Source organism: Dendrobates tinctorius, unplaced genomic scaffold, assembly GCF_039654945.1.
Source record: "Dendrobates tinctorius isolate UK_male_01 unplaced genomic scaffold, ASM3965494v1 ptg000093l, whole genome shotgun sequence".
Lineage (NCBI taxonomy): Eukaryota > Metazoa > Chordata > Amphibia > Anura > Dendrobatidae > Dendrobates > Dendrobates tinctorius.
In genome coordinates, this window is record NW_027361761.1 from 4,658,420 (window position 1) to 4,802,598 (window position 144,179).

At 42.8% G+C, this 144,179-nt stretch overlaps 2 protein-coding genes across 7 annotated transcripts in view; both read left to right on the plus strand.

Annotated features, from left to right (window-relative positions):
• The first annotated feature begins 52,931 nt into the window (after window positions 1-52,931).
• GATA4 (GATA binding protein 4) lies at window positions 52,932-115,144 on the plus strand. Of its 4 annotated transcripts, none has more exons than XM_073586387.1 (6): window positions 52,932-53,026; window positions 81,400-82,110; window positions 107,310-107,476; window positions 108,601-108,829; window positions 109,665-109,777; window positions 111,832-115,144. In XM_073586387.1, the coding sequence occupies exons 2-6, from the start codon at window positions 81,594-81,596 to the stop codon at window positions 111,982-111,984; spliced, it is 1,179 nt and encodes a 392-aa protein (XP_073442488.1). In that variant the 5' UTR covers window positions 52,932-53,026; window positions 81,400-81,593; the 3' UTR covers window positions 111,985-115,144. The 4 variants fall into 4 exon arrangements, with proteins under 4 accessions (XP_073442488.1, XP_073442487.1, XP_073442490.1 ...); XM_073586386.1 differs by lacking the exon at window positions 52,932-53,026 and adding an exon at window positions 53,266-53,397; XM_073586389.1 differs by lacking the exon at window positions 52,932-53,026 and adding an exon at window positions 53,271-53,397 and having other exon boundaries at window positions 108,616-108,829.
• Window positions 115,145-131,537: 16,393 nt separating this feature from the next.
• NEIL2 (nei like DNA glycosylase 2) overlaps window positions 131,538-144,179 on the plus strand; it is a 17,261-nt gene continuing 4,619 nt past the window's right edge. Inside the window, exons 1-2 of one of the 3 annotated variants that reach the window (XM_073586390.1) lie at window positions 131,538-131,693; window positions 141,016-141,162. In XM_073586390.1, the coding sequence (XP_073442491.1) occupies window positions 141,025-141,162 (138 nt within the window). In that variant the 5' untranslated portion in view covers window positions 131,538-131,693; window positions 141,016-141,024. Of the gene's footprint in view, window positions 131,694-131,742; window positions 131,972-133,778; window positions 134,051-141,015; window positions 141,163-144,179 lie in introns of those variants that run through there. The other 2 variants (XM_073586391.1, XM_073586393.1) reach the window with 2 other exon arrangements.

Sequence of the window (144,179 nt, forward strand, 5' to 3'; positions counted from 1 at the left end):
GAAATTTTCACTTTCCCTTTAACCTAGACCCTCCCACTATGGGTTAGTCCCAAAAATTAACTCACACTATCCCTACTGTCAAACTACGCACACTATAAGTATTACTTTCACTTTTAACACACATCACATATCACATTACACCACATAACATAAAACTTGTTTCTTCAAGGGGGAACATGGGCAATATGTCCATCTCCTTACAATATCATCCCACTCTCCAATATACTGGAGTGCTCGCTCAGTCGAGTGCCACTGTGTTTCCTATGAGACAGCCGCTGTTAGACTCCTTTGGCTGCATTTTATTTTATGATTTGGCAGTCTGAAATCAGTCACCCTGATTACAGAGCCCTTATTCTGCCGGATAGAAAAAAAATTGAACATTAGCAAATAAAGTAAAAGTAAAAATGAGCGGATAGGGCAAAATTCAAATTCGCCTATTCGAGTGTATTTTCCTGAGAAATTTGACTAGCGGAGATGTTATTCTCCGTAAATTCATTGTCCCTTATTATGCTACCCTAGCGTATAATAAAAGTAAAAAATAGCAGAAAATTTTTTATACTCACCTCTCCGGACCCCATCACATTTTGAAGTCCACCTAAGAAAGGTGGTCACTGGTCACTTAAGACAGTCTTCTGTAGCGCTGGTGGTGGAGGTTTCCAGACAACACCACGTTACAGGAGATGGATATTGCAAAGAGAATTAGACCAAATCCACTTTAGTGCATGGATCTTCGCTCTATCTAGGTGCAATTGTAATCCATAAAGAGATTCGTAGATTACAGGGGAAAGGAACCCAATGTCAGGGACGGCGCATACATTGCTTGATTTTCAAAAAAAGCGCTACTAAGAATCCAATATAATAGAATATTCTTCATCCAAAGCTCTAAGATTGTTCTCCTCCTGAATCAATATTGCAGCTCACACTGATCCATCTCTTGAAGACCTTTTTCTGAAGGACTGGGACAAGAACTGTGTACATCACACCATCGTGAGGCTCCACTGCACTGCTGCACAATTGCAGCTAATGTAGTTGGGTGCCCATGAAAGGTAGTCAGTGGGACTTAGCAGCATGACTGCTGCAACCTGGTAAGTTGTGTACAGGCCAGTGATGTAGTGCTAATAATGGCAGAACAAGCTGCCGGTGCGCTAAGGAGCCCGGTGTCAAAGGCCACTACACCCCCCCGAATCCCAATTTCAGCAGTATGTGCATTCTCAGAAGGTGAAAGGGAGGATGACTGTGGGTCCATCATACTGTGTGGGGGGGGGAGTTTAGAGGCATCATGCTGTGATGAGTACTGTGTGGGGGGAATGTACAGTGGGGGCATCATACTGTGTGGGGGACTATGGGAGCATAATGCTACTTGCGGGTTCACTGTGGAGTGCATATGGCAGCTGGTCACTATGGGGGAGCATCATACTGTGATGGGCAGGGCTGGGGGCAACATATTATCTAGGGGGCATTGTGGCAGTACCAAAATGTGTGTAGGGAACATTAGATTGTGTTGGGGCTGTGGTGTGCATCATACTGGGTGCAGGAACTATGGCAGCATCATACTGCGCTGGGGACACTGTGGGGGCATCATACTGTGTGGTTGCAGTGTGGAAACTTCATACCGTGATAGGACTACTGTGGGGACATCATGCTGTGTTGTGGGCACTGCAGGGGCATTGTTGTGTTTGGCCACTTTGGGAACATCATACAATATTGGTGACATATTGTGCTGTGAGGGTTACTTGAGGGACAAAGTGTGTTGGGGAATTCACTGAGGGCTATAGATAATGTGTGTGGAGGGAGCATTTTTGGTAGCTTCATACATTTTGGGGTCCATGAAAGGTATTATTGTCGGTAAAAATGCTAAGGGGCTTCAGAATAAGCAAAATGGTTGTGTATGTGACTGCACCTATGTACGAGTGTAAGGGGGTGAGATAGAGGAAAGGAAGCAAGGAGGTAATTCTAACTGTCTTCCATCTGTTGATGTTTATATATACGAATATTGATAATGTCTATGATAAATATTGCGGTACTGCTACATAGTCAGATGCATTATCACTCATAATTATGGTACTGCCGCATTCATACATGTGTTACCATTCTTTAGAGAACTGTATTATATTGTGTTGTGTTCCTTTAGTGTAATACTGTATATAATATATGTGATGTGTACTAATGTTAAGGTACAGTTTAGGGAAAGTAAGGTGCTTTCTTTTGGGACATTAGAGGAGGGCACCTTAGTATATAGTTCTTATAGACAAGGGTAGTTGTAGTTCCTTTTTGGGCCACTAGATGGGGGCATACTAGTGTGCACTGTAGATATAGTTTATAGGATGGTTATAGAGGGTTAAGTGTAGGAGGTGTCACCGGGTGGTAAGACAGGAGTTTGTAGGAAGTTAGTTCAGACGGGGCCAGGGTGCCCAAGTGTCCACATGGGCTATAGGCCCTGGACAGCTCGGCAGCGACGTAACGTTAAATCGCTGCAGCCCACGTTATCCATGGTCACTGTGCATCATAGCAGTGGGCCAGAGCAAGGAAGGAAAGATGTGGCGACTCATCGCCTGGGCGGATGCCATTAGGGCAGAAGTTGGTTGGACTGAGGAGATGAATGAAGTTGGAGCTTCAACGAGATCCGTACAGACGGGCCGGATGCTTTACCAGAGACAACCAAACCTGGTGGCTGATGATTTCGAGTCTAGGGCGAAACAGGCAGAAGGAATTGTCATCATGGCGAGGTCAGGCCAGGAAGGAACTGGGGAGCATCTAGGATGGTCCGGTCTGGGCGTGTACTGCACAGAAGCGACAGCCAGAAAGGGAAAGATGAGGAAACAAGTAATTATCATGATGTGCCAACTGTGGATGTAACGTGTGAAGTATTCAGTAAAGAGAATGTTAAAGTTAACTTGGACTCTGTCTCCATTGCTGGTGGCCACCCGACAGAGGGAATGTCATTGCCTGGGAAGTGCCCCGGGGGAATGTGGATTTGGAGATGCAGGTACGCTGAAGAGAAGAATACAGTTTTCTGTAGGGGAAGGACTTGACATAGATGTTTCAGCAATTCATTGATTATTTTTTGGGGGTTGGGTGTGTAGGTACCCAGTTAGGATTTTTTGCTATGGGACCCCATGATTTCTATGTACAGTACCTGTACGCCCCGTGGTAAAGGTTTCTCCAGTTGAACCATTCTGGTGGACTCAACTGTATGATACGTGTAAATCTAAGGGCATGAATCTTTTCATAAAACAACCCCCTTTAAATACCAAGGCAGGATAATCCCCCCAGAAAAAAATAATTTTATTACATTTTCTTTAATGTCCCCTCACCCTAATAATATAGTTGAGTTTACAATAATCACTTAACTCTAACTTTGGCCCCCTGAGCAGCTCTTATCTAAGTACCGTCTGTTAGTATTTTTGGGATGGTATCTGCTTTCTGTCGGTGAGCAATGACAAGGTTAGAAAAAGTTTATGACATTCCTAATAAGGTTCTCGTTAGGATGATGTACATTTGCAGCTGTACAAATTGGGATTACCAGAAATAGCCCCTGTGCGTCAGTCCGATAGGACAACTGATACTTAACTTGTCCCCAGGTGGAGGTTAGAAACCTTGCCGGCAGATAAGACTTTGCTTTCTGCATTTTTGTTGTAGTCCATATCATCAGGAAAAGGACTGAAAGTAGAGAGATCAGAGAAGAACCAGATGAAGAGATCTGCAGAAGAAGACAAACCAAAAGACCAAGGTGAGACCACTGATCAGTAACTCCAGGGGACAATTTACAGAACACACACATTGAAAAAATGATTATATTTGTCATTTTCTTCCAGTAGCATCAACATTGTCAGCTTGACGGAAAGATGAGGATTGGAGACTTCCATTACTATTTTTGGAATTTGATTATTGTGCCATTCTACATGTCATATAATATGGGCAATTACATCTTAAATTTGCAATAAAAGTCATCCCCAATGCCTTCTTCTTCCGCAATGGATGGTAAGCCTGGAGCTGGCCATTTGGTTTTGATCTCTGGTGGCCCTCCATACAAGTGCACAATCATCACAGCTTGGTGCACCCGTGTTCTCAATAGGGAACGAGGAGTAATCCATTACCAGATCAACAGTTTTTTGGGATTTAGTTGAGAAATAGGAAGATACGGCCAACACTCATGTCATTTGTTTGACCGCCTTGGATCACTGGCCTTTTTGAGTTTCACCTGCCAATCTTTGTCAACCTCAAGAATGATCAGTATTCCGGTGTAATGTGTATGGAGGTCTCTCAATTCTTCCCCAACAGATGATGTTAGGGATGATAAGGATCCGGAATAAACAATCTCGGACTGCCGAACCTTTTGTTCTCGTCGAGAAATGTCATAGAAGTCTGATAGCGGCTCTCTCGTAGAGAATACATGCTCCTGTGTATGGAGGGGTCCAAAGAGACAGCGGATGGCAGAATTATCAGCCGGACGATCATTGAGCCAACAGCTGTGCATTGTATACAATGCCTCGTAAGTAGAGATAAACGAATTTGCTCTGAAAATGTTCGCCAATCTCAAAGTCGGCACGAACGTTGCACATTCGAATTCATGTTCAAATTCCTGAGCATTTTCTGCAAAATTCAGTAAATGATCGAGTTTCCACTAATCCTGTGATCTTACCGGCAGTTCTGATCATGGTAAGATCGCTATCATCGGTCAGACCGTAGCGGGGACACGCTGTCAGATGTCAGCCTATAACTGTAACCGGCGGTACTTTAAATCATTACCGCCGGATCAGAACGCAGCGGTACCAACGCTGTCAAATGACAGAGTGAGCCCGAAGCTGTGATCAGAGGTAACAAGTTTAACTCTGGTCACTGGCGTCAGCTGATGGGACAGCTACTCCCATCGGCCGATGCCTGCTGCCGCTAACAACAGCAAGAGCAGGCGGCGGCTGATGGCAGTATTCATCAGCCACCACCTGCAGAAGAAGACAAACCAAAATAAATAAATATGTTTAAAAAAATGACTTGGGTTCCCCTGTATTTTTGATAACAGCCAGGCAAAACTATCATCAGCGGGCTGCAACCCTCAGCTGTCGGTTGGTTGGTTATAAAGAATAGAGAGGTACCCACACTGTTTGTTTTTTTATTATTTAAATAATTTTTTTTTAAAAAACAGCGTGGTGTCCCCCTTATTTTCGACAACCAGTCAAGTTAAAGCAACATCCATGGTATGGGGACATGGATGGTGGCCCCCAGCCCCCTAAAAACAGTAGCCCGCAGCCACCCAGAAAAGGTGCATCTATTATATGCACCAATTCTGGCGCTTTGCTCTGCTCTTTTCACTTGCCCTGGAGCGCTGATAAGTGGGGCTCATATTTGTGGGGTTGATGTCACCTTTGTATTGTCAGGTGACATCAAGCCCATGGATTACTAATGGAAAGGCGTCTATAAGACACCTATCCATTACTAATCCTATAGTTAAATGGTAAATAAAGACACAGGCAGAATAAGGTCCTTTAATTGAAATAAAGCAAAACATACTTTTCCATTTTTATTTAAAAATAACAAACACAGTTATGCTCGCCTAATGCCTATTCCACTGAAGCCCTCGTCTTCTGTAATAAATAGAAAATAAAAAACAACCATATTCTTCACATTCTCATTGTTCTGTCCCGTGTAATCCATGTCTGGGGATAGACAGTTTTCAACCTGGACGATGCAAAGATGTGACCGTCTAGGCTGAGGACCACTGGGGAATGAGCTGCTGCTTGTGCAGCATCAGTGACCGGTGATTACATCATCAAGATTACCGCCGGTCACAGGCTGAATTCCCAGCTGGGCCACTGAACTCCGGTGACCTCCGGTGAAATCTCCACTAGCACACTGAGAAGAAGTCTCATGGTGCAGAGGAGAGTTCACCACAGTTCACTTTTGACCTCTGATCACAGGTACGGGATCATGCCGATCAGAGGCAGTGTTTGCCACACTGTCATACATATGACAGTGGGAAAAACACTGGATGTTCTGACCCCCCCATTCAAGTGGCTGGGGTACTGCTCTGGTACCTGAATCGAACCTTTTTTTTTAACTGTTCGCCTAACTCAAACATCCAGTGGTTCGCTTATTTCTATTCGTAAGCCCCCATACACCTTAAACCAGGGGTCCCCAACCTGTAGCTCGGGAGCCACATGTTACTCGCGGTCCCATGAATTGTGGCTCGTGACTGTCTGCCAGCTTGGTGCACTAGCTCCATGTCTAGCAAACAGGTATGAAGATCACATCACAAAATGGTGAATTTTGTGAGTAGCCCTGCACAGAAGTGCAGATGTGGAGGCACATTTACTGGTCTTAGGGGTTTAGAGATGTTTTAGGTATGGTACGCTGGAGGATGGTACTACCTGTTAGAGGAGGTGCTCAAAGCTGAATTTGACAGTGTGTTGGGAGTCCTTGATGGGAGAATACTGAATGGGGGTGTTGTGGGAACCCCTGGATCTTGGTGTACTGCTTTGGAGCGATTTCTGTGGAAAAGCTTTGGTTATCATTATACCTGTAATGGGGGCTTTGGTTGACACTACTTTGAACGGGGTGGGAGCTGGATGTGGCTCGCGACCCTCTCTCTAAGCTGAATGTGGCACTCAAGGTAAGAAAGATTGGGGACCACTGCCTTAGCCTAATGTTGGGTGAACTCACTGATATTAATGGGTTTGGCCAATAGTCCAGTGTGTACGGCACATGATTGTCGGGGAAGTTAAAGTTTTGGTATGTCTGATGTCATACTGCTAATCCTTTTTGCCCTCCATAAGATAAGCCGCCATCAGACATGTCTGGCATCGGATCTCATAAAGAACACAGTAGCGTTCATCAGAGCAAGTGCTCTTTTGTAAAAGTGAGTCCATCGAGATAGCTGCCAGCCAAACCATAGTTCGTCCAACAGCCATCTACCCGTCTCTTACCTCATACTGAGCCCATAGCCAGGATCCAGATAATGAGAAGTGCATACAAAAATTTGGTCATGCCTTCTCCCTGATTACAACTCTAAATGGAATGGCGTCAATCACTTACCTACTGGGATTTGATTGAATAGAAGATCGGTCTGATAAGTAAAGTGTATGTCAACATTGCAGTATTGTAACTGGGTGTTACCTGCCGTGATAGACGTCTTATCTTCTGATCGCTCACAGGGTTTAGTTAAACCTTTATCTGCCCAGTAGGTGTGAAGCTGATAGTAAGCCCAGGTCCTGGTTCTGTGAAAACAATCTAAATCTAGGAATTAGACATCATGACTATCTACATAAAATAAGTCCTACAGTAGTAAAGGAAAGAAGATCGGCTTGTGCTAATCGGATCAAAAAAATCTGGGCTCATTATCATTTTGATGGCCATTGTCTAAATTTGTCCATTGATTAATGTTCCAGTTAGATAGAAGCCTCAATGATGAATCATCATGGTGTACAAACTAGATAAAAATACCCAATTGGCTGGACATTCACATTAGATTTTGTCCAACAGCTATTCCATGCGTAATTCATGCCCCCCAAAAATATGTACCTTGTCGATTGAGTAGGTAGCCAAAAAACTCCTCTAGTGGCAGCTTAAGTTTCCAAAACGAGAAGAATTGGGTAGTTGAAATCCAACTGGTTGATCCTTATCTCCCCGGACATAAGGAGTTGGGCTACTAATACCAAACAGTATTTGGTTGGCCAGTCCGACCAAAATAAGTGAATTCAGCTAATGCGTACTTATTGTGTATGGCCATCTTTAAAGCTGCACATACACATAGGATAAAAATTACTTCTACATTATATATTTACCCATACACAACACAAAAATTATCCCAATACACAGAAGACGTTACCCATAAGGCATTCAATAAAAATCTTCCATTGATAAAAAATTATCCACTTACATTTGTATTTGTAAGTGGATAATTTTTTATCAATGGAAGATTTTTGCACACACAGTTTCTACACTTTAGAAATAGGTTATTCTGGTTTTGGCCATTTCTGGTGGGTGTGGTTAACCAGGTAAACCGGGGCAAACCGGATTTATGAATTGTAACTTTGTTGTCATGATCCAGACCGGGTTTTGAGTCCTGTCTTTCCATGTTCCGGGTCTGGTCATTTCAGGGGTTAACTTTTCTCAGCCTCAGTCTGGTTTCAGGTTTGCTATTTAGCTCCCCTGCATCCTGCAGGCGGTGTCAGCTATAGTTCTGCCTTTGGCATGTGTAACTGACTCTGGTATATCCTGATTTGTCCACTTGTGATCCCTGACTTGCTCCGTGTCTGTTTATTCCCTCTGTCTGTCTTGACTCAGTGTTTCCCTGTAAGTTTGTTGACTCCCTGGTTTTGACTTGGCTTTCATTCGGACCTGCTTCTGTCTTCTGTCTTTGTCTTATCCGCTGCCGACTATTGCTGATTCCCTGGCTTGTTTCTGACCATGTGTACTGCTGTGACCTCTGGTACTTCTGCTCCTGACTGTTTCTGACTCGGCTCGCCTGACCACTCTTTTGCCACTTGGTGGCACTTGTGCTGCTGCTCAGTGTTGCTATGCTGTGTGTGCAACCTCTCTTCCCTCACCTGCACCCCCTGGTGGAGGTTGCACTCTACTGCACTGCAGTAACATGACATTTGTAAAATGTTACAAAAAAAGGTCTAAACTCTCACTCCAGTAGAGAGTGGGGTAAAAATTATAGAAACAGCGCAAGACAGAATTGTTAAATTTATGAGTTATCTGCGACTTCTGTTATTTTTGAATGTGGTGCTGAAAAGTTACAGGTAGATAGTTTCTATCTACCTGCCTACCTGCCTTCGATGATCACGGATCACTCCTGCCATTGCTTCTCCCGATTCCGTTGAAGTTACTTCAACAGAGCAGCTTCTTCTCTTCCGCTCTGTTATGTGGACAGGGAGTCTCTGCCGATGCCATGTTGACTCACTGTCGGCTCCCCGCTGCCTAACTGCGGGGAGCCAACAGTTAATCAGTATCCATAGAGCAGAGAGGAAAAGAAGGCTCAACTCTGTTGGCGTGTGTTGAAATGAAGCAGGAGAATCGTCACCTGAGATGACAGATATTGTCTTTGGACAGAACAGGCAGTTAGTTAGCAATTTTACCTGCCGTTAAGTTACTACCACCCATGGAGAAAATTATCCAAAGTCCTGAGGAACCCCTTCAAATTTGCGCCAAATGTAGCAAAACATCATTTAAACACTTTTAAAAAATTTGGTACAGAAAAAGGCAACACAGGCACAAGGAAGAGTGACTGCAAAAATTACCCTTATGGTAAATTTACCCCCAAATGTTTATAGCCCCTTCTTTTCTGAATGTGTTTAGGCATCCTTAGACACATTAACTTTTAATAGGGCTTTCAAACAATTCTATGGGACCCCAATTTATCCGCAAATTTCATATGAGATCCAAAATAAAAAAAAAAATCAATGCATATGCTGTGTGCGTGTGCAAAATGGTGCCGCGTGGCCTCTGTGTGCCATCTCATCAACTCTTATGTAGTAGTATGTCTGAAGCGCCTTAGCTCTCTCCTGATGGCAGACATTAGGATCAGGCATATTGGATTTCAACCTGTCTGATCCTTTGCTCCCTTGGGTGATAAGCCACAGCCTGATGGATCTTGGGCATGCATATTTATGGTAAAGTTGTCCATCCCAACTTTAAATATTTTTTTTTCTGGATATTTTTGAATTATTTTCTTCTTCCTTTGATGGATTTAGCCCCCATAGAAAACATAAAATGCAATACAATATGAATAAATGATGACATTCTAATAGTCCGGATAATCTCCTAGTAAATATTAAAATTGGACCTTAATTTTAGGAAAAAAAAATTGTTTGAGCAAATTTTTGCAAGTTTTAATAATTAAAAAAAAAATGAATTCATGGAGTACTGACAAAGTATCAGATCAGCGATGAATGTTATACTAATACATAAGTGCCATAAAATCATGTCCCTAATGCATTTTCTTAAAGCAAAGATAAAGTGAACAATCCCTTTAACTACCTTAAAGGGATTTTCCACTTTATCTTTACTTTAACAAAATGCATTAAGGACATGTTTTCTGCTTCTGGCTGTGACGTAGTCATATATTGTTTATAAGACCTGACTGTAATAGCAAAGTTAAAGGGGTATTCCCATCTCCAATATCATATCCCATCATTTAGTAGGTGTAATAATAGTAAAATAATAATATTACCAAATACCTCCAATTAGAAATGTAGTATAGTTCTTCTGATTAGCTATGTTGCTTAACCTATGTTATCAAAGATAAAAGGAGAATCCCATCTCCAAAATCCTATCCCAATATGTAATAGGTGTAATAATAATAATAATAATATTACCAAATTCCTCCTATTAGAAATGTAGTATAGCTCTTCTAATTAGCTATGTTGCTTAACCCATGTGCAGGACATTGCAGTAGCTTAGACATCCATGGTTACGACCACTCATATAGTGGGTTAGTTAGTAGTTAGTGGTTGTAACCATGGAATAACTAAGCTACTGCAATGTCCTGTACATAGGTTAAGCAACATAGCTAATCAGAAGAACAATGCTTCATTTCTAATTGTAGGTATTTGGTAATATTATTATTATTATTATTATTATTATTACACCTACTACATAGGTGTAATGGGATAGGATTTTGGAGATGAGAATTTCCCTTTAACTTCGATTAACTATGTTGCGTAACCTATGTTATCAGAAGAACTGTACTACATTTATAATGGAAGGAATTTAGTAACATTATTATTACACCTACTACATATTGGGATAGGATTTTGGAGATGGGAATCTCCCTTTAACTTTGATTAACTATGTTGCATAACCTATGTTATCAGAAGAACTGTACTACATTTATAATTGGAGGAATTTAGTAGTAATATTATTATTATTATTATTACACCTACTACATATTGGGATGGGACTTTGGAGATGGGAATCTCCCTTTAACTTTGATCACATAGGTTAAGCAACATAGCTAATCAGAAGAACTATACTACATTTCTAATTGGAGGAATTTTTTAATGTTATTACACCTACCTACCACATATTGGGAAAGGATCTTAGAGATGGGAATAGCCCTTTAAAGTATGACTTTCATACATCAGAGAAAAAAAAAATAAGAGGATAATGATGCTCACCATCAAGGGTCCAGGCGTGTATAAAATTCTCACTTTTTAGGCATATATATATTAAATAATTTGTTTAATGCATGTGTTACGCACGGCAAATAGTGTGACCGGAACCTAAAGTCGTAATTTAGTATAAACTGAAATGAAAAATTAAAATACCCCAAAATAAGCAAAAAGCAAAAAAAAAATCATGAGGATAAATGAAGAGGAAGACGGGAGATTGAATTATAGAGGCTGGTAACAGAGCAGTTTTGTAAAACCCCCTAGAAGCTCGGAGGTTAATAAACCACTTTCTTATCTATTTTAATGTTATCAAATTCCAAAGGAAAGAGCTCAGGGCTGGGAGTTTGCTTTCTCAACTTCCATATGTTGCAGCTCAGGAGCAGGCAGACCCCAGCACCCTGTGAATATTTGTCCCCGCAGCCAAAAAGGTAATGAGTTCTTTTGTGTTGTTTTTAGCCTAAATGAAAATTATTTCATGATTGTTTTGGGTTTTTTTTTGCTTTTTTAAATGTTTTTGGCAGCCATTTAAATGACGACGGGTAGGGATCACCTATATTTCTTGGAATAACAATAGTGTAATAGTGAAAAAAAAATAATAATAAAAAAAATCCAAAAGAAAAAAAAATAACATAAGTAAAACATTACTAAAGCTGGTTAAAAATTCTTCCAAAATCATAAAACAGAAATGAAAATTAAAAGCAAAAAAAAAAATAATAATAATTTGCATCATCCAAATTTCATAACCAAATGTGTTTGCATATATCTTACATATTTCCATGAATTATTATTATTTATGTGTTGCGAGTGGTCATTTTAATTATGATCCTTCTAATACAAAAATAAAACAAAACTTAACATTTAAAAGATATATTGATATTATTTCTTTGGACAACGCAACAGAAGATGTTAAAAATTATTTACCACATTGAAAATTAAATTAGAAATCGTTCGGAAGAATTTAATCTAATGGTCAGAAAATAAACCATATTAACTGTCTTTTTTAATGTAAAAATTAAATGTCTAAAATAGGTTTAGGCATTAAAGAATTATTTTTATACTGAATATTTTTCAATTTTTTTTAATTTTTATTGAGATTTTGGAAGAATTTCTACAAACTGAAATGCAAAATTCAGGTTAATAGCCAATGTTCTAAACTCTCAAGATTAATATAATACTTTATATATATATATGTGTGTATATACATATCCAATTTTCTGTTAGAAAAAAAAAACAAACTAAATCAAGATCTGAAAATAAAAGAATACTCTAAAAATTATTTATCAAGCCTAGATTATACGAAAATACAATAGGAAGACAAAATCTCAACAATTGTTATTATTAAAATTAATAATAAGTTAAATTAAAAGAAAATATATTATTTTATATTTATATTGTACCCTTGGGTAATCATGTATTATTCATTCTAATCTGTTTAAAATGTTAAAGTTTAACATATTTAAAAATGTTTTTAAAAAAAATAAACTACTGTTTTGTTTTACTTTTTTTTATACTTTTTAGCACTTGGGAAGTTACAATATATTTATACTAATTAATAATATAATATCTCAATCATTTTCAAATTTGTAGCGAAAAGATGTTTTGAGGATTGCCAAAAAAAAAAAAAAAAATTAATTATTGAAAAGTTTTAACCAAAAGGATTCACAAATATAAATGCTGCTAAGTCCAAAATAAACAATTTTCGAAGGGGGCTTGAGATAACGTAGATATCCGGATCTGTCAAGTTACTGTTGAGGAAAGTTCAGGTGTCCTTCACCTCTCCATGTATAGTTGAGAATTGATGGCTTTTACCAGGGGCAGTTCCTAAACACTCGAGAAGAAAAAAAAAAAATTAGCCGTTTTTGTTGAATGGAATACAATCGGCTAATGATGAGCTGTGAGGTTATCGGAGATCTTCGATGATCATTGGAAGTTTCGACCACTGGAAGATCTTTCACTTAGAAGATCTTTTCTTCGATGGAAACATGTCTCGACCTGAAGATATAAAGAAAGGGAACCTAAATATTTGGAAGAGACTACTTCACAGCCGAGAAGAGAATACTGTGCGGTGGGGCCTGGTGTGATGTTTGAGTTCCGGTCCACACGTCTTCCATGGGAGTAAATACCACAGAGGCAGACAATCCGGCTGCTACGTGGCCCTTGAGGATAAGAAGCTCAACCAAGTTTGATACTTTGGAGCAAGAAACTGAGTAGGACTTCCTTCTATAGATGAACTCTACTGTAACCCAAGCAGTAGAGCCAAGAGTTTTGGAAAGGGCATGGCTAAAATTTGACATCATAGTTTGGAGCTATGGGACTCTTCTCTCTTATATGTCCACTGCTGATATCTCCTACAACTTGGTTTCTTGCATTTTTTTTTATAAATGAAGGTTGTGTACATGGGCCATAGACTTACTATTTTATGAGAAAATCCTGACCACCATCTTATCTTCATAGAATCATAGAATCGTAGAGTTGGAAGGGACCTCTTGGGCCATCTGGTCCAACCCCCTGCTCAAAGCAGGATTCGCTAAATCATCTTCTTAGACATCTTAGACACCTTCTTAGACATCAGCCGATATTGGCAATTTTTGACACTTTCGTGTACTCCGAAAGTCAAACCGGCAATTACTCCTCTCGAAAAAAGTGCACGCTCAGCTTTAATGTTAATATCTGGGATGACAGGGGTGGCAGAGGGGGTAGTTAATGGCCGAATTACTATTAATGTAATGAGCCAAGATCATTTACAAATTTTTGTACACCAGTCATTAGCCGCCGACTGTGAAGCGACCGACGTCTGCCCGAAAGACGGATTACTGCAGCACATTATTACAGATCACTACTATCATATGTGCTACAAAAGTATTCCCTGGAGGAGGCACATCATATTAGCAGTGTTCTTACAAGAAACATAGGGAGATGTACAAAAATACCGCACTATAGTATCCGGGGGAAAAAAACTGTACATTGTGTTGCACAGTGGAGACAAAGAACCTTTGCGTTGAACGCTTCCCTTCCCCCATCCTTCCCATTGGGAGACCTGCCCATTACTGACAAATAAAAAGAGACGGAAAATGAAGATAAGTGACTGGTATCTGTATGGAGGGAAGTTTATACTTTCTAAGGATCTGCATCTGGTGATGTCTGGGAGCCCTAAATTATTACAAATGCTTATTGACTTCTATCCTTTCTTTATACGTATGCTAATTACCAGGTGCAAGCCCTGGATTGGTCTTTAATTGATAAGAAAGTATATATGTTTCTTATACTTTTTTCACCCTACATAGAAAGCAAGCCATAAGACCAAAAAATGCAACGTTCGAACACTTTCTGCAACCGTCACCCATAAGGGGTCCATGCAAAATTAATTACTGTAACTGGAACCTAAATAATATTTTTCCCCTGCTTATAAATCTTATGCACTCAGCTTGGACATTTATCCATGTTCTTTCAATGGGGATGGTGGAGTAAGGAGCTTTCGGAGAACACCGGCAGATAGGTTTCTCCAACAAGACTAAAAGCATTGGGATAGTTAACAACTGTCCTGGATTTCTTGGGAATATTGGGTCAAGAGGTAGTTGGGTTTATGTAAGCAGTACCCAAATGGGAATACTCGGGTGGCTCTAGATGGGTCAGGTGTTGTTGATCCTGGAGGCAACATAAAAGATGAGGCATATACAGTCCAAAAAATATTGTCTACTATGAATTAGATGTTGACATTGAACACCAAAACTTCTTTATCTCCTACATCATCTGAGGTCAAAAAGGACCCCACAAACATAAGACAACTGATCAGTCTGTTGATTGAAGGGCTTCACAATGTAACTGAGAGGACCACAATGGCATTTCCACCCCACCCATAAGACAGGTCATTATACCATATCTAAGGATATTCTTGACAACTTTTGTCATTTTTGGAGATAGGCATGGGTCATGTGGAGCCAATCCATGCTTCCCTTCTAGGCAACACCCCCTAAATTGGATTTCAGTAAACTTTCGCAGCATCCAGAAAGTTTGCCAACTCCTTCTGGAGTCTTGGGCATCTGCCCATTTTTTCAGTAGCCTCCTGGCCATTTCAGAAGATTGGCAGTACTCTATGCGTGAAGCTTTTTCACCCTTCTGATAGCCATTGAGATCTTTTTAGCTGATATCTCTAAGGACATTATATAATTATTTCCAGCCCAGAGGCTAAGGTTAATGAAGAAATTGCAATGCTGTCCAACCAATGTCCGGTTGTATAAAACATTGGAAATTCAACCATGAATAAAGGTTGTTGGGTTAGTAGGACAGGTGAAATGTGAGCTTGTTCCAGCTCTGCTTTGGACGAGGTATTTAGGTGCAGGGTTGACGAAAATCACATCCATGGCTCTATGTTAAATATCAGGACAGATTGTCCTCTCCAGACAGAACCTCATTCGTCAATACTTATTGTCCATGTCTTCGGTGGTGGAGCTTCACCTACACTGTCTCGTTTGGGACAAACCACTTTAAACCACTTAACATGACTAAGAACACATCTTACACAAAACCCAACAACTTATTTCCCAAAAATCTAGCTTTGACAGACAGACATTATGACTTATTATGGTAAAAGATGTAGGGAGGAAGACCAACGATGGTAAATCATATACTAAGCAGCGAAGTAAAAGCTCCCAATCCATCACTGATCGCTTAACGACTGCTTCATCTCTGAAATCATTCATAATGGTTTTATGTGTAAATAAAAGCGTCACTGGCAGCCGAGATTTAGTACAATTACCCTCTGCATGTTTTATTTCTACTTAAAGTGTCTTAAAGCGGCTTATTGAAGAGTTAACAAGCAATAAGTCATGTCCTACAGCAGCAAATCCCTCCACCTAGGAGTCACCTAAACAGAGAGGTCATAAAGGCTGCAGTCAGCAGAAGTACGTAAAGCTGCAAATATCAACATATACACAAAACTCCCCCAAGCATGTCTGTATGGAGCTTGGGGAACAGCAAAAGGGTCTTCACCAAACTGATCCGACAAAGCTGGAAGCTACAATTGTCCACACTGTCTTCTGCTGAAGAATTAAGATTTCCCATCACTGGAACTAAGGGGCCGAGGCCAAGCCCTGGTGACAGCCCATAGCATTATCCCCCTCCACCATCTGTACAGTATGCACAATGTAGTTAGGGGGTAACGTTCTCCTGGCATTCACCAAACCAAGACGACTCCATCAGACGTGGATAGAGAAGTGTCATCCTTCACTGCACACAACAAGTCTCCACCGGAGTCCAGTGGAGGCAGCTTTACACCACTTGATCCGAAGCTCGGCATTGTGCTTGGTGATGTACGGCAGCATGCAGCTGCTCGGCCATGAAGCACCCAGAAGGGGGCGCAGTGATGGCGGTGAAGTTAATACCAGAGGAGGTCTGGACTCTGCAGCTATGGAGTCAGCAGAGTGGTAGTGACTTTTCTGCCTTCTGCTCCTTGACACTCGGCTCTCGCTCTTTAATATTATGGGGTCTCCACTCCGTGGCTGAGTTGCTGCGGATTCCTTCCACATCTCATTAATATTACTCGCAGGTGATGGGGGAAGATGCAGGAGGAAGAAATGTCATAAACGGACTTGTTGCATTGGTGATTCCAATTCTGGAATGCACTGGTATCAGTGAGCTCTGCATCACCGGCCGTTCTGTCACATGTTAGTCAAGGCAGGCAGCATGGTGGGGGCGTAGGTGTTAAACAGCGGGGGGGTTAATGTAAAAACAATTTAAAAAATTTGGGCATCGTTGAGTTTCATAGAACATTTTTTTAACCCATGACATGAAAGTAAAGTTAATAATACAAACTTTCATTACAAAATCTTCAGTTTTACTTAGGTAAGTGAATGCAAAAAGCCAGAATACTGGAATGAAAGTGATCAGTGATGAGTGAGTATGCTCGTTGCTCGGGTTTTCCCGAGTATTTGGGCGTGCTGGGAGATTTAGTTTGTGTTGTGATTTGCAGCTGCTAGACAGCCTGAATACATGTGGGGATTGCCTGTTTGTTAGGAAATCCCCACATGTATTTAAGCTGTCTAGCAGCCGAAAATCATGCAGCAATGGGGACTTAGACATAATTTACGAACACACCCAAGATATTCGGAGAACACCCGAGCATGCTCGGGAAAACCTAAGCAACGAGCATACTCGCTCATCACCACTAAAAGTGATGCTCAACTTATCACATCAGAACTCCCTATAGGAGAAGTCTGCAGTATACATCACATAGGAGACAAAGACTGCTGTATGTACATTGCATAGGAGACAACAAGACTATTGTATATACATCACATATGAAGACAATGAGACTGTTGTACAGTACATACATTACAAAGGAGACACCAAGGCTGATGTAGATAAATCACAAAATCACATAGAAGTCACAGACTGCTGTATAGACATCACATAGGAGACATGGGGACTGCTATAGATACAGATCACATAGGAGACACAGGCTACTGTATATACATTACATAGGAGACACAGACACTGCTGTATATACATCACGTAACAGAGCAAAACTACTGTATATATTATATAGGTAAGAATGCTGTCATTACATAGGTAACACTGTGACTCTGCTGAGTACATCAGCGACTGCTGCACTCATTATAGGAGTGCGATGGAGACACAGAGCACTTTAATTCTGCCCATACAGAAAGTCCTGCAGCTGTCACTGGACAGCATCAGGTCTTGATCCAGTGTTGCGTGCACCATAGCATTCAGTAGAGAACGCTGCGTACAGCAGGGGCGGACCTACCGCCCGTGCAGCCCGTTCATTGAACGGAGGCCCCGGGGGAGAGGGGCCCCTCCAGCACCGCATGGCTAATTATTTCCAAATTCAAATTGGCCATGTGTAGCGCAAGGAGGAGAGCAGTGCTGTGGGAGGCGGCGGGAGCGGGTCTGACTCCTCCTGAGCAGGGTCGGCGATAGGGGCAGGCAGCTGCCTAGGGCCCCCACTCCCCCAGGGGCCCCCAGCCAGCGGCACATCATGCAGCCGCTATAGGGCCCCTGTGAGGCAGGGGGGCCCACCTGCCCCCAGCGCTGACTCCACCCCCCCGCATTGAAGGAGGCAATGATGGAGGAGAGAGCGTCAGCTGACGCTCTCTCTCCCATCATTCCCCGCTCTGCCTCTGACACAGCGGGAGCGCGATGACGTCATCGCGCTCTCACTGTGTACAAAGCAGTGCAGGAGAGGAGACAGGAGTCGGGAGCAATGCAGGCACGAGGAGAAGGTGAGGAGTGTGTTGTTTTTTTGGTTTTTTAAATCAGTGTGAGTACTGGACTGTGGGGCCATGCTGGGGGGGCTATATACCATGCTGGGGGGGCTATATACCATGCTGGGGGGGCTATATACCATGCTGGGCTGTATTATACCATGCTGGGGGGGCTATATACCATGCTGGGCTTTATTATATCATGCTGGGGGGGCTATATACCATGCTGGGCTGTATTATACCATGCTGGGGGGTGGCTATATACCATGCTGGGGGGAGCTATATACCATGCTGGGGGGGCTATATACCATGCTGGGCTGTATTATACCATGCTGGGGGGGCTAGATACCATGCTGGGCTTTATTATATCATGCTGGGGGGGCTATATACCATGCTGGGCTGTATTATACCATGCTGGGGGGTGGCTATATACCATGCTGGGCTGCATTATACCATGCAGGGACGGCGCTATATACCATGCTGGGGGGCCAATATACCATGCTGGGCTGTATTATACCATGCTGGGGGGACAATATACCATGCTGGGCTGTATTATACCATGCTGGGCTGTATTATACCATGCTGGGGGGGCTATACACCATGCAGGGGGCTATATACCATGCTGGGCTGTATTATACCATGCTGGGGGGGTGGCTATATACCATGCTGGGCTGTATTATTCCATGCTGGGGGCTATATACCGTGCTGGGCTGTATTATACCATGCTGGGGGGGTGGCTATATACCATGCTGGGCTGTATTATTCCATGCTGGGGGGCTATATACCATGCTGGGCTGTATTATACCATGCTGGGGGGGCTATATACCATGCTGGGCTGTATTATTCCATGCTGGGGGGACTATATACTATGCTGGGCTGTATTATACCATGCTAGGGGGCTATATACCATGCTGGGCTGTATTATACCATGCTGGGGGGGGCTATATGCCATGCTGGGCTGTATTATACCATGCTGGGGGGGGCTATATACCCTGCTGGGCTGTATTATACCATGCTGGGTGCGCTATATACCATGCTGGGCTGCATTATACCATGTTGGGGGGCTATATACCATGCTGGGGGGGCTATATACCATGCTGGGCTGTATTATACCATGCTGGGGGGGCTATATACCATGCTGGGCTATAATATACCATGCTGGGCTATATTATACCATGCTGGGCTATATTATACAGCCTACCGTGGTATACAGCCTGTATACCATGGTGGGCTGTATTATACCATGGTGGGATATATACCATGCTGTGCTGTATACCATGGTGGACTGTATACCATGGTGGGTTGAGCTATATACCATGTGGTGCTGGTCTATATACCATGTGGTTCTTGGCTATATACCATGTGGTGCTGGGCTATATACTATCCGGCTGTGTTATATGCCATGGGGGGTACATTTTACATTATATTCTATAGAGGGAGGCTGTGTTATATAATATGGGGGGCAACATTATATTCTATGGGGAGGTGGGCTGTATTATATTCTATTTGGGGCTACATCATATTCTATAGGGGGGCTGTATTATATTTATTACTAGCTGAAGAGCCCGGCGCTGCCCGGGCATAGTAACTAACTGTGGTTAGTTATTGCAAATTATAATTATCCTCCATCCCATAGTCCCGTGCCCATATACCCATCATACATATTCGCCATCCCATAGTCGAGTGCCCATATACCCATCACACATCCTTCATCTCATAGTCCCATGCCCATATACCCATCATACATATCCTCCATCCCATAGTCCCGTGCCCATATACCCATCATACATATCCGCCATCCCATAGTCCCGTGCCCATATACGCATCACACATCCTCCATCCCATAGTCCCATGCCCATATACCCATCACACATCCTCCATCCCATAGTCCCGTGCCCATATACCCGTCATACATATCCTCCATCCCATAGTCCAGTGCACACAAACCCACACATCCTCCATCCCATAGTCCCGTGCCCATATACCCGTCATACATATCCTCCATCCCATAGTCCCGTGCCCATATACCCGTCATACATATCCTCCATCCCATAGTCCAGTGTCTATATACCCATCACACATCCTCCATCCCATAGTCCCGTGCCCATATACCCGTCATACATATCCTCCATCCCATAGTCCAGTGCCCATATACCCATCACACATCCTCCATCCCATAGTCAACCATTATGGCATCATAATGAGCGGCGGGGCTTGCAACCTATGATGACATCAGCGTCGCCATGGCAACCATTATGACATCATAATGAGGGGCAGGGCTTGATACACACACACTTTTTCCCCATTGTGTAGATAGGGGCAAAATTGTTTGGTGAATTGGAACGCGCGGGGTTAAAATTTCGCCTCACAACATAGCCTAGGACACTCTCGGGGTCCAGATGTGTGACTGTGCCAAATTTTGTGGCTGTAGCTGCGACGGTGCGGATGCCAATCCCGGACATACATAAAGTACATACATATGTGGCGCCCCTGAGGCTTGGTCGCCACAGAGGTACTGCACCTTCCTCTCTCTCTAAAGGTGTGGTACCCCACCATCCTGGTGAGGTGGGAACTCCTTTCCATGCTCCAACACTCGCACCCCACACAACAGAGTAGTTCTGCACAACCACATTGCGGCTCCTTGCTCGGAGGGTAGCAGAGCACCTTTGGTGGTTCCTTGCTTGGAACACTGGATGTGCTGGGAGGTGGGTGGAGTTAGGATACATAAAAGAGTGGGAAAGTGTAGGATGACAGGTCAGTCTGACAGAAGGTCAGTCGGGTAGGAAGTCACTCAGACAGGAGTGAGGATCCCTGGAAGAAGAGATGGAGGAAGGAGTGCTGCAGCTGCCTCAGTGATCTGAACCAGCTGGCACGGGAAAGGAAAAGAAGGAGAAAGACGTAGAACTGCAACCTAAGCTTCCATAAGAAAGAAAGACAAGTGCGGAACGAAGGAGTAGAGAGAACAGAGAGGACATGGGTTAGAAGAGGAACCCTGCCTATAGGTTCTCAGCGCAAGGCCGGGGCCCGGTCCCCGAGGTTGTATGGACACTTATGGTTCTGCAGCAGACACCGGTGGAGTAGTTGGCTGCAAATGCACTACTCCCATCTAAGACTTGGGGCACAACAGCAATTGAATAGAGAGCCGGGACTCAGGAGAAGGGAGTCCCCGAAGCAGGCTACAGCTGTCTGCCGTACAAGTAGAATTCTTAGGTACATCTGTCAGGAGGAACTCCAGAGTACCACGGTACTGGAGATCTTCACACTAAAAGGCGCTATAGAGGAGACGTTCAGGAAAGGCACATAAGTTGGCGGAGTGTTGGAGGGGAGCTTTCCATCTTGCCTGGAGGTTGGCTGAGTCTCAGACCCGGAGAACACGGTACAGAAGCGGGCACTACGGACTGTGGGTAAAGCGTTGGAACTACATGCCCTGGTGTCCTCCATTCCTTCCTGCGTCCGTCCGCCCAGCACTGCTACATCCCTTGCGGCGGACACTACATCATCTAAGTGATTCCACATCTACACTGCCCTGGGACAACAGCCCTGCCTGTGGAGGGCTATACCATCATCGCTGCACCACACCATCTGTCCCAGAGGACCTGTCTGCAGCGTCGGCTTAACACCTCCCTTGCCGAACACCACAGTTGGCATCACAAACTATTCATCTACTATATTCCACCATTCACATCTCCCCGCCATTGACTTGGGCGCCCAGGGCCACGTTCCGGGTCACTGCTGCTGTGGCACGTCCCATTGATACCTGTCCGGCACCGAGTACCCCGCGGCCCTGGGAGGGCGACCCACATACATACATACATACATACACACTTGAGCTTTATATATTAGATATTCTATGGGGGCTGCACTATACTATATGAGGAGGGCTACATTGTATTCTATGGAGGGGCTACATTATACTATATAAGGGGCTGCATTATATCCTATGAGGGGGTTGACATATATTCTATGGAGGGGCTGCATTATACTATATGGGGGGGACTGCATTATATTCTATGGGGGGTTGCATTATATTCTATACAGATATTATATCCAGCCCTGCATAGCCTCAATATTAGATAACAACAAATAACAAATAACTTTGTTGCCCTATGAAGGGCGGGGGGGGGCCCGATAATTTCTTGCACAGGGGCCCACTACAGTCTGTGTCCGCCCCTGACGTACAGGTTCAGTCTGACAGAAATAAAGGACAGGAGGATGGGAGGATGTAAAAACAATGGGGGCAAGTACTCTGGCCTCGGGAATCTTCCCAAGGACCAGAAGAAATGACAACATTGGTGGTAAATGGCCAACAAGACAGAGGTCCCGCACACCTTTTACATACTATGAAGCTAGTTCTTCACTGCCTTTGCTTCTGTTTTATTGTCTAGTTTTGTGAATTTTCTGCCTTTTTTTATTTGCACTAAATTTATTTTTGGAAGAGAATAATAATAATCTTTATTTTTATATAGCGCTAACGTATTCCCGCAGCGCTTTACAGTTTGCACACATTAGCATCTCTGATCCGGATGGTGCTCACAATGTAAATTCCCTATCAGTATGTCTTTGTAATGTGGGAGGAAACCGGAGAACCCGGAGGAAACCCACGCAAACACGGGGAGAATATAAAAACTCCTTGCAGATGTTGTCCTTGGTGGGATTTGAACCCAGGACTCCAGCGCTGTAAGGCTGCAGTGCTATCCACTGAGCCACCAAGCTGCCCAAGAGAATTCATTGTACAAGATGTGTATGTATGGACAGGTGCTGTACATGTATGTTACATGGAGGTATAAATCCTGGGAAGGAACACTCTGTACATGATGTGTATGTATAGATGGAGGCTGAACATGTATGTATATATCTATTTATAAAATTGCCTTGTATTGTTTTCATTTCCTGTTCTGTCCAGATGTCACCGTATCCCAGAATTCCAAGCAGAGGATGTTCACTGACCGCCATATTGGGACACCCAAGTGATGGGTGTCTCAATATGGAAACTGCTGCTGGTACCAACTTAATGCATGGTTCCACCAGCGGAACACCATCGCACCACACACACACACACATACTCACAGTCACACACACACTCTCACACTAACACGCTCACACAGCCTCTTGTGCGGTACCACCAGCGGAACACTGTCGCACTGCGCCTGCGCAAATTCCACGCAGTGAATCATTCGGCTGATCCTGGCAGCAGATGAGCGACTTGTCTACAGGCAGAGGAAGCCGGTCACATTAAAGGCGTTTTTCCATGAACGAAAGTTCATTTTAAAAATTGTCTGTGTCTGACCATGTACGGAGCATACCACATCTCCTGGGCAGGGGAAGAAGCAAAAGACAATACTGAATGCGGTCACAGAACTCTGCCCCAAGGACATGGGGTCAGAGTCCCTCTAGACCTTCTGAGCACGTGGCGTCGCACCTGCGGACGCCACTATAGACACTGACTATGGTGGAGTGTCGAGCACATGCACCGTGGCGTGCAGAGCCACCAGTGGACACTGATGCCAGTCTCAGACTCTGCCTCTACCTACACCTAACCCTAGGCGCTTAACAGGCTAGGCTGCACAACACATGCATACCAAGGGTAGGGGTTTCTTAATGAGTCATTCACCAGAGACATTCATACATGCATACAACACTCACTCCTCATAGTCTGGTAATGCAGTCTATACTAGCGCATGGCTGAGCGGCCATGCAACCCTTTTATAGCAACGTCCTTCCGGGACCTTCCTGATGGTCCAATCCAAGATGGAGAAGGACCTGAGCATGTGACCTCCGATCTCCAATGGGAGATCGTACCACGGGCATGCTCAGTGGGCCGAATGGAGGGCTTAGTCTCTGGAGTAGCTCGCTGCTGACCAGCATGCGTTGTTATAGCTGGACCAGAGGTGGCAGCAGCAACCAAACCCACAGAACTAGTCTGGGCAGAGCGCCGGGACCGATGAGTTTGCTGAGCAGCCTCCTCTGTGGCTGAAGAGGAATGGGAGACCGCCAAAAGCAAGGCTCGGGATTCCCGCTGTGCAGCGACAGGAACCCGATGCCTAACAACATGTATGTTACATGTATGTATATATCCTGGGAGGTAACACTCTGTACATGATGAGTGTGTATGGACCGACGCTGTGTATGTATATATCCTGGGAGAGAACGCTCTGTACATGATGTGTATGTGTGGACTGATGCTATACATGTATGTATATATCCTGGGTGGTACTAGTCTGTACATGATGTGTTTGTATGCATGGATGCTGTACATGTATGTTACAATTGTGACTCGAAAGTTTGCATAGCCCAGCAGAGATTTTGCTTTCTTGGCCTTTTTTTCAGAGAACATGAATGATAACACCAAAACTTTTTCTCCACTCATGGTTAGTATTTGGGTGAAGCCATTTATTGTCAAACTACTGTGTTTTCTCTTTTTAAATCATAATGACAACCCAAAACATCCAAATGACCCTGATCAAAAGTTCACATACCCTGGTGATTTTGGCCTGATAACATGAACAGAAGTTGACACAAATGGGTGTGAATGGCTACTAAAGGTAACATCCTCACCTGTGACCTGTTTGCTTGTAATCAGTGTGTGTGCATAAAAGCTGAGTGAGTTTCTGTGATCCAGACAGATTCTTGCATCTTTCATCCAGCCACTGACATTTTTGGATTGGTAGTCATGGGGTAAGCAAAAGAACTGTCTACGGGAAAGGGTAGTTGAATTGTGTAAAACAGGAAAGGGATACAAAAAGATATCCAAGGAATTGATAATGCCAGTCAGCAGTGTTCAAACTGTGATTAACAAATGGAAAATCAGGGGCTCTGTAAAAACAAAACCACGGTCAGGTAGACCAAAAAAAATTTCATCCACAACTGCCAGGAAAATTGTTCAGGATGAAAAGAAAAGCCCACAAATAACATCAGCTGAAATACTGAACTCTCTGAAAACTAGCAGGGTGGCTGTTTCAAGATGCACTAAAGTGTCAAGGGGCAGTAGTGGGAAAACAGGAGATATGAAACCTGGGCCCCTGAACTGCCCCTCCGGCTAAAGGGGGTGCCCTGACTCTCCTTAACTTGGGGGTACACTTAATGGTAGTGAGGCCCAAGTCTCCGACCTGTCCCTGTGCCCTGTTGAGCTCAGAGCTAAACCCCCACCCCCCTCCCCAGGAGGTGAAACAGGGACAAAGTGTACTGCACCAAATATCACATGAGGGAAGATAAAACAGACACCACTGGGTTAAAGCAACTAAAAAACAAAACTTAGCTTGCTCTGCTGCAATGCTCCTGGACAGCAGAGTTAGCCACTAGACAACATTCAGCAGCATCACCACTGCTCCAGATAAGCTGAACCCCCTCTGCACCAGGTAGGTCCAGTCTTCATCACGGTTGTTTTCCAAATGAACTGTATTACCAACAGGTGTACCAGGTGACCTTTTAAAGGAAGGTGGGAGTGGTCTCCAGGAGACTAATTAAATATGTAGTAACTCCAGTGGCCACCGGGGGGGGAACCCAGCAGCAGACTCACTAAACTTGTAGTAACACCAGCGGCCACCGTGGGCAAAAACCCATATTGACCACCAAGGGCCAGAAAGGAAAATGGTTTATATAAGAGAGTCCAGACTCTGACACAGATCCAACAATGGATCGTGACAATAAGGAGGTACTTGAAGAAAAATGGGCTGCATGGTCGAGTCGCCAGAAGAAAGCTATTACTGTGCAAATGCCACAAAGTATCTCACCTATAATACGCAAAACAGCACAGAGACAAGCCTCAAAACTTCTGGAACAAGGTAACTTGGAGTGATGAGACCAAAATTTAACTTTTTGGCCACTACCATAAACGTTACATTTGGACAGAGGTCAACAAGGCCTATGATGAAAGGAACACCATTCCGACTGTAAAGCACAGAGGTGGATTGCTGATGTTTTAGGGAGGTGTGAGCTACAAAGGCACGGGAAACTTCGTCAACGTTGAAGAAAAGATGAACGCAGCACATTAACATCAAATACTGGAGGCAAATTTGCAATCATCAGCCCAGAAGCTGCGCATGGGATGTATTTGGATGTTCCAACATGACAACGATCCAAAACACAAGGCCAAGTTGACCTGTCATTGGCTACAGCAGAAAAAGTGGAGGTTCTGGAGTGGCCATCTCAGTCTCCTGACCTCAGTATCATTGAGCCACTCTGGGGAGATCTCAAGTACGCAGTTCATACTAGACAGCCCAGGAATTTACAGGAACTGGAGGCTTTTTGCCAAGAAGAGTGGTCAGCTTTACCATCCGAGGAAATAAAGAACCTTATCCACAACTACCACAAAAGACTTCAAGCTGTCATTGATGTTAGAGGGGGCAATATACGGTATTAACAAATGGGGTATGTGAACTTTTGATCATTGTCATTTGAATGATTTGGGTTGTCATTATGATTTAAAAAGAGAAAACACAGTAGTTTGACATTAAATGGCTTCACCCAACCACTAACCATGAGGGGAGAAAAAGTTTTGGTGTTATCATTCATATTCTCTGAAAAAAGGCCAAGAAAGCAAAAATTCAGCCAGGGTATGTAAACTTTTGAGCAAAACTGTACATGGATATATATATCATGGGAGGGAATGCTCTGTACATGATGTGTATGTATAGACGGACATTGTACATGTATGTATATATCCTGGGAGGGAACACTCTGTACATGATGTGTATGTATGGATGAACACTGTACTTGTATGGTACATGTATATATATATATTGGGAGAGGGCGCTCTGTACATGATGTGTATATATGGACGGGCGTTGTACATGTATGTTACATCGATATATATCCTAGGAGGGACCGCTCTGTACATGATCAGTATGTATGGATGGACGCTGTACATGTATATTACATGGATGTATACATCCTGGGTGGGACTAGTTTGTACATAACGTGTTTGTATGGACGGACGCTGTACATGTATGGTACATGGAGGTATATATCAAAGGAGGTAACGCACTGTACATGATGTGTATGTGTGGACTGATGCTGTACATGTATGTAGATATATCCTAGGAGGGAACGCTCTGTACATGATGTGTATATACAGTATGGATGGACACTGTACATGTATGTTACATGGAGGTATATATCCTGGGAGAGAAGGCACTGTACATTATGAGTATGTATGGACGGACACTGTAAATGTATGTTATATGGATATATATATCAGGGGAGGGAACGCTCTGTACATGATGTGTATGTATGGAAGGACACTGTACATTTATGTTACATGGATGTATATATCCTGGGAGGGAAGGCTCTGTACATGATGTGTATGTGTGGGGAAGGTGACTTGACGGACGGACTTGACTGAAGGGAGAAGGGACGGTTTGTGCACTGTAGACGGATGTTTGTAATGACAGAAGGGAAACAGCTGGGGAAGATGGAAAAGGAGTGCAGTACCTAGATTTGACTTCAAGATGGCAGGGGGGAGCGTAGTTCAGGACTTGACAGCAGCTTAGGGCTTTAGAAACCTTAGTCATGGGGGGTGGGGAGATAGGAACCCAGGAGGGAAATTCCCGAGGAAGGGGATAAATAGGACAATACAGGGTTCCAGGCTAGGCTAGTCCCGGGAGGAGCTCAGGAGGAGAAGACTCAGTACGGATGACTGACAACAGTGGAGAGCTCGACCAGGGGACTGATATGAAGAGACGGTCAGGGGGGTGACCCTGACACAAAGATCCGCAGGACAGACGAGGCCCCGGGGGTACCGAATGGACGACGACCTCGGACTGGTGAAGCGCTGGCGGTAGATAAGCCTAGGGCAGCCCCAGCAAAATATCCGCGAGGAACGTCACTACCACTGAAGGAAGGTGAAGGTACCCGGGCCTGAATGCGGAGAGCTGTAAAGGTGCTGCGGTGTATTGCTACGGTCGTCAGGAGGACGGCCAATAAACTCGGACCTGTTGTACCCGAACATCTGCCTCCGTCTCGTCTCTGCGTCGTCTATGCGCGGTAAGCAGTGGACCACCCCCCAATCTGGGCCCTACTACATTTGGCGTAGTCGGCAGGATCGCCGCCGCCAATACTACAACTTCAGCGGCAAGCCTGCATCAGGAGAACTAAAAGGACTCGAGTTGCTTTACCTGTGGATTACAAATTTGAGACTTTGTTCCGGATCATTGGCTGTCATCAGAGGATCCGGGGCGGTAGAAAAGCCGGACAACATGGCTGTGGTACTCCAACGCCAGGAACAGGCACAGGCGTTTGCAGCTGTACTGGACGATCTGGGGCTGAATCAAATCCGCCCCCTCATGCTGGACCCTGGAAGATGGGTGGAGAGGCCGACAACCGCCCCATCCAAGAGCGGGAGTGGCCCTGGTGGGAAGACCGGCTGCGGCTGTTTGGCGCCATTCGATTGCTGTTCATCGGACGGGATGCGACGTTGCAGCTGCCGCGGTCTTGGACGCCTGGAATGGCAGTGGCATCAGGAGGTCGAATCTCGTCGGGAGACCTGCCCCTGGGAGCCACTGACAGCACCCCAGACATCGGTCTGAGAAGAGGAGCGACTGCGGGCCCTGCTGGAGCAGCCGCCAAAGAAATCTCCTGAGAGCCTCCCCGCAGGACCAACGAGCCTGGAGGCTAGCCCTGCCAGATGGCGGGGTGAAGATCGGAGGCTGTGGCAGGAGCTGCGGGGTGGCCTGCCGGAGGCCACGGCACCAGGGAAGGTGAGAGGTCCCCCCGGCCCAGCCGGCGGCTCCGCAACCGGCCCCCCGCCATGCGGCCTTCCCGCGTGGCCTCCTGCTTTCCAATGGGTCCGGCTACGGAGGGCTTTGCGGCCTCCGCCGGGCCGAGCGACGCCTCTGCCCGCGTCCCCGAGCCATCCCGCCCGGCGGCACCACGTCCTGTGTCGCTAGTGCGGAACCCACCTGTGGCTGTCCCTGCCACACTCCACCTTGAGGAGGCGGCCTACCCACCGAAGCCTGCTGCCACTCCGGCCCCACTCCAGATCTCCGTGGTGGCTGGGCCGCCAGCCCCCAAGGCCTATTCATCAGCATCTGCGGCCGTCGCTGCTCCATCTTCGGCTGCGGCCTGTTTGCAGGAACCCGCAGCTGCTCTGGCCTTGCCTGCGGCCTCCTTACCAGTGATGGCAGTCGCCTTGGCCCCGTCTATGACTCCGGTTGCGGCCTGCCCCGCGGCCGCATCTACCTCACCCCCGGAGCCGGCTGCGGCCCACTTGTTGGGCTCTGCGGCCTACCCACTGGGACCCGCGGCTGCCCCTGCCCATCACCCAGCCCCAGCGGCTGCTGGGCCACCGGAATCTGTGGCCGCCTCTGCCCCGCTCTCGACCTCGGCCACATCCCGCCCACCGGACTATGCGGCCTACACCAGACCCTCCGTTTGGGTTGCGGAGGTCATCGAGAAGAAGAAGGCCAGAGAGCAGGAGATCAGGGGCCTGCTCCAAGAGAAAGGAGAGGCTGGTATGGCAGCTCCACGGTCCACCGGGTGGCTCGTATACACCAACCTGGAGAAGGGATACGGGTTCATTCGGGACCTCGCAACCGGCCAAAAGGTATACATTAATGTGACTTCCATCCGTCACGGCCGGGCTTTGCGGGAGGGGGACTTGGTGTCCTATTATAAGGAGTACTGTCCCCTCGGCTATTATGCGGTAGCAGTGGTCGCCGAACCCGAAGGCCACGAGCCCCCGTAAAAAGGACCCCCAGAGACACTCCCAGCATCCCGGGAGCTCCACGGCTGTGGAGCCCCTTGCTACTGGCGGGACACCGGCTATCAGGAGATGGCCCGGACTATCGGGACAGTTCGACGTCCAAGATAAGGGACATGTTTTGTTGTTTATTACTTGCTCCTGACATAGCGGGGATGAGAGGGAGGAAGTGTTGGTGTAAAAGGAAGGGGGAGTACTCGTGTTCTGTTTTGAAATGTTACGTTTGAAATGTTACATTATGTTACGGTAACACCCTTGACCTGGTCTTTGTCCGGCTCTGCTCAATCTCCCACCTAAATAACTCACCGCTTCCACTCTCTGACCACAACATTCTCTCCTTCACACTCACAAATCCTCGCCCACCCCAGCTCACTCCTACCTACCACACAGTCAGAAAGCTACAAGCCATTAACCCTCAGACACTTTCAGACTCCCTACACTCATCACTGTCCCCAATCTCCTCATTTTCCTGTCCTAATCTGGCTGTTCATCACTACAATGACACTCTTAGAAGCACCCTTGACCAAGTAGCTCCCCTCACCCTCAGAACCTCCAAGCACAGAGTTAAACAGCCCTGGCTCACATCGCAAACTCAACTTCTCAAGCGATGTGGGTCGCCCTCCCAGGGTTGTGGGGTACTCGGTACCAGGCCGGTATCAGCGGGATGTGTCACAGCAGCGGTGACCCGGACCAATTAATAAGGGAAGTTGTGGTGAATGGTGAAGTGTAGTTAAATGAATAGTCCGTGACGCCACCTGTGGTGTTCGGCAAGGGAGGTGTTAAGCCGTCACTGAAGACAGATCCTCTGGGACAGATGGTGTGGTGCAGCAAGGATGGTATAGCCCTCCACAGGCAGGGCTGTTGTCCCAGGGCAGTGTAGATGTGGAGACACTTAGATGGTGTAGTGTCCGGCGCAGGGGATGTAGCAGTGCCAGGCGGACGGACGCAGGAAGGAATGGAGGACACCAGGGCATGTAGTTCCAAAGCTTTACTCACAGTCTGTAGTGCCCGCTTCTGTGACGTGTCCTCCGGGCCATGGACTCAGTCAACCTCCAGGCAAGATGGAATGCTCCCTTCCACACTCCGCCAACTTATGTGCCTTTTCTGAACGTCTCCTCTATAGCGCCTTTAAGTGTGAAGATCTCCTAGTACTGTGTTACACTGGAGTTCCTCCTGACAGATGTTCCCAAGAACTCTACTTGCACGGCAGACAGCTGTAGCCTGCTTCAGGAACTCTCTACTCCTAAGTCCCGACTCTCTATCCGTGTTGCTGTTGTGCCCTCAAGTCTTAGATGGGAGTAGTGCATTTACAGCCCACTACTCCACCGGTGTCTGCTGCAGAACCATTAGTGTCCATACAACCTCGGGGACAGGGCCCTGGCCTTGCGCTTAGAACTTCTAGGCAGGGTTCTTCCTCTAACCCACGTCCTCTGTGTTCCCTTTTACTCCTACGTTTCGTACTCGTCTTTCTCTCCTATGGATGCTCAGGCTTCAGTTCAATGTCCTTCTCCTTCTTTCCCTTCCCGTGCCAGCTGGCTCAGATCACTGAGGCAGCTGCAGCACTCCTTCCTCCATCCCTCTTCCAGGGATCCCCACTCCACTTCGAGTGGCTTCCTCTCTCCTACTCTCCTTCTGACTCAACTGACTGAACTCCAATCCTGGAACTGTCCCGCTCATATATATATTCTGAACTCCACCGACCTCCCAGCACGTCTAGTGTTCCAAGCAGGGAACCACCAAAGGTGCTCTGCCTCTCTCTAAGCAAGGAGCCGCAATGTGGTTTTGCTGAACTACTCTATTGCGTGGGGTGCGAGTGTTGGAGCGTGGTCAGGAGCCCCCAACTTACCTGGATGGTGGGGCACCACACCTTAGGAGAAGGTGCAGTACCTCTGTGGCGACTGAGCCTCAGGGGTGCCACAGATGCTCTAGGAGTGCTGAATGCCTATGGCGAATAACCCACACACCAGAAGACTTCATCCACTTCAAATTTATGTTAAGAACCTATAACGCTGCCCTTCACCTCGCCAAACAGACCTACTTCACCACCCTGATCTCCTCACTAGCCAACAACCCCAAGAAACTTTTTGACACTTTTCGCTCCCTCCTCAGGCCAAAAGCACAAGCCCCTATCACAGACATTTGTGCTGATGACCTGGCCCCCCACTTTACACAAAAAATAGATAATATCCGTCAGGAAATTTGCTCCCAACCACCAAGTGCTGTGACTCCCATCCCTTCCTGCATCTCCCCTGGCTCACTTTCCACATTTGATCCCATCACAGAAGAAGTCTCCAGACTCCTCTCTTCTTCTCGTCCGACTACATGCACTACCGACCCCATTCCCTCACATCTCCTCCAGTCGGCAAAACCCACCTAACTACAATCTTTAATCTCTCACTCTCCTCGGGCATTTTCCCATCCTCCTTCAAACACGCCATCATGACTCCATTACTAAAGAAATCCGCTCTCGACCCATCCTGCACAAACAACTACAGACCAGTCTCCAATCTCCCCTTCATCTCTAAACTTTTGGAGCGCCTAGTTTACTCCCGCCTTACCCGTTACCTCTCCACTCACTCCCTTCTAGACCCTTCACAGTCAGGCTTCTGCCCCCTACTTTCGACTGAAACTACACTCAGCAAAGTGACCAATGACCTTCTGACAGCAAAACGTAATGGTGACCACTCTCTGCTCATTCTTCTTGACCTATCTGCAGCTTTCGATACTGTTGACCACCATTCTCCTACTCTCTAGACTCCAGTTACTAGGCATTAAGGACACTGCTCTCTCCTGGTTCTCTTCCTATCTCTCTGACCGCTCCTTCAGTGTTCTGTTCTCTGGCTCCACTTCATCTCCTCTTCCTCTTGCTGTCGGGGTATCTCAGGGCTCAGTCCTTGGCCCCCTTCTCTTTTCTCTCTACACAGCCCCAATTGGACAGACCATCAGCAGATTTGGCTTTCAGTACCATTTTTATGCTGTTGACACACAACTATACACGTCATTCCCCTACCTTACCCCCTCTGTACTACAGAACGCCAGTGACTGTCTGTCCGCAGTCACCAATTTCATGTCCACTCTCTATCTGAAACTCAACCTCTCCAAAACTGAACTTCTTCTGCTCCCGCCATCTACTAACTTCTCTAAATCGGACATTTCCCTCTTCGTGGGTGGTACCACAATAACACCCCGGCAGCAGGCGCACTGTCTAGGAGTTATGTTTGACACCAATCTCTCCTTCACATCCCATATACAATCTCTTGCCCACTCTTGCCGCTTACACCTAAAGAACATCTCTAGAATCCGCCCTTTTCTCACAATGGAAACAACAAAAACCCTCACTGTAGCATTGATCCACTCCCGCTTGGATTACTGCAACGCTCTATTAATTGGCCTCCCCGTCACTCGACTATCCCCTCTCCAGTTCATACTTAATGCAGCAGCCAGGGTTGTCCATCTGGCTAATCGGTACTCGGACGTGTCCTCTCTTCGTCAGTCATTACACTGGCTGCTCATTCATTATAGGATCCAATTCAAAGTACTTGTTCTCACCCACAAAGCTCTCCACGGTGCGGCACCCCCCTACATCTCCTCCCTCATTTCTGTCTATCGGCCTAGCCGATCGCTGCACTCTGCAAACGACTTTCGACTAACCTCTGCACTAATCCGTACCTCCCACTCCCGACTCCAAGACTTCTCCCGTGCTGCTCCTATCCTCAGGAATGCTCTACCCCAAGAAATTAGGACTAACCACAATTTGCATAGTTTTAGGCGTTCCCTCAAAACACATATGTTCAGAGTGGCTTATCACGTTCACTAATCAAAGTCATTCTATGTGTAAGGGTACTGTCACACTTAGCGATGTACCAGCGATCCCGACCAGCGATATCACGTGGTCAGGATCGCTGGTACATCGCTAAGTGGTCACTAGTGAGCTGCCACACAGGCAGATCTCACCAGCGACATCGCTGGGGACGGGGGTCGCTACTTACCTGTCACACTAGGCGATCCTGCGTCCTCCCGCCTGGCTCCACGCTCGTCGCTCGTCTCTCCACAGGAAGCCCAGCAGGAAGCTGACGACGAGAAACAGTCCAGCCTGTTCTCGCGTGATCAGCGATAAGCAGCGGGGGAGCGGGTCGTAGGTAAGTATCACACACAGCGATATCGCTAACAATATCGCTATAACGTCACAAGTTATAGCGATATTGCTAGCGATATCGCTTAGTGTGACAGGCCCTTAAGTGTGCGTGTGTAGCCCATTCACTATATCCATCCATCCTTCACTCCCTCAAGATGGCTGGACCATCATTGTAAATACACCATTGTAAATACACACCTGTACTTTGTATCTTCCTCACCTCATTGTAGATTGTAAGTTCTCACGAGCAGGGTCATCTTATTTCGTCTTATTTTGCTTTAATTATTGTATTGTTAACGTTGTTATTTATGACTTGTGTTTTGAAACTGTTAAACTGTAAAGCGCTGCGGAATATGTTGGCGCTATATAAATAAAGATTATTATTACGTTTAAAGAAAAAAGGGGTAACTCCTGTTGAGTCACCCTGATTGTTATTAAAGCAGAGGTAACCATATGTACGGTATACCAAAAGTTGATTTAATGTGTAGTACGTATAAGAGTGTGTAACAGGTCCCGGGTACAGGGTATGATAAAAACGCTGACCATGACTTTCTTACTAGATGGACAAAGAGATGGAAGATATTGAGCCAGACAGTGGTCCGTCAGTCAGGTCCCCGACACCACGGACACCCCAAAAGGATAGGCGGGCGCGAACGATGACCTGGTAGGCGAAAGGCCTCGGTCATGGCGTTCCGGACAGTTGAGGGTAACAGAAGGGAAGAGTAGTGGGAAGTACACGCCATAGAGTAGTCCGGGTGGACCTAGCCAACCTGAAAGAAGTTAACACGTGGCGTGCGCACCGTCGAGTAGCAGTAGGCTGCTCGGAGCATGGTGATCCCGGTTTGGTTCGGCCCCCCCGCGTGTGGCGGCTTTGGCCCAACAACCGGTCCAACGACAGACAGTGGGCAAGCTTTAGGACGATGAAGGTAGGGAGTACGATTGTCAGGGATGACAATAGAAAAAGGAAGGGAGAGTGTGGGGAAAGTGACTTGACGGATGGACTTGACTGAAGGGAGAAGGGAAGGTTTGTGCACTGTAGACGGAGGTTTGTAATGACAGAAGGGAAACAGCTGGGGAAGATGGAAAAGGAGTGCAGTACCTAGATTTGACCACAAGTTGGCAGGGGGGAGCGTAGTTCAGGACTTGACAGCAGCTTAGGGCTTTAGAAACCTTAGTCATGGGGGGCGGGGAGAGAGGAACCCAGGAGGGAAATTCCCGAGGAAGGGGATAAATAGGACAGGACAGGGTACCAGGCTAGGCTAGTCCCGGGAGGAGCTCAGGAGGAGAAGACTCAATACGGAGGACTGACAACAGTGGAGAGCTCGACCAGGGGATTGATAGGAAAAGACAGTCAGGGGGGTGGCCCTAACACAAAGAACCGCAGGACAGACGAGGTCCTGGGGGTACCGATTGGACGACGACCTCGGACTGATGAAGCGCTGGTGGTAGATAGGCCTAGGGCAGCCCCAGCGAAAGATCCGCGAGGAACGTCACTATGACTGAAGGAAGGTGAAGGTACCCGGGCCTGAATACGGAGAGCTGTAAAGGTGCTGCGGTGTATTGCTACGGTCGTCAGGAGGATGGCCAATAAACTCGGACCTGTTGTACCCGAAAATCTGTTTCCGTCTCGTCTCTGTGTCGTCTGTGCGCAGTAAGCAGTGGGCCACCCCACAATCTGGGCCCTACTACATATGTATGGACCGACGCTGTACATTTATGTTACATGGATGTATATATCCTGGGAGGGAACGCTCTGTACATGATGTTTATGTATGGACCGACGCTGTACATTTGTTACATATACATATATATATCCTGGGAGGGAACGCTCTGTACATGATGTGTATGTATGGACCGACGCTGTACATTTATGTTACATGGATGTATATTTCCTGGGACGGAACGCTCTGTACATGATGTGTATGTATGGACCGACGCTGTACATGTATGTATATATCCTGGGAGGGAACGCTCGGTACATGATGTTTATGTATGGACCGACGCTGTACATTTGTTACATATACATATATATATCCTGGGAGGGAACGCTCTGTACATGATGTGTATGTATGGACCGACGCTGTACATTTATGTTACATGGATGTATATATCCTGGGACAGAACGCTCTGTACATGAAGTGTATGTATGGACTGACGCTGTACATGTATGTATATATCCTGGGAGGGACCGCTCGGTACATGATGTGTATGTATGGACGGACACCGTCTCAGCTGTGGGGAGATGAGAGTTTGGCAGACTGAGGATCTGATTATCGTCCTCTGCTCTCTATCTGCAGAAACTGTAAACCTCCAGGCGTCAGTCTGAGGCCGGGATATTCAGCCCCAACGTGTCACCCTGATGAAAAGAAACAGACTAACGAGATTATAATTACTGGAAAACGCCTATAAGTCACCAAACACTTCCAACAGGCACCTGTGTGTCCACAAAACCATGGGTGACTATTTACACACAGCAAGGCTCCAAGTCAGTGGAGAACTACACATCCCAGCATAAACAGCATTGTACAATAACCTATGGCTCCAGATATGAGAGTGAACTACATGTCCCAGTAGAACCTCTCTGTGATAGAACTATTAGCTATGGAGAAATTCCGCATTTAGCAGATGTACATATTTATTTGCGCACGTGCTGCGGTGGGACTACAAGTCCCTGCAAATCTTGATAGCCATGGGCCACAGTGCTAAGTAACAGTTAAAGGCCACTCATCCCTATTAATGTGCTACAGATCACAACACTTTCCATTCACTGACTGCAAGCGGGTATGTTGAAAACTAAAAGGAGTTGAAATGTTTGTGCAATGATTCCCCTAATACAGAACATCAAACCAAAAAAGCCAGTGGGTTTCCATCAATATAAGAAAGGTGACTGCTATGGGGCCCTGTCTCACCCCTACATCCCTCCCATATACACAGGCATTAAGAGCATATGTCTATAACTCTGCGATATACATATGACTGTATCCAATGCCATATTATAGAAGACATTCCCCCCACAAGCATTGCTCGCATAGTTATATGGCGGCAAATGATGCAGCTAAGGGATCTTTGCCGATTGTGTTTCTCCTATCAATAAAGTAAATCTCAGTGCTCAGTGTTCCTCAGTATCTACTCTCATACTGAGCCATTGCACGTCCTGAGTATATCAGAAAATAATCAAGAAAGAATCTCAAAATATCCAGGCTAGTAAAAGCCTCAGTATACCTCAAAATGCCATCAGTATAGCCCCTCACTATACTACATTACCGGAACCCAGTATACCCCATATAACTCATTATATACCTTGAATATACTACATTACTGAAGCCCTGTATACCCCCATATACCTCATTATAATCCCTGAGTATACTACATTACCTGAGCCCAGTATACCCCCATATACCTCATTATACATCCTGAGTATACTACATTACCGGAGCCCAGTATACCCCCCATATACCTCATTATATACCCTGAGTATACTACATCACCTGAGCCCAGTATACCCCATATACCTCATTATACACCCTGAGTATACTACATTACCTGAGCCCAGTATACCCCCATATACCTCATTATATACCCTGAGTATACTACATTACCTGAGCCCAGTATACCCCATATACCTCATTATACACCCTGAGTATACTACATTACCGGAGCCCAGTATACCCCCCATATACCTCATTATATACCCTGAGTATACTACATCACCTGAGCCCAGTATACCCCATATACCTCATTATACACCCTGAGTATACTACATTACCTGAGCCCAGTATACCCCCATATACCTCATTATATACCCTGAGTATACTACATTACCTGAGCCCAGTATACCCCATATACCTCATTATACACCCTGAGTATACTACATTACCGGAGCCCAGTATACCCCATATACCTCATTATACACCCTGAGTATACTACATTACCGAAGCCCAGTATACCCCCATATACCTCATTATATACCCTGAGTATACTACATTACCTGAGCCCAGTATACCCCCATATACTTCATTATATACCCTGAGTATACTACATTACCTGAGCCCAGTATACCCCATATACCTCCTTATACACCCTGAGTATACTACATTACCGGAGCCCAGTATACCCCATATACCTCATTATACACCCTGAGTATACTACATTACCGAAGCCCAGTATACCCCCATATACCTCATTATATACCCTGAGTATACTACATTACCTGAGCCCGGTATACCCCCATATACCTCATTATATACCCTGAGTATACTACATTACCTGAGCCCCGTATACCCCATATACCTCATTATATACCCTGAGTATACTACATTACCGGAGCCCAGTATACCCCATATACCTCATTATATACCCTGAGTATACTACATTTCCAGAGCCCAGTATACCCCCATATACCTCATTATATACCCTGAGTATACTAAATTAACTGAGCCCAGTATACTCCCATATACCTCATTATATACCCTGAGTATACTAGATTACCTGAGCCCAGTATACCCCCATATACCTCATTATATACCCTGAGTATACTACATTACCTGAGCCCAGTATACCCCATATACCTCATTATACACCCTGAGTATACTACATTACCGGAGCCAAGTATACCCCATATACCTCATTATACACCCTGAGTATACTACATTACCGAAGCCCAGTATACCCCTATATACCTCATTATATACCCTGAGTATACTACATTACCTGAGCCCAGTATACCCCCATATACTTCATTATATACCCTGAGTATACTACATTACCTGAGCCCAGTATACCCCATATACCTCATTATACACCCTGAGTATACTACATTACCGGAGCCCAGTATACCTCATATACCTCATTATACACCCTGAGTATACTACATTACCTGAGCCCAGTATACCCCATATACCTCATTATACACCCTGAGTATACTACATTACCGAAGCCCAGTATACCCCCATATACCTCATTATATACCCTGAGTATACTACATTACCTGAGCCCGGTATACCCCCATATACCTCATTATATACCCTGAGTATACTATATTACCTGAGCCCCGTATACCCCATATACCTCATTATATACCCTGAGTATACTACATTACCGGAGCCCAGTATACCCCATATACCTCATTATATACCCTGAGTATACTACATTTCCAGAGCCCAGTATACCCCCATATACCTCATTATATACCCTGAGTATACTAAATTACCTGAGCCCAGTATACCCCCATATACCTCATTATATACCCTGAGTATACTACATTTCCAGAGCCCAGTATACCCCCATATACCTCATTATATACCCTGAGTATACTAAATTACCTGAGCCCAGTATACCCCCATATACCTCATTATATACCCTGAGTATACTAGATTACCTGAGCCCAGTATACCCCCATATACCTCATTATATACCCTGAGTATACTAGATTACCTGAGCCCAGTATACCCCCATATACCTCATTATATTCCCTGAGTATACTACATTTCCAGAGCCCAGTATACCCCCATATACCTCATTATATACCCTGAGTATACTAGATTACCTGAGCCCAGTATACCCCCATATACCTCATTATATTCCCTGAGTATACTACATTTCCAGAGCCCAAAACCAAAAGAAACACAGTCAGAGTCCAAACAAGTAATGACTATGAAAAACTTTATTATTCAAATATAAAAGTAGAACAAGTCCAAAGGCAGGGGAGGGGAATATATGCACACACCTACAGCCAAAATACAAAAATTGGGATAGAACGACCATACAAAAACATCATGTAAAAATTATTGCACCTGAAATAACATTCATTACATCCACTGGCCCATATATCAAAGAAATCAGAATCAAGTGATTCGACATGTATTAGGGGCCATAGAAACAATATATAAATACCTGACACAGTGCAGAGTCAGGGACCACCTGAGTATACCAGAAAAAAATCAACAAAAAAGCTCAAAATATCCAGTCTAAATAAAGCCTCAGCATACCTCAATAGGCCATCGGTATAGCCCCTCATTATACGATCTGCCCCATCCACCTTCCCTATGCCATGGACTTCTATAGCCCCATCCTGGATCTGCCCCATCCACCTTTCCTACAGCCCCTATCCCTATTCCCTTTTGTACACTTGCTTTGGCAAAACTAATGTGTATTTATAGTCCTGCCAATAATGCTTCTTTGAACAGGAATTTGATACTGGAGCCCAGTATAAACCCCATATACCTCATTATATACCCTGAGTATACTACATTACCGGAGCCCAGTAAACCCCCCATATACCTCATTATATACCCTGAGTATACTACATCACCGGAGCCCAATATACCCCCATATACCTCATTATAAACCCTGAGTATACTACATCACCGGAGCACAGTATACCCCCATATACCTCATTATATACCCTAAGTATACTACATCACCGGAGCCCAATATACCCACATATACCTCATTATATTCCCTGAGTATACTACACTACCAGAGCCCAGTATACACCCATATACCTCATTATAAACCCTGAGTATACTACATCACCGGAGCACAGTATACCCCCATATACCTCATTATAAACCCTGAGTATACTACATCACCGGAGCCCAGTATACCCCCCATATACCTCATTATACACCCTGAGTATACTACATCACTGGAGCCCAGTATACCCCCATATACCTCATTATACACCCTGAGTATACTACATCACCGGAGCCCAGTATACCCCATATACCTCATTATAAACCCTGAGTATACTACATCACCGGAGCCCAGTATACCCCTATATACCTCATTATAAACCCTGAGTATACTACATCACCGGAGCCCAGTATACCCCCCATATACCTCATTATATAACCTGAGTATACTACATCACCGGAGCCCAGTATACCCCATATACCTCATTATAAACCCTGAGTATACTACATCACCGGAGCCCAGTATACCCCCCATATACCTCATTATAAACCCTGAGTATACTACATCACCGGAGCCCAGTATACCCCCCATATACCTCATTATAAACCCTGAGTATACTACATCACCGGAGCCCAGTATACCCCTATATACCTCATTATAAACCCTGAGTATACTACATCACTGGAGCCCAGTATACCCCCATATACCTCATTATACACCCTGAGTATACTACATCACCGGAGCCCAGTATACCCCATATACCTCATTATAAACCCTGAGTATACTACATCACCGGAGCCCAGTATACCCCCCATATACCTCATTATAAACCCTGAGTATACTACATCACCGGAGCCCAGTATACCCCCCATATACCTCATTATAAACCCTGAGTATACTACATCACCGGAGCCCAGTATACCCCCATATACCTCATTATAAACCCTGAGTATACTACATCATCGGAGCCCAGTATACCCCCATATACCTCATTATATACCCTGAGTATACTACATCACCAGAGCCCTGTATACCCCTATATACCTCATTATATACCCTGAGTATACTACATCACCGGAGCCCAGTATACCCCCCCATAGACCTCATTATAAACCCTGAGTATACTACATCACCGGAGCCCAGTATACCCCCATATACCTCATTATAAACCCTGAGTATACTACATCACCGGAGCCCAGTATACCCCATATACCTCATTATAAACCCTGAGTATACTACATTACCAGAGCCCAGTATACCCCTATATACCTCATTATATACCCTGAGTATACTACATCACCGGAGCCCAGTATACCCCTATATAACTCATTATAAACCCTGAGTATACTACATTACCAGAGCCCAGTATACCCCTATATACCTCATTATATACCCTGAGTATACTACATCACCGAAGCCCAGTATACCCCCATATACCTCATTATAAACCCTGAGTATACTACATTACCGGATCCCAGTATACCCCCATATACCTCATTATATACCCTGAGTATACTACATCACCAGAGCCCAGTATACCCCCATATACCTCATTATAAACCCTGAGTATACTACATCACCGGAGCCCAGTATACCCCCATATACCTCATTATATACCCTGAGTATACTCCATCACCGGAGCCCAGTATACCCCCATATACCTCATTATATACCCTGTGTATACTACATCACCGGAGCCCAGTATACCCCTATATACCTCATTATATACCCTGAGTATACTACATCACCGGAGCCCAGTATACCCCCATATACCTCATTATAAACCCTGAGTATACTACATCACCGGAGCCCAGTATACCCCCATATACCTCATTATATACCCTGAGTATACTACATTACCGGAGCCCAGTATACCCTCATATACCTCATTATATACCCTGAGTATACTACATCACCGGAGCCCAGTATACCCCCATATACCTCATTATATACCCTGAGTATACTACATTACCGGAGCCCAGTATACCCCCATATACCTCATTATATACCCTGAGTATACTACATCACCGGAGCCCAGTATACCCCCATATACCTCATTATAAACCCTGAGTATACTACATCACCGGAGCCCAGTATACCCCCATATACCTCATTATAAACCCTGAGTATACTACATTACCGGAGCCCAGTATACCCCCATATACCTCATTATATACCCTGAGTATACTACATCACCGGAGCCCAGTATACCCCCATATACCTCATTATAAACCCTGAGTATACTACATCACCGGAGCCCAGTATACCCCCATATACCTCATTATAAACCCTGAGTATACTACATTACCGGAGCCCAGTATACCCCCATATACCTCATTATATACCCTGAGTATACTACATCACCGGAGCCCAGTATACCCCCATATACCTCATTATACACCCTGAGTATACTACACTACCGGAGCCCAGTATACCCCCATATACCTCATTATATACCCTGAGTATACTACATCACCGGAGCCCAGTATACCCCCATATACCTCATTATATACCCTGAGTATACTACATTACCGGAGCCCAGTATACCCCCATATACCTCATTATATACCCTGAGTATACTACATCACCGGAGCCCAGTATACCCCCATATACCTCATTATATACCCTGAGTATACTACACTACCGGAGCCCAGTATACCCCATATACCTCATTATATACCCTGAGTATACTACATTACCGGAGCCCAGTATACCCCCATATACCTCATTATATACCCTGAGTATACTACATTACCGGAGCCCAGTATACCCCCATATACCTCATTATATACCCTGAGTATACTACATTACCGGAGCCCAGTATACCCCCATATACCTCATTATATACCCTGAGTATACTACATTACCGGAGCCCAGTATACCCCATATACCTCATTATATACCCTGAGTATACTACATTACCGGAGCCCAGTATACCCCATATACCTCATTATATACCCTGAGTATACTACATCACCGGAGCCCAGTATACCCCCATATACCTCATTATATACCCTGAGTATACTACATTACCGGAGCCCAGTATACCCCCATATACCTCATTATATACCCTGAGTATACTACATTACCGGAGCCCAGTATACCCCCATATACCTCATTATATACCCTGAGTATACTACATCACCGGAGCCCAGTATACCCCCATATACCTCATTATATACCCTGAGTACACTACACTACCGGAGCCCAGTATACCCCCATATACCTCATTATATACCCTGAGTATACTACATCACCGGAGCCCAGTATACCCCCATATACCTCATTATATACCCTGAGTATACTACATTACCGGAGCCCAGTATACCCCCATATACCTCATTATATACCCTGAGTATACTACATTACCGGAGCCCAGTATACCCCCATATACCTGATTATATACCCTGAGTATACTACATCACCGGAGCCCAGTATACCCCATATACCTCATTATATACCCTGAGTATACTAGATTACCTGAGCCCAGTATACCCCCATATACCTCATTATAAACCCTGAGTATACTACATCACCGGAGCCCAGTATACCCCCATATACCTCATTATAAACCCTGAGTATACTACATCACCAGAGCCCAGTATACCCCCATATACCTCATTATATACCCTGAGTATACTACATCACCAGAGCCCAGTATACCCCCATATACCTCATTATATACCCTGAGTATACTACATCACCGGAGCCCAATACACCCCATATACCTCATTATATACCCTGAGTATCTGCTCGGCCTACAACCTGCAACAGTGACCCCATTCCTTCACAGCTCCTGCAGTCTCTCGCACCAGTGGTCACCACTCACCTGACTAAAATATTTAACCTCTCTCTTTCTTCAGGTATATTTCCCTCCTCATTTAAACATGCCATCATAACCCCTTTACTTAAAAAGCCATCCCTGGACCAGAACTGCACTGCTAACTACAGACCTGTCTCTAACCTTCCCTTCATCTCTAAACTCCTGGAACGCCTGGTCCACTCCCGTCTGATCCGCTATCTCTCGGATAACTCTCTTCTCGACCCTCTCCAATCCGGTTTCCGCTCTTTACACTCCACTGAAACTGCCCTCACTAAAGTCTCTAATGATCTGCTAACAGCTAAATTGAAAGGTTATTGCTCCCTGTTGATTCTCTTGGATCTCTCTGCAGCATTTGACACTGTGGATCACCAGCTCCTCCTCACTATGCTCCGCTCTATAGGCCTCAAGGACACAGCCCTCTCCTGGTTCTCCTCCTACCTCTCTGACCGCTCCTTCACTGTATCTTTTGCCGGCTCCTCTTCCTCTCCTCGTCCCCTTACTATCGGGGTCCCACAGGGCCCAGTCCTAGGCCCCCTCCTCTTCTCTCTATACACTGCCCCTATTGGACAAACAATCAGCAGATTTGGGTTCCAGTATCATCTCTATGCTGATGACACCCAATTATACACTTCTTCCCTTGACATCACCCCTACCCTAATTCAAAATACCAAGGATTGTCTGTCTGCTGTCTCTAACATCATGTCCTCCCTCTATCTGAAACTAAATCTCTCCAAAACTGAACTTCTTGTGTTTCTCCCCTCTACTAACCTCACTCTACCTAACATCGAAATAACCCTGGAGGGTTCAACCATAACTCCCAAGCAGCATGCCCGCTGTCTTGGGGTCATATTTGACACCGAACTTTCCTTTACTCCCTATATCCGATCTCTCACTCGCTCTTGTCACCTGCATCTTAAAAACATCTCCAGAATCCGACCTTTTCTCACATTTGAAACTGCTAAGACTCTTACTGTCGCTCTTATTCATTCTCGTCTGGACTACTGCAACTCTCTTCTGATCGGTCTCCCTCTTACCAAACTTTCTCCTCTCCAATCCATCTTGAATGCGGCAGCCAGGTCATATTTCTGTACAGCCGCTTCACCGATGCCTCCATCTTGTGCCAGTCATTACACTGGCTACCTATTCGCTACAGGGTCCAGTATAAACGCATCTCTCTCACCCACAAAGCTCTCCACTGTTCTGCACCGCCTTATATCTCCTCTCTCATCTCTGTCTATCGCCCTACACGTGCCCTCCGTTCTACAAATGACCTAAGACTAACATCCCCCGTAATCCGAACCTCGCACCTCCGTCTCCAAGACTTCTCTCGTGCTGCGCCAGCTCTCTGGAATGCACTTCCCCAGACGATCAGACTGATGCCTAGCCCTGACCTATTCAAGCGCGATTTGAAAACCCATCTCTTCAAACAAGCCTACCATATCAACTACTCAGTAAACTAACTTTGCCCTGTTCCCTCCTTCCAAATATTATTCTGAATCTGCACCCTACTATTCCTCTGTCTCCTCACCCTCCATGCACACGATAACTGCGCTTGATACTTGACTATTGCACTTAAACACACGGGCTGATGACCGGATCATGCATCTTTATATGAAAATCCCTATTATAATTGCCAGACCTGAATTAACAAGCACTTTTCACCTACAGTGTCCCCCACCCCCTATTTCCTTGTAGATTGTAAGCTCGCGAGCAGGGACCTCACTCCTAATGTCACTGTTTAAATTGTCTTAACTTGTATTGAATTTATTGTCTGTATATGTCCCCGCTTAATTGCAAAGTGCTGCGGAATATGTTGGCGCTATATAAACAAAAATTATTATTATTATTACATTACCGGAGCCCAGTATACCCCCATATACCTCATTATATACCCTGAGTATACTAGATTACCAGATCCCAGTATACCCCATATACCTAATTATATACCCTGAGTATACTACATTACCTGAGCCCAGTATACCCCTATATACCTCATTATATACCCTGAGTATACTACATTACCGGAGCCTAGTATACCCCCATATACCTCATTATATACACTGAGTATACTAGATTACCAGATCCCAGTATACCCCATATACCTAATTATATACCCTGAGTATACTACATCACCGGAGCCCAGTATACCCCCATATACCTCATTATATACACTGAGTATACTAGATTAACTGAGCCCAGTATACCCCCATATACCTCATTATATACCCTGAGTATACTACATTACCTGAGCCCAGTATACCCCTATATACCTCATTATATACCCCGAGTATACTAGATTAACTGAGCCCAGTATACCCTCATATACCTCATTATATACCCTGAGTATACTACATTACCGGAGCCCAGTATACCCCTATATACCTCATTATATACCCTGAGTATACTCCATCACCGGAGCCCAGTATACCCTCATATACCGCATTATATATCCTGACTATACTAGATTACCAGAGCTCAGTATACCACCATATACCTCATTATATACCCTGAGTATACTACATCACCGGAGCCCAGTATACCCCCATATACCTCATTATATACCCTGAGTATACTACATTACCGGAGCCCAGTATACCCCTATAAACCTCATTATATACCCTGAGTATACTCCATCACCGGAGCCCAGTATACCCCATATACCTCATTATACATCCTGAGTATACTACATTACCGGAGCCCAGTATACCCCCCATATACCTCATTATATAGCCTGAGTATACTAAATTACCTGAGCCCAGTATACCCCCCATATACCTCATTATATACCCTGAATATACTACATTACCAGAGCCCAGTATACCCTCATATACCGCATTATATATCCTGAGTATACTAGATTACCAGAACCCAGTATACCCCATATACCTTATTATATACCCTGAGTATACTACATCACCGGAGCCCAGTATACCCCTATATACCTCATTTTATACCCTGAGTATACTACATCACCGGAGCCCAGTATACCCCCATATACCTCATTATATACCCTGAGTAAACTACATTACCTGAGCCCAGTATACCCCCATATACCTCATTATATAACCTGAGTATACTACATCACCGGAGCCCAGTATACCCCATATACCTCATTATATACCCTGAGTATACTACATCACCGGAGCCCAGTATACCCCCATATACCTCATTATATTCCCTGAGTATACTACATTACCGGAGCCCAGTATACCCCTATATACCTCATTATATTCCCTGAGTATACTACATTACCGGAGCCCAGTATACCCCATATACCTCATTATATACCCTGAGTATACTACATCACCGGAGCCCAGTATACCCCATATACCTCATTATATACCCTGAGTATACTACATCACCGGAGCCCAGTATACCCCCATATACCTCATTATATTCCCTGAGTATACTACATTACCAGAGCCCAGTATGCCCCTATATACCTCATTATATACCCTGAGTATACTACATTACCGGAGCCAAGTATACCCCATATACCTCATTATATACCCTGAGTATACTACATCACCAGAGCCCAGTATACCCCCATATACCTCATTATATACCCTGAGTATACTACATCACCGGAGCCCAGTATACCCCCATATACCTCATTATATACCCTGAGTATACTACATCACCGGAGCCCAGTATACCCCCATATACCTCATTATATACCCTGAGTATACTACATTACCTGAGCCCAGTATAACCCCATATACCTCATTATATACCCTGAGTATACTACATTACCTGAGCCCAGTATACCCCTATATACCTCATTATATACCCCGAGTATACTAGATTACCTGAGCCCAGTATACCCTCATATACCTCATTATATACCCTGAGTATACTACATTACCGGAGCCCAGTATACCCCTATATACCTCATTATATACCCTGAGTATACTCCATCACCGGAGCCCAGTATACCCCCATATACCTCATTATATACCCTGAGTATACTACATTACCGGAGCCCAGTATACCCTCATATACCGCATTATATATCCTGACTATACTAGATTACCAGAGCTCAGTATACCCCCATATACCTCATTATATACCCTGAGTATACTAGATTACCTGAGCCCAGTATACCCCCATATACCTCATTATATATCCTGATTATACTAAATTACCTGAGCCCAGTATACCCCCATATACCTCATTATATACCCTGAGTATACTACATTACCTGAGCCCAGTATACCCCCATATACCTCATTATATACCCTGAGCATACTACATTACCGGAGCCCAGTATACCCTCATATACTGCATTATATATCCTGAGTATACTAGATTACCAGATCCCAGTATACCCCCATATACCTCATTATATACCCTGAGTATACTACATCACCGGAGCCCAGTATACCCCCATATACCTCATTATATACCCTGAGCATACTAGATTACCTGAGCCCAGTATACCCCCATATACCTCATTATATACCCTGAATATACTACATTACCTGAGCCCAGTATACCCCCATATACCTAATTATATACCCTGAGTATACTACATTACCGGAGCCCAGTATACCCCTATAAACCTCATTATATACCCTGAGTATACTCCATCACCGGAGCCCAGTATACCCCCATATACTTCATTATATACGCTGAGTATACTACATCACCGGAGCCCAGTATACCCCTATATACCTCATTATATAGCCTGAGTATACTAAATTACCTGAGCCCAGTATACCCCCATATACCTCATTTTATACCCTGAGTATACTACATTACCGGAGTCCAGTATACCCTCATATACCGCATTATATACCCTGAGTACACTACATTACCTGAGCCCAGTATACCCCCATATACCTCATTATATAACCTGAGTATACTACATCACCGGAGCCCAGTATACCCCATATACCTCATTATATACCCTGAGTATACTACATCACCGGAGCCCAGTATACCCCCATATACCTTATTATATTCCCTGAGTATACTACATTACCGGAGCCCAGTATACACCTATATACCTCATTATATAACCTGAGTATACTACATCATCGGAGCCCAGTATACCCCATATACCTCATTATATACCCTGAGTATACTACATTACCGGAGCCCAGTATACCCCCATATACCTCATTATATTCCCTGAGTATACTACATTACCAGAGCCCAGTATGCCCCTATATACCTCATTATATACCTTGAGTATACTACATTACCGGAGCCCAGTATACCACCATATACCTCATTATATTCCCTGAGTATACCATATTACCAGAGCCCGTTATGCCCCTATATACTTCATTATATACCCTGAGTATACTAGATTACCAGAGCCCATTATACCCCCATATACCTCATTATATTCCCTGAGTATACTACATTACAAAAGCCCAGTATGCCCCTATATACCTCATTATATACCCTGAGTATACTACATTACCGGAGCCCAGTATACCCCTATATACCTCATTATATACCCTGAGTATACTACATCACCAGAGCTCAGTATACCCCCATATACCTCATTATATTCCCTGAGTATACTACATTACCAGAGCCCAGTATACCCCTATATACCTCATTATATACCCTGAGCATACTAGATTACCGGAGCCCAGTATACCCCTATATACCTCATTATATACCCTGAGTATACTACATTACCGGAGCCCAGTATACCCCATATACCTCATTAGATACCCTGAGTATACTACATTACCGGAGCCCAGTATACCCCATATACCTCATTATATACCCTGAGTATACTACATTACCGGAGCCCAGTATACCCCCATATACCTCATTATATTCCCTGAGTATACTACATTACCAGAGCCCAGTATGCCCCTATATACCTCATTATATACCTTGAGTATACTACATTACCGGAGCCCAGTATACCACCATATACCTCATTATATTCCCTGAGTATACCATATTACCAGAGCCCGTTATGCCCCTATATACTTCATTATATACCCTGAGTATACTAGATTACCAGAGCCCATTATAGCCCCATATACCTCATTATATTCCCTGAGTATACTACATTACAAAAGCCCAGTATGCCCCTATATACCTCATTATATACCCTGAGTATACTACATTACCGGAGCCCAGTATACCCCTATATACCTCATTATATACCCTGAGTATACTACATCACCAGAGCTCAGTATACCCCCATATACCTCATTATATTCCCTGAGTATACTACATTACCAGAGCCCAGTATACCCCTATATACCTCATTATATACCCTGAGCATACTAGATTACCGGAGCCCAGTATACCCCTATATACCTCATTATATACCCTGAGTATACTACATTACCGGAGCCCAGTATACCCCATATACCTCATTAGATACCCTGAGTATACTACATTACCGGAGCCCAGTATACCCCATATACCTCATTATATACCCTGAGTATACTACATTACCGGAGCCCAGTATACCCGTATATACCTCATTATATAACCTGAGTATACTACATCACCTGAGCCCAGTATACCCCATATACCTCATTATATACCCTGAGTATACTACATCACCAGAGCCCAGTATGCCCCTATATACCTCATTATATACCCTGAGTATACTACATCACCAGAGCCCAGTATACCCCCATATACCTCATTAGATACCCTGAGTATACTACAATAACGGAGCCCAGTATACCCCCATATTCCTCATTATATACCCTGAGTATACTACATCACCGGAGCCCAGTATACCCCCATATACCTCATTATATACCCTGAGTATACTACATTACCAGAGCCCAGTATACCCCTATATACCTCATTATATACCCTGAGTATACTACATCACCGGAGCCCAATACACCCCATATACCTCATTATATTCCTAGTATACTACATTGCCAGAGGCCAGTATGCCCCTATATACCTCATTATATACCCTGAGTATACTACACTACCAGAGCCCAGTATACCCCCATATACCTCATTATATTCCCTGAGTATACTACATTACCAGAGCCCAGTATACCCCTATATACCTCATTATATACCCTGAGTATACTACATTACCAGAGCTCAGTATACCTCTATATACCTCATTATAAACCCTGAGTATACTACATCACCAGAGCCCAGTATACCCCCCATATACCTCATTATATTCCTAGTATACTACATTGCCAGAGGCCAGTATGCCCCTATATACCTCATTATATACCCTGAGTATACTACACTACCAGAGCCCAGTATACCCCCATATACCTCATTATATTCCCTGAGTATACTACATTACCAGAGCCCAGTATACCACTATATACCTCATTATATACCCTGAGTATACTACATCACCGGAGCCCAGTATACCCCCATATACCTCATTATATTCCCTGAGTATACTACATCACCAGAGCCCAGTATACCCCCATATACCTCATTATATACCCTGAGTATACTACATCACCAGAGCCCAGTATACCCCTATATACCTCATTATATTCCCTGAGTATACTACATTACCAGAGCCCAGTATACCACTATATACCTCATTATATACCCTGAGTATACTACATCACCGGAGCCCAGTATACCCCCATATACCTCATTATATTCCCTGAGTATACTACATCACCAGAGCCCAGTATACCACTATATACCTCATTATATACCCTGAGTATACTACATCACCAGAGCCCAGTATACCCCTATATACCTCATTATATTCCCTGAGTATACTACATCACCGGAGCCCAGTATACCCTCATATACCTCATTATACACCCTGAGTATACTACATCACCGGAGCCTAGTATACCCCTATATACCTCATTATATACTACATCACCGGAGCCCAGTATACCCCTATATACCTCATTATATTCCCTGAGTATACTACATCACCGGAGCCCAGTATACCCCTATATACCTCATTATATACCCTGAGTATACTACATTACTGGAGCCCAGTATACCCCCATATACCTCATTATATACCCTGAGTATACTACATCACCAGAGCCCAGTATACCATCATATACCTCATTATATACCCTGAGTATACTACATCACCAGAGCCCAGTATACCCACATATACCTCATTATATACCCTGAGTATACTACATTACCGGAGCCCAGCATTCCATCATACCTCATTATCCAGCCTCAGTATACTACATTTTGCAGCCTTAAAAGAAAACCTAACCAGCACCGCCAAACAGAATAAAGCAAGTGTGAACAGGTGCAAGCTGCTGTAGCTGCATAACACACAAAGAGCAGGATACAGCCGCCTCTGTAATAACTAAAATGTCTGCAAACACTGAATATATCATTTTTAGGTTGCATTACTGCTGTATGAAAGATACTTATAAAATAAAGGTACGTAGCACACAAATTGGGGAATTCACGAGCGCTCACCAGCCTCAGCAAGGCAAAGTTTCTCTGATGAGACCCTAAACCTAATATTTATCTGACATAAGACTTCTAGGCAGAAAGCTACAAGTGTATGGGGCAGGAAGGATCCAGCACTGATTAAAAGGCCGATGGGAGGAGATCAGTCAAATAAGGGGGCAGTCACCACCTCCATTAGTGAACTACAAAAAAGTGACCGGCACCTTGAAAAAAAAAATAAATCTCTCAGGGTCCCGTCAAAGAAAGGTGCGTCTTGTCATGGCTGGTGGGCTTGATGTGGGTTGCCAGATTACGTATATTGACAAAATATTATGTTTTAATGCATGGTTTTCATTTTTATGCAAGGTGCAGCATGGCCCTTTAGTGATGGTGGGGTGTCTTCCCCAGTGGGGTGCACTTATATAGTGCTGTGCAGCCGCCTGATCAATAGACTGTGAGCCAGACACTGCACACTACGCGCACCTGTGTGACTGGTGCCCTATACCAGCCTTATACGCATGTGTTCCTAATACAGGCGACCACCTCCTCTATGAATGGGTGGGTTGTGAGAGGTTGTTTGATCAGTATTGTGTGGCCTCCGCCTTCATCAGGGGTGCGGCTGCTGCGGCCTCCTGTGGGTATGTTGCTTTTTTGACCTGTGTTGGTAAATATGACTTTTTTCTGCTAAAAAATTCTTAGGCTGTGTGCACACGATGCAGATTAGCAGCGGATTTTACCGCGCAGAAACGTTGCATATCCGCATTGTGATGTACAGTAGCCTTAAAATCAATGTAAAAAAAAAAACGCTGTGCAGACGCTGCAAGTTTTCCCGCGGTACAAAATCCGCAGCATGTTACTTCTTTTGTGCGGTTTTCCATCTCCCCTGTCACCAAATCCGCAGGGGAAAACCGCAATGAAAAACCGCATGTAAAATGGAAGCAATCCGCAGGAAAAATGCAGGTCATTTGACCTGCGGATTTCTTCCATTCTGCGCGGAAAAATCTGCAGGGCCAAAAAGTACGTGTGCACTCAGCCTTATGCCTTTTTGCTGTTTTTTTTTATTATTGGAGTTGGTGAGTGCCCCATATGACTGTGCAGTGTGCACTCCTCCTCCCATCGTCTTGAGGCTCATGGTAGTTAATGCTGGTTCCTTCCTGACTTTATATCTACAGGCCTGGGGCCCAGGAGAGACCTGTCTGACCAATATTAGGTTTAGGGTATGTGCACACGCTGCGGAATGCTCTGCGGATTTGGCTGCGCGGATTTTGTAAAATCCGCAGGTAAATCTGCAGGTCAAAAGACCTGCAGTTTTGCCCTGTGGATTAGGCTGCGGTTTATCATCTCTACAAAGGAGGAGATGGTAATCCGCAGCGGAATCCGCAGAAAGAATTGACCTGTCAATTCTTTCTGTGGTTTAGAAACCACAGCAAAACCGCGCGGAAAAATCCACACCATCTGCACTGCGGTTTTTGATATCCATAGGATATTATGGTACTGTACACAGCAGCATAAACTGCTGCGGATCCGCAGCGACCAAATCCGCTGCGGAACCGCAGAAGAATCCGCAGTGTCCCATTACAGGAAAGTCGTCTTGTCATGAACAGGCCAAATTGTGGGTGAAGTACCTGTATTTAATAAGTATATTCTATATAGCAGTAATGGCGTCCAAATGTCGTATATTCACTGTCTGCAGACATCTGAGCACTTACCGAGGCCGCTGTATTGTGTATATGGCTCAGCCTCCGTATACTCCTCAGATGCATCTCTAACGGTGTGTGCACACGTGTTTTTTTTTGTGTGTGTGTTTTTACTGGCAAAACCGCTTACAAGAAGCACTTTTTGTGCATATTGATGCGTTTTTTTTCCGGTAAAAAAAAACCGCATTGCAATAAATGCAGCATGCTCATTAATTTTGCGGAAAAATCCGCATTTCTAACTATTTTCTATGAGACTGGGGACGCTCCAGAAAAAAGCATGCGTTTCCTGGGAAGGAGTCCGGTTTTTAGTCAGGAATTCTCTGCATATGTGGGTACATAGCCTAAAAAACCTTAATATACTTCCATATCCAGTCTGAATACTGAAATATTCTTCATTATGTAGTCTCCACATATACCCTATATACAGCCCCAACATATCCACCCTCACCATATCGCCTATATACAGCCTCCCTATATCTAGTCTCACCATATCCCTAATATGTAGCCTCCCCATATCCCCTGTATCCAGTCTCACCATATTACCTATACTCATCCATCCTGTATCCAGCCTCGCCATATCCCCTGTATCCAGCCTCCCTGTATCCAGCCTCGCCATATCCCCTGTATCCAGCCTCCCTGTATCCAGCCTCCCTGTATCCAGCCTCGCCATATCCCCTGTATCCAGCCTCCCTGTATCCAGCCTCCCTGTATCCAGCCTCCCTGTATCCAGCTTCGCCATATCCCCTGTATCCAGCCTCCCTGTATCCAACTTCGCCATATCCCCTGTATCCAGCCTCACTACACTATAACACACCATTTAATATTATCCTTCCCATACGGACATGGACCTTGCAGGCAATTCCTTTATTATTAGATAATTACTGAGCATATATAAGTTAATAATAGCATAAGCTATTCTTATAATTCCCTTTAGTATATGTCAGTGTCCTTATATACTCACGTTATTCCAAGGTCCTCTCTTACTCTCTAACTATTGGCATTATATTGTCTCTTCTGAGAAATTCTGTTACATGTAGCGCAGACATGAAACCTGTAATCTGCCCACACAGGAATCTCTAGATCCAGAGAGAAATCCATCTGCGCAGGTAGAAATACACAGTATAGCCGCACACAGAACTAGATATATAGAGTATAATGTGCACACAGAGCTCCATGTAGAGGCAGGACAGCCCATGTCGGGGGGTTTAGAGGCAGGACAGCCCATGTCGGGGGGTTTAGAGGCAGGACAGCCCATGTCGGGGGGTTTAGAGGCAGGACAGCCCATGTCGGGGGGTTTAGAGGCAGGACAGCCCATGTCGGGGGGTTTAGAGGCAGGACAGCCCATGTCGGGGGGTTTAGAGGCAGGACAGCCCATGTCGGGGGGTTTAGAGGCAGGACAGCCCATGTCGGGGGGTTTAGAGGCAGGACAGCCCATGTCGGGGGGTTTAGAGGCAGGACAGCCCATGTCGGGGGGTTTAGAGGCAGGACAGCCCATGTCGGGGGGTTTAGAGGCAGGACAGCCCATGTCGGGGGGTTTAGAGGCAGGACAGCCTGTGTGCTGTCCCTGGGTGGAGGAGGCTCCTTCTGCTTAATATCACTGGGTGACCCCAGAGCAATGTCCCGGCCCCTGTGATCACCAATATCAGCCCATTTACTGCAAACTAATATTTCCTGATAATATGGAGACTTCTCCCCACATGGCAGATTATACATCACTCCTTGTCCTGCCTGCACAGACAACAGACTGGAGGATTCCTGCAGTTCAGTGATTGCTCCAGTTATAGAATTGTGTTTGTGTCTTAGTAATAGTTTTAGCAATGGTCATTATCTGGGTGGTGGCAGTATGGCAATGTTATTACTATCAGCAGTGAAAGTAATAATAGCATTATTATTAGAATTAGTGGCTGTAGTGTAATTACTAGTAGCGAGGATTACAGAATCTACAGCTGGGAAAACTCCTCTCTATACTGAAAATACCGACAAGATCACTCACTAGGAAATGGCAAGATTACCAAATATTTATTTTTTTACTAAAATTGTTTTCCTGCCAATATTACAATTACTGATTCTTAGAATATATATATTCTACAGAATATATTATATATCTAATATCAAGATAAAATAAATATAGAGAGATAGATAGATATACACAAGATAAAATAATAAAATAAAGAGAAATTGTGTGTGTGTGTGTGTGTATATATATATATATATATATATATATATATATATATATATATATATATATATATTCTAAAAATAAAGTTAATAACCTTCATAATTTTCTGTAGAAATTCATGATATATTAAGCTTCTACAATATGTTAGGAAGTTAGTTATGTTATTATAATTAGCAATCACTTACTATGCTAAATTATTATTTTATTATACATTTTTCAATCATTAAGAAAATGAAACTATAGTGTATTGTTTCTAGCAAGAATGTGAGAATTAATAGGACAAAACTTTGTTGAAATAAGTTAATAATTTATGAGTTTTATATATGGATATTCCTAGTAATCTAGTAGAATAAGGAAAGCTAAAACACCATATCATTTTTTTAGAAGTAGGAAAAATAAGAGGCTTTTAGAAACCTAATTATTAGATTCATGGCATGTTTTTATTGTTACAATTATGCTATTGAAATAATGATTGCCATAAATATACTATTGAGCTATGTTTTAGTAAAATAATTGTTACATTCATAAGGTTTTCATTATTCGTAGTATTACGCTTATTCTATTGAAATAATCCGTTTCGCTAATCTACTATTGAACGATTTTAGTAACACTTGTTGCAGATTTATAGCCGTTTTGTGGTTTCCTTGTTTGCTTTAATCAGGAATATTAATTATCCTATTCGAAATACATTTTTGCAACCAAACAAATACAATCCCCCTCTCTGGTATATGCACGCGTTGACGTCTTGAATACTCAGCTGTATTATTGTTCCATAGATTATACATGAAACTTTTAGACTTCTAAAACTTAGTGAAAATGTCATCTTCAGACTTACCTCTTATGTACGCTGCCTGTGTGTGATATAGATATATCGTGATATTAGACGACTCTCGTAATGTTCCGAGACCCTATAATATCACCTAAAATTCCCTTTATAATAGCTCCAAGAAGTAAGATCCAAGGAGAGCCAAGAAAAAAACTTGAACTGATCCCTTCTCCTGACATGGCCTTTATATAAAAGTGAAGTAATTACACACTTGGGCATGGCTTAGATTATTTGTGGCACATCTGATTGATTTTACCTATTAAAAGCTGCACCTGCAGACCAGGAGAATACATCTGGAAGTTTGCAATTCTTTGTCTGTCACCCCATTGATAAAATGCAAAAGAAAAAAAAGTTTCTATGTTGCCCTTGTCCTACTGTACTAATAAAGGGCTTGTAAAGCTAATATTATTCAAACATTGCTACAACATAGAATGTTCCTGATATTGGCCTATAAGGTATATTGCCTTACTGCGGTCAGTAATGATGTCCTAGCAATGGAAATATGGAAACAAGTGATGCATATATATGTATAGTGCACGTACCATGTCATACTACCAATAATGCCAACATTTTAGACCTGGCATGACGTGTGCCCATACTGGGTACATTGTGCCACACCTATGGGGATATATGACCCCCAAGGATGGCTTGTAGAAGAGTTATCAGCGGTCTCATGGTCAGCCTTGAGTTTCTCCTAGAACATATAGAGCGCTCTGTAAATATATCCCAATCAATAGCCTAATAAAGTGTGCACTTTATCCTGTCTCCAGAATGATGGATGCTGATCAATAGGGTCTAAGGGTTAATGTGCAAAATGAGGAACCTGTAGTCACCAAGCAAAGATTTGCTATGTGATAAGGAGGGAAATTGGAAGAAATGCTCTAAGGATGGTAATAATAGTGATATTTCTCTTACAACTAATCGTTTTCCAAGTCTTCAGTCATTTAGGGGATTATTTCACCTTACTATACAGTATCCAACACCCAAAGGTCTGAACTGGGATATAAGGTATCCTGCACAGTCTGTATTATATCTATATACCTACGAGATCTAATAACCTACAGTATACCATTATTTGGGATCTCCAGTATTCTTCATATATTCAATAACTCTTGTACATTAACCTATATCTTCAATATCACATCTACTATATATTATCCCACATAAATGAGGTTTAATATTGATAAATGTAAAGTAATAACCGAGGACGGAGTAATCCTATACATTAGATGGGAGAAGACTCGGGATACAGAACAGGAGGAGGACGGGAGATTCTGGTTACAACAGCAGCGCTCAATGTCAAGCAGCAGCCGCAAAAGGAAACAAGATTTTAGGATGTATAAAGAGAGAAAATCTCACAATCCTAACATATTATTACCCCTTTATAAATAACTGGTGAGGACACATCTAAAATATGGAATCCACATTTTAAAATGGACATTCAGAAGTTAGAGCAGTCAGACTGGAATGCCGACCACAGGAGGTAGTAATGGCCGACGCTATAACAGCCTTTATACAAGGGCCGGATGATCTCTATGATACACATGACATTGCGGGTTATAGATAAATTAGTGACGAAATGTACAATTGGTGAAGAAAGGTTGAACTTGATGGATCGGGGTTTTTTGTTTTTTTTTTGTTTTTTTCTTCAACCTATGTAACATCTCCTGTATGCTCTCCCATATGGATAAGGAGACAGTAGGTTGGGGGTTGCAGTAGCTCCGATGGTGTTGAGGAGGCAGCGGGGTCATTGCAGGCTGTAAGCTTTCTTGAAGAGGTGGGTTTTCAGGTTCCGTCTGAAGGATCCAAATGTGGTAGAAAATCGGGGCACAGAATTCCACAGGATGGGGGACATTTGGGAGAAATTTTGGAGGCAATTGGGTGAGGAACGAATGAGTGTGGAGGAGAGGAGGAGGTCTTGGGAGGACCGGAGATTATGTGAGGGGAGATTAGTTCTGAGATATACTGAGGAGAAAGGTTATGGATGGCCTTGTAGGTCAGTGTTAGTTGTTTCAGCTGGATACGCTGGGAAATTGGGAGCCAATGAAGGGATTTGCAAAGGGGAAAGCACAAGAGTAGCGATTAAATTAGCTGTGGCAGTAGAGTTAAGGACGGACTGAAGAGGTGCAAGAGTGTTAGCAGGGAGGCCACAGAGGAGGATGTTGCAGTAGACGAGGCGGGAGATGATTAGGGCATGTACAAGCATTTTGGTAGAGTGAAGCTTGAGGAAAGGATGGATTCTGGAAATATTTTTGAGCTGGAGGCAACAGAAGGTGGCACGAGCTTGGATGTGCGATTTGCAGGACAGAGCAGAGTCAAAGGTTACTCCGAGGCAGCGGATTTCCAGGACGTGAAAATATGTTGTCATTTATTGTGATAGATAGATCAGTTAGTGAAGATATATGAGATGGAGGAAAGATAATTAGTTCATATTTGTCCACACTGAGCTTGAGGAAGTGAGAGGAGAAGGAGGATATGGCTGATAGACTCTCCGGGATTCTGGAGAGCAGAGAGGTGACGTCTGGGCCAGAGAGGTAGATCTGAGTGTCATCAGGATATAGATGGTACTGGAAGCCATAGGACTTTGAGTTGTCTCAGGCCAAGGGTATAGATGGAGAAGAGAAGGGGTCCTAGGAGAGAGCCTTGAGGGACTCCAACAGAGAGAGGATGGGATGAGGAGATAATGTGGGAGACGCTGAATGTTCGGTTGGTAAGGTATGAGGAGATTCAGGATAGGGTGAGGTCTTTGATGCCGAAGGAGGAGAGGATCTGTAGTAGGAGGCGCAGTGGTCAACTGTGTCGACGGCAGAGGACAGGTCTAGAAGGAGGAGTATAGACAATTCTGTTAACTTTGGCTGTAAATAAGTATAAATATAAGTTTGGTAGTAAGTTTCGTCAAGGCAGTCTCAGTGGAATGGTGGGTATGGAACCAGATTGCAAGTTGTCAAAGTGCGAGTTAGATGCAAAGTGACAGGAAAGTTCAGTGTGGACTGCTGCTCAAGGAGTTTGGAAGTGAGTGAGAGCAGTGATGGTTGGACATAGCGGTCTGGTAAAGGGATGGCTTTTTGAGGATAGGTGTGATTGTGGCATGTTTGAAATCAGAAGGGAAGGTACCACTCCTTTTCCCTATATGAGCTCTGTTACAAATCCTTGTCAGAGCTAGCATTTGCTGCATGGCTAACGGAAGGAGAGGAGTTCATATGAGAAGGAGAGTTGGAGGAGGTATCTGTGACTGCTGTTTGGTTTGTATGTTTGGTAATTCCCTATCCTTCTCTATTTTGGGTTATTCCTCTAACTTCACACCCCAGTGCAATATTTTGTACGCCTGGAGTTTTCTGTTAACCCTTGTTTGTGTTGCCTTGTTCGTTGGGTTGGTGTACTGCGGTACACAGTAACTCCCCCTCTTCCCTGGATGGGGGGAGAGAACAGATGGAGGGCTAACTCAGGAGATAAGGCAAGGGCAGAGGCCCCGGCATCTTCGCCATCTGAAGTATCCCGGGGAGCAGGACGAGCTAGGGCGTTCCCTAGTGTTAGAGACTGGGAAGGAGACCCTGGTCACCAGACAACTGTGCCCTGGCTGATAGGTTGAAGAGATGGGTTAGGGATGGGATAAGTGTGGTGGTGAAGTTGGGGTGGAGATGGGATGTGGTGAGGTGTGATTTGGAAAGGAGATGAGTTATCTCCCCTTTAGTGATTTTAGAGGGCAGTTATGGGGTTATGGCATTGCAGGAGCGGACATATCATTGGTGCACCCGCACAGGGACCCAAGAGGTGAGGGGGCCCATTTATATCTCCAAGGCACGTGCAATTTTGCGTTTTTCGGCGCTCTAGGGCTGAAAGGGGCCCATGTATTGTTCTTGCACAGGGGCCCTTTTCTGTCTGTGTCCGCCAGTGAGGCACTGGTCTGTTATACAAAGGGGTTGTGGTGGTCGGAGAATAAAGACTTGCCTTGTTTAATCTATCTTACTTTAAGTGTGTGGCAAAGTCCTCTGCACTCTTATCCCACATCTACTGTACAATATCCCACAACTACTGTCAGGGCCGCTCCTGTCATAAAACAAAATGAGCATCTTGACTCCGGCATCGATCTGAGTTCTCTCAGGAGGAGGGATTCTGATGGTTTTCGAAACTTGTTCTTAAACTGACTTTTGGTTCTGAGGACCAGTACATCAGCCGTTCTTGCTTTCTGCATTTAATGGCATTTGCATATTTTAGAAACAATTGAAGATGGAAACATTTGGGTAGAGGAGAACCTATAAGTTCCCCACCTCTACGCGTAGCAGTGTGACAGCAGGGAAAGTAGGCACTCCATAGTGCAGCCATGATGGACTTGTATTATAGATGGTGACAGTGAGTATAAGTGTGGAGGCAGAGTTTGGTGGGGTTGGTATGCAGAGGGAGAAAAAGTGGAATCAAAATATAGAGTGGGCAGTATGAGGGGGGCACAGTATGGACAGGGGGCAGTGTAAGGGCCAAGTATGGAGAAAAAGCAGGGTGTGGTGGGACACAATATGGAGAGGAGGCAGTGTGAGGGTACAGTATGGACAGGAGATAGTGTGAGGTCACAGTATGTTGAGTCTATATTCATGTACTGATGGTGGTTTGGTGATGTACTAATGGTGGATCTCATGCTATATTCATGTTCTGGTGATGTACTCCTCTACTGATGATGGTTCTGTTCAGTATTCTTGTACTGATCAAGGTTTTAGTGCAGTTTTGCTGTACTGATGATAGTTCTGGTGATGGAATCATATACTGATAGTTTTGGTGCTGTATATATATAGATTAATAATAATTCTGGTGCTGTATTCCTGTGCTGATAGTTCTGGCAATGTTTGTTCAGAAGGTGGTTCTATTGATGTGTTTAAGTACTGATGATAGTTCTGATAATGTATTCAGCTGAAGGTTCTGTATTCCAGTATATAGGATAAATTGTTTTCTTATGAAACTCAGTCTGTGGTACAAGAGACTAAAAGGTGCTGTATTTATGTACTGATGGTGATTTTGGTTCTGATTCTGTACCCAGGAAACAATTCATAACTTGTCAGATGACATTGTACATGACTGTTAATAATTGTGCCATTTGACAAGTTAATAATTACTTTATCTGTTTTTATGTTAGGAGCAATAAATATTTTTTTACTTTAAGGCCCCCTTGCTGCCATTTAGTCTCATGTGTCACATGCTGAGTTTCATAAGAAACCGAAACTTATCTTATACACTAGAATACTGTGGTATATTAGACAATTGCAAGTTCAAATCTCCTAGGAGGATTAAAAATAGTTTAAAAAAATAAGAATCTAATCACCCCTTTCTCCCTTATTAAAAAAATAAACTTTTTTTTTATCCTGCATCCATAAAGGTCCGGTTTAGCAAAATTATTATTAAAATAAAATTAACACTTGCGATAAAGATTAAAAATTAATAATAGAGGCACCTTCTGTGGAATTGTCGTAAAACTGCCCTGTGTGCTTCCACACAGCAATAGTGCCACCTTTTTTGCCTCCATATAGTAATAATGCCACCTCTATGACCTGGCAATTAAAACTAACAAAACCTAACCTCACCTTTTTTTTTTTTTTTTTTTTTTTTTTTTTTTTTTTTTTCTATCATCAGACACAACTTTTTTGGAGATTTTTTTTTTTTTTTTTTCCCGTCAATTTCTAGTTATTTGCTGCAAGTGAAATGGAAAAAATATTCAACTTTCAATTTCTGTTCTGTGAGAATAAAATATGGTGACGAGATTTCCAAATCATTGTTTGCGTTTTACACTTCTTTGGAATCGGGGCTGTAGATTGTTCCACATCTCCTGTATCTTTTCACGTTTCCTGTACATTACACCATATCTTCTATACATTGTGGCCCAGCAGTATGTATAGAGTTAAATCAATGTAATGTATCAACAGTGGACAGACCCAACACAACAAAAGATGTTTATTTGCATTTTATTACATTTGTTTAACTCTGTTTAATCTCGTAAGTGCTCAGTCTTCCAACAACATAGCAACTTTCGCGTACAGGATGCAGCATGTATTCCGGCCTGCATCAATATCCATAAAGATGAACCCTTATTCCTCCATTGTCGGGTCAGTTTGTGATCAAAACTAACCAGAGGAAGTGACCAATCACTATTTTCCATGTCAATGTATAGGTCTACCCATAATATCTCATAGAATTTCATTGATTCAACTGAATATCTTCTTTTGGTCCATACTGCATATTATGCATCTCTTGTGTATGATCCGCAATATTCATACATTAAATATATTCTATACATTACCTAATATTTCCTGTATTATAGCACATGTCCTTTTATATAATATTGCAACACCTGTAAGAGGCGTAAATAGAAATCATAGGGCCACATAGCAAGAGCCTCCTGCTCGATGTGTGAGCCCCCCCAGTGCCTCCAACACGGTATGAGGGCCCCCCCAGTGCCTCCTGCTCGATGTGTGAGCCCCCCGCAGCCTCCTGCTCGATGTGTAGCCTCCTACTCGGTATGAGGGCCCCTCCCCCCAGTGCCTCCTGCTCGGTGTGTGTGTGTGTGTGTGCGCCCCCTAGTGCCTCCTGCTCGGTGTGTGTGTGTGAGCGCCCCCTAGTGCCTCCTGCTCGGTGTGTGTGTGAACACCCCCTAGTGCCTCCTGCTCGGGGGGTGTGTGTGTGTGTGTGAGCGCCCCCTAGTGCCTACTGCTCGGTATGAGACACAGAGAATGAGTGCCCTCACAGTCCCCAATTCAATATGGAGGCTCTCAAAGTCCCCCACAGCCACTTACACTACTGTGGCCCCCCCAACCAGCTTCCCATTTAGTATGATGGCCCCCACAATTACTGACATTTAAAAAAAACACATTATTCCTTTCCCACACATTCCCCAGGTGTGCTGCTCCACCTGTGCAGTGTGCGCCTGAGGTTTCAGCACCGCAGGCACGATGTTGGCATAATTGTGCCTGCAGTGCACGGAGTCTCAGACTCCCACATGCAGGTTGAATGGTGGATCAGGGCGCCATTGACTCCCTTATCCACCATTCTGCTCAATGGTATCTCAATTGGATATTGCTGAAATTGTGGTGATAGGGTGAGGAGTGGGAGCAGCCCTGGGTCCCCCAATTCATGGGTCCCATAGTGGCTGCGTGGGATGCCCCTAGTGACGGTACACCCACTCCTGTGCATTTTTCATCTCTTGTACATTTTCCTATGACTCCTGTTTCAAGTATATATTTGTAAACAAAAGAATAACTTAAAATATATTGTGACCTAGAAGATACACAGAGGATTTCCGATGATTAGATACAAAATATGTCAGCTCGACTTCCTGATATCAACTTGTTCTCGTAGACTCAGATTCCCGACATTGATGGCTTGGGGACACCAAGGTGCCAGATACAGGGGCTGTTGTGTTCCCACGTAGCAAAACCTCTTTGTTAAGTATTTAATAATTGCATCATTGTTCTGATGTTTTGGGTTTTTTTGCTCTTTCCTGCAATCTCCTAACGGGCTATTAATGCCCAACTTCAGAACTGGAGTAGAATGAATTAGTAATTTTCTACAAGCTGTATGTCAAAGAACAATATTGAACAGTAGAAATTTTTAGCAGGGCTGAACAATTGATTTGGGGTCTTTTGCAAAGCCCCATGGAATACTTAAGAGGTGTACAGCTCCTGCAATTATGTACCTACCTTTCTTACCCCAAGTACTTATGTTAGAAAGGAAAGATGTGAGCATTACTCTGGAGCCCAAACCTTCCCTTACTAGTCATTGGTGGGAAATTTAGGTGTGACTTCCTTAAAGTGAATTTTTATCCCACATGTAAAATTGATCATATATCTATAACTAAAAATTGAACCAGTATCCAAAGTTTTGGTGTGTTTTTTTTACTTTTGCCAACAGATATATTGTCCTTTTTTTTTTTTGTTTTTTTTTCCTTGGAGGCGGCCATTTTTGGCACATTGGACAACAGGAAGTACAGCCTTATCTGTCAATTTTGAGCTAATATTTAAGAAACTGATGGTCTCTATCCATGTTGCAATTAATAAGGAGCTAATTTTAAAAGTGAGACTACACTTCCTGTTGTCACTTTTGCAAAAAAAAAAAAAAAAATGGCCGCCACAACTAAAGAAAAATGACGACTTCTCGGAAAGTAAAAGTAACACCATGACCAAACTTAGCTATATTTTAGTAAATTTGAAAATAGAAAATCGATCTCAATTTAGCTTTTTTTGGGTAAAAATCCACTTTAAACAAAAGTATGTGCTGTCTGGAGCTCAGAATATTATAACGTCCTATATGATGTAATGTCGCATCTTCCGATGTGTCGAATGGAACGAATGTCTCAGAATGTAAACTATCCTCAAGTCAGACGTCCCTACCGTCATGCTCCTCACCGGCAGCAGGGCTCGTGGGTATAATACAACATGTTGTGTTAAGCAAATTACATTTTGACTTTTCATATGACTCAGTGTCGGTCACATCTGCCTTGTGTCTCACAGACCGTGCGGCTGTTCAATCTCAGGACTTGTCACTTGTCACAACTCTGGAATTTGGGCGTTAAGTTCTCCCAAAACTGTCCGTCCTTGGGAGAGTTACTGTATACCCTTCACCTCCTATGAGTTGTGTGCATAGAACTCTTTCCATACTGACCAGTACATGTATAGAGGCCAAAACTCCATCCTAAACCTTTTATATGACCACCATCAAATTCAAGTTTGGGGCCAAATACTAAGTATCTTATGGGCTAATGGTATAGCATAGTTATCTAAGATGAAGTTAAAGTTGCATCACTTTTTTGAAAAAAAAAAAAATTTACCAATTGTATCGAGGAAAAAATTTACGTAAATTAAACTGACTTATTGGATGGATTCTTCTGTTCATCTGTTGCACAACTCTTGTGTAAAGTCACCAAACAGCCCCAGCTGCCTTACCTTAAACTTGATGAACAATTTTTGATCCATATTGTATCAATAGTTGTCACTACTTCGTTGCGCAGTTTTGTTTTTTTGAGCAATGGTCTGAATCTAGGAGTGGATATTGTTGGCTACCGTGTACGTCAGTATCCAACACTTAAGCGTCACAACATGATCGGGGAATTAGTTCTGAGCCAGAAACTCCTGTAGGAAAAGCCTGTTGCGGGGTGTTTGCCCCTCATCAGAGTCTAGTTGAGACAACGTGAGGGAAGTTCTGGCTCTCCTTAAAGATATCTATTGAGTGTGAAGTCTTGCAGGCAATGCTTTAAGGGAGACAAATTCTGAAAATTATCTGTCATGCAGAATGAAAGGAGTTAACTTATATGATGGGCAACTCTCCTGTTAAGATCAAACGGCAAGACTCTGCTCTACACTGAGGGGCAAAGAACCCGAAACAGGCTGTCTAAGGATGATTTTCTAGATAAGGATTGATCTTTTGATTGTGTTGGAAGCCTCATTGAAAGCTCAGACATTGACTTATTAGTGGCCACCCCTCCTGAAATAGTACTGCCGGGTAGCTTCTTTTGTTCAAGGAGAGAGCTATTTTACATATCTCCCATGGAGCATTGCCTACAACACTTCATGCTCGGCTGGTGTCTTTAAGAGAAAACCTGTACTTTCTTCAAAACATTAGGTTGATTTTCACCCATTTTGGCCAACTATGCATTCAGACCCTCTTATGTGCAGCACAAATTCAACCTAAAATTGTATTGCCAAGTTTCAGGCTTTTATCCCTCATGAGTGCAAAGTGCAGAAAACCTGGAACTGTGAAGCAAAACTTGAGGAAACTCTAAAAGCAAAGAATCTAAAGGTTCTTTTGCTTTGATCGATGATGGAACAAATGGACGATTATAAGAACACTCATTCCACGTTAATGCCCCATGTAGATTTGCCTAGCAAGCTGCTGACAAGCAAGGTTGTATCTTTTATGCTTTCTCCAAATTTCTCGTTAGTCGGCAGCACATCCCTTCATGTAAACAGAAATGTGCTGCTGACAACTATGAGGAGTGACTGGAAACAATTGTTAATGCAAATGCCCTTATACATTTCACTGGCACTCGTTTCATGATGGTGATCTGTCGGCAGGATTTCACATCCCAAACTATATGCTCATGTAGCTCGTTCAAAGACAAGTCGAGCAATACTGTAACGGGAGTGGTGGTGGAACCACTGTGCCGTGGTCCGAGCAGAGCTTGGAGGGGCGTAACTTGGTGAATACCTAACTCTCTTCTCTAGAGCTTCTCATGATGGGGTTAGACTTGGCTCCAGATGGACACCAGGTTGGACCTCAGATGTACAGCACCTTACCCTCACGGGACAGGAAGCTGGAATGGCGAAGAAGGGAACGTGCAGCTAGTGCAGACAGGAACACAGGAGCAGCAGCTGCTGGCAGGGACGGCTGATGCATTGGCAGATGCGAAGAGGTACTGGTATACAGGTGGGCACTGGCAGGTGTGGCTGGTAAACAGGTGGGCATGGCAAGTCCAGGCTGGTATACAGGCAGGTATAGGCATTTAATGGCAGGTACAGATAGATATACTAGAACAGGGGACCTGAGAACTAGCAAGCATGTAACTAACAAAGTGAATACATTGCCCAGGCACCACCCATCAGTTGAAGGTGCCTTAAAGAATAAGTTTCTCCCAGGCATTGGCTGACAACACTTTAGGACAGCTTGCACTGTCCATTTACGAAGGAGGGAGCGTGTGTGTGCGCCCTTAGCACAGTGCCTGGGAATCTATTAGCTGTCTGCAGACCCCGAGCAGGAGGAGAAAATGTGGGTCAGCATCCCTGCCTGGGAGGAGGGAAATATGCAGGGATGCCATTGCTACAATACCGCTACATGGACAAGACGTTATTTTGTTACAGAGAAATCAGTGTTTTAATTGATATGCAAATGAGGCTGAACAACTTGAAGGTCTGAAGCCTCTGTCACACCAGCTCTTTTCCCCACCCAGTGCCATCTCTTCCTGCTAGACTGACCGTTCCTTTGCCTGAAGTCACACAGCATAAAGGTTATCAGTGAAGCAGGAGGAGGCGGTGCTGGACGGGGAGTAGAGCTGGGGTGACAGAGGCTTTAGATCTACCATAGTTTTTCAGCCTCATTTGCATATCAATTAAAATTATATTTCAAAAACTTAGGAACGGATTGGCCATGTAAAGGTATGGCAGGACTTGACTTTGAAAGATCTGCAAGAGCATAAAAAATAGCTTAATCCTGAGACAGATTTTTTTTTTTTTTTTCTGCTGCAGAGTGTGTGCTTTACATAACTAGCTGCTCTGCAAAATATTATACAGATCCATCAAAGCTTTGAATTCTCTCCTCCTTCTTTCTCAGTTTTGGAATTTGCAGTAGGTATTAGAGGATTGTACATTGCAGATCAGAGATGATAGAGGGGAAAGCAGCTACGTCCTCTGGGAGTGTGGAGAGAACATGCTATGGATAGGGAGGAAAGCACATGAAGGAGAAATTGGTTCACGACTGAGGCTGTGCTGACATATGACAGCTAGTAAAGCCAGCAACTCAGACGTCACAACCATCATGTATTACTGGGCATCACATGTGGACATGAGAAAAACTGGAAACTGTTCCAAACTACATAGCCAAGCCAAGCATTTATGCATATCGAGAAGATAGGAGAGATGACGGACAGATATCTAAGGTGTATGAGCACCTTTTAAGATTTATTTATTAATTTATTTATTTTTAATTTTTTTTTTTTTGGGTCATGAATGGTGACATGAACATGAAAAAAACTGCTTTATAGCAATGACAACCAAGGCCATCACTGTAAGGATTGTGGCACCTCTCAGGATAGTGCATTTGGCTCCAATGGAAGTAGAGCATAAAGGCTCGGCTGCTGAGACAGCACTTAAGCGGCCAGTGCAGATCTGTGTTTATTTGTATGAGTGACACTTGAAAGGAAAAGACTATGGACTGTTTATAGAAGAGGGAAAACTCTGAGATATCTAGTCCCCAATAAGACTATGTGCTGCAGAGGCTGTTACAGGTCCTGTCCGCCAGTCAGCAGCTGCCGGCCATTCATCCAGGGCCTAACTGGGCAATCGCATTGTTTACAAATACTAGAAGCAATACTATAGATTCCTAGAAAGATCTAGATTGTTTAACCACCGCAAGTAGCAGCTATTGTCTTAGTAAGATATGTGCATATATTACATTACTGATCCTGAGTTACATCCTGTATTATACCCCAGAGCTGCACTCACTATTCTGCTGGTGCAGTCACTGTGTACATACATTACATTACTGATCCTGAGTTACATCCTGTATTATACTCCAGAGCTGCACTCACTATTCTGCTGGTGCAGTCACTGTGTACATACAGTGCGTTGCGAAAGTATTCGGCCCCCTGGAACTTTTCAACCTTTTCCCACATATCATGTTTCAAACATAATGATACCAAACATAAATTTTTGGTGAAGAATCAACAAGTGGGACACAATTGTGAAGTTGAACGAAATTTATTATTTTAAATTTTTGTGGAAATTCAAAAACTGAAAAGTGGGGCGTGCAATATTATTCAGCCCCTTTACTTTCAGTGCAGCAAACTCATGCCAGAAGTTCATTGTGGATCTCTGAATGATCCAATGTTGTCCTAAATGACTAATGATGATAAATATAATCCACCTGTGTGTGTAATCAAGTCTCTGTATAAATGCACCTGCTCTGTGATAGTCTCAGGGTTCTGTTTTGAAGCACAGAGAGCATCATGAAGACAAGGAACACAACAGGCAGGTCCGTGATACTGTTGTGGAGAAGTTTAAAGCCAGATTTGGATAGAAAATGATTTCCAAAACTTTAAACATCCCAAGGAGCACTGTGCAAGTGATCATATTGAAATGGAAGGAGTATCATACCACTGCAAATCTACCAAGACCCGGCCGTCCCTCTAAACTTTCATCTTGAACAAGGAGAAGACTGATCATAGATGCAGCCAAGAGGCCCATGATCACTCTGGATGAACTGCAGAGATCTACAGCTGAGCTGGGACAGTCTGTCCATAGGACAACAATCTGTCGTACACTGCACAAATCTGGCCTTTATGGAAGAGTGGCAAGAAGAAAGCCATTTCTCAAAGATATCCATAAAAAGTGTTGTTTAAAGTTTGCAACAAGCCACCTGGGAGACACACCAAACATGTGGAAGAAGGTGCTCTGGTCAGATGAAGCCAAAATCGAACTTTTTGGCAACAATACGCCAAACATATCGTTTGGCGTAAAGGCAACACAGCTCATCACCTTGAAAACGCCATCCCCACTGTCAAACATGGTGGTGGCAGCATCATGGTTTGGGCCTGCTTTTCTTCAGCAGGTACAGGGAAGATGGTTAAATTTGATGGGAAGATGGATGGAGCCAAATACAGGACCAGTCTTCAGGAAAACCTGTTGGAGTCTGCAAACGACCTGAGACTGGTACAGAGATTTGTCTTCCAACAAGACAATGATCCCAAACATAAAGCAAAATCTATAATGGAATGGTTCACAAATAAACGTATCCCAGTGTTAGAATGGCCAAGTCACAGTCCAGACCTGAATCCAACCTAGAATCTGTGGAAAGAGCTGAAAATGTTCACAAATGATCTCCATCAAACCTCACTGAGCTCGAGCTGTTTGCCACGGAAGAATGGGCAAGAATTTCAGTCTCTCGATGTACAAAACTGATAGAGACATACCCCAAGTGACTGCAGCTGTAATCACAGCAAAAGGTGGCACAACAAAGTATTAAGTTAAAGGGGCCGAATAACATTGCACGCCCCACTTTTCAGTTTCTGAATTTCCACAAAAATGTAAAATAACCAATAAATTTCGTTCAACTTCACAATTGTGTCCCGCTTGCTGTTGATTCTTCACCAAAAATGTTCATTTGCTATCTTTATGTTTGAAGCACGATATGTGGGAAAAGGTTGAAAAGTTCCAGGGGGCCGAATACTTTCACAAGGCACTGTACATACAGTACATTACTGATCCTGAGTTACTCCCTGTATTATGCACCAGAGCTGCACTCACTATTCTGCTGCTGCAGTCACTGTGTACATACATTACATTACTGATCCTGAGTTACTCCCTGTATTATACCCCAGAGCTGCACTCACTATTCTGCTGGTGCAGTCACTGTGTACATACATTACTGATCCTGAGTTACATCCTGTATTATAACCCAGAGCTGCACTCACTATTCTGCTGGTGCAGTCACTGTGTACATACATTACATTACTGATCCAGTACTGAGTCACAATAAATAAATATATATATATATATATATATATATATATATCTCCACAGTTCATGAGTAAGTCTATGCATTAACACACTGACTATAATGGAGGCTGCCTTCAGATCCATCAGATTGTCCTGTAAATCCTACTAGCAGAGTTGCAGGTAGAGAAGCTTCTGGGCACAGACACTGGAGGACTCCACATGTCTCCTGCTGATCCTCCTCCCACACAGTCTGGATATGATCCAGGGCAAATGATATATAATGTATTAACCTCTGGTGGTAACACGCTCTACAGACAGATAAATATATGTGAAGAGATTGAACCCTTTGGCAGCTGTCTGTACAGAATCCTACAATGTGACCACAATCCATGTTCCTTCTGATGCTACATTGTGGTTTCCCCTCTGATCAGTCTGTAAGGTGTAGAATCCTGGTCAGTAATGGAGGGGAGGTTTATTACAATGGTAAAACTAAATGGTTAATAGATGTAGCCTTTATTATTTGGTGTTTATAATATTTACTGACCTATAATTATTTATTCAGCCCTATTTTTATTTATTTCTTTTAGATTTTTTTTTTTTATTAAATTTCTTATTTAATTTATAGAAATGTATGTTCTTTTAAACAGATCTTGATATATATGTGTTTTCTTGTGTTTGCCGAGAATTGTCATAGTGTAGAAAATACAGAAATTATGATGTTCTGGAGCCTGTGGCCGAAGATGAATGATTTGGTTGTTTCTTGTCAGCTTTACATGGGGATTACAGATTATTTTGCATATAAATAAATATATAATTTTTTTTTTTTTTTTCCTTTTTGCAGAGATTTCCCTTGTAGATTTTGTCGCTTTTCCCTTCTGTTCTTTCTTCCTGTGCGACGTCCAAGCAATAAATCCAATGACTGTCGCGATATGTGGAGGGTGCTGGGGGTCAGTGCTGGGATCCTGTGCAGGGTCTTCTGTCAGGGGGTCTTCCCCGACCTGCTGTCTCTTTCCTGAGTCCAGAGCGGTCTCAGTCTGGTGCAGAGCTGTCACTTCAGCGCCTGAGAGTCTGACTGAGGCTGCAGGAAGACCCCCTCCATCACAGGGCAGCCCCCCACCCTCCATCACAGAGCTGCCCCCCACCCTCCATCACAGGGCAGCCCCCCACCCTGCCCAGTCATCACACACCTCATCAATAGGACACTGACATGACAGCACACAGCATCTAGTGTATGTCTGGTATATACCAGTGTGTATCTACAGAGAGGAACTTATTATATGCAATAATCCCCCCAATATATGGGCGATATCACACAACCTGGAGCAATGGGGGACACAGCAAGACTGATGAGATGACATGGAAATGGCGATTATCTCAGACTGAGGTCTTTATTTAGAAAACAGAAATTACTTTAGGAAGATGTATTTATGTGTGACCTAAAAAGTAATAATATAGAAGTGTGTGTGTATAGAGAGATACACACCAATGTATCTGTAAATGAAAACACACGTATAAAATATACTTTTATTTGAATGTGTACAATGTGTACTGATAAACATTCACCTACAGTGTTTACTAGACATGGGAAATATGTATCAATCTGTACACATAGATTCTACAGGTAAATGTATATCCAAATAGATCAATCTCTCCCCCTACATTTGTTTAATAGAAAACATATATAAGTAACAGGCTAATATATTGTTACATAAAAACTGAAAAAATAAATAAAATATAAAAGGAGTATGAACATGAGGAAAAGACCAACATAAAGCTCAATAGTTCTTATGCATGTGTGTATATATTACACACAAATGTTATATATTTTTATACATGTATACACAAATACTATATACAGTATATATAATATAGAAATGCAAACACATATACATGCATATATATCAGATGCACAAGATATATTTATACATACAAAAAATTTTTTTTTTGTGTCTCTATAAATGTGTGCATATTATTATACATTATGTTTATAATTGTGCATATGTGGTCCTCTCCCCTCTGTATCAGTCTGATTGTGAGTTTGTTTACTGTAAGTGATATCTGTAATTTGTATGTAACCCCTTCTCATGTACAGCACCATGGAATTATTATTATTTATATAGCATCACTGATTCCATGGTGCTGTACATGAGAAGGGGTTACATACAAATTACAGATATCACTTACAGTAAACAAACTAACAATCACAGACTGATACAGAGGGGAGAGAGGACCTATAGAAATAATATCAAACGAGAAAATATTCATGCAGAAAAAACATTGGACTTTTATCTCCTTGTCATTTCCACTTCTACATGTGGAAATGTTGATTTATACATTTTTTTTATATAAATACATTTTTATATATTTTATTTACTTTATATAGTTCTATTTTTTTCAACTTTTGTTTAAAAATATACTGTACATGTTTTATTTAAATATGTGCAATCTTTATCATATGTAGGGAGAGCGAAAGATTTATTTGGATATACATTTACCTTTTAGAATTTTTTTTTTCATGCACACTGATACATATATATGACAAATGTATAATGCATATTATATATTAAATTCTGTAGGCAAATGTATATCAGTGAACATTGTACATATTTAGAAGACAAATTTTACTCAATTGTATCATTATCATCACTAGCACATTAGCATGTAGTTAATATAATCCGATATGATGCTATTTTTGTGTATATATGTGTGTATATATATATATATATATATATATATATATATATATATATATATATATATATATATTATATAATCTGTTTGATAATTTTAGATTTTCCCACCTGAACTTAATATTTCCAAGATCTCTTCTGATACCTAGCAAATGAGTGAGAGTACTAGGAAGGGCTGTGACCATAAAATACATAAAACTAACATGTAATACATAAATATATATATTTCTCACACTGACGCTCCGAACGCTTTCCTAACATCACCCCAGCCCCAGTGATCTGCAGACAAGTAATTTCTATGATTGAATAAAGGTGAGAGATCTGTAAAAGAACCATGTACAATAGTTACCATGGATTTCAAAGGATTAATGTTATAAATTCCAGATGTGATTTCTATCATTGCTCAAATATTAATAGTCATAATTAATAACAAGTAAGAATCCAAAAAATTAATCCAAATAGGACAAATAGAAGTGTGAAGGTGTTATGTATGTATATACATCTATCTCCTCTCATGTATATTATATCATGCTAGATACATGGAGTCATAGAATAGGTAGATAGTTAATAGATAGAGATCTGTATGTCTGTGTATATTATTCAAAAATTTCTGGCTTAAGAGGGACTGTTAAAATACAAAGTGTGTGTGTGTGTGTATATATATATATATATATATATATATATATATATATATATATATATATATCTCATGAAATCCAGCAATGTCTATAGTATATTCCTGAGCACTCAGCTCTGCAGTCATATACACTGTATTCCTGGACACACAGCTCTGCAGACAGTTACTAGACAACAATACAATGGATTCCAACCACTCACAGCCCTGTTTTCTATTAACCTGTATTGTCTTTTCCTATTGTTTTGCTCTTTGTAAGTACAGTTGGATATTTGTGCCTTTCATGTAATTCTATTTACCCAACCAACAATGTCCCAGTGCAGCAGTGACTCTCCCCAGGGATGTTCTCCATACACAGCATGGCCAGATGTATCATTACTCCAATCTATCCCTCTATATTTTTATCTAACTCTTATCTATGTTTCTATCTCCTATGTCTTGATCTACAAAGCCGTGTATCTTTCTGTTTGTTTCAATATTTCTATCCTTCAGTTTTTCAGTGTTCTCTCTTCTGTCATTTTTATCATTTTTTATTATTCTGCATTTTCTATCACCTACCAATGTATTTATTCACCTATATATCTACAGACTTCTATCAATCTAATGTCTATCGAAGTAATTACAATCGTGTGTATGTATGTGTGTAATATATATATATATATATATATACACATTTGCATGTATACATACATATAGATATATTCATATTTCAGATACTTGGGCAGATCATGCTACATAGTGTGTGTGTGCTATTAAATATTTGATAATGTATGGCGTATATACTCTATTATCAATCTATCATTTATCTAATAAAAAGTTAAAAAAGATGCCATGTGGGTCTGAATAAAATCCAAATTTTTTTCACTTAGTCTGTGGAGTGCCGCCTTCCCTATTTTTCATTTATCTGGACAGGGGCAAGTATTGGATGCTCTGCTGTGGAGGCTTGTGCATCCGCTTACTGGATATGTGCTGTGTGTGTGTATAATATAATATATTTCAAATCAGTTGAAAGAAAATGCAGAATAAATGCATATTACATATATAGTGCTGTAATGTATTTTTCGTAATCACTCTGCGTTTTCTGTCATTTACCAGTTTATTTATTCACATGTGTGTGTATAAATGTATTTTGAAAAGAGATGCATAGATGTATACCTGTATTCCGAAATATGCTTTTCCCTATATACACTGTATGTGTGTGTGTGTATATAGGTATAGATTAGAGATGTGAGTGGATAGATGATGGAGAATACAGGATGATGCATTCTTTTGTTTTTTTCCAATCTTCATTGTTGCTTTTCTCCAGCTCCTTTCTATTTCTTCAGCTCTCACAATCTCCAGAACTGGAGCCCCCAGTGCCCCCCGCAGAGGTGACCTCCTCCTATACCTGGTGCCCCCCACAGAGGTGACCTCCTCCTATACCTGGTGCCCCCCACAGAGGTGACCTCCTCCTATACCTGGTGCCCCCCACAGAGGTGACCTCCTCCTATACCTGGTGCCCCCCACAGAGGTGACCTCCTCCTATACCTGGTGCCCCCCACAGAGGTGACCTCCTCCTATACCTGGTGCCCCCCACAGAGGTGACCTCCTCCTATACCTGGTGCCCCCCACAGAGGTGACCTCCTCCGATACCTGGAGCCCCCCACAGAGGTGACCTCCTCCTATACCTGGAGCCCCCAGTGCCCCCCACAAAGGTGACCTCCTCCTATACCTGGAGCCCCCAGTGCCCCCCACAGAGGTGACCTCCTCCTACACCTGGAGCCCCCAGTTCCCCCCACAGAGGTGACCTCCTCCAATACCTGGTGCCCCCCACAGAGGTGACCTCCTCCAATACCTGGTGCCCCCCACAGAGGTGACCTCCTCCTATACCTGGTGCCCCCCACAGAGGTGACCTCCTCCTACACCTGGAGCCCCCAGTGCCCCCTACAGAGGTGACCTCCTCCTATACCTGGTGCCCCCTACAGAGGTGACCTCCTCCTACACCTGGAGCCCCCAGTTCCCCCTACAGAGGTGACCTCCTCCTATACCTGGAGCCCCCTACAGAGGTGACCTCCTCCAATACCTGGAGCCCCCAGTGCCCCCTACAGAGGTGACCTCCTCCTATACCTGAGTCACATATACAAACAATAATAATAGAGACCTAAGTCCATACTAGATGACAGATATCATCCATTCATGTATTCCCTTATATATCTAGATGATAGAATCCATCAGACTGATGCCCCCCTGGCAGAGGGGTCAGACAGTTTTGGGCGGTCTCCGGTGCTGTGGACCTGACAGGTGATGGATCTGCCTGTTCCCTGGTGCAGCCATTACTATTATCACGTGTGTTAATATCCTGATAACCCAGCAGAGCCCCAGTGGGAGCTGTCACCCATCAGCCACATGATGAACTCCCAGAAATAAGATCTGCTATTTACTAATGTCATCTGGAGAGGTGCTCTCCTGTGGCCAATGGCTGAGAGTCCCCAGTGACATCTCTATAAAGTCATTACAGGATCCCGGCCGGGGGTAATAGCTTTCTAATAGCTGGGCTCATCCACGCGTGACGTGGTCTCCCCGGCCTCTCCGCTAATCCCCGGTAATAGAGCGCCAGAACATTAACCCCAGCAATCTATGGAGGAAATCCCCAGGATGTGGAGTCCTGGCCGGGCTGCCTGTCTGTGCAGATACATATTTCTGCTTAGATACATATTTGAGTTTCCAGTGCTGGAAGCTTTTGGACTTTGGCTGCTGTTTTTGCACAGGACTGACGCCTGGCGCCTGCTGATGGTGGGAGAGATACTGGAATCCCACGTGATTGTGAGAAGCCAGTCACCAGGAGTGCAGAGAGAGTGCAGGAGACAGGCCAAAAAAGGGCCAGGCTTGGAGACAGCCCTCCCCCACTGTGTGTGTGTGGGAGCCAGGAGCCATTGCTGCAGCTGCACTGAGAGCCCTGGTAGAGCCGCTGCCATCCCTGCTGCCATCCCAGCCTCCTCCAGCTGTCTGCAGGTCGGTCATTTGGGGTTCAGATCAGACTAATTGCACACACTAATCTCACACAGGGGAAGCAGCAGCTCTTTGTAGCCATCTACATTGCCGTACAGGTGGGGGGCAGTGGAAAAGGGGTTAAACAGTTTGATATAAAAAAAAAAAAATTAAGGGTAAATGCAAAAAAAAAAAGCAGAAGGGTTATTGGAGATATGCACCGATTAGGGTGGGGTACAAGTTTGCAAAAGTGAAAAGTGGCACAAAAGTTTTTTATAGGAAGGGGTTTAATGGGCACAGTGACACTGGAGGTTGGGGGGGGCACAGTGTGACACTGGAGTTGGGGGGGGCACAGTGTGACACTGGAGGTTGGGGGGGGCACAGTGTGACACTGGAGTTGGGGGGGGCACAGTGTGACACTGGAGGTTGGGGGGGGCACAGTGTGACACTGGAGTTGGGGGGGGCACAGTGTGACACTGGAGGTTGGGGGGGCAGTGTGACACTGGAGGTTGGGGGGGCAGTGTGACACTGGATGGGGGGGGGCGCAGTGTGACACTGGATGGGGGGGGCACAGTGTGACACTGGAGGTTGGGGGGGGCGCAGTGTGACACTTCACTGGTTCCAAATAACTTGCGGCTTTCTCTACTACACAGGAGTTGGCAATGACGCCAGTGGGCAGGGGATAGGGGACCCCCAACATTCCAGGCAGGATGGGGGGTGGTTGTAGTGTAATACATGGCCACCTCTGCCCCTCTCCTATCTGCTCTTATCTGTCACACAGAGAGGAGGGGGCCCAGGTACCAGCACAGGGTCAGCCCTGAATCATCGCAGATAACTCCTATCATGGCCCCTCACTGCAACCTCGGCCAAGTGGCGTCTAATAGTCACCACTGTCCTCTCCAAAACAGACAATTCCCCAGCATGGTGTCAATAACCAGAGAGGGGGAGGGAATCATCTGAGTAGCACTTCATTTATAACACTTATTAATAATAATATTATGTTTATTTTATGTAGGTGTTATTATTGTTTGTAATTAATTTATTATTTATTTACATAGCACCATTGATTCCATGGTGCTGTACATGAGTTACTATTAAATAGGATATTAAAAAATATCATTCGTGTAATTAGCAAGTCATCCCTTATTTGCTTATTATTCATTAATCTAATGTATAAATGAATACCAATCTAGTATTTATTGATGAACACTAACACCTACAGCTGTCTATGTATTAATCATACTCTATTTTATTACTAACATTTCTTTTACATATACCTGAAAAAAAAAATAAAATAAGTGAAATAAGAGCATGATCACACCTAAAGAGAAACCCAACCATCATGAGAAGTAATACTGAACTGCAGTGAAGACCATGTCATGTTACTATTCATGCTCCCTCATTATTTGGAGAGATCATTTTAATATATATATATATATATATATATATATATATATTAGAAAATTCCTGCATTGTCGTCCTATATTTCTAAAAGAGAAAAATTGCACTATACATTTATTATTTCGGAGGTTAAAACACAATTGTCGGGAATCCCTGATGTAGGGGGAAGATGGATCATATGTAGGTGGGAGAAGTGAGAGAATAAAAGCTGCAGGAATAGTACAGGATCCTGCGAGGAGATGATGGGAGTGATTGCACTGAGCTCCCCAGAAGTCTTGGCTTTTGGCTTCTGTTTCTTCTCATTGTGAAGACCTCATCAATCTGCCCGATCACCGCTGCCACCAATCATCCTGATCATTTGTGTCAGTCCTTAATTGCTTGCAACAGCTCTATAACTACCACCCATTACAGATAGTTATACTGGTACACTTTGTATTTAAAATAAATAAAATATACATTTGTGTGTGTATATGTATGTATGTGTGTATGTATATATATATATATATATATATATATATATATATATATATATATATATATATATATATATATATATGTGTTAATCTGCCTCTTTATTTTTTTTTTGTAATCCAATTCTATACACATTGATGATAAAAAAAAAAATATATAGTTGCTGTTATCTTATTGCTTTTTTTTTTTACTAGTGCTGATGTAAATCTTTACTATTAAATTAACTCTTATAAATTCGTTATTTAATCAAAATGCATCTTGCAACTATAATTACTTATTTTATTTATGCTATTTCTTCAAAATACCTTTCACAATGGGGGTAATAATAGTAACACTCTGAATGGAATTTTAAAGGATGAAGATAACGACAAAATATAATTAAAATAATAATTTTATTCTTTTAAAATTCCATTCAGATATTAAAACTATTGTGAAACTAATGCTAAAGGAATAAAATATGAACAATGCTATCATTAATAATATTTTGAGTGGTATTATTATTATTATTATTATTATTATTATTATTATTATGACCCATATTGCAACAGGAATTCTAAAGGAATAAACTAAACAATGGTGATGATATTATTATTATTATTATTATTATTATTTATTATTATTAGTTTGTTTTTATTCCTTTATTATGTATTTCAGACTGAAAGAAATTTAAAAGGAGTAAAATACAAAAAATAATTTCGTAACTAGAAATTCCGTAGTAGTAACATATTAATAACTATTAAAATGTGACTATGATTTGTTACAAGTATTCTGTCAGTAACTATTCATATATCAATATAGTTATTAGTGATAATTATTCAAGAGTAGTAATATATATTTGCAACTATTAATAAATGTATGACATTTCTAAAATCATTTGTTATACTATAATGTATCATATTAGAATATTATTTTTTAGGATTATTGCTTAATTGCATTATTCAGTGTAGTATTATGTTACTGTCGCGTTATTTTTATTACTATTTTGCTGCTGTATTACTATAATTGTCATTATGATTTATCTCTGTTGCATTATTATATCACTGTTGCATTAATAATAATAATAATAATTAATAATGCAGCAGCTATTTATTATTATATCACTGATGCAGTACTATTCTGTTCCTCCTTTTATAATTCCATGCTTCCTTGCACACATTGGACCCTCACACCTCTGCAGGTTTTGGGGTCCTGGCTGGGGGTCCCTGGGTGACATAATGATGCTTGGAGCCATTTTGGTGGCTTTTCTCTGCAATGTTGGTGCTGATTGTCCCTCCATAATGGCAGCCCACCACCCTGCAGCCCCTGTGACTTGGATTTCCTCATTAATTAATGGGATTGTATTTAGGGTCTGATGTGATTTGTGGTCTTAATGTTGGGGGGGGGGGTCACCTGTGTGTTGCCCCCCCCACCCTGCTGACTCCTGTCTCTCTCTCTGCCCCACCCTGCTGACTCCTGCCTGTCTGCCCCGCCCTGCTGACTCCTGCCTGTCTGCCCCGCCCTGCTGACTCCTGTCTCTCTCTCTGCCCCGCCCTGCTGACTCCTGTCTCTCTCTCTGCCCCGCCCTGCTGACTCCTGTCTCTCTCTCTGCCCTGTAGGAGTCCGGTATAAAGCCCCGGCAGCCGGGGGTGGTCTCTCCTCCTCCTCCTCACAGCTCTGCACACAGGATGGATGCGGTGGCTCTGCGGGGATCTGACCTCCTGCACTGGTGATCGCTGGAGATCTCTGGGTGAGGGCACATCAGGACCGTAGTGGAGAAGATCCGCTCCGGAGCGCGGAGCCGCCGTGCGGGATGTACCAGAGCCTGGCGATGACGGCCAATCACGGCCCCCCGGCGTATGACGGGGCCGGGGGCTTCATGCACAGCGCCGCCTCTCCGGTGTACGTCCCCAGCAGCAGGGTGTCCTCCATGATCCCCAGCCTGCCTTACCTGCAGGCCGGCGGGCACAGCCAGCAGGGCAGCCCGGGAGCCGGCCACAACATGTGGGCTGCCCAGGCGGAGAGCTACCCCCCCAGCAGCAGCAGCGCCCCCCACCAGCCCGTGTCCCCCCGCTTCGCCTTCTCCTCCAGCCCCCCCATCAGCGCAGCCGCCTCCAGAGAGGTCTCCTACAGCGGCGGCCCCCTGCCCATCACCACCAATGGCCGGGAGCAGTATGGCCGGGGGCTGGGGGCCGCCTACTCCAGCCCCTACCCGGCCTATGTGGCCCAGGACATGGGCTCTGCCTGGACTACCTCTCCATTCGACAGCTCCATGCTCCACAACCTGCAGAACAGAGGGGGGCCCGGGACCCCCAGACACCCCAACATAGGTAAGACCCGCTCTCCTCACAGCAGGCTCAGGGCTAGTGCTCAAAATGGTAATCTCAGCAAATTATATATATAATCTCCTGTCTAATATCTGTATTGTATCCGGTCTGTGATTTATCTGATATGCAAATGATTGTAAAAAAAAAATACAAACAGATCAGCAGACGAGGGGTTAACTGTTCTATCTATGCAACTAATAACATAAGGCTTGTGATATAAATGTAATTTTATCTTTGTAATATCTTGTCTCTCATCTCTGTTCATGTAATATCTGTTATCTCTTATAAATCTCTTTTCTGTCTCTATAGAGGACTGTTCACACTGCGGTCAGGTTTCCTATAGGTCTCTCTATAGAGGACTGTTCACACTGTGGTCAGGTTTCCTATAGGTCTCTCTATAGAGGACTGTTCACACTGTGGTCAGGTTTCCTATAGGTCTCTCTATAGAGGACTGTTCACACTGCAGTCAGGTTTCCTATATGTCTCTCTATAGAGGACTGTTCACACTGCGGTCAGGTTTCCTATAGGTCTCTCTATAGAGGACTGTTCACACTGTGGTCAGGTTTCCTATATGTCTCTCTATAGAGGACTGTTCACACTGTGGTCAGGTTTCCTATAGGTCTCTCTATAGAGGACTGTTCACACTGCAGTCAGGTTTCCTATATGTCTCTCTATAGAGGACTGTTCACACTGCGGTCAGGTTTCCTATAGGTCTCTCTATAGAGGACTGTTCACACTGTGGTCAGGTTTCCTATATGTCTCTCTATAGAGGACTGTTCACACTGTGGTCAGGTTTCCTATAGGTCTCTCTATAGAGGACTGTTCACACTGCAGTCAGGTTTCCTATATGTCTCTCTATAGAGGACTGTTCACACTGCGGTCAGGTTTCCTATGTCTCTCTATAGAGGACTGTTCATACGGTCAGGTTTCCTATAGGTCTCTCTATAGAGGACTGTTCACACTGCGGTCAGGTTTCCTATAGGTCTCTCTATAGAGGACTGTTCACACTGCGGTCAGGTTTCCCTTTTCTCTTTATGCCATTCCCTGCAGTTCGCTCTGTGGAATAATGCCTGTGATTATAAAAGAACAATTATCTGTCTCCCATGTATCGAATATCCATCTTCTATCCTGTCTATCTCTAGATCACATCTTTCTAAGATCTATATCTAAAGAAAACCTAGAATGCGGTAATAGATCATGTCCAGCCGCCTAATGCCACATATGGGAATGGACCTCACAGCAGTGTCGCCATGTCCGATCATCTGTATAGAAGGGATGATAGACTTCTGTTGCACAAAAAATGTATGGGCAGCAAATTCTATTTATTGCATTAATAGGTCTTATTTTAGACATTTTTAGAATAAATGTCATATGAGTGTGTGTAATATAAATATATAAAATCCGCGCACTAATAATAAACCCAATATATGTATGTATAAAATGGTGCGTAGTATACATTATACAAATGTCTCTTTCTAGTAGATCTGTGTTTACAGAATGTGTCGGTGGGAAACAGATGAAATATTCTTATTTATGTTCAAAAAAATCCTAAACATTGTTATCTACCATCTTGGCAATTTTATATTTTCTAGTCTTTCTTTCTTTTTTTCTCCCTTTCTTTCTTTTTTTTCTCTTTCTTTCTTTTTTTTCTCTTTCTTTCTTTTTTTTCTCTTTCTTTCTTTTTTTTTCTCCCTTTCTTTCTTTTTTTTTCTCCCTTTCTTTCTTTCTTTTTTTTTCTCCCTTTCTTTCTTTCTTTTTTTTTCTCCCTTTCTTTCTTTTTTTTTCTCCCTTTCTTTCTTTCTTTTTTTCTCCCTTTCTTTCTTTCTTTTTTTCTCCCTTTCTTTCTTTCTTTTTTTCTCCCTTTCTTTCTTTCTTTTTCTCTCCCTTTCTTTTTCTCTCCCTTTCTTTCTTTCTTTTTCTCTCCCTTTCTTTTTCTCTCCCTTTCTTTTTCTCTCCCTTTCTTTTTCTCTCCCTTTCTTTTTCTCTCCCTTTCTTTTTCTCTCCCTTTCTTTTTCTCTCCCTTTCTTTTTCTCTCCCTTTCTTTTTCTCTCCCTTTCTTTTTCTCTCCCTTTCTTTTTCTCTCCCTTTCTTTTTCTCTCCCTTTCTTTTTCTCTCCCTTTCTTTTTCTCTCCCTTTCTTTTTCTCTCCCTTTCTTTTTCTCTCCCTTTCTTTTTCTCTCCCTTTCTTTTTCTCTCCCTTTCTTTTTCTCTCCCTTTCTTTTTCTCTCCCTTTCTTTTTCTCTCCCTTTCTTTTTCTCTCCCTTTCTTTTTCTCTCCCTTTCTTTTTCTCTCCCTTTCTTTTTCTCTCCCTTTCTTTTTCTCTCCCTTTCTTTTTCTCTCCCTTTCTTTTTCTCTCCCTTTCTTTTTCTCTCCCTTTCTTTTTCTCTCCCTTTCTTTTTTTATATATATATATATATATATATATATATATTTATTTATTTTCACATAGAGGAAATAATGCAATATTAGATATGTTAAAAATTATTGTGACATAAGCTGAAGTGCCTGTACTCCAGCGCAGACAGTTTATAGAGGAGTCTGTGATAATACCTTGCTGGGATTTTTGCATTTGAATTTTTTCCTTTTCAGTGTATTGTATAGAAATTGTCTCTTTACCTCTCTCTCCACACACTATATCTGTATGTTGTACACAGCACAGGCTGGGCTCTCGACACTTGTTCTGTGCACCAGTTGAGTTTGTACAAAGATCTGAGTGAAAGTTTATCCCCCTTTATGTAAATAATGTAATACATGATGTCAGACAAGAAAAAGCCCCAGTGGCTCCATTGTTGGGTGCAGATTGGCGGAAAGTGAATTACAGACATATAATAATCTCACTGGGAACTGGAAATATTTATTTTATCAAATGTCTCATCTAGTTGTGTATCAATTGGCTAAATACTTATTTTCTGTCTATCTATTTGTTTATCTATTTATCCATTATCTATATTCCATCGATTTGTATATTTATCTATTAGCTATTATTTATGCATTATCTATTAATTTGATCTATCTTCTATCGTAATTTTTGTGACTTTCTTAAAGGGGATGTCTGGTTTTAAAGAAAATTAACTTTACGTAGTCTCTTAGGGAATTCTGTATTACAGGGGGATTTCTTACAAGGGAGTATGGATGATTGGGGTGGAGAATAACTACAACTCTTAGGCTCTGTGCACACACTGCGGATTTTGCTGCGGTGTACAGTACCATGATTCCCTATGGGAATCAAAAAAAGCAGTGCAGACAGTGTGGAATTTTCTGAGCGGATTATCTGCGGTTTCTAAACCACAGAAAGAAATGACATGTCAATTCTTTCTGCGGATTCCGCTGCGGTTTGCCATCTCCTCCATTGTAGAGATGATGAACTGCAGGGCAAAACCGCAGAGCAATCCGCAGGTAAAATTGCAGGTCTTTTTTTACAAAATCCGCGCAGATGAATCCGCAGCATGTGCACACAGCCTTAGGGTGTGTGCACACGCTGCAGATTGATCCGCGCGGGTTTTGCAAAAGACATGCGGTTTTACCTGCGGATTAGGCTGCGGTTTTGCCCTGCAGTTTATCATCTCTACAATGGAGGAGATGGCAAACCGCAGCGGAATCCGCAGAAAGAATTGACATGTCATTTCTTTCTGTGGTTTAGAAACCGCAGGAAAACCGCATGGAAAAATCTGCACCGTCTGCACTGCAGTTTACGTTTTCCCATAGGATATTATGGTACTGTACACCGCAGCATGTGCACACAGCCTTAGGACTTTATTCCCACAGTGCAGACTTGTGCGCGGTCATATCACCTCTGCGCACAGACACTTTCTCCCAGATACGACGCTCTACTTTCCTTTCTCTATATATGAAATTTTGCCAACAAATCCTTTAGTGTTTTTGACTTGCATAAATACCATAAATTCTATGTATTCAATGGAAATCAGATGTAGCACTATAGGGGCTTCATGTCCGGGTTGTTTGTTGTATAATCGTTTTTGGCTCGATCTCGAGCAATGGCAACTAAATGGATGAACAATCTGTAGGAAGATCGATCTTGTGCAAGTCTAGACGGGTCCACCGTGGTCTCCAGCTCCCTATACGAGGGCCTCAGCATTACCGACTCGGTGTAATGCTTCATCTCCCCTGTGGTGGTGCTGCAGTTAAATTGAACACTTACTAAAATAGGAAAGATTGTAGAGGATTCCAGATCTTAAAAGAATGTGGTTTGTTTTTTTTTTTTTTTTGGAAAGGATTGGCTTTTAATCATTGGCTCATCTTGAAAAGACCTGTAAAGTGAGGAGGGGTCTCTCTGTTGGTAGAGATTTACCACTGCTTGTACAAATGCACATTGACAAGATAGGTGATAACTTGCTGATTGGTGAGGGTCTACATGAGGTTGGTCATGTACAGCAATCTGATGGTCCTGCACACAATGGATGTTTTTTTTTTTTGTTTGTTTTTTTTTTTTTTTCTATAGTCAGAGGAGGCACTCCAGAGCAGGATCATTGGGGGTCCCAGCGGAGGTTAGGTGATCACTTGCATTTTTGGCGCAGATCCCTTTTAATAAGTTTCTACATATGGAATGAAAGATAACACAGGTCAACGAAAAAAATTTTTTTTTCTGGTGTCCAAAATATTTTAATGAATTTGGGGTATTTTTGGGGTGCTGATTCTGAATATGTCATCAGTTTTGCCAGATTGGCTCAAGTTTTTGAGATTTTTGGTATCTTATTTATAGCACTTGTTGGTAAATGCGACGCATCATCTCATTAATTTCTTTGGATTAGTACTTGAACTGAGCAGTTCTCAATATAGTTTTGTGTTAATTAGTGTTCTAAAAGTTTGTTCATAGCTTGATTTTTGCACTAACTTTATGTTGTTGTCTGTTTTCCAGTGAAAAGCATGAACTCATCATGAAGAAGTTGTCTTAACGATCCAGACTCATTCTGTTACATTTGTGGTGAATATACACTGCCAAAACATAGAAGAAACATAACACACTTCGTAAAAAAAGTGTATTTTGCCTATTTTGGGGTTATGCTTGGGGACCAAGACAAGTTTTGGGCACCACACATAGTGTGCAAAGCATGTATCGAATTATTACGAAAATGGAGCAAAGGACAAAGAAAAAGCTTCAAATTTGGTGTTCCAATGGTGTGGAGAGAGCCAAAAAATCATCATGATGACTGTTATTTCTGTGCAGTGCAAGTGCAAGGATTCAATAAGCATAAGAAACGAAAATGGGAGTAACATGGAATCTGCAAGAAGGCCTGTCCCTCATTGTGAAGATGTGCCTGTACCTGTGTTTACCATAAATAACAGTCATCATGATGATTTTTTGGCTCTCTCCACACCATTGGAACACCAAATTTGAAGCTTTTTCTTTGTCCTTTGCTCCATTTTCGTAATAATTCGATACATGCTTTGCACACTATGTGTGGTGCCCAAAACTTGTCTTGGTCCCCAAGCATAACCCCAAAATAGGCAAAATACACTTTTTTTACGAAGTGTGTTATGTTTCTTCTATGTTTTGGCAGTGTATATTCACCACAAATGTAACAGAATGAGTCTGGATCGTTAAGACAACTTCTTCATGATGAGTTCATGCTTTTCACTGGAAAACAGACAACAACATAAAGTTAGTGCAAAAATCAAGCTATGAACAAACTTTTAGAACACTAATTAACACAAAACTATATTGAGAACTGCTCAGTTCAAGTACTAATCCAAAGAAATTAATGAGATGATGCGTCGCATTTACCAACAAGTGCTATAAATAAGATACCAAAAATCTCAAAAACTTGAGCCAATCTGGCAAAACTGATGACATATTCAGAATCAGCACCCCAAAAATACCCTAAATTCGATGAAATATCTTTGGCACCAAAAATGCTGTTGACCAGTGTAATCTATAAATGGTGATAATATTGGCAGCTACAACAGCGCCACCTATCTGCCATTACCTGTTACTGCATCCTGTTCTGGTATAAAATAACCACAAGGACAATAACCACTATAAAGCTCTTTATTAACATCTTATAAAATGCTGCAAATAATCAAATCGGATAAATCCGCCACAACCAGCCATTGGTTTATAGGTTCCTCCAACCAGGGAAACCCATAGTTCCCACTTGTATCTATAAAGTTCTTCATTAGTCTTGTTCAAGTTACTATTGTAACAGTCCCCAAAAAATAGACAAAAATGTTCATATTCAAAGGCTACGTGCCCTTCTATGGATGCCCTATGACTGCGTAAAATGACGCCGTAATGCAGTCATGGGCGCACAGCCTCATCGTTTTTTTTTTTACCAAGACGGACGAGTGCCGATTTCCAGGTTCCTGTTATTTTATGCATATTTCCCCTTTAACGTTAAATTGTCAACTCTCCATATTTATTTTCCCATCATTTACACCCATATTGCAAATAAATGAGCAGAGGATGTGTGTGAAGGGGTTCCCATTATCGCCTTATCTGCCTTTAAGCTTTTTAGGATTCCAAAGCCGGGTCAAATATCTTTTTATTTCCTTTTTTTTTTTTTTTTTCTCGGGAGATAGATATTTTTTTTTTTTTCGGGTTTAAACTTTTTTTTTCTTCTAAAAAAAAACAAAAAAAAAAACACCCTTTTAAATTCCTAGACAAGGAGTGTGGAAAAAAAAAAAAAAAAATATATATATATATATATATATATATATATATATATATATATATATATATATATATATATATATATATATATTTTTATTTTTTTTCCGGGTTTAAACTTTTTTTTTCTTCTAAAAAAAAAACAAAAAAAAAAAACACCCTTTTAAATTCCTAGACAAGGAGTGTGGAAAAAAATAAATTATATATATATATATATATATATATATATATATATATATATATATATATATATATATATATATATAATTTATTTTTTTCCACACTCCTTGTCTAGGAATTTAAAAGGGTGTTTTTTTTTTTTGTTTTTTTTTTAGAAGAAAAAAAAAGTTTAAACCCGGAAAAAAAATAAAAATAAAAATAAAAATATATATATATATATATATATATATATATATATATATATATATATATATATATATTCCATGTAAAAGAATATATAAAGTTTCAGAAAACCTAAAGATAATCGTAAAATCCAACTTTTTTTTTTTTTTTTGCAAATTGAATGGCTGCACAATCCCAGAAAAAAGCGTCTAAAATAAAACAGAGTAAATTAAAAAAATTTGTATATTTATAAACTTTTTTTTTCCATGAAACTTTATATATTTTTATATTAAATACTAAGATTTTGTATTCTACTTTGTCTGAAATTTTTCTTTTTTTTTTTTTTTTTTTTTCCCCTTAAAATATATATATATATATATATATATATATATATATATATATATATATATATATACACACTGCTCAAAAAGATAAAGGGAACACTAAAATACAACATCCTGTGTTAGTGTTCCCTTTATTTATTTGAGTGGTATATAGATATTTTTTTAATATATTGATTTCTGATATTATATATTTTTTTTTTTTTACTGATTTTAAAACCTCCATCATAATTTAAAAAAAACCTAAAATAATACAGTATATCCTAAAAAAATAAGTACATATTTTCTTCTTGCTACTATTTCATTTTAACCATTCATGCGACACTCATTAGTCTCTTGCTATTAGATGCGCTATGTTTTGCTCTTACTTTGCGGATGTTTTTATTCCATGAGGTTTAGTAACTTGCATATATTTTATATAGATTTTTTTCTAGCAGTGTGCAAAACTGTGATGAGAATAATATAATAAAATACGGAGGGTGATGTGGAGTCCCAGACAAATCTTCCTCTAGGCTATAGATACAGCCTTGCATAGAACTATTACAGAATGATTTATTGTGTTTTTGGGCATTTTTAATGTTTTCATTCTGTTTTATAGTTATTTTATTTCTTTAGAATTGTCTAATAAATGTAAATATAATTTTATTCTTTTATTTATACCTTAGCTACTGTACATAATTGTAAAAAGAGCAGAGTAAGGCTTTTTTTTTTTTTTTTTTTAATTCCTACCTTTTAGATACCATATGAAGTGTCAATAGTAAATATATATATATATATATATATATATATATATATATATATATACACTATATACCTAAAAGATCATCCATTTTGCTCTTTACCCCTTTTCATGGGTTTTCTATCTGAAAAATGTCATTCAGATAGGAACCCCTATGAAGCCATAGAGTACAATGAGACAAGCTGCCTTCACAAGTTTTAGGTTTTTTTTTTTTTTTTTTTTCTTTTGCTGTTTCGCTCTACTCCATGGCTCCATCAGAGGTTTCATGGAAATCTCTAAATCCATTATTATTATTTTTTTTAATGGCTTCAGATGAAATATCCAACAGAGGGGGGGGGGGGGCAAAATCTGAATGTCCTTTAGCTGAAAACACTCTTCCTCCTGGCTCCACCATGTTTAATTTGGAGGGGCCGGTGCCTCTGGTGGCGGCTTATCTCTAGGATTGGGTGTGTCGGAATCCCTAACACGCCCAAGTCTTCATTCTAGACTCACACATACAAATTTTAGATAGTTAGGCAATTTTTCCAGTTTGGCCTCCTTCCATCTAAAGGATGACATTAGGCCCAGGTCCATGTCTTGGGACACGTTAACAAGAGTATTTGGTAATTATTGGCTTTTGAGTCATTGTTTTATCCTGACCACTTGGGGATTAATGGGGCATAAAAGTGTCCCAACTAATTTCAAAGGAGAAGAGATGCTATCAGTTCAAGTCTACTGTGGTGTCGTCTATCCAGGTCTTTCTTCTACTGGGGGTCAAGAGTGAAGAGGCCGTCTGGGGCGGTTTTGGATAATTGTTGTGTATTGTTGCAATCCACAAACCATTCCAGCTAAATCTAATTATGCTAAACCAGGGCCATTTGCAAAAGAATGGAGTCAATGTGGTGTAGGAGTCAGGGGTAAATCAACAGTTTGGCTTTTAATGAGCTTTCTTACTTGACTTTGCAATCCGGTTGTGATGGTCTTCAAAGAAGACCTCATTCAATGCGGTAACATGGCAAACAGAAGCTCCGGGGGCCCATTCCTTCATTACATGAAATCAAAACTTGTGATTTCCAAAAAAAAAAAAAGTTTAGAGAAGGGTGGGGACGGGTATTGTCTGGTTGGTGACAACTTCTTTGCGAGTGAGAGTTGGTAGAACATAATTTTTATTAAGTCTTTTCTGGAGTGCTTTTGAGACGTTTTTAGCCAGTTCTATTAGTTTTTTCTTGTGTTTTTACTGTTGTGTTCTGTATTCTATTTACTTATTTTTAACTTCATTCAACTGTGAAGATAGCACTAGCGCTTTTTTTTTTTTTTTTCTTTACCCAAAACGCTCAAAGGACGCCCTCTGTTTTGGAAAATCTAGAAAAACCCGAATAAAGGACGGGGGTCGCATCGTTTTAAACACGTCTCGTTTTCAGAACCTTGAAACGATTAAATGCTGAAAAGCCTGAACAAATGGTTTTCACCTAGCAATGCAAATTATCATTCTTGTGAACGTTTCTTGCTTTCTCTGGTGGGTTTCAGAACGGAACTGCCACCTTTTATGTTGTGTTTTTTGGTGTTTTTCATTTGCGTCTTATTAATAATCTTTTTTATATAGCGCTAACATATTCCGCAGCGCTTTACAGTTTGCACACATTATCATCACTGTCCCCGATGGGGCTCACAATCTAAATTCCCTATCAGTATGTCTTTAGAATGTGAGAGGAAACCAGAGTACCTGGAGGATTCGAACCCAGGACCCTCTGAGCCACCGTGCCACCCCTTATTCTTCCTTTTTAATTCTCTCCTTTTTTAAAAATCTATTTTATGTGTGTGCCTGATATTTGTTTTTCTTATGTTCACCATTGTGGGCAGGGTCAGTGATTCCAGATTTTTTTTTTTTTTTTGGTTTATTCATCAAGGGAAACAAATACATTTATACTAAATTTCAGGAGTGTTTTTATATATACCTGATACTTTGGCACAATTTTTGCTAATTGTTTTTGCAGAACATGCAACTTATTATTTTTATTTTTTTTTTTCTCATTAAATTTCGTACAAAGTTCATGAACCACGTTTGCATTTCAAACCAATAAGATGAACTTATTTATACTCAATATTAATATCAATATAAATTATAACTATTATATTAATATTGTATTAATATTGAGCAGAATTAAGTATGCTGATATCCACCTATATATCGTTTGAACCTGAGTACAGCCCCTTCTGTATATCATATGAGCCCCCACAGCCCCTTATACGCTGCAGGAGCCCCACACGGCCTCCCTATATATACGCTGCAGGAGCCCCCCACACGGCCTCCCTATATATACGCTGCAGGAGCCCCCCACACGGCCTCCCTATATATACGCTGCAGGAGCCCCCCACACGGCCTCCCTATATATACGCTGCAGGAGCCCCCCACACGGCCTCCCTATATATACGCTGCAGGAGCCCCCCACACGGCCTCCCTATATATACGCTGCAGGAGCCCCCCACACGGCCTCCCTATATATACGCTGCAGGAGCCCCCCACACGGCCTCCCTATACTGTATATACTGCATTAGGGCCCCCATGGCGTCCCTTCGTGCAGCATGTCACACCCATGTGCAGCACCCCCATAGCCACATAGCATATATGGAGACGGCGGGCACGGTGCGGCCCGTGGACCTCTAGTTTCCAGCCTCACGCCTGTCTCTGTGCGCGGGCTGCACTTTGCCCAGATCTGGTGTAAAGACATCAGCAAATAGAAGAAAAAAAAGTGGCTTCAAATAATCGCAAAAGATGAATCTGTATTTTGGAGGTGACAGACTAAAAACCGTACCTATTGTTATAAAAAAAGGTTTTTGTGTTAAAATGTATTTTTTTAAATTTTTGCCACTTTTTTTTTATTTTTATTTATTTTTTTTAATCTCAAAATCTGTGTTAAAAACAAAACTAAAATTAAATCTTGCGACTCTCACACTGGCCAGTAGAGCTTTCTAGACTCCTTGTTTCAGAAAACAACAATTCATAGATTCCATCTTTTGTATTGAAGAATCAAATGTATAAAAGTCATTGTGAAGTGAGGAGGTTGAGGTGAGCTGTGACATCACATATGGTGAATCCTGTGTTATCTACTGTATATAGAGGTGTTATCAGACATTGTACAGGAGGAGGAGGTGAGCTGTGACATCTATTGTGTATGGTGGATCCTGTGTGATCAGCTGCATATGGAGCTGTTGCCAGTCTTTGTAGCCCTGTCTTGGAAGTTTGAGTTTAAACAATCCCCAGTGATCAGTGTGAAATTGCAAGATTACTAATGATGATATAATAAAATAATATTGCCAGCATTTGATAAAAAAAAAACAAAAAAAAAAAACACACACCCATAAAAACCTGAATTACACATTTGTTCATTTTCTGATGATGGCTTCCCTTTAAATCCATGTGCTTTTAGGCTAAAAATAACTTTTCACAATTTGGCTTCATCAACATATTTGCACATTTTGACTTTTACAGTCTCTTTACTTCCCTGACTCTCTGTGGCTGCAGAATGAGTTAACTCAGAATCCTTCAGTGAGCGCATTCTGGCAGCGAGTTTACAATGATTTTATGTCTTTTTCTGAGCGCCTCTCAACTGATTTACCAACTAATACTTACATATAGGTTTTACATGTAAGTTCAGCTCAACTTTGATGTGGTTTGTAGTCATAATTAATCTCAGAAAAGGCAGATAAAAGCATTACAACCTCTTATGTTAACAGATCCTCGGTGAAGTCATTCTGCAAGTTTTCAATAAAATTCAATGGCAGAAATAAAAAGATTTTAAGCCCCAAATCCATGCATTTAAATGCAAAACAAAAGCCTTCAAAATTGTCATTGGCCGTCGCCTGGCCCGGCCCGTTACATTGACTTCATCGTATCATTTCCACGCAGTTATTAAAGTAATCTGTGATATAATCCAGGGATCTGCTGACCTCCGCATGCCTCCAGGTTCCCACAGCCGCACGAGGTGATCACCTTCCTATCCAATCACAGACTGTACATCCATATCGCATATTGCTTTATCAATACCCCGGGGCCATAAACCAGTGATAATCCCAGGAAATTACTTGCTGAGAGAATGACAATCCAGTAGCAAAGTGCAAAATTCTATAAACTGTGAAAGGGGAAGGAAAAAAAAAAAAAAAGTATCTGTGTATTGTGTGCTGCCATGGAAACAGATGGATGCGAATAATAATCGAACAAAGTCTAATCATTCCGTAGGGAAAAGTCCTGGAACTTCCTAATAGACTTTGTCTTTCATTTTCTCACTATTTTTCAATCTTTTCTGCTTGCAGTCACTGAATGAGAACTTTCCTGTTTCCAGCCAGGATTACCTGATATTGAAAATTTGCCACAGTTGTATCCAGTGTTGACAAACACATTAATATCCAATGTATCAGCTCAGAGAATTGTCTTTACTGGATACATTTTGAAAGGTATTAGGTCTATAGAGGTTGTTAATGGGCAGAGAGTTGCAAAAACTTTGTAAACTTTTTTTTTTAAATAAATTTAACAGGCATTGATTAAACCTTTCGTTTAAAGGGGTTGTCCAGTTTTGGTATATGGATGTTAGAGTGAGATGCCCCGCTCAGAACTTTCTTCTATAATTGAGAAGCAATGGTGGATCCAGTCTATTTCTACATTTACATTTTATTTGCAGTGTTCATTTGTTATAGATGGAGGGAAAGCTTTAAGGGTATCCATTTGGCTGGCGGGGGGTTAAAATAGTGTCCTTCAGGTCTCTGTTGGGGTCCATGTCGTAGCTAAAGTCAAATGGGGGGTCCCCATGAAAAATGTAGACCTATGAGCCCTTGTAGTGTTCTAGATTTCTATAATTTGTGTTCCTCCATCCTGGCCCCTTCCTGTAATAATGTCCAGCATCCTGGATGTCACAATTTCTGTGGGATACAGTGATGGACAGCTCCTATCCTGTGGCGTGCTGGGCTGTCGGTACTTTCACAGCTCGGTTGACCTAACTGAGTGGGGGGTGCTGAGACTTCCACAGGTGCTCCCTGTTCTGGGTAATTGCCCTGCTATTTAGGTGAGCTGTCTGGCCCAGATCACTGCCAGATGAAAGCTTGTTCTAAGCTTGTGATCTCCAGTGTGTTCGCCTGATCCCTGTGCTGTAAGTTCTGATCTGCTGCTGCTGACTGTTGGACCGTGTTCAGACTACCCGTTTGCTATTACCCCTTTGCTTATCCGCTATTTCTCTAGTACTCTGACCCTGGCTTGTGACCTGACTTACGACTTCATATTTTCACTTGGTCTACTACGTGATCTTTTGGTATTGACCCTGGAACGTTTGACTTCGCTGATTCACAGCCTGGCCGTGGGTTGTGACTAGCGTCACACTGGCCGCTTCCAGTAATAATGACCCTGGGCTCTATGCTACAACAAGGTTTCTGATCCTAGGCCCCTTCCGGGTATAATGGCCCCTTCCTGGTATGTCCCCCATCCTGTGCCTCATGCTGTAAAAATGTTCCAGATTCTGGGTCTCTTCCTGGTATAGTATCCGCCCCTTCCTTGTAGATATGCCCCCCTATCCTAAGCCTCTTGCTGGTATATATCCCCATCTTCCTATAATGCCCCCCCATCCTGGCCCATTAGATTATTCAGCACATTTTAAAAAGAAATATTAAATTATTTTGCTCACCTTCTCACACTTCCACGACATGTGGCGTCCTCCTCTATACCTGATGCAGAAGATGGCACTTCGATGTGCCGGCATGGGCGGCTCATGATGTCACAGCCATGTGCTGCCCGTCACTGGCAAGCTGACATCTGCTGTCAGCCTCTGATTGGCCGGCAGTGTGTATTACAGTGTAGTTTGCTGGCGGTTCTCTGCACTGCAAAACATTCCAGCTGAATGTGCATCCGAGGACGTCCATCTAGGTGACATTGCCACTGTCATAGGCGGGCCCCTGTGCTGCTCGAGTTCAGCTTAAAAATTCCTTTGCTGCTAAAAATTTTTTTAATATGGTTTGTTTACTTTTTTACATACACAGTCGTGGCCAAAAGTGGTGGTACCCTTGAAATTGTTTTAGAAAATGAGGTATTTCTCCCAAGAACATTTTTGTAATTACACCTTTTCTTATACACATGTTTATTTCCTTTGTGTGAATTGTAATATCACAGAAATGGTGGGAAAAAAAACAACTTGGACATAATTTCACACAAAAGCCCCCCAAAATGGATCGGATAAATGGGTTGTCAACTTTCCAAAATTATGGGTAAACAACTTTGTTTTAAGCATGTGATGCTCGTTCAAACTCACCTGTGGCAAGTAACAGGTGTGGGCAATATTAGTGTCACCTGAAACCAGATAAAAAGGGGAGACGTTGACTCAATCTTTGCATTGTGTCTGTGTGTGCCAGACTAAGCATGGAGAACAAAGAGGGGAAGAGAACTGTCTTGAGAACTTGAGAACCAAAACTGTTGAAAAATATCAACAATCTCAAGGTTAGAAGTCCATCTCCAGAGATCTTGTACCTTTGTTCAGTGTGCAACATAATCAAGAAGTTTACAACCCATGGCACTGTAGCCAATCTCCCTGGATGTGGACGGCAGAGAAAAATTGAAATGAAAGATTGAAACACTGGATGGTGGATAAGAAGCCCCAATAAAGTTCCATATAAATTCAACCTGTCTTTCAGGGTGCATCACTGTCTGCATGAACTGTCCGTCCACATTTAAATGAAATGCTATGGCAGGAGACCCAGGAAGACCCAACTGCTGGCACAGACATAAAGCTAGACTGCAGTTTGCCAAAATATATGTAAGCAAAAATCCTTCTGGGAAAGGGTCTTGTGGACTGATGAGACCCAAGCAAGATAGAGCTTTTAGGTAAAGCACATCATTCTACTGATTACCGAAAACAGAATGAGGCCTATGAAGAAAAGAACACAATACATACAGTCAAATATGGTGGAGGTTCATAGATGTTTTAGGGTTGTTTTGCTGCCTCTAGCACTGGGTGCCTTGGCTGTGTGCCAGGTGTCATGAAATCTGAGGATTACCAAAGGATTTAGGGTCACAATATAGTGCCCAGAGTCAGAAAGCTGGGCTTTTCATCCTAGGTCATGGGTCTTCCAGCAGGACAATGACTCCAAACATTCTTCAAGAAGCCCCCCCCAAAATGGATGAAAACAAAATGCTGGAGAGCTCTGAAGTGGCAACAATTAGTCCAGATTTAAATGTCAATGAACACATGTGGAGAGATCTTAAAATTGCAGCAGTTTACCCATTTTGGGAGTTTTGTGTGAAATTTTCTCCGATTTTGTCGTTTTTTTTTTTTTTTTTTCTGCACTTGTTTTTTGTGTGTTGTTCCAATACACACCGGAAATAAACAGGCGTATAACAAAACATCGGTAACTACAATAATCTTCTGGGAGGAATACTTACTTTTCTGGAACAATTTCAAGAATGTCAACACTTTTGGCCATGATGTGAAATTAAGAGACCACTTTTCAAATTTTCAGTTTGTCTGATTTCTCTCTATTTTTGAGTAAAATGTAAATTGCTCTTTAATTCTATAAACTACTGACATGTCTTCGAATTTCCAAGCCATACATTTTGTATTTTCAAAAAATGAGAAATGGTCAAAATAACAAAAAAAAGCAGAGTGCTTACAGACCTCAAATAATGCAAAGAAAACAAGTTCATAATCATTTAGAAACAACAACACTAATGTTTTAACTCGGGAAGATTGCTTCATCTCAGTGCAAAATTTAAAGAGGCTGTACAAAAACGGCTTTCATCCAGCAATACTGCCACACCAGTCTGTGTTCCATTCTCCGCTCATCCACAGGTGCTGCTCATTCTCCCATTGCCATTTTTTGCTCATTTCTGAATGGTCTGCGATTTCCTTCCTGCGTACCTCCATGGATGTATTAGTGCTGCATTTGGTGTTTCCAGGTAGGGAAGAGGTTATCTGCACACTTTGCCCGATCAATACAGATCCCTGTGTATTTATTAGCCCGGGGCCATGGCACATTCGCAGCAGATCGATAGCAACTCATTGTGGGTTAATTATCACTAAATAAACGCGCACGTCTCAAAGTTCAGCCGGCGCAACAGAGGGCAAAGCCAGGGAAGTCTGATTGATCTGCGCAGGGCAGGTGGGGAGTTTGTACCCTTCGTAATTCTGCTCTTATCTGACGCTCGGCCTATCTAATAATGGATGTCATTTAAGATAAAAAGTTCAACCAATTGATTCGGAAAAGCCCAGAGATATTTCTCCCAAATGCCTTCGGAGGTCTTGGGTCAGATACCATTTTCTTGCATGGGAGAAGGTATTTTATAAGCAGCAACTTTAGGTAATGGCACCATGAAAAGGTCCTGATCTGTTATTATAATAATAATCTTTATTTTTATATAGCGCTAACATATTCCGCAGCGCTTTACAGATTGCACACATTATCATCACTGTCCCCGATGGGGCTCACAATCTAAATTCCCTATCAGTATGTCTTTGGAGTGTGGGAGGAAACCCACGCAAACACGAGGAGAACATACAAACTCCTTGCAGATGTTGTCCTTGGTGGGATTCGAACCACTGAACCACCGTGCTGCCCTATGTTATATGTAATGTACAGATAAATGGAGGCTAAAGATACTGTACAGTCATGACCAAACGTTTGGAGACTGACACAAATTTAGGCTTTCATATTATGCTGCTTCATTTTATTGTTTTTAGTCATATTTTTGTCTGACTACTGAAGTACAATTATAAACATTTTTTGTACTTTCTGTAAAGACTCAATATTTAAAGTTAACCATTATTTTTTTCATACTTCTGCCCTTTGCCCTGACAAAAGTCTGCGCCTTACTGTGCATGCAGATGCACTGACTCCTGCCTGCTGCCATTCCAGAGCAAGCTCTGCACTGGTGTTGAACCATTCCCAAAGCTGAGTACTCTGAAGGAGACGATCCTTACACTTGCAAGACTTTCTTGGGCCCCTTGAAGCCTTCTTTCAAATTTATGAACCTATCTTTTTGGAGTTATTGATGATTTCAAAAGTGATTTTAGGGGCAATCTTGCAAGCAGCAATGTCCTTTCCTGTAAAGCCCTTTCTAGTCAAAGAAATTCTGACAGCAGGTGTTTCCTTGGAGGTAACAATAATAGAAGAAAAATGGTTAGCAGCATGACAGTGATATCAGCTTCCTTGTTAACACTTTATCCTGAGCTGAGATTATTGAAATTATGTAGGCAGTCCATATTGTGGCAAGGCTGAAATTCAGCAGATATGTTTTGTTTGATTAAGTTAATTTTCATGGAAAGGAAGAATGGTGTAACTACAGTCTGATGGGTCCAGGTGCAAAATTTGGATCTGGACCCCTATCTGCATGTTGGACAAATGTATGGGCCCTTGCAGCATTTTAGACCCTAGAGAGACACATGTTCACCCCCTATGTGATAATGTCCTCCATCCTAGCTCTTTCCCATAACAAGTACCCCATCCTGGCCCCTTCCTATAATAATCCTGTGCAACTTCCATTAATAATGTTCCCTGTCCTTGGACCTTCCATTAAAAATGCCCTTCATCCTCGGGCCCCATCCTAAAACAATATCCCCCATCCAGGTAAAATGTCCATCCATTCCTGGTACAATATCCATCCATCCTGGGCCTCTTCCTGGTACAATGTCCCACTTGGGGGACCATTGCTTTCTTCAGCACAATTTAAAAATGATTTTTCTTACGTTCCCAGCTCCCACGACGTGTGGCGTCGTCCTCTATGGCCAGTGCAGAAGCTGGCAGCTGACTTCAATGTGCCAGCACAGGCAGCGCACAACGTCACTGCCATGCACCGCCTGTCACAGGGAAGCCAACATCTGTTGGTATCCTCTGAATGGCTGGCAGCATGTAGTGCAGTGCAGGGAACCTGTGGGTTTCTGCATCGCAATACATTTCCGCTGAACGGGCGTCCAAGGATGAAATTGGTGCTGGCGTCAGCAGGTTCCCCTTCAGCACGGGGCCAGATTGTGGTCGCACCCATTTCGACCATGACTATTACACCCCTGTCAAGGAATGACTTTGCCTTAACTCTAGACTGTTGTGAAGAGGGATCAGATTAATTGGAGAAAATTTCAAACTGCCACGATAAAAAAACAAAATGCCAAACTTTGTGGAAGCCGAATCTTGTCTCAACTTTTGGCCACAATTTGTAGATGGTTACAGTAGATGATAAATTGATATCTTGTGCGGGGGGGGAAGGTGGGATTTAACAGTTTGTGGGATTCCTAAATCCACCATTTATTTCAATGAGTGATCATGGCCAACCACCTCTCGTAAATTTTGCATTACCATCTCTTGTTCCATCAGCAGTCTGACTTGTAACTCATCTCTGACCTGAACGTTCCAAAAGCCGTAGGAGTCCATTGCCCCAGCTATGATTACAGATGGGGGCACAAGCACCAGGGGTCATCCACAGTTTGGAGGATGATGATGATGAATGCACTGCGATGTGTGTGGGCACCTCTGTACACTCCCTGATAAGACAAACCATTATCTTCCAGCTGTGTGATGGACGATGGTGTAGCCGGTCTAGTCACAACCAGAAAGCCGAAATTCATGTTTTACATGAAAATGCCTCTTGCACCATCACACGTCTGCAAGCAAACCGCTAAAGAACATGATAGAACGTTGTGGTTTCTGGAGGTCAAGTCTTTCCTTCCCATCGGAACTCAACTTTGACTGTGGTCAACATGACTGGAGGTAGCCCATGCACCGGCGGCGTTAGGGAGCCATATTCTCTCTGCTCTCTCATACCTGCTTTCTACGTCCTGATTGCCCTGAGTAAACATGGCCACCGTTGCCCTTCCGAATATGCAGCAGATGAGGACACTATGTCTGATACCTCTATATACAGTAGATAACACAGGATACCAGTCACAATAGGTGATATCACAGCTCGCCTCCTCCTGTGCAATGACTGGTAACACCTCTATATACAGTAGACATCTATTGTGAATGGTGGATCCTGTGTAATCTACAGTATATAGAGGTGTTATCAGTCATTGTACAGGAGGAGGAGGTGAGCTGTAACATCACCTATTGTGAATGGTGGATCCTGTGTTGTCACAGCTCACCTCCTCCTCCTCTTGTACAATGACTGATATATTAAACACTGCACCCGGATATAAGTGACATTCGGAGAGCTCGTGTATATGGAGTGAGCTCCAGAGATGACAATCCCCCCCCCCCCCCCCCATAATGAGCAGAAGCTGCCTGTTATACAGAGCCAAACTACTGTAGTTCTGATGTCTGCAGATTAACCCTTTAGATGCCGCAATCAATCACTGCTGCGGTCAAGTGTTTTTTTTTTTATGGTTTTTCAGGCAGTTTCCACTATGGAATCTGCCTGAAAGTGAAAGTGTGTGGGCATAACTCCCAACATAAACCATTCCAACAATCCAGACGCGTTACAAAAAGTTTTTTCCAATTAGACCGGTTTTGTTCTTTATTTTTGTTCTTTTCCAGTTACGTCTATTTGTAAACATGAAGTTTAGAACCGATCTCTGTGATCAAAAACTATAGGCTTTTCCGTTTTCTCGACTTCCATTGTTTTTCTCTGTAAATCTTGATGGTGGTCATCACCTTCCACTTTTCCTTCCATTTCTTCAAAACCTAATTCATTCCCAAGAAGCGAAGGTTCCACTTACGGTATATGTCCAAAACAGAAACTTCAAAAATTTTTTGGCTCTTCACTTTTTACTCATCAGGGTAATTCTCCAAAAATCTTCACCAACACCAAGGTTCAAAGATGCCAATATTTTTTTGTATCCTACAGCAATTTTAGTTTGAAAGATGAAAAAGGAAAAATAATCTTGCTTTCAGAACCACGTTGAATAAGGACGAAACCCCTTTTTAAAAGTATTTCCTCTTCGGAATGATTGACCTGGTGGAAAAATCCGACTTTTTTTTTTTTTTCTTTTTGGAGCGGCGTTTGCTCGTGTAGCCTTCATCACTGTGTAGGAAACTATTTCTCTAAAAGAAGGAAAATCGAGTTTTGTTTTTGTGTAAAGGTGCGGGCCGCACGCGGATGGGGCACTCACTGAGTATAAACAGAGTCCGCTCGCGTTAAGATAAAAGTGGAATGGATCGGGCAGATGAAGGCTTCTGACATCGGAGGATTTTAAACAACTTTTACAAATGGCTTTCGGAAACGCGCTGAATGTTTAGCGTAGAGTCGTGCTCCGGACCTTCTGTGTTTGGGAGGACGGCTCCGGCGATGGGATCACTTACTCCTGGGGAGATGTTGATATAACGTTTCGCGGCTGTTGTAAACAGACCGCTTGTCAGGGGCTTAATGGACTATACTTTCACTAAGGGCGCGGAGGGGCAACGAGGAGCGACTGCCGCACGTTCCGTCCTCCGGGGGCTTGTTTTTGTATTCTGTTATAAATGAGCATACCGGTATGGGTTACAGGAATGCAATAAATTACCCAAAACTTTCCCAAACTATTAGAAGTCAAACTTTGTATGGAGTATGGAGACCTCCCATCTCTCCCCCCAACAGATCAAGCATGGGGGAGGGAGGTCTTTGCAATTTTAATGGCCAGCTATAAAGGGGTTGTCAACCTTTTATTCAGCAGACACTTTGTCTTGATGCAGGAGACTGCTGGTGGCCACCAGCTATCGTTTCTCCTGAAGACTTTCCACACTCGTCAACCAAAGTCTCGTTCTGCCAACAGCTCTATTATTCGATCATTATTTCTCCATCATGGGGGGGAAAAAAATGTAAGGACACATTAGATAGATGGTCATCCGGTTCCTCCAAAATCATCAGGTTTGTATGACCCAACCCTATACACAGTGCTCACTTCTTTTTGGATAACCCTATATCTTATTCATAAGAACTGTTCATGTGGACACTTCTTAAAGAGAATCTTCCAGTAGAATCAACCGTCTTAAGCCATTTACACAGACACGTAGGTCATAGGAAGCTGAATAAAATTATACCTTGATATCTGCGATCCGATGTCTTATTCTAGAGATATCCAAGTTTTTCTTAATATGTAAATGAGCTGTTAAGATCTACAGGCTGGACATAGATCTCCCCGAGAATCTGCCTCCAGAGTTCATTTGAAATAATGCCAGTGTGAGACTTGTAATGACTGACAATCTTCTCTCCTGATCTACAGATCTCACATTGGTAACCTTTAAAATGAACTCTTGAGGGCGATTCTTTGAGAGATCTATGTTCAGCCTATAGATCTTAACAGCTCATTTACATATTAAGAAAACGGTGGATTTATCTGGAATAAGACATCGGATCGAAGATATCAAGGAAATATTTTATTCAGTACTCTATAACCTGCATGCCCATATAGACGACTTAGGAGAGCTGATCCTACTGACCGATTCCCTTTTAAGAGAGATACATTATTACAAATAGTGTCATCCAAAAAGGAAAACCCACTAGATGCACAAAGCTCAACTTTAATCTTAACTTCAAGGGAATCTGTCGTCAAGTGTTTGCTATGTAATCTGAGAGCAGCATGATGTAGGGGCAGAGAGCCTGATTCCAGCTATATATCACTTGCTGTTTTTTTTTTTTTTAATACAATCAGTTTTCTCTGCTGCAGATCTAGCAGAGCTTGAATGCTGAGCCCCGTATAACCCCGCCCACACCACTGATTGGCAGCTTTCTGTGTACATAGTATATGGACAGAAAGCTGCTAATAAGTGGAGGAGGCAGGTTTGGACCAGGAGGCACGATACACCTTGTCCTGTGGTGGTGATAATCTCCTGCTGATAAAACACTTGATTTTATTGAAATGGCAAAACACAGCGTAGTGAGTGACACATCGCTGGAATCGGGATCTCATGCCGGTCTCAGATCACCTGCTGACATATTGATCTCCTTGCCATTAAAGGTGGACATACGCTAGAGATTTTGGACTATGCAAAAAAATAAACCATGCCAATTTGTGTGATGCAAACATGTGAGACAGATGGCGGCCTATGATGGCTGTCTCTTAAGTTGATGGGCCATGTTGCATTTTTTTCAGTTGTTGTCAAATGTCGTAGTTCATGCTGAAAGGAAAACTGGTATCGCATCAAGGGAAACCCAAATTGGGCCACATGTAGAATAGGCAAAGATTGGAGACCAACCAACATGAATCAGAATCTGAAACCCCGTGCGGTATGTCCGGCTTTACTGACGGCAAGGATATCTAACCGATCACTGCGCTCTGCAAATGACTTTCGACTAACCTCTGCCCTAATCCGTACCTCCCACTCCCGACTCCAAGACTTCTCCCGTGCTGCTCCTATCCTCTGGAATGCTCTACCCCAAGATATTAGGACCATCCACAATTTGCATAGTTTTAGGCGCTCGCTTAAAACACATTTGTTCAGAGCGGCCTATCACATTCAGTAATCAAAGTCATGTTATGTTTGTGTGTGTGTGTGTGTGTGTAGCCCATTCACTATCTCCATCTAACCCCCTCCCCCTGAAGATGGCTGGACCATCATTGTAAATACACCATTGGAAATACAAAGCATAGGTTTGTATCTCCCCCACCTCATTGTAGATTGTAAGCTCCCACGAGCAGGGTCGTCTTATTTCGCTTTAATTATTGTATTGTTAACGTTGTTACTTATGACTTGTGTTTGAAACTGTTAAACTGTAAAGCGCTGCGGAATATGTTGGCGCTATATAAATAAAGATTATTATTATTATTATTATTATTATATCAACGCCTAAATTAATCCTAAAAGTCAGTATAATGATGGAAAATATGAGGTCAGTGATATAGAAAACTATTCAGGTCTGATAACCTTCCTAAACACCATCTCGGGTCACGTTTCTGATGGATCGTACTAGTTGGGTCAACGTTTTCCCACAACCCTAACCTTGACCCAACATCTCCATCTTTTCCCGAGAACTTGACCTTCTTCCTCTTTGACTTTGATGGTTCCATAGTGTTTAGGAACACAACTTCTCTGCCTACTCTTTGATTTTTTTTTTTTGAGGGTCACTGAGGGCCACCCAAACTTTTACTACGGGACAAAATAAAATCTCTAAAATACAAGGGAACTGTAGAAAGGACAACATCTCCATATTGGCTGGATGAAAGTGACCTACAATGACACCTGTGATTTATGGGGTTTCCTCTTATAAAGCCGATCTGTCCATCAAGACATTCAGAAGTGGGAAATCGTTGCACTTATGGAGTGGTGCAGCCGTAGACTGACACCCCCCCCCCCCCCCCCCCCCGGGTTCTATTGTTCTAAAACCCATGGGAGATGTCCTGGCAATTTGTAGCTTGTTGAAGAGTTTCCTTCCCTGTCTGCTGCTTGTATAATAACAGTGGGAGGAGGTGAAGCAATGAAGGAGAGGAACGTGTCAAAAAAATCCCATAATGGCAGGATTTAAAGCCGAGTTAAGTAGCTGAAAGCCATAAAGATCCTCAGGCAGACGACTCCATCTTCAGCCTTATTAACAAAGAAAATATTAGGACAGGCCAAGAAGCCGCTACCAGTCTGGGTCAGGCCGGGGACGGGAGAAAAGACTTCATGTTCGTCATATTCCATAACAAGAACATGGGGGGAAAAGAAACTTTTAATAACTTTTTGTTTCTGTATCTGGCAAAACTGTATATAGGGGACAAAGGCAGCTTCAAAAAATCTGTATGGTAAAAAAAATACAAATAAAAAAACCCCATAAATATCAGGTAATGTCCCAGTAACAATCACTTTATAAAATATTTTTAAACGCCCTTCAAAAACTTAAGAATAATGTTTCACAGAAAAATAAAAAGTAAATTATACTTCCGTGTCATCAAAGATTTAGAACGGTGAACTAGGTATTTAACCCCTTACCGTCATGGCCAATTCTGGTTCAGAATGCCTTCAATTTTGAATAAATCCCCAACAGTGTCACCAGCAAAGCACTGTGAAGCATGGAGGAGGAGGTGTGATGGTGTGGGGGTGCTTTGCAGGTGACACTGTTGGGGATTTATTCAAAATTGAAGGCATTCTGAACCAGCATGGCTACCACAGCATCTTGCAGTGGCATGCTATTCCATCCGGTTTGCGTTTAGTTGGACCATCATTTTATTTTTCAACAGGACAATGACCCCAAACACACCTCCAGGCTGTGTAAGGGCTATTTGACCAAGAAGGAGAGTGATGGGGTGCTACGCCAGATGACCTGGCCTCCACAGTCACCAGACCTGAACCCAATCGGGATGGTTTGGGGTGAGCTGGACCGCAGAGTGAAGGCAAAAGGGCCAACAAGTGCTAAGCATCTCTGGGAACTCCTTCAAGACTGTTGGAAGACCATTTCCGGTGACTACCTCTTGAAGCTCATCAAGAGAATGCCAAGAGTGTGCAAAGCAGTAATCAAAGCAAAAGGTGGCTACTTTGAAGAACCTAGAATATAAGACATATTTTCAGTTGTTTCACACTTTTTTGTTAATTATATAATTCCACATGTGGTAATTCATAGTTTTGATGCCTTCAGAGTGAATCTACAATTTTCATAGTCATGAAAATAAAGAAAACTCTTTGAATGAGAAGGTGTGTCCAAACTTTTGTTCTGTAGTGTGTGTGTGTGTGTGTGTATGTATGTATGTATGTATGTATGTATGTGTGTATATATATATATATATATATATATATATATATTACACACACAAGAAAATTAGAAACCTTGTATCTTATCAGAGAAATCTGCTCCTTTATGCAGAGGTAGGAGATGACAGTTGGTGCTTACAAGATTCTATGGAGAAGGGAGGGGGAGGAGCTAAAAACAAGACCCAACATTCTGCTACAAGTTCTCCTGAAACGACAGTTACAATTTAAACCTCACTTGCTGTTACTGTTTCATTTGTTGCAGGTGACATATAGTAAATATTTACTCTGTTAACCCCCCAGTAATCCAGCCTCCACCTACTTACCAGAGACCCCGATGCTTCCTCTGATCTGTAGGCACAATGTGGCTGCTGCGTGAAGCACAGATGTCGTAGCAGGCGTACTTTTCAGAAGAGGCATCAGGAATGTTGGCTTGGAAGGAGTGGGTTTCCAGGGCTCCCATCACAGGCCATGGAATATGGCCACGTGGCTGCTGCACAGGGTCCTGCAAATCGACTCTAGGGAATAATACATGTTATAGGATTCTTCTATTTCAATGTCTATTGTTTTTGTTTCAGAATTTTTTGATGATTTCTCAGAAGGCCGAGAATGCGTCAACTGCGGAGCAATGTCCACCCCTCTTTGGAGGAGGGATGGTACAGGCCACTACCTGTGCAACGCGTGTGGACTCTATCATAAGATGAATGGTATCAACCGTCCGCTGATAAAGCCCCAACGAAGGCTGGTAAGGATTTATATTCTAGTCTTGAGTGGCCAGAGAACTGCACTGCTCAAAAAAAAATAAAGGGAACACTTAAACAACAGAATATAACTCCAAGTAAATGAAACTTCTGTGAAATCAAACTGTCCACTTAGGAAGCAACACTGACTGACAATCAATGTCACATGCTGTTGTGCAAATGGAATAGACAACAGATGGAAATTATTGGCAATTATCAAGACACCCTCAATAAAGGAGTGGTTCTGCAGGTGGGGACCACAGACCACATCTCAGTACCAATGCTTTCTGGCTGATGTTTTGGTCTCTTTTGAATGTCGGTTGTGCTTTCACACTCGTGGTAGCATGAGACGGACTCTACAACCCTCACAAGTGGCTCAGGTAGTGCAGCTCATCCAGGATGGCACATCAATGTGAGCTGTAGCAAAAAGGTTTACTGTGTCTGTCAGCGCAGAGGCTGGAGGTGCTACCAGGAGACAGGTCAGTATGCCAGGAGACGTGGAGGGGCCCGTAGGAGGGCAACAACCCAGCAGCAGGACCGCTACCTCAGCCCTCCAAAGAAATGCCATCCCACATCATTACTGACCCACATCTAAACCAGTCAAGCTGGAGGATGTTGCAGGCAGCAGATCGCTCTCCATGGTGTCTCCAGACAGTCACGTCTGTCACGTGCTCGGCGTGAACCTGCTTTCATCATTTGTGTTACCTTTATTTTATTGAGCAGTGTATGTGTAAAATATATATGTATGTATGTGTGTGTATATATATATATATATATATATATATATATATATATATATATATATATATATATATATATATATATATATATTATACTGCAACAGTAGTATGGTTTTGCATTGTTTTGGGAAAGTTGATAATTTACTATGAAGCCCAGCTGCAGGTGCTCATCGCCAAAGGGTTAATTGAAATCAACTTTCAACCAGTGTATGGCCGCCATTAAATTGAACAGTTGTTTACAGGTACATTTTAAGGGGGAAGTGATTTTAAAAATGCTATAAAAAAAAAAAAAAAAAAAATCTGACATGTACTGCCACCTAGTGGCCAACCTGTAACTTCTGCCGCCTGTACTCTCTCAGCCGTGTATAAACAACACTAATAATGGTTAGTCTTCTTTTTGGCAGTCTGCATCACGCCGGGTCGGCCTCTCTTGTGCCAACTGCCATACAACCACCACCACCTTGTGGCGTCGAAATGCAGAGGGCGAGCCTGTATGTAATGCCTGTGGGCTATATATGAAGTTGCATGGTGTTCCCAGACCCCTGGCAATGAAGAAGGAGGGAATCCAGACAAGGAAACGCAAACCGAAGAATCTGAGCAAGTCCAAAACTCCAATAGGTATTGATGAGTCCAAAAAAAAAAAAAAAAAAAAAAAAAAATCTAAAACCACAAAAAAAGCAAAACTCAAAGATTTGCAAAGTTTATAAAACAAGTGATACATCAGAACTTCATGGAGGCATCACTAATTAAAACTTGACTATAAACTAATTACCTCTGATTGCAGCTCACTGCTGTGAGAGGGACTTTCTGTAAAGTGTTTAATTTCTGGAAAGCACTCCCGCAGGTGAAATAAAGTATTACACAGCGCCCATGTAGATCAATGGTTTGTCCGTGTAATGCGGGGACAGGACGGGTCCTCCAAAGAGGGAGATGCTCTTTGTATCCGCTCTTCATTCAGAAAGTAGTATCCTCTTTTAGTAATTTCCTAACAGGGTCTATAGAAGTGTTAATATTTCAACTTGTGTCAGAGTATAAATTTAAAAAAGATGAATATGTAAAAGAAAAAAATTGATTGGTGAATAATTCTCATGGGAAGCCTCCGTTCTATTAGATGCATTTCCTTTTGAATAGTAATCATTAGAGATAAAAGAACCGGCTCTGCCCTAGAGTATAATAAAAGTAGGGTAAAAAAAAATATATATACTTGCCTGTCACCCAACCACAGCCTCCTGGTCCTCCAAGCAGATCCTCCCGGCCTCCTCTTTCCTTCATAACATTGCGTGGACGTTCTCTTCAGTCTGCGCGGAGATCCAGACACAGGCATTCGAGGCAAATTTAACAAGCCTGGAATTTTTCTCATCTCTAGTAATTACACATATAAATGTAGGGCTCGTGCAGGTTTTATCGTGTTTTTGTGATTTTAAAAAGTTCTTCTTTATCCTGTTTCTACCAGGACCAAACGGCACTGACAACCCCACTCCATCTACCATCACTGCAGATGACATGCGCCCCATTAAAATTGAACCCGGACTCTCGCCTGCGTATGGCCATTCAACATTATCTCAGGTACTAAACAATGATGCCTAAAGAGGCCCGGTCACCTAGTGTAGGTTTGTGGGAAAAGATTCAGTCCATATCAATGGCTTGTAGCTTTACAAATGCTAAAATGTTAGAGACCTGTGTGTTGCCCCCCCTCGTCCACTATGTAGTAATATCTCCCAAATTGTACTAATGTCCCTCATCCTGGGGCTATCCTGGTATTTGTCTTCAATCCTGGGCCCATGCTTCTATATATGTTCCCCATCCTTGTGTATATATGTCTCCTATCCTGAGCCCATCCCTGTACATATATACACAAGGATGGGGAACATATGTCTCCTATCCTGAACCCATCCTTGTATATATTTCTGCCAAACGGCAGATGCAGATTAACATTGATAAATGTAAGGTTATACACATGAGAAGAAGGAATCAATATCACCGTTACAAACTGAACGGGAAACCACTGGGTAAATCTGACACGGAGAAGGACTTGGGGATCCTGGTTAATCATAAACTTACCTGGAGCAGCCAGTGCCAGGCAGCGGCTGCCAAGGCAAACCGGATCATGGGGTGCATAAAAAGAGGTCTGGATACATATGATGAGAGCATTATACTGCCTCTGTACAAATCCCTGGTTAGACCGCACATGGAGTACTGTGTACAGTTTTGGGCACCGGTCCTCAGGAAGGATATAATGGAACTAGAGCAAGTACAAATGAGGGCAACAAAATTAATAAAAGGGGATGGGGGAACTACAATACCCAGAGAGATTAGCAAAATTAGGATTATAGAAAAAAGATGACTGAGGGGTGATCTAATAGCCATGTAGAAGTATATAAGGGGACAATGCAAATATCTCTCCGAGGATCTGTTTATACCAAGGAAGGTGACGGTCACAAGGGGGTATTCTCTGCGTCTGGAGGAGAAAAGGTTTTTCCACCAACATAGAGGATTCTTTACTGTTAGGGCAGTGAGAATCTGGAATTCCCTGCCTGAGGAGGTGGTGATGGTGAACTCAGTCGAGGGGTTCAAGAGAGGCCTGGATGTCTTCCTGGAGAGTAACAATATTGTATCTTACAGTTATTAGGTTCTTTAGAAGGACGTAGATCTGGGGATTTAGTCTGACGGAATATAGCCTGAACTGGATGGACTAATGTCTTTTTTCGGCCTTGCTAGCTATGATACTATGTTATGGCTCTAATCCTGGGCCAATCCTTGTACATATGTTCCCCATCCTGGTATAAATATCCCCTATCCTGGGCCTATCTTGGTATAATTGTCACCTATCCTGGTATATATGTCTAATATCCTGGGTCTACCGTTCGATATGTCACCCATCCTGGTACATGTCTCCTATCCTGGCCCATCCTGGCATATGTGTCACCGATCTTAAAATATCTGTCTCCATTCTTATACAAATGTACACCATTCTGCTGCTGTTCTTTAGCGGAGTCCTCTTCTGTCGCGGCACAGAAAATGGCAGCTGACTTCAGTGTGCAAGCTACTGGCAGCGAATAATGTCACTTCCATGTGCCACCTGGCGTCAGCAGGTCCCTCTCCCACTTTGGCCTGGTCACCGTTGCAGAGAGTGCGCCCCTGGTCAAGATAGTATTTCAGAATTTGTGCTTAGGAGTTCAGTAGTAGGTGGTCCTACTTGGTGATTGACATCTATATGCTCTCACACTGAGTAGCCCACCCACTGGACTCGTAAGCGGCCTATGCAGACTGTAAGACTGTAATGCATATTTAATGCGATGAGTTACACTGGCGAGGTAAATGGTAACACTGTTTTGCACTTTTGACTTTCATGCTCCATATCTCAGCATCCACTACTGCTTCTAACGTGAGACCTTCATTTGCAACATTGCTGCAAGTCAAATTTATGTATGAGATAGCCAAGATGACTTGTCTATAAAATGGTTGAAGTCTCCCCATCAAAGCAGTAGTGGATGGTGAGATATGGAGCCTCAAAATCAGAAGGTCAAAACATTGTTACCCGTTAGCTCGTCAGTGTACCTATAAAGTGTTCTGCTTGCTCATATTTCTTCATCTACTCACCACCGATGTTCTTCTTGCAGGCATCCGCTTTGTCTACCATCACAAGCCATGCATCATCCATTCATTCAATGGTCGGTCTGAAGCTTTCTCCGCAGACCCATCACTCTTCAATCAACACATCTCCTCAAACCAGCTCCAAAAATGACTCCTGGAATAGTTTGGTTTTAGCCTAAAGCGCGAGACTCAACCTTTTTCTTTCGAAACCTCCGGTCATGACTTGGAACATTCGGTTTATCAATCGAGGATTTGGTCATTACCGTACATGAGAGAAACTGCACCAGAGAGTCATCACTCAAAAATGAAAAAAATGGTAAAAAAATAGAAGCTCTCAAGAGACTTAAAGAAGAAAAACTTCGGCTACTTAGAAGTTTTAAAAAAAACACAACTTTTAGCAAAGTAATTTAATGTTTATACTTCTAGCAAAGGACTTTTATACAGTGGACCATATTTAATGTGAACGAACAGATAGGCGCCTGGAGAAAAGTCAACAATTCTCCATAAAGTTTCCAAATCGGCAGCAAAATTTTTGCTAACTTTGACGGGGGGGAAATTGCGTATATATTAATGAGCAACACTGGAAGCGTCTGGAGAACTTAAGCTTTTATTTGCCTTTATATTGTTATGGCGATCGGCGCAAATGTAATTTAAAAAAAAAAACCTTTTCGTTCTTTAGCAAGAAGGGGGGCATCGATGAACGCTTCCACTGGTGTGTCTTTTCTCATCCTTCTCCCAGTTAAATAGTTTTTTGTTTTTTTTTGGTATGATTTAAGTAACTGCCAGCAAGAATTGTCTTCATTTTCCTCTGTTCCTTTCCAATGTTTTTAAGGAAGTCAGTGTACGTCTTACAGACACAAAATGAAAAACACAAAAAAAAATCGCACAATTTTTGGAATTTTGAGACAAATTCATGAAGGTTGACTCCCAAGTCCTCTCGAAAAGATCATGGAGACTCCACTAATCCTGTAAAATCAAGATCCATACAGCAAAGTATGACAATCATGAAACTGTTATCGTTAATCTGTTTTGTAAAATTTTAAGTAAAATGAAGATAGACTTGAACTTTGCGATTTATTTAAATATGACCTTTGTATGTTTTTGGTCACATCGCCCGGTAGATGCTTGTTGACTCTTCGTTTCACTGTCATCGAAGCCATTCCAGCCATAAATTATAATCTCTAACTTTCTCAATTGAAATATTCAACTTTTTCCAAAGTTTAGTCCGCACCAAAACGGTTGACTCGACTTTCTGTAAACTTATTGAACATGTCTACTTCTTACGCAGACTCAATGGTTGTAATTTAGCTGTATGACTTTTTTATGATTCACGAGGCAAACCAAGACCAAGTGGACTTGCATAGTTATGTAGGTTGAGAAAAGACCTAGGTCCATCCAGTTCAACCTTTTCCCACCAATTATAAATTCTTTGTCCAATGGTCATCATGCTCTTTACATGTCAAGACAAGAATGTGGTTCGTGGCTTTTCACCTTGAAGAGTTTGTTTCCAACAGATGATCTGGAGACTCAACTACTGGAACTTTGGATGCTTTCTCCTTAAATTATCATCATATGAAAAGCCATTAGATTGATATTCCTCCCCAAAATAATTATTGCTAGGATATGCCATCACTTTATGATCCGACTTATGAAAATTGAAGGTAAGACTTGTCCTCTCATGGAAGGTCGAAGCGAGCAAGGTTGAATGTTAGGATTTCCTCCACCATGCTGGTAGGGATGAGTGAGTTGGTTTTATGAGTTCAAAACTTCAGGAGAAGTTTACTGAACTCCACTTCTGTCCCTTTTCTAAGTTTTTCCATCACACTGCAGTCAGCTCCTCGGTCTACGGATGGCCCGGTGGAGCGTAAAGCTAATGAAGTGGACACAAAGCTGTACCAACACTGAACCTTTCAGTATCAGGGGATCTAATCAGTTGAACTCCAACCTTTTATAAACTAATAACGTATCCTATGATAAATGCCAACATTTTAAAGGATAGCAAAACGCCATTAAGATTGGTGATACTTGACTGATGAACGATCTGTAGAAAGATCGATCCTGTGCAAGCCTAGAGAGGTCCACCATGGTCTTGATAGTATCAAACCCATCAGGTTGCTTGTCTTCCTTCTCACCTTGTTCCTTTTATTCTTTTTACCACGATGTCCTCCAGTGATTGCTTTCTTCGGGTCAATATGCACAAAACATATGGGAAGTTGAAAGAAAACCCAACAAAATACAATATATAGAAGTCTAGAGGTGCAACCAACTTTTTACGGAAGTGACGTAAGGTGGAAAGTTGGTAACATCTACAGTATTTTTTTTTTTTTTTTTTGTTTTTTTTACATATGATAAAGTCCATTGTCTGGTTCTCTTCAATTCCAACTGTAACACTCCATAAAAAAATTCTTTAATAATTGCGTTTTGGTTTGTATATCAATATATTGGTCGTAGAAGCTTTCCTACTTTTATACAGAAAGGAAAAAAAAATTTCCATCTTGTTAGGATATGCCATTAATGCAGGGAGAAACTGAATTGACTGTGAATGGGCACTGTAGCCCCTCGTTTTGTGTTAGTGGGGGATGTAGAAGTCTGATCTCCACCGATCATAAATTGATGTCACAGCTTTATAAGATTTAATAAACAATAACCCTTTCATCACAGCAGATCACTCAGACCTACCAATATGGCAGCCTGAAGACTAATGGTTACTAGTGAAGGCGGCCCATTTGGATGATAACCCCTTCATCTCAACAGAAGGCATCATGATAATTTGTTTACTTGCAGTGATGACATCCCGTACTTCCAATTGACCGCTGCAGCCAATCGCTGACCTCGGCAAATTTGTGCCATGCATGCCAGCAACACTTTTGAGGCTGCAACAATGACATGGATGTACGCAACGTCGTTGCTGCGGTAAGATCAGAGGGAATGAACCACCAGTGGTGGTCGGATATGAAATCATGGCGATTGGGATCTCGGTCATTTGAGGGTTTTGTCCGGCAGTCATTCGAGGGATAAGGAGCAACAAGGACGTCGATCCTAACTTCACCGCTTTCTAAAAATGCAAATCAATGTACATGATTGAAAATGTCTTTATAAAGATAAGTGAAAATTGTAAATTTAATAACTTAAAGGTTTGCGATAATGATAAATGTTATTGTTATTAAAATTGTTAATATTTTTTTTTCCCCCTTTTTTTATAAAGTTGGATGTATAAAAGGCATAAAACACAAACACACAGGTAAAAGATTCATGTAAGCATTAAGAATATGAAGCGGTCACAAACGACACTTCTAAATCTTCCAAATTTCAGAAAATAAAGCCTACTAAAAATCTTAATTTTGTTCATTTATTTATTTTGCTTCTGAGGTTGGTGGAGTAATAAGAGTCAAAATAATGAAGTCCGCATTCATGGATGAGGCTTTGGGGTGCATTAGTCCCAGGGAAACTGCATATGGTTGCTTGTGAAGTCTTGTTCCATGAAATTTACCGTTTCCACCCTAAGGACGCATAAATCGGAACGAGATTGGAACGCAGTGTACGGACTGACAGGCGCCTTTCCTGACCGAAGCGCGTCAGCTGCATAGAAATGAATACAGCTGCCCCACTCTGCTCAGGAGAGTCGCCGGCCGTTCACTGCCTTCCAATCTCGTTCCAATTTTATGCGACCGTGTGACTGTTCCCTTAAAGTCACAAATTATGGTGAACATTTTTGCCGCTCATGGCACTTTTCTACAGACTGCATGGAGCATAGTGGAGGGGACCATCGTCTATCTTACTCCTGCAAATGTAATTTTTTTATTTATTGCAGAAATTGCCATAAATTTGAGCCTGCATGGGTAAATTAAATTTGGATAGGTGTACGAAATAGCAATAAATAACAAAATCACTCAAGTTTACTAAAAAAAAAAAAAAAAAGTTGATAGAATCTGCTCATTATTTTTTTTTTTTTTTTAAAATTCTCCTGAATATTTTGGCAGATCAGACATGTATTTTTTTTTTTTAATGAGAAGAGGGAAAGAAACCACTGACTCAACAACTCTGGCATCAAATTTGCTCTTGTTCAGAAGGTCACATTACACTTATAGGGTGTAAGGATGTAAAGATCCTCGTACTGTATACATTACAGTAAATTTGACCAAACCCCCTAATATCAGTTTTACTAGGTGGTCTGGCTGCTGATCGCCCATAGTCATCCATATAGGATAATGCATGGCCAGGGCCGGTTTTAGGCAAAGTGAGGCCCTTGGCAAAGTTTAAAATGGGGCCCCAAATGCTGACATATTGCACCTCACACAGAAGCATTTCGGTTGTAGTTACACGCGCTGAGTTCAGGACAATAAATGAGTGTGATCGACAATATTGAAGTCGTTCAACACTTGTTTCCCGGCCTCTTTCCACCATCTGAGAAAGAATGATGGGGACAGAACGACCACTAATGGATCACTAACAGATCACCATACAGTATCATGTTATCAGCAGCACATCTACAGTTTACACCCCATAGTCCTCCATATAATGTGCCCCATAGTCCTTCATATTGTATAATACACTCCTCATAGCCCTCCATATAGTATAATACACTCCTCAGTGCTCCATATAGTATAATGCACCACCATAGTCATCCATGTAGTACAATTCACTTCCCATAGTATAATGCACCCCATAGTTCTTCATATAATGTATTCCCCATCGTCCTTGATACAGTGTAATGCTGCCCACAGATAGGATAATGCCACCCTGCCATACAATATAATGTAACCCAGATAGAATATAATGTAACCCCACATATTATATAACACAGCTTCCCCCATAGAATATAATGTAAAATGTACCCCCCTTGGTATATAACACAGCCGCATAGAATATAGCACAGCATGAAGTATAGCCCAGCACCACATGGTATATATCACAGCATGGTATACAGCCACCCCCCCCCAGAATGGCCCCACAGTCCAGTACACACTGATTATATAAAAAAAAAAAAAGCACTCTCCGCACCTCTTCCTGTGCCCACGCTGCTCCCGGCTCCTGTCTCCTGCTCTGCCTGGTACACCGTGAGTGTGCGATGACGTCATCACGCACCCGCTGTATGTCAGAGACAGAGCAGGGAATGATGGGAGAGGGAGCGTCAGCGTACGCTCTCTCCTCCATCATTGCTTTGAACTGTACCAGTGTCTATGACACCGGTATAGTTCAATGCGGTGGCAGGGGGACTCCGTGCTGGGGGCAGGCGGGCCCCCCTGCCTCACAGGTCCCATAGCGGCTGCGTGATGTCCCGCTAGCTGGGGGCCCCTGGGAGAGTGGGAGCCCTAGGCAGCTGCCTGGTCTGCCTGCCCCTAACGCCGGCCCTGTGCACAGCCCACGGTCATCCATGGAATATAATGCACAGCCCATAGTCATCCATAGAGTATAATGCACGGCCTATAGTCATCCATACAGTATAATGCACAGCCCATAGTCATCCATACAGTATAATGCAGCCCATAGTCATCCATACAGTATAATGCACAACCCATAGTCATCCATAGAGTATAGTGCAACGCCCATAGTCATCCATACAGTATAATGCACAACCCATAGTCATCCATAGAGTATAGTGCAGCCCATAGTCATCCATACAGTATAATGCACAACCCATAGTCATCCATAGAGTATAATGCACAGCCCATAGTCAGCCATACAGTATAATGCACAGCCCATAGTCATCCATACAGTATAATGTGCAGCCCATAGTCAGCCATACAGTATAATGCAGCCCATAGTCATCCATACAGTATAATGCACAGCCCATAGTCATCCATACAGTATAATGCAGCCCATAGTCATCCATACAGTATAATGCACAGTCCATAGTCATCCATAGAGAATAATGCAGTCCATAGTCATCCATAGAGTATAATGCACAGCAAATGGTAAACCATACAATATAATGCACAGCCCATAGTAGAATCATAGAATGGTAGAGTTGGAAGGGACCTCCTGGGCCATCTGGTCCAACCCCCTGCTCAAAGCAGGATTCGCTAAATCATCCCAGACAGATGTCTGTCCAGCCTCTGAAGACTTCTATTATAGAAACACAGAATCGTAGAGTTGGAAGGGACCTATCCATACAGTATAATGCAGCACACAGTCATCCATACAGTATAATGCAGCACACAGTCATCCATACAGTATAATGCAGCACACAGTCATCCATACAGTATAATGCAGCACACAGTTATCCATACAGTATAATGCAGCACACAGTCATCCATACAGTATAATGCACAGCCCATAGTCTTCCACATACAGTATAATGCACAACCCATAGTCATCCATGTAGTAGTATAGCCACCGTGTACTAACTGATTTAAAAAAAATATAAATATTCATCTTCCCTCCGCCACACGACGTCCTCTTCTGAAGCCGGCAGCTGACTTCAGCCTGCAAGCGACAGGAGAGCATGACGTCACTGCCATGCACCCGCAGTCTCATGCACGCCGACGTCAGCTGCTGGCCTCCGATTGGCCGACAGCGTGTATTGCCATGCGTGGACCAAATGGGTCTGTGTTCTGCAATAGACTTCAGCTGAATGTACGCACATCCAACTGAAGTAATTGCTGACGTTGGTGGTCTCTTCACCGCCTGGGCAGTAGTTATGCCCCTGCCAACAGCGAGTGGGTCCCCCGTTTGTCCAGGGTCCCGGAACTTGCCTAAACTTAAGAGTTTGAAAATTGCAAAATTTTCAAAATTTGGGCCAAATTTCTGTTTGTTTTGGGTTTTTTTTCCACAAATAAACGCAAGACCTATAGAAAAAATGTTTCCACTACCATGAAGTAAAATATGTCATGAATAAACAATCTCAGAATTAGTGGGATCCGTTGAAGCGTTCCAGAGCTATAACCTCATAAAGTGACTGTGGTTTGTAAAATTGTGGCCCGGTCGTGAAGGCTTGGGGGAGATAAATGGGATAAAAAGAAAGAAATTAAACAACAAATATAAATATCTGGTATCGCTGCAACCATAAAAGTCCGATCTATCAAAATACTACTTAAAACGTCAAGATTGCAGTTTTTTGGACACCACCGCACCCAATAAAAATGTAATAAGTTACGAAAACATTAATTCAATACCAAACTGTCTGTTCGCCACACACACGCACAAAAAATACCTGATCTGTCTCAGAAAACAGCAGCAACAATAAACTATAATTTTTTTTTATTTTTTGCAAACTTCTGATTTTTTTCATCATTTAAATAAAAAAAACCTGATGTAAGTTTGGCATCCTCGTAATCGCGCACACCTGGAGAATCGTGTTCTCAGGTCATTTTTGCTGCATAATGAATATTGCAAACACTCCTCAAAAAATGTCCCAATTCCATTTTTTTCCATCTCCTGGAATTGTTTTCTTATTTCCCATTATATGGTAATATAAAATTTTGGCATTCAAAACTATAAATCGTCCTGCAAAACGAAGGAAAGAAAAATAAACAAACTGATGGAGAGGGAAAAACGCAAATGAAAAAAATTGTTTAAAGAAGATGAAGAACGTGCACTTACGCTCTGATAAATGGACCTTCAGCAAAATTTGATTATCCGAGAACTTGTCCACTTTCACTCATGCTGATATCTTGACCGTTGTAGTCTTCAAGTTTCGCCAAAAGAGGGCAGTGTTCGTAGAAGAATACTGTTTAGGAAAAAAAATATCCCGGAAAGTTCTATGTCAATAATTCATCCTTTATTACAAAAGAAAAGTGAAATGAAAAATGTATTAAGCTGATCCCTGGCTGTCATCATAACCCATCGGTGACCCGCGATCACATAACGGTGCACTGATGGGTGAAGTTAATGACACCTGTGCATGTTGGCGCTTGTTAAACGCCGCTGTCGGAGACTGACAGCGGCATTTAACAGGTTAACAATTGGAGCAGGTCCTAGGTGTAATTCACAGCCATCACCTGCCAAGTATGGGGTGGACTTGCTGCTTGCTCCATATACCCGCTTCCGACATACGCTATTAATTAGCAAAAAACACCTGCACAGGCTTCCTAAACTTTTAAAAAGGTCCCTTAGTCTGTTTCAGTAGCTCCACAATCATGGGGAAGACTGCTGACCTGACAGATATCCAGAAGGCAGTCACTGACACACTCCACAATCATGGGGAAGACTGCTGACCTGACAGATGTCCAGAAGGCAGTCACTGACACACTCCACAAGGAGGGGAAGCCACAAAAGGTCATTGCTAAAGAAGCCGGCTGTTCACAGAGTTAATTTACTGAGATAATGATTTGTGGGTTTTCATTGGCTGTAAGCCATAATCATCAACATATGCAGAAATAAACACGTGAAATAGATTACTCTGCCTGTAATGACGCTAAAGAATATAGGAGATTCACTTTTTGTATTGAAGAACTGAAATAAATTCACTTTTTGATGACATTCTAATTTGGTAAGAAGCACCTGTATATAAGGCCAGAGAAAGTGGCAATTTTTACAATAAAAGCAGCGCTGAGGAGAGGGGAGCGAAATACCGCGAGATTGACCGGGGGACAGACGGGACTACGCAGCAGATACGCAAATTGCGCAACTTAAGCACAAATCTTGCGCAGCCTGTGAAATCTAGTGCAGCAGCAACGATGACCGCTGCTATGGAGGACACAAACATAATAAGGAGCTCCTCATCTTGCCCCGACATTTCTAATATATCAGACACCCCTCTAACGCCATTACAGAGGGAACTGTCCCCCTCCTCACTGAATAGCCGCAGATTTAGTAGCAGCTCGGCTGAGCTGCAACAGGAAATACAAGTGGAGGACTCTTGTCCCTCTGATGACCCTATACCGGAGAACATTTTACATGTATTAACAGAGGTAGAGGCTACCAGCAATGCAGCCTCAGAATTATTCATAAAAAATATGCTATGCCTTTTTGCAAAGACATTCCAAAAACAACTGGAGGGTTACAATACAAACCTCCAAAATAATATAGACAGCTTGGGCCAGAGAGTGGACCACTTAGAGTCCAAAATGGAGGAAATGGTCAAATCCCACAATACCTTGATAGACGAACATTATGCCTTAGAAAAAGAGGTTACTTTCTTAAAATCAAGGTTGATAGAGCAAGAAGACAGAAGTAGAAGAAATAACCTTAAATTCAGGGGAATACCTGAAAATGTTAAAGACAGAGACCTTAATGCTTATGTGCAAAAGTTGCTTCATACCATGCTCCCAGGGGCCACCAAAGGGGATCTTTTAATGGAACGTATACACAGACTACCCAAGTCCAAGTATGCCCCAGATAGAGCCCCACGGGACGTTATTGCATATTTCCACTATTTCCTGACAAAGGAGGACATCCTGAGGAAAAGTAAGCAATCACCCACCTTACCAAGGCCATATGAGGATATTAGGATTTTTGCAGACTTTTCAAAAGCTACCTTGCAGAAGAGGAGAGACTTCTTTCCAATTACTGCACACTTTAGGAAAAACAAGATTTTATATAGATGGGGCTTTCCTACAAAAATTTTAGTCATGAAGGGAAACACCACTTTTGCCTTGTCTAACATTGATAATTGTAACAGATTTTTCCAAGATTTAGGTATCCCTCCATTGGAGACTCCATCATCAACATCACCCTACAATCAAGAGAGGAGCAACCCTTCGCAGCAGCCGAGGAGCCTTTCCCAGTCCTGGACCATACAAAAGAAAAGATAATGGACTTGGTGGTACTGACCCTGGCTCTAGGCCTGAACTCTCTCTTTTTCACCCCCCACGTGCTAACTGAGAGATCTTCTCTCGGTACCATTTCTTTTGAGAAATCCAATTTGTCTTGTTAACAAGTTTTGTTCTGTTCTAGGTTGTAACATGTTTTTATTCACAGGCACACCAGGCACTAACAAAAAATCACTAGAGAAATCTCATACCTTTTGGATGTATGTTCAGGTGAAATACTCTACTTCATTGAATTATTTAATGCATATTTTTCTTCCTGATATAGCATGGAGTTGAAAGTTCTGTCATTTAATGTAAATGGACTTAATAGTCCTTTCAAAAGATTTGCTTTGTGGAAGGAGATTAAAAGATTGAAGGCCAATATTGCAATGATACAAGAAACACACCTTCTAGAAATTGATAATATAAGATTCAAAAATATAGACTACCCTCAGATTTTCTTTTCTAATAATGAAGGAAGGAAGAAAGCCGGGGTAGCCATTGCCTTCCACAAAGATTTGCCAGTAGTAATTTCAGATATATATAGGGATAACAAAGGCAGACACCTTGCCATCAATTTTACTTTGGAAGGTGTGGAGTATACGGTAGTAAATGTATACACACCCAATGTGAGACAAATCAGCTTTCTCAATAAGGTCAAAAAGAAATTATCCAATTTCAGTAGGGGGCAAATCATATGGGGAGGGGATTTCAACTGTATAGTCAACCCAGATACAGATTGCTCATCTGCAGCTCCATATTATAGGAGCGTGAATCTAGGAAAGTGGTTGGGAGACTCCAATTTACATGATAGTTGTAAAATATTGAACCCTACTTCAAAAGAGTACACTCGATTTTGCCCACATAACAAATCTTATACTAGAATAGATCATATATTCACCAACTTCTCACTACTGGACTCGTACATAGATTTTCAAACTGGCCCCATTACATGGTCAGATCATGCTCCAATTCTACTGACTTTACGTATTTCTTCATTGACTCCAAAACAAAACAATTGGAGATATAGCAAATTTGTTGTAGACTCCCCAGAGAATATATCATTAACAAGGAATGTCCTAACAAACTATTTTAAAGAGAATAACTCCTAGGAGATCACACCTGAAACATTATGGCTGGCACACAAATGTGTCATCAGAGGCCACTTAATTCAGATGGCCTCGAGACAGAAGAGGGCAAGAGAGAGCCAACAGAAAATATTGCTAGAGCAAATCCAAAAATTAGAACACCAAGCCAAGGCAGATAAAAATTTTGCTAAATATAACGAACTATACTCCCTTAGACTAGAACTCAGAAATCTCCTCATAAACTTATATGAGAAAAAGACTCTGTTTAATAGAGCAGGGTTTTATGTAAATAATAATAAACCCTCAAAAAATATGGCAAATAGGTTCAAACCTATAAACAAAAAACATTTAATCAAAAAAATAATCCAAAACTCAAGGAATATAGAAAAGCCAAAAGATATAGCCCTGGCCTTTGAGAATTATTATTCAAAGTTATACAACATAGGAGAAAATGGAGCTCATCCCTCTCCTACAGCCGAGATAATAAATAATTTCCTGGGAAAGGTAAAATTGGGATCTTTGTCTCTAGAGCAGAGGGAATCACTTGATGCACCCTTTTCTGAAGGTGAGGTCTCTTTTGCAGTAAGCAACCTTAAAAGTGATAAAGCTCCAGGTCTGGACGGCTTTCCCATAGAGTACTATAAAGAATTTCAAAAGGATCTTATCCCACACTTAACAAATGCCCTGAATTTTATAAAATCAAAAGGAACGTGCAATGCAGACATGCTGAGAGCCACAATAGTGGTGATTCCCAAGCCAGACAAGGACCCGACCAAAATTGAAAATTATAGGCCCATTTCCCTCCTAAATGCAGACATCAAGGTTTACGCAAAAATACTGGCAGAAAGAGTGCAGGATGTTATTCCATACCTCATACATCCCGATCAAGTCGGTTTTGTAAAATCTAGACAAACTTCAGATAGTTCTAGAAGTGTTCTGCACCATATACATTCATGTAACAAAAATAAAATTCCCAGCTTGTTTGTGGCTCTTGATGCTGAGAAGGCCTTTGACCGTATTAACTGGGCCTATGCATTCACAGTATTAGAGAGGATGGGCTTTGGTGAGGAGATGTTGAGGAGTATTCGAGCTTTGTACTCTCGGCCGTCTGCCTCTGTACTGGTCAACAGCACGATGTCAGACAAATTCTCCATAACAAATGGGACAAGACAGGGATGTCCTCTGTCCCCAATTATTTTTATCCTGAGTCTGGAGCCTTTGGCTCAATTGATAAGGGACTCTGATGAGGTACACGGTGTACAGCCGAGAGGCTCAGAGCATAAGATAAATCTTTATGCAGATGACATCATACTTACACTAACAAATCCAGTTGACTCACTGAAAAAGATCTGGGACATTATAGATTTGTTTGGCTCTGTCTCATACTACAAACTTAATGCAAAGAAAACTAACGTCTTATCACTTTGTATTTCAGCTTCCATTAAACAGCAATTAAGAGACAAGTATCCCTTTAACTGGGACAGTGCTAAGATCCCATATTTAGGAATTTGGCTTACAGGTAACCCCACACATATTAGTGAGACAAATATAGATCATCTTTTGCAGTCTCTCGACCTTAAGTTGAGGGAACTGTCAAAAACCCCGGTCACATGGATGGGTAAAATAGTGTTATACAAAATGTTCTGCCTTCCTAAAGTCCTGTTCCTATATAGGAATGTCCCTCTGCCCATATCCATACAATCCATACAAAAATTAACCCACCAGATGAATAAGTTTATTTGGAATAACCGGAAACCTAGAGTGAAGAAACGTACATTACTCAAATCTAAAGAAAATGGGGGAATAGCTCTTCCAGATCTGGAGGCATACTATTTTGCCACTGTGACTGAATTAACAAAAAGTTGGTTCACGGAACAGACTGAACTGGAATGGCCAAAAATTGAAAGGGATATGATGCCCAACAGGGAACCAATTTTGTTTATATCATACTTTCTTTTGCACAGAAAAGAGATTGTGAATATAGATAATCCAATACTCAGAGCCTCTATGTTGTGTTGGTCACACTTGTGTAAAGGAAAATCTAATGTTTCCCCTTTTTCAACTGAAAAATTGAGACTCCCCTTTTTGTCTCCTGTCAGGACTTCCTTAAGACCTATTTTCGACAGTTGGGCAAAGTTTCCAATCACTTTTGTGGATGACTTGCTGGATAACAACAGAGTCATGCCCTTTGAGCTGGTTAAGACCACATTTGGAATTCCTAATACGGAATACATGAAATATCTTTTGCTCAAGGAGGAATACAATAAATATAAGAAATACTTCTGCAGAGTGGTTTTGATTAACCACACTATTTATAATTTTTTATTTAGCACGTCCCCCAGACATGGGAGCTATCTCAGACCTCTGTATAACAGCTTGACTGGCAAGGACACCTTCACTAATGAGGGATGCTTTGAGAAATGGGAAACCACTCTGCAGAGACAGATATATATCCCTCAATGGACTTCCTCTCTTAAAATTGCGGTTAAATCTACGAGGTGCATGAACATACTTGAAACACACTACAAGTTAGTTCACAGATATTACCTCACCCCAAATAGACTCAGGCACTTTGGAGGGGGGGGGGTTCTGGAACGTGTTGGCGTGGTTGTGGATCTCAAGCAGATTTACTTCACGTCTTTTGGGGATGTCCTATATTGAAGCTATATTGGCTTAAAGTTTTTGACTTACTTTCACTCATATGTAATTGGCGTATTCAGCCACAGCCTGCTTTAGCTTTGCTACTCATAGACATACACAGACTTAAAAAGGAAAAGTTCCTGGCCGCTCACATTCTTATGTCTGCAGCTTTCCTCATAGCGAAAGGTTGGAACACTAAGCAACCTCCAGATATTGTCACGCTTATTATGCTGGTAGATAAACACTGTGTTTATGAGAGGATTCACTACATTAACAATATATCAATAAAGTTATTTGATGAAAGGTGGTATAGATGGGTGGAACTCAAGCCCAAAATAGAAGAAGATTTCATATCCTGAACTTTTATTTTCTTTTTTTTTTGATTCATGATGTGCCAAAATTTCATATATCTAGGTGCCTAGTGTACTTTTGTAAAGGTTCTTTATTTTTCTTCCTTTTTTTTTTTTTTTTGTATTATTATGTTTATTGTTTACCGCACTTATTTCAAGTGTTGATAAGATTGTAATGTCATTACACTGTGATGTATTGCTTTACATCACTCAAAATTCATTTGGATGTGATTGTATAAATGTATGCCTTACATTTTTGCTTATTACTCTGAAAACCTCAATAAAAATATTGTTTAAGAAGCACCTGTATATACGACGAATGTCGTGAATAGGTTAATACTATTTTATACCGTTATTGTCATGAAATGTAAAGACCCAACAGGGGGCCGGTCTGCGGACGGCACAACACACACTCATCGGGATGGAAATGGGAAGAGGAAGGCCCTACCAATATGGAATGAGGGATGGACACCTCCTGAGCCTGTCCCTGCACTCCCTTAATGCCCTATGGGGGTCCTTCCCCCCGCCACTGTCACAACCCTCATCCCTCACTGTCATCTCACATTGCCCTGGCTAGTGTACTGGCCGGCAAGGGCGCTAGCATCACCACTGCAGTAGGTACAACACAGGGGATAATGACAAGCACGAGACAGACAAGGTAAAAGCACAAAACTTAGCTTAACAACTTTCTCTGTTGTGAATTCTCTTTCTGGGCTCCCTCTGGTGGTTACTGGAGGTAGTGGAGCTGGTCAGATTGACAGAGGCTTGCCACCTGATAATGATAATGATGATTGGAGATCTGGGGTTTTTGACTAGAGTATTTAAGACAGCTGACTTCCTTCAATCCCTGCTGGTGATTTTCTTCCTGTGCCTTCTGAGGTCTGATGTATCCTGCTCTGTTCCTGCATGGTTCAGCTAAGTGGTTCTTTTGCTAATCTTTTTGCATTTGATCTGGTTTTGTCTATCTCTGCTCTGTGCGGGTCAGCTTGCTCCTGCTGGGGCTGTGCTGGATCACCACCCATATGTTACTGCTTGTGTCAGTTAGTTCTGTCCCCTGTTGGTCTCTTTTGCTTTGCTTCTGTTAATAACGGAGTGCTGATATAGTGGGGGCGAAGTTGTGTGACTTCAGTGTTTTTTGTGCATCAGACGTGTTGGATTTTTCAGGGTTTTTTGCGTGATTGCAGACAGTGTCTTTCCTTTCCTTTCCTGTCTAGTCAGTTTGTGCCCCATCATTTGCTCAGTCTATTTTTCTGCCTGTGTTTGTGTTTTCATCTTGTCTCACCGACAATATACAGTACAGACCAAAAGTTTGGACACACCTTCACATTCAAAGAGTTTTCTTTATTTTGATGACTATGAAAATTGTAGATTCACTCTGAAGGCATCAAAACTAAGAATTAACACATGTGGAATTAAATAATTAACAAAAAAGTGTAAAACAACTGAAAATATGTCTTATATTATTATTATTATTTATATAGCGCCATTAATTCCATGGTATTGTACATGAGAAGGGGGGTTACATACAAAGTTATAAATGTCATTAACAGTAAACAAATTTACAATGACAGACTGGTACAGAGGGGAGGGGACCCTGTCCTTGCCGACTTAAATTCTATGGGATAATGAGGAATAGACAGAAGGTCGAGGGTGCAGCAGCTCTGGTGGTTTTGAGGCAGCGGCTGGGGCGGTGGTGAGGCGGCAGAATGGTTATTGCAGGCTGTAAGCTTTCCAGAAGAGATGGGTTTTCAGGTTCCGTTTGAAGGATCCGAGGGTGGTGGATAATCGGACGTGTTGAGGCATGGCATTCCAGAGGATAGGGGATATTCGTGAGAAATCTTGGAGGCGGTTGTGTGTCAAAAAGTGAAAAGTGTCAAAGAGCCATTTAGGGTTATTGGACAGTGAGGTGATGAGGGTGTTGAAATAGGTTTGTTTGGAGAGGTGAAGGGCAGTGTTGTATGTTCGAAGCATAAACTTATAATGGATGAAATCTTCGTGTAGATTGGATTTTCTCCACAGACGTTCAGCGCACCTGGAGCACCGCTGCAGGAAACGTGTTTGCAGGGTGTGCCAGGGTTGTCGCCGTCTGTGTTGCGGTGTTCTATGTATAGGAGGTGCAAATTCATCCAGGGCACTTTGAAGTGTTTCATTGTAATGCTTCAGTGCTTAATCAGGACATGAGAGGGAGGAGATAGGGGCCAATGAAGACTGTAAGTTCTTCATAAGTTTCTGCGTGTTAATGGCCTGTATGTTTCTATAAGTCTGGACAGTGGGGGTGACCTGAGCAGCCTGGCAGTTCTTGATAGAGAATGAAAGAAGGTTGTGATCAGAGAGCGGGAGAGGGGAGTTTGCAAAATCATCCACTGCACAAAGCCAAGAGAAGACCAAGTCGAGGGAGTTCCCGTCTTCATGCGTTGGAGAATTAGTAAGCTGCGAAAGGCCAAACGAGGAGGTTAGAGATAAAAGGTGAGTAGCAGATGGGGAGAGGGGAAAAGCAATGGGGATGTTGAAATCTCCCATGATGAGGGTAGGGATGTCACAGGAGAGAAAATGTGGAAGCCAAGTGGCAAAATGATCCAGGAACTGATGGGAGGGGCCGGGAGGACGATACCACCGCCACTCGCATGGAGAAGGGGGTGTAGAGTCTGACGGCATGGACCTCAAAAGAAGGGAAGACTAGTGAGGGTAGTTGAGGGATAACCTGAAAGGTACATTTTGGTGATAGGAGCAGACCAACGCCTCCACCTGCTCTATTGTCTGATCTTGGGGTATGAGAGAAGTGTAGTCCCCCGTATGAAAGAGCAGCAGCAGCGGTAGTGTCTGACTGCTGGATCCAGGTTTCAGTAAGAGCCAGGAGGTTAAGAGAATTAGAAAGGAAAAAGTCATGAATGAAAGAGAGTTTGTTACACACTGAGCGAAAATGCCAAAGTGCACAATTAAGAGAGACAGATGGCATGCAGGGAATATTAATGAGATTAGAGGGGTTTCTGAGTGTAGCAGTTGGGGGGTTTGACTTTCTATAACATGGGGTACCAGGGTTGGGAGCAATGTCTCCTGCGACTAGGAGGAGGATAGAGTGAGCAGATGGTTAAGTGATTTGTGAGAGCGTCTCTTATGTTGAATGGTTGGACTGACTGGATCTGTGCAATTTAACAATGTGAAAAGAGCATGAGTGCTATTCATAGGAGAGGAAAGGAGCGAGGGGCCAATAAGGATGGAGTGTAGAGAGTTAATGCCAGGGCGGTGGATGTGTGTGAATGCAGCGGCCAGGATATAAATTATACAAATGCATATGGTATATATTTATTGTACTCCAAATGTAGAGGGAGTAGATGTATAAAAATGTCTTACCTGTCTCCTGCCCTGTCTAACTGCCATGTTATAACTGCCAGTACTTTGATACATTTACTTCGATTACATGTGCATAAATGCTCCCCCTAGCTATGTCTGAATATATAGGAGGTTAAGGCTAAGGTTTTTTTTTTTTTTTGCTCTCTCTCTCTTCTCATTAATCAAACTAAATTGAGACAGCAGGACCCAATAAAATGTTGTGGCCAGATAAACAGATGTCCAGCACTACATGGATCATAAAGCACTTTGAAAAGTTTCTTGACCTCACAACATAAGGGGACAAGCAGAGTAAGTTGAAATAACTATATACCAGATATAAGCTTGCATAGCTGAAAACACATAGTTAGCATTCAGGATTAACTGCTTGCTAACATTGAATGGAATGGTCACTAGCAAAGTTCTCACGGTCAGCCCCGGCGTTATCTCCAGCCACTAACAAAGTTCTCACGGTCAGCTGATCGTGAGAACTGTTGTTCAGGTGACTGCCTGTATAGTGGCATAATTCCACTGTTCACCCAAAGGCATCCAGATATAGCAGTGCTGGACTCGTTGTGGGACACACAGTAATTGGACTATGGCGGATCAGGAGTATTTGTGTTGGTTTATTATTTTATTTTTGTTGCAGAAGATCGAGGGAGTCGGGGAATTAGGCGATGCAGTAAATATGGTATATTAAGATTATTATTATTATGCATTTATATAGCGCCATTTATTCCATGGCGCTTTACATGTGAAAAGGGGAAATATAGACAAGTATAATAAACAATTATAGGAATGAGGAATGAGCGGATCCGGGAAATATTTTTGAGTTTGAGGCGGCAGGAGGAGGCGAGGGCTTGGATATGTGGTTTGAAAGAGAGCGCAGAGTCGAGGATCACCCCAAGGCACCGAGCGTAAGGGACTGGGGAAAGAAAGCAGCCTTTGACATTGATGGATAGATCTGGTGGAGGGGTAGAGTGAGATGGGGGAAAGATGATGAATTCTGTTTTGTCCATGTGCAGTTATTAAAGGACTTTATTCTTCCTGTGTCTTTATTTACCATATTACTATAGGATTAGTAATGGATGGGTGTCTCATAGACACCTCTCCATTACTAAGCCATGGGCTTGATGTCACTGGACAATACAAAGGTGACATCAACCCCACAACTTTTACCCCACTTGCCACCACTACAGGGCAAGTGGGAAAAGCCGGGTAAAGTGAAATAATTGGATGCGCCAATTGTGGGGTGGCTGCGGGCTGCTATTTTTAGGCTGGTGAGAGCCAAAATCCGTGGGCCTTGCCAGCCTGAGAATACCAGTCTGCAGCTGTCTGCTTTTTCCTTGGCTGGTTAACAAAAATAGGGGGACCCCATGCGGTTTTTTTTTTTTTTTGGAGGGGATTCCACTATTTTTGCTAACCAATGACCATCCAAGGTAAGCAAACTGCTGCGGCCTGGTATTATCAGGCTGGTAAGGTTCATGGAGATTGGATCCTTACCAGCCTGAATTACTAGTCCCAGTCGTCTGCTTTACTCTGGCTGGATAACATATATAGGGGGGACCCCATCTCATTTTTTTTTTTTTTAATTATTATATATTTATTAAATAGGAGGGGACCGCTCTGTGCTCTCCTCCGTTTTCTGTGTCGTGTACTTCTGGCTGTGTCACAAGATTCACCATTATGTAAATTAGTACTTAATACACCCGTGACTAGGAAGATAATGCGGGTTTACTGCATCTAATGAAAGTCTATGGCCGGGATTTTTTTTTCCTGCTGCTTTTTTTTTTCTTCTGCTTTTGCTTCTGCAGCAAAACCTTGATTTCTTGGCAGGAAAGGAGCTGTGGCATAAACACAGGTTTTTTGGTGTAGTTTTGGTGCGTTTTTTGCGTCTCTTTGTCCACGCTAACGTCCGTGACTTTTCTGCAGAAAAACCGCTGCAACTAACGATGCTTTGCTGGTACTGTATAAAGCAGAAAATTAGCATAAAAAACTCAGCAAAAACTCCCGGAGTGAACATAGCCTTGGACCTTTTTTTTCCTTTGGGCTACAGTTTTGCAATTGTATTTCGTTAAAAAATAAAAGGAGTTAACTGAGAATCCATCAGTGAGTTCATTATGAAAAGGTTATTAGAAGAGTTTTTAACTATTTTAATGTTTTTTTTTTTTAATTCTAAGCTCTTTGAAAGCTGATTTAGGACCAAAGACCAAAACAAAGTCGAATGTAGAGGCAAAAAGGAAAAAAAAGAGCCTGTAGAAGCCAAATGGTGCAACATTTTAATGAAAACCCAAGTGCAAAAAAATATTTTTGGATCCAAATAAATGCACTTAGGTAAAAAAAAAAATAAAAAAAAGTCCCAGGTTGAGTCTGGTATTACGGCTCTGAGTTTAGGCTGAGCGGCAGTAACAGGCACAACCTGAGGTCAGAGGTGGCGCTATTTCGGTGATTAAGTAATAGTATTTTCCCAATGCCTCACATGTAGTATACGAAAATATATAAAGGAGGGAGGATGTACAACTGGTGAACGGTAAAGAAGGCTGATTTTATACACCCCCCCATATATTAAAAATGGAATAGTCAAATCAATGCATAAACTGCGGGCAGGAAGCAAGAACTGTGCTACAATAGGGGTGCGGTGCTGCGGCCACTTGGATCCTTCCACCTTCTTCAGTGTAAAATGGTTTAGTCCGCCCAAACTTGTGGCGCGAATCGAAATTCAGTTACTCCCCCCAGTCACTGGACATGGAACGGTCCAGTTAGTGCAGACACCACGGCGGGGAACGCAGAGGTGAGCTATAATAGTGGGTGTAAAAAAATTCTGACAAATATAATGGTTTAGTCCACCCACTGCTTTGATACGGATCCTTCCGGACTAGTGACACCCAGGGGTCCTCCCGAGTTACTAGTATAGTGTGTAAGCGCTGTATAGCTCGAAAAAAGCCTCCCCTTTGTAGTGAAAATTGAATCGTCCAATTAGTGCATAACATTCACGGAGGGACCCGGCAATGTGCAAGAATAGGGGTGTTATTTTTTTTAATTTTCTCTCTTTGGCAGTAGTGTGAGCAGGTAATGTATGTTTATTGTGATATATTAGCATTATTTTTTTTTCTTGTTTTTATAACCCTAGTGGCCTGATGGTCATCAAAAAAAAAAATTTAGGGTCCATGGCCACCATGGAGTTGCTGGGAAGTGTGTATGTTGCAGTGTATAGGTTTGTGCAGCTGCCCCTTTTACTAAATGACCCCAAATCTAAACTGAGTACACCCATGAAGCCCAGTACGGGGGTACAAAGATGGCTGACTGGGCTGTTGGCTACCATGACAACGCCATTGATGCCCTATTTCCAACCTGTTAAATGCTGCTGTTACAGCGGACGGCTGCATCTAAGGGGTTAACTGATTAGCGCCAGTTCTGACTGCAGCGGTTCGGGAGCTGCTCCTGAGCCCGCGCCGTACATGCTGTGCTGGGGGGGATCCTTCTTTACGGTCCAGAGCACTACGAAAAGCCTGTGTAGGCCTGAATATACCAAATGTGTATTTTTAAATTTAATGGAGTAAAAGGAGGGTATTTTGACCTTTTGCAGGGTTTCTCTCCCCCCATATTTTAAACCGATTCACGACAGAGCCTTTTTTTTGCGTTTTTGTTTTTCGCTCCCCTTCTTCCCAGAGCCATAACTTTTTTTTTGTATTTTTCCGTCAGTATGGCCATGTGAAGGCTTGTGCTTTGTGGGACGAGTTGTACTTTTCAACGACACCATTGGTTTTACCATGTGTACTAGAAAATGGGGAAAAAAAATTCCAAGTGCGGTGAAATTGCCAAAAAAAAGTGCGATCCCACACTTGTTTTTTTTTTTTGTTTGGCTTTTTTTTGCTAGGTTCACTAAATGCTAAAACTGACCTGCCATTATGATTCTCCAGGTCATTACGAGCTCATAGACACCAAACATGTCTAGGTTCTGTTTTATCTAAGTGGTGAAAAAAATTCCAATGTTTGTTCCAAAAAAAAAACCATTGCCCTATTTTCCGAGAGCCGTAGCGTCTCTATTTTTCGTGATCTGGGGTTGGGTGAGGGCTTATTTTTTTTGTATGCTGAGCTGACGTTCTTAACGACTCCATTTTGATCCCGTTATTGCATTTTAATGCAACGTCGCGGCGAGCAAAAAAGAATAATTCTGGCGTTTTGACTTTTTTTTTATAGCTACGTCGTTTATTCATTGATAGATCGGGCGACTCTGAATGTGGCGATGCCAAATATGTGTATGTGTGATATATTTTTTTTTTTTTTGAATGGGGAGTAAGGGGGATGATCTGAACTTTTTTTATTTTTCTTTTTTTAAATATTTTTAAAAGTATTTTCCCTTACGTCCCTCCGGACAGCACCATGGAGGACGTCCTTCCTTGCCCTATAGTGGGACACGATCAGAGAGAGGTTAAAAGGCCCCTCCCACCTCCACCCTCCAGTGTTTTTCCTGTCCCGGCAGGGGACGGTTGTATGAGAGGTTGCTCTTAGAGCGAAGATAGCCTGTGGACGATAATTGCTTTCCATTCCCCTGGCAGGTGGTCTGTGGCTGATTCCTCTCTGGGAGAGGTCCCTCAGCCGTCATTCGTTATACCAGACGGGATTGGGGGTCTCAGCCCTCTCTTCCCTGCTGTCAGGTGGACCGTGGCTGACACCTCTTGGAGAAGTTCCTCAGCCAGCCTGCATGATGGGCTCAGGGGGATCGTGCGGCGCGTCCAATCCTTCCCCCTGTCAAGGGGCCCAGGGCCGACACTCCCCGGTGGGGAGTCCCTCTGCCCCAGAGACCAGTCGAGCGGACGTGCTCCTGGGTTGAGCCGCTCCTCCCGGTGGGAGGCTCTCGGCTCGGACGCCGGCCGGCAAAACATGGCTAATTCCGGAAAACATGCAGTGGAGAAGGCCGCCGCGCCTCCGGCAACGTCAGCATAAGGTCGGCGTGCGTTCCACGGCAGAACGCGGAAGTGCAGAACGAGACAGGCAACAGCCTAGTTTCTTGGATCTCGTGGGGCACAGGAAAGGAAATCACTGGCAGTAATACAACATTCCTGACCGAACGCCACTTCCCTCCATGGTAGGCTCTCGGCGTTACCAGCTCCCCCTGTCTTTCTAGCAGGTGTAGAGCCAGCACAGGTGAGTGCACGCTGGAATGTTGTGTTCAGGGCCTGGCCTCTGGGTTAATACTAGCCTCATGCCTTGGTGCCAATGCTGGGCCTAGAGCCTCATGTGCTGAGATATGCTCCACATATAAGCAGCTAGGCCTTGGACCTCTAGGCTATAGTAAAGCCATTTGTCCAAGCTACATCTCATAATGGGACCTCAGTTAGTTGCACACCAGGTCTGCACAGAGCCTTATGGCTGGACACATGGTGGAATGCAACACAGGGTCTCCAGGGAGTCTGCTCTCCACCTGAGTCTCATTAATTAGCTCCTTCAGGTGGAGCTGGTCTGACAATTGAGATATACTATTCAGAGCGGAGGTTTATCCGGATCTCTGATTGCTCTCTTGGAGGTAGCTGGGGACCTGGCCTCTTGTTTGGCACCTTCAAGCAGGGCCGTAATCTGTGCATCATATTACATCATAGGGGCATCGTTTTGTCTCTGTGCATCGTATCGCCGCTGAACATCGTGCCGCTGGGCATGACATATGGCCGCTGGGCACGACATATGGCCGCTGGACACGATACACGGCCGCTGGGCACGATATACTGCTGCCGTGCACGATATGTTGCCGCCGTGCACCATACGACCGCCGTGCATCATTGTGCCTCATATTGCCTCATATTGTATCATTGTGCCTCATATTGTATCATTGTGCCTCATATTGTATCATTGTGCCTCATATTGTATCATTGTGCCTCATATTGTATCATTGTGCCTCATATTGTATCATTGTGCCTCATATTGTATCATTGTGCCTCATATTGTATCATTGTGCCTCATATTGTATCATTGTGCCTCATATTGTATCATTGTGCCTCATATTGTATCATTGTGCCTCATATTGTATCATTGTGCCTCATATTGTATCATTGTGCCTCATATTGTATCATTGTGCCTCATATTGTATCATTGTGCCTCATATTGTATCATTGTGCCTCAGGTTGCATCATTGTGCTTCATAGTACCTCTGTGCATCATATGGCGTCATAGTACTTTGGTACATCATACGTCATCATATGGCTTCATAGTGCCTTTGTACATCATGTGGCTTCATAGTTCCCTTGTGCATCAGGGGGCTGCATAGTGCCTCTGTTCACCATGCGGCATCATGGGACCTCTGTGCAGCGTATTCCACTATGTGGCTTCATAGTGCCTTTGTGCTGCAACATAGAGCTCTATAGTGTCTGTGCGTCATACTGCATCATATTGCTTCATAGCGCCCCATAGTGTCTTGGCACATCATATTGCGTCATGGTGCTTCTGTACAGCATAAGGCTTCTGTGCATCATATGGCGTCATAAGGCTTTGGTACCCCTGCGCCTCAGGGGGTCATTTATGGGTCATAATACCTCGGGTGCTGTGGCTTTGGGCCTCTGGCTTAGACCTTCTGACTTGGGCATTTTTGTGGGCCACACCTTGTATGGTTGGCCTACCACTTCACATTTTGTCTCAGGCCCCAACTCTGGTCTTTGTGTTTCGGGCCTAGACCCAGTTTCTGTTGCTTCATTCTTGGCAGCTGGACTTAGCCAGACGAACAGTTATGCTTGAATTGGCCTATTAACTTAGCATTTCTTCTATTTGGAACAGAACTCTAAAGTGAGTTACTGTCTTGATGGCTAAAGGCAGGTCCCTCTCATAGTTAACTTTTAAAGCGAGACATACGTCTTTGGGGTTCATCCTTTAAGTGGACATAGCCTGGGTGCAGAAAATCCCATAAGGTGGGAGGAAACAATTCTTCCTGACTCCACATAGAGCAGTCGGACTGGTTTCCTTGATAGAGACCCGTTAGGCAGATTCTTGTCCTATAAATCAGTTGTATTATGTTTACCAGGGGTGGCATCACTACTTTTTGTACCTGGTGGCGGTTCAGCAGCCCTGCATCAGGTGCTAGAGGATCCCATACTCGCTGCTCTTACGGGAGTCAGGGCTCCTAAGGTAAAGAAGCGGTATCCATGACTCTTGCAGTCGAGAACCCATAGCCCATCTGCCTTGCAGTAGTCAATCCCCTCTGCGATGGGAGGAAACCTACTTCCCTCTAGTTAGTGTGGTTCCTCGCACCATAGCAGTCAGGGGTATAAATATCTCTAAGAAGATTGCCTTTTAGGATATAACATATGAATAAGTTGACACATTTACAGTGTCTGGGCTAATGACTTGTATAGAAGCGCACACACACTTATTCTCCTCAGTTCCAAAGTCCAGACTCCCGTGTCTAACATCAGTAAAACAGGCGTGAGGATCCACATTTCCCTTTCAATGCTTCTAATGAAAAGCCAATGTTGGTAAGTGGCAGGAGAGGTTACCTGCCAGATGGAGTATTTCCTTAGTCTTAAATAATAGCCAACCCTTTCTTGAGGTTTAGACATGTAAAGGATTCAGAATACACAGGACCTCCTGGATGAGTAAGGTACAGACGTCTCAATACTCCGCTATTTTCCATGTACGTACGTGCACACGCTGCGGAATCCGCTGCGGATTAATCCGCACGGATTTTGCAAAAACCGCAGATAATCCGCACGTCCAAAGACCTGCGGATTATCTGCGGTTTGGTCCTGCGGATTCACTATCTCCACAATGGTGAAGATAGGAACCCGCAGCGGTTTCCGCAGAAAGAATTGACATGCAATTCTTTCTGCGGATTCAAAACCGCAGCAAATCCGCGCGTTTTTTTCCGCAGCGTCGGCACAGCGTTTTTTTTTTTTTTTTGCCATTCAAATGAATGGTACTGTACACCGCAGCTAAAACTGCTGCGTGTCCGCAGCGGCCAAAACCGCTGCGGAAACGCAGCGGAATCCGCAGCGTGTGCACACAGCCTTATTGCGCTGATCTGCCAGCGGAGCAGGGTCTCTGGCCTGCAGGTTTCCTTGTAGTATGGTAAGGTGGTCTCTAGCCAAGATTTAAGCCGAGCCCAGGAGGACCGACGAAGGAACTATCCTGTGTTATAAGCACATACAGCGAATTAACGGTCTGTACAGTCCTCTTTGTATTATGGCTGTGGTTATCGCCATACCTTTTGCTGGGCAATAAGGTTTTAATCCTATTTCTGTGACTGCGGTGTCCATAAGTATCTATCACAATAACTGTAATTCACTGCGGTTCATTAGTGGTATTGGGGTGCAACAGGTTGTTCCACTGCAAATCTTGTTGCCACATTCATACTGAAATTGGCCATTATAGACATATATCAGACACTCACTGCGGTGATTACCTTTGTAGATCCCTTTCGATATCTATATTTCTTCTCATCTTATAGATAATGTCTGGATCTAGCCTGGTTCTTACCTAGAACTTTGATCTGGGGGCTTCTGTTCCCACCCTGAGACCTTTGCTTTGGTATTCTCCATGGTGCTGTCCGGAGGGACGTAAGGGAAAAAGGGAATTAGACCTACCGGTAATTCTGTTTCCTGTAGTCCCTCAGGACAGCACCCTTAGTTCCCTCCCTTATGTTTGTCTTTAGGCTTGCATGGAATCGATCGGCAGATTGTTCATCCATCAGGTCATCGTGGCTCGAGATGGGGATGGAGCCGCTAAAGGGTCTTACAGACGCGTTTGTAAGGGCGTGTTTAGACCATTTCCATCCATCCTCGGTGGTACTTTGAAAAAACACTGGAGGGTGGAGGTGGGAGGGGCCTTTTAACCTCTCTCTGATCCTGTCCCACTATAGGGCAAGGAAGGACGTCCTCCATGGTGCTGTCCTGAGGGACTACAGGAAACAGAATTACCGGTAGGTCTAATTCCCTTTTTTTTTTTTTTTTTTTTTCACTTTTGGCATTCTTCAATATCCTCCATGGGAGACTAGAAGCTGCGATAACCCAATCGGCTCTGCTGCATACAGGCGATGGTCAGATCGCCTGTATGCAGCAGTATTGCTGACTTGCTATGAGCGCCAACTACCGGGCGGCGCTCACTGCAAGCTGGAGACCTCTGGTTGTAATGTCGACCCATCGGTGACCCGCGATCACGTGATGGGGTCACCGATGGGCGGGATTTCCGGCGTGCTTGCCAAAAGCGAGTTTTAAATGCTGCCTTCAGGCCACGAATGATGACAACCAGGTGGTACCTGAATATGCACAACAAGGGCTGTAATAATAATACTAAGATGTAATAAGGAGCAAAGAATAATAAATGATCCCGGCCTTAATGCTGTGAAGCTGGTGCTTATGAGATAAGCTAACACTATTTCTGCAGTAGAAAGTAATAGTAAAAAATTTCTCTTGGACTGTGTCACTGTGCTAATAGTATAATATCCATGTCATGTGCCACAAACTGGAAAACAGGATTGCCATAAAAGTGTGTAGTATAAGGAATGTATTATCTTTACTTACTCACACTCGTTTCGCCGTGGCTTCTTCTGAGGGTCAATGAATTCATTGCACCTTGGAAGAAGCCACGGTGAAACGCGCGTCAAGCAGTTAAAGGTGATACATTCCCAGCACGATGAATTGTCACTTGGGAGTAGCCACGGGGAAACGCGCGTCTGGGACTGAAGGTAATACATTCCCAGCTCAATGAATTAATTGCCCCTTGGAAGAAGCCACGGTGAAATGCAGGTCAAACAGTAAAGGGAATACATTCCCTGCACTATGCACAATGAAAAATTTGATTTTTACCCCACCACCACAGCAGCAGAGCTGGAAGCTGGGGATGGCGAGCGTCTTGATTAAGCAAAGGAGCTCTGTGATGAGTTGAAGGATCTTTTGCTAGAACTGTGCTGACTAGTTGTCCCGAAGAGAGAAGGCGCGGTGTGTCCAGCCTGTGCTGCGTAAGGCCTCATTCACACAAGACTAATGTTTATCACTGATAGAGCTCACACCAATTATAGTATATTGTCCAGAGTGGTCCGCTCAATATCACGGGGATGTGAAATTTTGTCATCTGTCTGCTGTCAGCTTTTTACGGCCTGTTTGATGTGAGAATCATGAGAAACCTCCATGTTTCTCAAGATGGATCCATCCATTCTCATAATCTTTTGTTTTCCCTCCATTCATCTTCCTGCTTAATTCTTATAGAGGACCTGTCGCCTACTCAAAGAATGCAAAAAAAAAAAAAAAGTTAAAAACCCCAGAAGCCCCCTGATTTTGCCGCTTTTCTCCATTTTACTCTGAGTTGCTCAATCACAAAGATAATTCACATTAATTTATTTTGAAGTGCAACATGCGAAACCTCTCCTTGTTGTGCAACTGTGCATTTCTTTAGAGTCTTCTCTGGGGGCATGCACTTTCTCCCTTCCCTCCCTGAATCTGCCAATCACAGCTCAACATCTGATCTAGGAAGCTCGGTTGCTGACCTGTGATTGGCAGTGCCTTGCAGAGAGGAGTGAAAGTGCACGCCCCCAGAGAAGACTCTGATGAAACGCCCTGTTGCTCTACAATCAGAGAATTCACATAATGTTTTCCAAAAGAAACAAATGTGGATATCTCTGCAATAGAGCGACTATGAGCAAAACAGAAAAAAGTGTCAATCAGGGGAGGCCAGGGTTTTGTCTGTGTTTTTTTTGTTTTTTTTTTTTTTGCAAATTTTGTAATAAAAAACAAAACACTAGTGTTGGCAAGATCTGAAACCCTTAATGCTTTTTTTTTTTTTTTTCTGGTTGATGTGAGGTCTTTTTTTTTTTTTTTTTTTTTTATGCGCCCTGAGTCGATTTATTGTTTTTTTTTTTTTTTTGTTTTTTTTTTTTTGTTTTTTTTTATATCCACATCATTTAAGACTAGATGCAATTATTTGATTGCCTTTTATTTTGTTTTTTGCAGTGTTTTGGCTGTTGAATAAAATAAGTTCTGGCGTTTAGATTATTATATTTTTTCATTACGCTGTTTAATAAATTGATTGAGTTTAACTTTATATTTTGATAGATCGAACTGTTATGAATGCAGTTTGTTTTTTTTTTTCCCACTGTCTACTGTATTTGTTAGTCTCCTTCGGGGACTTGAACCTGCGATCATCCGATCACTTGTACTATGCACAAATATCAAAAATCACTGTTTTTCATGAACATCAGCCAGAAGCCGGTGTTCCCAGGAATGCCATTGTGACAGGCACATTGGTCTTTAACACTCCCTACCATCATGGCAACCCATCGGCACCCTGCGATAGTCACGGGGGTACTGATGGGCGCATGGAATGATGCTCCCCACTGCCGCCTCTGTATATGCTTGTCAAAACAGGTTAACAGCCTCGAGTTGAGATCGGCTCCACCTGTGGCCGTTAGATGCAGATGATGGCTGAATAGCCCAGCCATCATCTGTCGGGAAAGATGCTGGCTCGGTCCCACTTGCTGCCTCTTCTTGCCATTGGCACACACTGAAGCCCTAGGCATCTTCATGCTAGACCAGGACTTTTGGCCTCGACCAGGCCTAGGATGTCTCCATGCATATGCGGAGACACCCCAGGCCTAGTCGTGGCAGAAATCTTGGCCTAAAGTGTCTTTTGCAAGATTGTAGAGCAATGACATCACCGGGAAGAGACGTCCCAGGTCTGGCATGAAGAGACCCTTTGTTTCACCAAGAGGTGGCGTGGACCGTACAGGAGAGGAGCATGTATCAGAGGTGGCCAGGTGGTGATTATTTTGCTTATTTTTATTATATACACCTTTTGGATGCCCTCTTGCTGAAAAAGAGATATTTTAAACAAACTCACCAGCCCTAGTTATAACATTATGTGAAAGGTTCTAGCAGGGCTCTAGTGAAGATTCTTCTGATGATGATGATGATGATGATGATGATGATGATGATGATGATGATGATGATGATGATGATGATGATGATGATGATGATGATGATGATGATGATGATGATGATGATGATGATGATGATGATGATGATGATGATGATGATGATGATGATGATGATGATGATGATGATGATGATGATGATGATTTATTATTTCCCTCATTTCGTTGTTGACTTTTATTGACTGCGGAATGTTTTTGTCACCAGATTTCAGAGATGCCGGAAGGACCCACAGTGCGGCGCTTCTGCTCCCTCGTCTCTCCTTTTGTGGGACAGCAGGTGGTGAAGGTTGGCGGCAGAACCAAGCAGATTGCCCTGCAGGATTTAATGGGGCAGTGGATTCAGGAATGTCAGGTAATTTAAAGGGGTGTATACAAATGAAAGATTTAAAGGCCTGTGATATGGAAAAAAAATGTTTCTACCTATGTGATTTCCTTTAATGAAAGGTGCAATGGAATAAAATGCGCCAAATTGAAGCGTACTCCTTTTTTATAAACTTGGCCCATCTTTCTGCTGCTATCCGCCACCGCAAGAAATGTTACTCCAGTTAGTTACTAATGTACATTTCTGTTGTACTTTAAGCCGCTCTTGTGGCTAAAATAGTGACTAATTTGATGGCTAAATCAGACCCGCTGCCGCCATATGAAGCTCCAAGCTCCACTCACTTCTCAAACATTTGTCATGGCTGGCTGCTGTAAAATAAAACATAATTTTTGCAAAATTAAGAGTTGCTCAAGATGTTTCAACATTCCAGTTTTATCCCTGAATTTTAGCAAAAAATTCTGTTTAAATGCGACCCTAAATCTTCCTTTATTAATTTTCACAACCACTGATATGCTGTTTGAAGTCTGATCGAAGTTTCAAATTTTTTGCGAGTGTCTCTCCCAGTAATAGGCTGGATGTGAGCTCACTATGTATCCAGGGTGCTGCTGTTTTCATTGGCTCGTACATCAGCACAGCTTCTATCCTGCAATTACTGTATTTCCTCCTCATGTGCTTTTCTCCAGCTTGTATTTTCTACCCTCCTTGAGACTGTACATGCTTTCTCCCCTCTCCATGCCGTGGAGATCTGTGTACAACCCAGGGAGAGAGCTGTCATAATCGGGAGCTCTTATGGATTTGTAACATTGACGCAGATCACTTAAATAAAGGACTCTCCAGCAGCAAAATTGGTAAACATTTTTTAATGAAGACTATTTAGAAAGTTATGTATCTTTGTGTGGAGTTTATTGTTTGTTTGTTTAAAGTTTGTTGCCTTTAGGGGTTTTTAGAGACAAACTTTCTCAATATTTTTTTTTTTTTTTTTAAGTTTGCAAAACTGAAGAAACTGTAAAATATTGGATGTTATCCTGCTGCGCTTGCTACAAGAATGCATTGACACTGGTGTATGATGGGGTTCAGCATTACATGGCCAATCTGCGGGATACAGTAATCTCAGCGACTGGAAAATCGATCCGGGCAATGGTGGCGCTCATTACACCAATTTTATCCATCGGGCCCCCTTAGATGTCACATGGCATGTGTGAGAAGTGCCTTTTTAAAGGGTTTATTCCCTTATACCTAAATGGGTATGGTCGGATAGACCTTGTAAAAGCAAGCACTTTTGCAATTTCCTGCTTATTAAAATATTCAGCCGTTCTTGAGCTATTAAAACTTTTCTTTTGCTTACTGCTAGTTGCCATGGAGACCGACCACCACAGCTAGACAGTAAAATATATTCAGTGCTTACAAGCAATGGCGGATCTTAATAGAGGCGGATGGGGCGGTCGCCCCGGGCCCAAGGTTTTTTGGGGGCGCAGGGGCGGGCTGGGCCGGGCCGGGCCGGGTGGCAGAGAGGCAAATGCCACCCGGACCGCTCCCCCAGCACCTGTACAGGGCCGGCCGTGCCCTGTGCTGTGACGCCGCCGGCAGCAGACAGCCGCCCGCGTCACATTCTATGAGGGGCTGGGAGCTGTGCACGGCCGTCACCTTGACGGCTGCTCAGCTCCGGCTGTACTTCCGGGTCAGATGTCGGGCGTGCGCGATGACGTCATCGTGCACGCGCCGACATGTCCCGGAGGATGCTGAAAGCAGAGGCGCTGCTGGGGAGCGAGCCGGCTGTGAGGTAAGTATGGGGAACTTTTTTTTATTTTTTTTTTATTTATAAAATGAATTAAATGGGGGAGGGGGTGAGTGGGGGCTGTACACAATGAAGGGGGGGTGACTGGGGCCTGTATATGATGAAGGGGGGGTGACTGGGGGCTGTATATGAAGAAGGGGTGACTGGGGGCTGTATATGATGAAGGGGGGGTGACTGGGGGCTGTATATGATGAAGGGGGGGTGACTGGGGCCTGTATATGATGAAGGGGGGGTGACTGGGGCCTGTATATGATGAAGGGGGGGTGACTGGGGCCTGTATATGATGAAGGGGGGGTGACTGGGGCCTGTATATGATGAAGGGGGGGTGACTGGGGGCTGTATATGATGAAGGGGGGGTGACTGGGGCCTGTATATGATGAAGGGGGGGTGACTGGGGCCTGTATATGATGAAGGGGGGGTGACTGGGGGCTGTATATGATGAAGGGGGGGTGACTGGGGGCTGTATATGATGAAGGGGGGGTGACTGGGGGCTGTATATGATGAAGGGGGGGTGACTGGGGCCTGTATATGATGAAGGGGGGGTGACTGGGGCCTGTATATGATGAAGGGGGGGTGACTGGGGGCTGTATATGATGAAGGGGGGGTGACTGGGGGCTGTATATGATGAAGGGGGGGTGACTGGGGCCTGTATATGATGAAGGGGGGGTGACTGGGGGCTGTATATGATGAAGGGGGGGTGACTGGGGCCTGTATATGATGAAGGGGGGGTGACTGGGGCCTGTATATGATGAAGGGGGGGTGACTGGGGGCTGTATATGATGAAGGGGGGGTGACTGGGGCCTGTATATGATGAAGGGGGGGGTGACTGGGGCCTGTATATGATGAAGGGGGGGTGACTGGGGGCTGTACACAATGAAGGGGGGGTGACTGGGGCCTGTATATGATGAAGGGGGGGTGACTGGGGGCTGTATATGAAGAAGGGGTGACTGGGGGCTGTATATGATGAAGGGGGGGGTGACTGGGGGCTGTATATGATGAAGGGGGGGTGACTGGGGCCTGTATATGATGAAGGGGGGGTGACTGGGGCCTGTATATGATGAAGGGGGGGTGACTGGGGCCTGTATATGATGAAGGGGGGGTGACTGGGGCCTGTATATGATGAAGGGGGGGTGACTGGGGCCTGTATATGATGAAGGGGGGGTGACTAGGGCCTGTATATGATGAAGGGGGGGTGACTGGGGCCTGTATATGATGAAGGGGGGGTGACTGGGGCCTGTATATGATGAAGGGG

Coding starts and splice junctions, on each gene's coding strand:
- GATA4 (XM_073586387.1), top strand. CDS start 81,594: ATGTACCAGAGCCTGGCGATGACGGCCAATCACGGCCCCCCGGCGTAT. Junction 82,111..107,309: donor CCCCAGACACCCCAACATAG/GTAAGACCCGCT, acceptor TTTTTGTTTCAG/AATTTTTTGATGATTTCTCA. Junction 108,830..109,664: donor CAAGTCCAAAACTCCAATAG/GTATTGATGAGT, acceptor TGTTTCTACCAG/GACCAAACGGCACTGACAAC.